The sequence below is a fragment of the Zingiber officinale genome, chromosome 1A, assembly GCF_018446385.1.
Source record: "Zingiber officinale cultivar Zhangliang chromosome 1A, Zo_v1.1, whole genome shotgun sequence".
NCBI classification, from domain to species: domain Eukaryota; kingdom Viridiplantae; phylum Streptophyta; class Magnoliopsida; order Zingiberales; family Zingiberaceae; genus Zingiber; species Zingiber officinale.
In genome coordinates, this window is record NC_055987.1 from 161,223,169 (window position 1) to 161,367,347 (window position 144,179).

Genomic DNA, 144,179 nt, shown 5'->3' on the forward strand with positions numbered 1-144,179 from the left:
TACATGTTTGATTGTTTGTTTGTTTTGCATCTCATGTTATTACTTACCTGATTACACATGCTTAGGGGTAGTGATATAACCATGTTTCACTATGTTCAGGACCTAAGTGAGATACCCTATCTGATCTGTGAACTCTTGATATGATTTATTGATTATGGTGCACATCATGTATGTATATAGATTTGGTTCAGTATATTACCATGTTTAGTGTCATGCACCATTCGCATAATTGCATGCTGTGTGATAGATTGCTCCATTATTGTCGAGCACATCGCCAGTTTCATCACTGTTCGGTGCTCCGTTGTGACGCTTATGGATAGCATGACGCATCGTAGTAGCACGTCAGTTTGCTCTTCCAGTGCTCTGTTGGTCCGCTCATGGGTAGTGTGACGCAGCGTGTAGCACGTTAGGGATCCCTCCCCGTCATAGTGTACCGGGAGATGGGAGCACTGAGCTCCCCCATTTACGATTTGGGGTAGGAGTATGTATGCACTCCGACAGTATCCCGTTCTCTCGGTCACTCATCAGGAGTAGTGATGCGGAGTGCACGGTTGTCACATCCCTACCCACTCGGTCCCACTTTTGTTGTGAGTTGGCTGACTGGCGTCAGGGGTGACCATGACATTGGCACCATATGCATGATGCATTTATTGTTTGCGTTTGTGTTTGCTGCATTTATATGCTCCACATTGTTTGGATACCTATGTTTGACATGTATACATATACCTCTCGGATTGCTTGTCTTTATACCCAGGTCCTGGTTAGTACAGTATTCTCCTGTTTACTTCAGTTTGTATTCACCTTTATTACATCAGGAGACTGTACGCATGATTAGTGTTAGGTGTTATTTCCTTACTTTGCATATCAGTTGTGCCTGCTAAGTGTAGGATTCACCCCGCCTCCATTGTTGATATTTTCAGGTTGAGGCTGTCCGGAGCAGTTCCAGTCGCTAGTCCCCATCTGCACGTAGTGTTAGTTCTCAACTGGTCTTGAGTTGTTATTTTATCTTAGTTTCTCTATCAGACTTTGTTTTTAGTCTTGTATTGTTTTACTTATGGATATTGTATGGATTCTTATCGTTTGATGGATTTTTTTGGTATGATTTGGACTTATTCTACTACATGCCTACCTGGACGGCAGAAGAGGTGAGTTCATCGGATTTGAGCTTTACGAGTGTAGTTGAGTATGATTGATTTTGAGTCATGGTATTACTGCTTTGGTTTGCTTATATTTATATAAACTGCATGGTGATGGTTTATTTACTTGTTATTATTCCAGCCGTATGTGACTGAGGTATATGAGGATGTAGAAAAGTTTCAGATTGTCCGCCGTACAGGAGAGATGCTGCCGAAATTTTCTCGGACAGGGACTCCTCCGGGGCGTGACATTAAAGTTATATGTGTTGTGTTCTAACCTTTCTGCCAAGTGTGCAGGACTTGACTGGTCTGACACTAGACTGAAATCCAGTTATGTCTGGAGCACCTGATAACTGATGTAAAAGTCCATATAGGTCAAGGAGTGATCCAATATCTGGAAAGAAGTCCGGCTGGGTCTGCAAGACCTGACAGTTGACCGAAATCTAATTGGATCTACGGACCTGACAACTAGCGAGAAGACTTGGTGGATCGTAAGGAAGTCAAGCGATTCTGCATGGTAAAGTAAGTCAATGGAGGAGAGAGTTCAGTGAGGACGAGTCCCAATTAGAGACTTTAGGCGCAAGTCAAAATTAGGTCTATTTTGGAAACCTAAATTGAGGTCGTGACTAAATTATAATCTCGGGAAGACAGGGTCTAATTAATACTACTGTCTTATAATTGTACTAACTATGTTTTGTAGATTAGATATTTTTCTTGTTGAACTAACATGTTTTGCAGGAGGAAAAAAATAACAAGAAACCTCAAGTGAACAGTGCTCGAGGTGCCTCCTGTGTTGCTGGAAGCACCTCGGAGGCTTAGTCGCAGACTTCGCACGGGAGGGCGCGGAGGTGCCTTCAACGCATTTGAAGGTGCCTTGAGTTTGGCGCTGGAAGGTGCCTTAGGGAGGTTTGAAGACCTTCCAAAGGATAAACATCAAAGGTGTGGAAGTTATTGGTTTCGAAGATAAGACAATCAGATTTGCTGCTGGAGACGTTTCGGAAGAGGCTGAAAGCATTTTCCACAGCCTATATATACCTTGTTCGAGTAGCAGACAACACACAATTTATTTATGAGCTTCAACGACTCTTCTGCTGCTTCAACTATGCTCTGCCGCTGTGCAACTGCTCCGAGGACATCCAACCATTGTCGGCAAACCGACATTGACACACGAGCCCATTTAGACTCTACAACTTTAAGTGTTGGTAACTAGTTTTAAATTTGTACTTATTTTACATATTTGTAAAATGAAAGTGTAAGATTATGACACTTTCCTATTTCGTTCTTTGTATTCGATCATTCTTATAACAGTTCCAGAAGAGAATTTAATAAATTATCCATCGATAGGTCCGAATGACCTAGATTTGGAATAGAAATTGCTGAAAGCTCCGAACCAAATAAAATCTCTCGTGTTCGTGTTTTATTCTTTCTTTTCTTTTCATCTTTTCAAAAGAAAAAGATAAGTTTTTAAACCTACATGATTCACCCCCCTCTCATGTACATAACGATCCTACATTATGCACCTTTTGGTCAATTCAAAAACCTGTGTGCATCCTTTGATAAATATACTATATATAAATATACTATGTCTTAATTTCCCAAGTTGATCCGAATCATTTGATCAATTAAATAAAAAAATATACCTTCACTGATGCACATCGAATAATTTTTTTAAAACCAAATCGATAAAATATCGATAAAATATCAATTAATTGGATTCGAAAGTCAAATTAATCAATTTTTAAAAGAATTTATTAAAAAAGTGAATTCGATCTAACAAAAATAAATTAAAAAGATTTAATTTAATCTAAAAATTTAAATAATTCCAACTATTCGATTTAACTAAATAAAAAAAATTTAAAATCAAAACGAATCGAATTAACCGATATTTTTAGAAAAAAACTAAACTTCTAAATAAACTGAACCCGAATTTTAAAATTTGATTGTTTTATTCAGTTTAATCAAATTTTCACTCATTACTTATCTTAACTCATATGTCTAAGCATGATATAAAATTGCATTAACATAAGCTTATGTTAATCAGTATAATTTAAAAATTTATACCAAAACTAACAAAACATTATTAGATTGATTATAAGAATGCAAAGGAAGTTCATTATTGATTCCAATACAATTACAAGGAAACTGCATCCACAATCACAAGCACCAAAGTTTTTTTTTTAAAAAAAAAAAATCCAAGAACCTGAAAGGAAATCCCTTCATGAACGTGTTAAAGTTGTCAATAATTTTTAGAAGGTGAATAAAAACAAGAGCGCAATGAAATTAGTAGCTTACTACATACTAGCTAAAAACTCAGCAACATAATTGTGTAGAATATCAAGCTCTTTCAATCATCTATTTTTTCTATCATAAAAAAATAAAAATAAAAAACCGTGTGCAAATCCTTATCTCAACATTCCATAAGTTGTTTAATATATGAAAAACACCTACAACATGCCAAGAATAAAGCTAAATTAATATTCAAAGTGATTCGGACGCATGCAATGAATATGATGGTGATTTCAGGCTCATGAACTCACCAAAATCACACACATACAAAAAGAATCATAAAACCAGCTGACAACTACCAATATAAGATTAAAAAAAGTCTAGTCATCCAATAAAATGAATAGAAATATACGTAGCAACTTTAAACACTTACTCCTAAAATACTTGGATTATTTTCCCCATGCATCATTTTTGACATAACTAACAGATGCTTTTAAGGAACTAAAGTTTTAAAACATGCAGAGCAGCAGAACATGTAGAATCCCTAATAAACAACTTCAAACCGTCATCTGGACAATTTTATATCTACAATGAACAATCGTGAACATTTTTACTATGAGTAATCCCAATAAGAATGTAGATTTACAAGTGAAGTGATCAGCATCATGGATTTAGCAAGAGAGTATTAGCTTTCAGTCTAATGGACTATGTAATAATGTATACAAGGCAAGAAGAAATAAGTTCATTGCAAATTAAATTGTTCAAACTTCAAATTTCCATAAGCCAAACACCATCTTAGAATTAACTTTTTTGGTTTGTGTTATTAAACAAGAAGAAAGATTATACATAATCATTTTCATGTGGAATTAGAACTTAACAAAGACATAAATCACCCAAAACTTGACATCCACAACCCAAACAGATATAACCGAGCAAGTTATAAAATATATATTATGTCACTTGTTCGCTTTCTGTAGACAGATTTCTGGTCCATCATATACTCGAGACATATAGATATCATTTTCCAATAGAAGATTAACTTAAGTACCTAACTGCTGGGTTAATCAAGAAACTAAAGGGAGAAGTTAACTCTAGATGGTTTGAACAAAACTACATATTTATCATATAGTGCATTTTGAATTTTTTTTAAGGATCAAAATGGAAAGCCCTAAATAACAATGTTGAAAGTTGCTTCACAATTTCCATTATTTTTTGTCTTCACCATCATGTGTCCACACGCCGCATTGGATGTAAGAGTATTTGCGCCCAGATTAAATCCATCCCAACAATGTTGTTGTAAAAATTTGTACAACTACATTAACAAGTGCTCCAAATTTAACTCGCTTACCACTAGACCAAACAATTATTGGTAGCTCACAATTTTCATTCTATATTCTCATTATCTACTATTCCATGATCCATTTATATGTAAAGTCCCAACATGCTTAATTGGTGTTCCAACAGAAATTGATATCAAATCCATTAATCTAATGCCTCGATGAACCTCAAAATGTAGGAGATTAATCAAAAAAACTTGAAGCCTGATATACCTAAGGCAAGAGCAATCTGAATCAGAAGCAAAAGTAAGATAATGATGGCTCAAACTTTAAAAAAAAATGTATGTAAAAGGAAATTAAATTCTTATTACAATTTGAGAAATACAAGCAAATACTATCCAATAATCACATAAAGAAATTACAAATGGTGTTTCTAATTTTTTATTACATCATCAATCCAATTACAAGCATAGAAATTACTCAATAGTTATGATAAAAATATGAATCACTGAGAACATTCCTAGCTAAAACAGATATTTTTACAATAAAATATGACCATGTAGATTCAGAATTTAAAGTAAAAAAAAAATGTAGGGCAAGTAGGCAACAGCAAAGCTGTAAAATTCTCACCAAGAATCAAAAAATAATGAGCAGCGCGAAAAGCATGTAGACGAGCCAGCAAGCGTAGGCTATGAGACTACGGTTCTCATTCCCGCAGGCCGCCAACTCCACCAGAAGTGCCGTGCAGATTCTCGTAGACCATAGCACGAAAACCGCAGCAATCGAGAAGATCACAATGCCGCCATGGGGCACAAAAAGTGACAATGCTGATAAAATCACCATCGGCAGCATGGAGTACCCAATCAGGCTCAAGCACCGATACAGATCCAAATTTCCATTGTGTCCCGCGAGCATATTGAAGACCACGTAGAGAAAGAGAGCGGCGCCCGTGACCCACCCTAAGATGATTCCGAAATGGAACTTGCCGGCCAGAAGCTGGAAGAGGCCGAAGGCCATGACGAACAGAAAGGGACCAGAGAGGTCGGCGTCCTCGTGAAGACTAGCGTTCAACCGGAAGGGGTTCAAGATCGAGAGAGTCTTGCGCCAGATCTGGCGGGTGTTGATACCGAGCTCCTCGAGGAGGGGCAGTTCGTCTTCGAAGGAGCCGGATACTGAGAGCGCGCCTCCGGAGGGGGCGAATACTGGGGCAGAGAAGGAGGAGGCGGGAGGGGCGGATCCGATGTCGAATGACATGAAGGGGATGCTAGGGTTGGCGGGGCCAGCGTTGGAGGGGCGCGGGGGGTGGAAGGGCGATGCCGCTGCCCCTGGCGCGCGGCGCTGATGGGGAACGCCGGTTGTTCCGGCGGAGGGAAAGACCACCGGCGGGACGGAGAATTCCTTGGCCATCACGCAACGCGCTGAGTAAAGAATCCGGAGGTTTTTGTTTCCGATCCAAACTCCGTGATAACCCAAAAGAGTTCAATAAGAACGACAGCATCATTAATGATGGTAAAAAAAAAACATTTACACATGTATTTTTTACTTCTTTTTTTGATTTGCTCCCGTGATTTTTTCACAATTGAGGTGTCACCCCTGCATTTTAAATACTCAATTAGATCCGCATAAAACTACCTTAATCCATAATAAAATCTCAATTAATATGTGAATAAACATTATAATTAACTTGATACGCGGTTAGTAATGAATTCAATTAGATAAATGTATTATATTGATATTTATTATAAAAGATGCATTAACTTTATTGAAAAATATTAAAAGTATAATCAAAATATATTAAAAAATTACTGTCAAACACCAGAGAAATAGGATAAATATCTTGGAGATCGACTTTGTACATCAATGAACACTAGCTTCAGAATTAATCGAGTAAAATTCGGACAACTATATTATTAATAGTGACATGTGGCATCTGAGTACAATATAACTCCTCCTCCACCTCCACGAGCAAAGAACTCAATACCTGATCATTTGTCATCACGAGATATCATCAATAAGGCAATCTCGACTTCTCTCAATTTCATCCTCTATTCCATAACCCAAAGCACGGCTATTGAATTGAACTGATCAAAGGAAGCAGCATATAAATACTGTTGGATCATATCGTTATGGGCTCTGCGACGTTCGTGGAGGTGATCTTGGCCATCTTGTTGCCACCCCTGGGAGTCTTCCTGCGCTACGGCTGTGGTGTCAGTTACTAACTCCTGTTGATCTCTTATTTCTTTCTTCCTCACAACTTAAGATTAATTGCAGGTGCAGTTTTGGATCGATCTGCTGTTGACGATATTTGGTTACATACCTGGAATCGTTTACGCCATCTTCGTCTTGGTGGGATAGTGCCTACGTACGATCGATCACTCAGTAAATTTTTCACTGACTAGAAGGTGGTTCATGCAATAAGTTGCGAGGATGATCCATGAACGTGTTCCAGTTTTGCCTTGTGAGAAAATTATACCTTTTTGTTCTATTTATGTTGATGACTCGAGATGATGACAGATGTTTGGTGTGTGATGATTAGTATTATCGTAGAAGATGAATTTTCAGACTACAAAATTAATGTTATTTGACTTATTTCAGGGGTTCAACGAAAAATTACATTGAGGAACTGGAAAACATGAAAATGTTTTTTTTTATGTAGTTCATCTATCGGTTCAATCGTGTCTTATGAAACCAGCTTCGAAGTTTTGATTCGATTGATTAATAAAAATACTCTGTAAGATTAACCTTGAAAACTTCCTGCAGTCTGCAAAGGGAGTGTCAAACCCTGCACCGAAGATGAACAGGTCAAATTTCATAGCAAAGAATATAATGCAAACCTATTCCACTAATTTTCATTGTTCAACCTTAAAGGAGGCTAAAATATCTCCACTCATTAAGAACCATTCAAAATGACAAAAGTGATCATAGAACAAGCAGAAGATAATAAAAAAATGGCAAGTCGAATGGTAATTGCAAATCATCATACTCTTGAAGGTACATAACATCCACTTCCACGGGGCACAGATTAGATTGACGACTTACAGTTCATGCAAATCCAAGTAAATTTCTGGCAATTAATTAATCAGCATAAGGATTGGGCAAAACGCGGACTAAATTCATATGTTTGTCGCCCGAGCTCGAGCCTCCACAAACCTGCAGAGCAAATAAATAAAAATGCTTTACACTTTTTCAACGAATTGCCTATCAGCTTCTTTTAAGAACTGTGCATAACCCAATTTTGAAAACTTCAAGTGAGTTTCAGCATAATCAACAAGGAAAGCATTCTAGTTCAAAATTTTCAAGACCATGGGGCAAAAAACAAAAAGGTTTCACCAAAATAATTTACGACAATTACAATTTTTTAGATAACGAGATTCATACAGGATCAATTAGAAAGGGCCTTGTTGGAAGGAAGCTGGAGAAGGCCTTCTGTCTCTCCACTCAGGAGTTCACTGTCACAGACAAATTCTTTTTTATCCAGTTCAAAACAAAAATGAATGTAAAAGATAACCAGACAAATTTATGAAGCACAGTCAAACTTGCTTTCGTTGCTGTTAAAAATTTACTTGAAGTGTAAGTTGTCGAACATGAGAGGATTGGAGGTCCAAGTGGCTTCGAAGCTGTAATCTCTCCTTGTGGACCTGTAGAAGATGACTAGAGTCAAATTGAATGATAAACAGAGAAATCAGAAAGCATAGTTACCAATGTGTGGCCATCAGAAAGTGCAACAATGCCCTGATCACACAAGCTGCACAATTTGGAGGGAGCATAAACCACTGTTTTAACACAGATTATTTCTCTTCCTGTAAAAGGTTAAAACAAAAAATGATGACTTTCAGTGACACCGTTAACAAACACATAAGTGGACAAGTTGAGAAATTCTATATCCAACTGGACAACTTGGGAAATAAAAATCGGTAAGATGCAACATAAAAGTTATCCAACTGGTCTATTACAAGTTTACAACTAAGAGTAAAGGCAAGGTCAGTATGAGCGGCGGTTATGCTAGGAAAAAAAGTATCTACAAACTTAGTGCTAAATTGTGTTTCTAAAAAAAGAAAATATAGACTTCTCTAGCATTTTATGTAGACAACATACCGGCTTTCCACTGGAGGTTCAGGCTTGTCCTTGTGAAACAAAAGTCAGAATGTTAACAAGTGATTTGGCTTCAAAAGGAATATAGTAAAAACTAATAGCAGGCAAAAATCCAAGGAAAGATTGAACTTTGAAACTTTACAATTTAACAGAATCAGGAAATAAGCAAAAATAAGCATCTACAATCATAAATGTGTCGGTAAGGAAAACAACATAACCATAAATCTATTTATTTAATACAGAATTATATGATCAAGTAAAATAATAACAAATCAATATAATAGAAAAAATATCTGTTTACTTGATACCACTGTATCACACCCGTGGGAATATATATATATATATATATATATATAGAGAGAGAGAGAGAGAGAGAGAGAGAGAGAGAAACAACTTCTCAAAATCTCTCTCTAAATTCTAATTAACATTAAAATTCCTTTCAATATTCAATTTTGTTATAAAAATTTCCTGTCTTTATTAAATGGTAATTTTGATGATGCAAATGGCAATATGTGCAATTCTTCAGATTTGGGTAAATCTTGTTTCTTCCTAGTAGTATTTATGAGAGGGTCTAAACTCTAAAGCATTCTTTTAACTAAAAATGAAACAAGACCAGACCAAATTAATATAATAACATGAGTGGTTATCAGGTTGTTTTCAATTGGAAAAACAGAGAACTTTCAATTTTGGAATCACAGACAGCAGAAATTTTTCACCAAAAAAATTACTTTGAGATAGGCATTAAGTACAATCTCTGAGAAGCAACGTAAGCACCAACGTTGCCTGGCATTTTGTTGCTAACATAAAAGATTACAAGGGTGAAACATCTCCAATCAAATGAATCCAAGAAGTGTGGTATCTATCGAATAAATATTTTCCTTTATCACTAAATACTCTTGTAAAGGATATCCAGTCTACTGTACCAGCCATTTTCACTCAACATGTGCAGTAGCTAATTGTGTCTACGATTTGAGATGTACATGTACAAGATCTCACAACTTGAGTTAGGACATTAGACTGGACATAGGCATAATATTGATGTATCTGGGCACCTGAAAGAACTTAAAACAGGAAGTCACCAATATGGATCATCTTTCTGTCCCTGCAAAGAATGAATAATAATCATGTCAAGAACTAGGATTTTGGAAAAGTTAAGGCCATCCATGAAATGATTATTACTAGAATCATCCAAATTGACTCAAATAAAAAAGAATATAATCATGACATGAGATCACAAACTGATTATGCTGATGTAACTGGTTAAATATGCGATAGACTATCATCTTCCAAAGCACGCCCACAAACAAATGAGACGCTAAATCATATAATCCAATAAGAAATCCTAGGGATGATATTGACTTCAAAATGGATAGTCATCAGCAATAACCTCTATGGAAAAACACAGAATCTAACTTTTATGAGATTAATGTTTGAAATAATCATAAATCTCTCAATTCTTGAGAATGACTCAAATACTGATTTACCAAAATACATGGCCTTCTGAAAGATTAAAAAAAAAATGCTTGATAAGATATTATGGGATTTGACAGGTTGAAGAAAACAAACGATCCACTAAATGAACATTTCGTCCTACAAAACTATGTTTGCAATTAAAATAGCTTTTCTGAAGAGTTCAATGATATCAAGAAAAGAATTAAAATAGCCTTTCTAAACTATGGGCAGTTGATCTAAGAACGCTAGGTTGATGGGTCGCTTGCTTCCCGATTTACCCTGTTGGCTGGTGGAAAATTTTCGTGGGACCGGACCAGGCACCCGAGAATTAGTCGGCGTAAGCTAGATCTTTGGTGCCAACTAAAAAAAAATTGGAAACTAATTTAAATACCTACATATAGAACTATCAGTTAATGTTTCTCATGTTGAACTCTAAGGTAAAAGTTGTTTCCAATGTTAGGACACAAAGGAACTTTCAAATGGATGAAACCTGAATTTTTGAATAATTGACAATTTAAACAAGTACCATGGGCTGGCGCAGTTGGTTCATGTAAGGGTGTTGCTGCAAATAGACCTGGGTTTGATTCCCAACGGGTGCGGAATCCCCTGTTGATTGCCTCAATCCCTCCTTGCATGCGTTGCTATTGCTAGGCAAAGATCCATGATTTACCTCCCTTCTCGACAATGGGGGGCCACCTGGGCCACCAAAGTGACGGTTTCACTTTTTTTTTTTTTTTTGCTGCCAATAGATGGTCACTTCAGAACTATAACCAGAAGGTTGTATAAAATCAAATGCAAGCATAGCATTATTAAGGACGCGGGCAGATTACAATGGCTTATAATGAAAAAATGAATGTCCACAACTAACAAAATATATATTTTAAGGTTATTGATACTAATTCATGCAAGTATCTCAACACAATCTTTGAGATTCAAACCAATGCCAATCTCAGAGTCCAGTCTAGCAAAAAACCATCTGCATCAATCCCGATCTTTCTATCAAGACCAGAGTGCATACCAACGCTTCGCTGAACTGACTTCCATATTCCCCCACACTAGATAATGAATATGGACAAATACAAGTGAGGACCAATCTGAAACCAGCTATTCTAAATATATTGCCCAAGTATATAGGGAACTTTGGAAATAAAACTTCAGTCAATTTAGATATCATGAAAAACTAAAATCGTCCAGTTGTGTTGGCCTTCAACTAAGAAAAACCACTCTCAACTATATGGACACAACAAAAGAAACCAAATTGAACAGTTACGTCTTTGAGTGATAAGATTAACCAGTCAATGTTGATTTACAGATCCTACCAGTGCAGCTAAGGCTGTATTGTAAAGCAATTACTTGAATATTGCACTAGTTCAAAATTGAAGAATTCAAGATAGAATTAGAAACTTGTGAGTAGTCAAATGTCCTCTATAATTGCAAGGAAGTTGACAATTGTCCAAAACTTCCTTGATTTATTGATCACAAAGCAAGAGTGTAGAATTCTTTATTGACAACTTGGTTTGAGCTTGGGGATTCTAGCGATCAAATTATGGAAGACACTAGTGAAAGTTGAGGGAAACAATCAAAGAGTAAAAAAAATAAAACACAGCAATGGAATCAGCATCACCTTTTAGAACATACAAGTCAGTAACGCACAATTTAAATTTAGATTGAAAGTCAAGATGCAGTTAAGAATTAGTACCTTGAAACTATAACTAGTATAACTGAAGTAATTAAAAAGAAAACAATTAATGTGTGCAGATTGGGGATAATTTGACATTTGAAGAATCTATTTTTCTTACAATGTTACCTATCATAAACAAGCTGATAAGGGTTTACTTTGATCCATTCTTCATAATAAGGTCATACTGAAGGATTATAGGTTGTTCTTGACCAAATGTTCCATCATCAAAATCATCTGTAGAGTTCTCCTGACATATTAATCTGTCTTGCCTCAATGGATTCAATGCCAGACCTTCCCAGTTACCACGGTCCTTTGTGATAGTGGTAGAATCAATAAAAGCATTAGCATTATCTATATTCAAACCAGCATCTTCAGCCGCAGCTCTGATTGGTGATGTGAGAACCATGAGATCATGATCATCATCCAAGCCAGCGGAAGAGCCACCAGCAATCAATGCTGCGCCATCGACGTCATTAACTGCTCCTATGTCTGATTGATCAAGGGAATCTTTTCTTTGTCTTTTCCATTTTTTAGTGGATGAAGTGCCATCATCCTCAAAATCCTCTTCTACCCTATCCTTGTGTAAATAAACCCATAATTTTCTTTCGCTATCAAATTGCACACAAGGATCACGCTCATAGTGCAACCTATCTAGAGCCCCACTCACAACTTGGTTCACTTGTGCATCAGAGATGTTTTCAACAATGTATTGAGAGTCCCTTAATAGGGTACAAACATCTGCTCTTGTTCCTATGCTACCAGGAAGTCTGGCTGCTGCATCTCGAACAAGACAAAGAATGGTAACATGTGGTGGTCGATCTGGTTTAAGCATGAAATGATCCCGAGCTTTTGAGGTTGGCTTTCCACCACCCCTTCTTAGTGGAGCAACAATAGATTTTTTCCCATCAGCAGCTGTATAGGAAAAGGCTCTATCTGGAATAGAAAACCGTAAAAATTCCTCTCTGTGGAAATATGCTCTTACATCATCAGAGCTGGGACTAATAGTATTCAGACTCTTTTGGGCTCTTAGATCTTTGAACCTTGCCTTCTCATCCACGTTCAAAAGCAATGAAGCAGGAGGAGGTGGGAGGCTTCCAATCTGCTGGAGTGTCATTTGACTACTTTTAAGCCAATTAGCAAAAGCATCAACCAGCTTTACCAGCATCTTGTGAGTGATTCCCCATGCATCTGCAGAAGTTTCTTCTTCTCCATTATCATTGTCTGAGGTAGAAGCAATAGGGCCTACCCATGACCATCTTTTGTTTGATTTCTCATATGATACTAAGGGCTTCCAACCCTTTGCCCCCAGTGGTGCTGTTTTAGATGAAAAAATCTTCAGAACTCCTCGGATTAAATCTTGAAGTGGTTCCTGTGCTTCAAGAATGTATGGATCTCCTGGGTTTGATCTAACTTGATCAATAATCTCTTGAACTGTGTGAGAGAGATGCCCTATAGATCCTGTAGAATGTTTGTCCATATTCTCAAATGATTGAGAAATATGAATGTCATTTGTTATTTGATGCATTTTGTGCTGATCATCTGTGAAACTTTTCCGTCCATTGTCGTCGTCATGATGGGAGGCTATCAGTGTAGTATCTTCCACAAGAGGAGTAATCATTGTCTTCCTTACGGCTGAAAGAAGATGTATGATGGAAAATGAAAATCCAGTGTGAATAGTTGGGGTGATAAGGGGAAATGGTTTCTTCTGTGGCTTTGCCTTAGCTTCACCATCTCCTGAAGCCTTCCCTGACACTACCAAATCCAGATTAATGCCATTCAGCATCTCAGTTTCAGCATCTGCTTTCCTTTTACTCTTCCTGGTAACAACATGGTCATCAACCTGCAGTTTAGGACTGTCCTGTTGGTGGACAGGTTCATCTTGCTCACTCAAGGGATGACCATTGACTTTCTGTTTTGATTTCTTTGACAAAGTATTGCAACTTATAAGTGGCATGCTTGATCTTTCTTGAGCAGCATCAATCCTTGGACCATCAGCCATCATGTTCCTTGATTTGTTGATTAATTTCTTGCTCCTTCGTGACTTCCGCATGCCATGTTCATCCCTCATCCCAGTAGCATAATCATCAGCATACAAAGATTGCACCGGAGAATTATTTACATCAGCCATCCCTTTGTGCCTCTTTTCTGCACTTGTCAGCTTTGCACTTCGGTGTTCTACTAGTGTCTTTTTTCTTGGTCTTCCATTCTTCGCTTTCATGGAATTTGAGTCAGGTGTTTGTGCACTTTTATTCACATCAGGGAAGCCAGTATAGCCTTTTTTATCACATTTCATGAGCTTTTTTGGGTTTCTAACAGCATTTGTTAACCTGTGATCTTCAACCCGCTCAGATGAATTAGATTCTGTCTTCTCACTTCCAGATATTGTACACTTATTCTCATACTGCATCTCATTAGTCCACTCCTGGGGTATCCTGGTTCTAGAATCCTTTTGAATATGCGAATTACACGTTTGTATTAGAGAATGTTTATACAACTTATTTTTTGATGCATAAGCAGCGCCAGATTTATCAGCCCTGTAATCTTTGTCAATCCTATCTGATTTAGCTGAATGGCTCAAGGAAATGGCTTCCTCATGCATCTCATTTAACTGCATGGAATCAGTTAGCTTGTGCTTACCGTCTGTGCAAGTTGAAGGAAACACCCAAGCCCTGTCAAAGTATTTAGCTTTGGTCTGCTCAGTATATAAATTTATTGCTTGGCCTGAATTCGATTTTCTTCCACAACTCTGGCTAAAATTGTTACAGATGTCAGGATCTTCATCACTGTGCATGCCTGTATCATATCTTTTTTGTAGTCCTTGTTTCTTTCCTGATATCATCAGATTAGTTCTGGCCACTGCACCTGCATTTTTTGCAACCCAGACTCCTTGTGAAGGCAAATAACTTTCTTCATTATCATCATGGTCATTGCTAATACGATCTCTAGCTCTTTTGGATGCTACCACATCATGCCCTGAAAATTTATTCTGCTTCGATCCTTGCTTCAAGGCTGAAGGATACCCATGTGATGATCCAATGCATTCCTGTGCTAAAACGTTAGAAGGGGAAACTTTTAGAACTCCTTTTGAGGACTCTTTTTTGTGGGTTACTGACTGATAAGTCATGCCGATCTCATGAGGTATGATATCAAATTCAGGTTTCACAAACGGCTGGCCTATCTTAAACCGTTTATTCAAATACCAGTTATTAGAATCCCCACTCTCTGAATCCATCTCAAAACCAACATCACCATTTCCAACATAGCTTGAAAGCCTCTGACTCCTCAGGATATTGAGTATCCGAAGTCTTTCTTCAATACCATATCCACCACACTTTTTCCATGCATCCCTTGTGCGGGCAAGACGCCTTACCATAGAATTATGATATTTACACAGGTTATGGTAGTATTCATGCTGCTGTAAGAAACTCAAACCTCGACGATAAAGAACAATCCTCGGATCACAGAGCCCTCCTTTCAACTGAGTGAATAGAGTATCAAGCGGGCTCCCAAAGTGAAAATTTTCCCCAGAAAACAGCGCTTTAAGAGTGCATCCAAACGTCTCATGATCCATATCCGGGAGGTACTCCGCCAACACAAAGCGCTCGTCCTCCGAGAGACATTCGTTCCACGTCTCCAAAGACAACACTGTGCCCAAGCCGGACAGGTAATAGAGTTCGAGTGGAACGCTAAAACTCTGGTTTCCCACCTGGCACAACTGAGTTCCTGGCTCACCAAGCTCCGCCGGATCAAACTCGTCAGATTCCATGCCGGAGTCCGCGTCCGACAAATCAGAAGCATAAGACCCCACCTTGGCACTCCTCGCACTCGGCTCCTCCTCGACATCCTGAGTCGAGCCGCTCCCTTGGCTCACGAGCGAGGAGTCTCTGTCCCTCCTCGAAACCCTAGAATCACCGTTCATAGTCGCCATTGACCCACCGCAGAAGATGCGATCTTTAGCCCGCCAGCAACCCGCCAGCACCAGAAACGATGAAAAGAATAGCGAAAAGTAAACAGGCAGCAAAATGAATCAAATCCGGCGAGAAGTAGGAGGAGAAGAAACAGAAAGAAGGTAAACGAACACCAGAAAAGGGGGAAGAAGATCAGCTCGTCGGAGGAGACAAAGCGAGGCAGAGCAAAGTGTTTGGGTTGCGGCGTCCGAAGCGAAGCGAGAAGAGCAAAGAAGAAACCCTAGAAGGAATAGAAGAAGAGGGGTAGGAAGAGAGGAGAGAGGAGGCGAAGCGGTTAGAATAAGGAGAAGGGAGGTGATGGATGGCTCGACGAAGGGAAAGAGAGCGAAGTGTGTGTTTGGGACGGCGACCCGATACGGGAATGGCTCATGGTAGCGTTTCAGTTAACCCGACAATACGGTCGGTTACGATATCGTAGCGTTTCCAGTTGATTTAATGATTAACAAGTCGTTGTTTTTTCCAAAAAAAAAAAACATCTAAAATATGCAATATCGTCTTGTCAAGTCAAAATTAATATACAAAATCATCATAAATATAATGTACTTGGACTTATAATTATTTTTAACAATAATTGTCTTGGGACTGCATTTGAAAATATGTTATAATTTGTTTTAACGAAATCACTACAAATAAGCAGCTATAATTCGTGAAAAACAGTAGTTTGAAAATAAGGACAAAATTTGAATATGATAAAATATATTACGAAAACGAGTTGAGCATATATAAAATTATATAGCACAATGCCATTCATTGTTTTGCAGTTGCCACATATCTGGATTTACTGAGTTCTGTTGAGGACCCTGTGGACTGTGGATAGGATAATCCTGTTCAGCTTATTAACTGAAATATTATGTTAAAAATCACAAATTGAGTTCAGACATGAAGCTTCATATAATCTATTCCTATTCCTACTTCCTGTAAGTCATTCAACACCCTAAAATACCAACCAAGTCAAACTCCAGAAGAAAATCAGATTATGCACGTAAAGTGAGATAATTGCCGAAATTAAACGTGATAACCATGAGAATCTACTGAGAACCTCCCTATTATTCTATAACAACTAAGATGAACATTGGAACCATGCTAGAATCATTCAACTATGTAGGTTGATAATATCTTTCTTCTACAGTTTACAACATAGCTAGGACACAAAAACTATAGAGAATTTGCGGCAGGGTAGGCGACCATCAAGTTACTTGATATGACAGTGGGCTTTGTTTCACTCAGCATATACAAAGATACTGGAAAGGATAACGGAGCATATAATTTCCTTTCATTGTTCAAATGGCATAAAGCCTGTCAAAATCAAGATTAGATGGTTCAGAGTTGTGATATTATGAACTTGTGCCACTCTTTAATGACTTTACTCGCTTTCTGATCGAATGGGTATGTTGTGCAAAGAGGGGGCAATACCTCTCAACCTTTCTGAACCGCGGAAGAAGAGGGAGAGAGAAAAGAGATCGCGCGGAACAACAAGACAAAGACGCACAAAAGAGAGCAAACACCAGGAAGGAGAAGGAGAAGAAGAAGAGAAAGAAAAGAGTTACCGTGGTTCGGCGACTTGCCTACTCCACAAAACGGCTGAAGCTTTATTAGAATTCTCTTCTACACAAGAGAATCACATCTAATGATTCTTGTGTTTTCTTATCTACAATGGGTTTACAATGATCCCTATAAATACTGCTAAACCCCCCAGACCCGGTAAAAACGTAACAGAATTTGTTATGAAAAACATAACAAAATTCTGTTATATAAAATCTTAACAGAATTTTATTACGAAAAATCTTAACAGATTTTTCTTCCATGACATCCCTTCATCCAAATATGAGCCACTCGTCAACAATCTCCACCTTGGCGAATATTCACCCCTTCGAAGAATACGAATATCTGGACAAAACTCCATCTGGATCTCTGGGTCTGGGCTTCCTTCCTCTAGCATCTAGAGATATGGATCAAGTTTAAGCAATGCTTAAACTTCTCTGTGGTCACTGGCTTTGTCAGCATATCTGCAGCATTGTCTGCAGTGTGAACCTTCTCAAGTTGAATTTCCCCGGAAACAATCACCTCTCTGATCTTGTGAAACCTCACATCAATGTGTTTGGTTCTCGCATGATACACTTGATTCTTTGTCAAATAGATAACACTCTGACTATCATATAACAACTTGACTCCACTTTGTCGAACACCCAATTCTCTGACCAATCCTATAAGCCATAAAGCTTCCTTCGCTGCTTCAGTGTTGCCATGTACTCGGACTCCGTAGTAGACAATGCAACAATAGATTGTATCATAAATTTCCAACAAATAGGTCCTCCCGCTACAGTGAACACATATCCTATAGTAGACCTCCTGTTATCTAAATCTCCTGCATAATCTGCATCAACATACCCAGCAACTGAAGGATCTTTCGGTTGTCTACTGAACATGATGCCATAATCAGTTGTATTTCTCAAATATCTGAAAATCCATTTCACTACATCCCATGTGGTCGACCAAGATTTGAGAGAAACTTGCTTACCATACTAATTGCTTGCGCCAAATCTGGTCTCGTGCAAACCATGGCATACATCAGACAACCAACTGCACTGGCATAAGGAACCTTTGACATCTCTTGGATCTCGTCATCCGTCTTTGGACACTGTGTACTGGATAACTTGAAGTGATGCGCCAGGGGTGTGCTCACTGACTTTGCATTCTTCATGTTGAACCTATCCAACACCTTCTCCACATAGCTACGTTGAGACAACCATAATCTTCCTGCAACTCTATTCCTGTGAATCTCCATCCCAAGAATCTTCTTGGTCTCTCCCAAATCTTTCATGTCAAATTCCTTGCTCAGTAGCCTCTTCAATTTGTCAACCTCTCTCATCTTCTTCGCAACAATGAGCATGTCATCTACGTATAGTAGTAAGAAAATCAGTGATTCATCTTCAAGGCCCTTCACATATATGCAGCAGTCATACTCGCATCTCCTATATCCGTTTTGAATCATGTATGAATCAAAACGACAAAACGTTTGTACCATTGCCTAGGAGATTGTTTCAGTCCATAGAGCGATTTCTTCAACTTACAAACCAACTGCTCTTGTCCGGACTGACTAAATCCCTCAGGTTGTGACATAAAAATCTGCTCCTCCAAATTTCCATGAAGAAATGTCGTCTTCACATCCATTTGCTCCAAATACAAATTGTGATGTGCCACCAAAGCTAATACCGCTCTAATTGACGTATGTCTTACCACTGGAGAGAAAATTTCTTCATAGTCAATCCCCTTTCTTTGTGAATACCCCTTTGCTACCAACCGAGCCTTAAACTTCACTTCTTCTCCCTCTGACATTGCTTCTTTCGTCTTGAATATCCACTTGCACCCTATAGCTTTCTCTCCTTCAGGAAGTTCCACTAGATCCCACGTTTGGTTTTTATGCAACGACTCCATCTCCTCTGCCATAGCACCCGTCCACCTGTCCTTCTCAGAGCTATGTATTGCCTCCTGAAAAGATGTAGGGTCTCCGCTACTAGTGGTAAGTGCATAAGATACCAAGTCTTCGAATCCGTATCTAGTGGGTGGTTTTACGACTCGTCTCATTTTACCACTAGCTATAGTGCGATGCTCCATGTGCTCTGAGCTAGAATCATCGAAGTCATGAGTCTCTAGCTCCACTTGCACAATATCTTTCTCTTTGTTGCTTTGTGGTGTTTCCTTTCCTTCTTCCTGAGTACGTTGTAACATAACTTTCTCGTCAAACACCACATCTCTGCTGATCACCACCTTGTTTGCCTTAGGATCCCAAAGCTTGAAGCCTTTAACTCCTTTCTGATAGCCCAGAAAAATGCATTGCTTTGACTTTGCATCCAGCTTTGATCTTTCCTCACTAGATATATGCATATAGGCTGGACATCAAAAAACTCGAAGATGAGAGTAATCTACTTGATTCCCTGTCCATACTTCCTCTGATACTTTGCCTTCTAGTGCTGCCCTTGGTGATCTATTAATGAGATAACATGCCATGTTAACTGCTTCCGCCCAGAAATTCTTTGCAAGCCCTACATTCAGCCTGAGACATCTTGCCTTCTCAATGATTGTCCTGTTCAACCTTTCCGCTACCCCATTCTGCTGAGGTGTCCTGCGAACCGAGAAGTGCCTCATTATCCCATGCTGCTCACAGAATTCCTGAAACTTTGAATCTGTGTACTCAGTCTCATTATCTGACCTAAGGCATTTGATCTTCCTTCCGGTCTGGTTCTCTATTTCAGTTTTCCACAATTTAAACTTTGCAAAAGTTTCTGACTTGTGACGCATAAAGTATACCCATACCTTTCGTGAGAAATCATCAGTAAAACTCACAAAATACAAGTGCCCTCCACGTGATGCTACACTGGCCGGTCCCCAGAGATCCGTATGTACGTAGTCCAGAATCCCCTCGGTCTTGTTTGTTGCCGTCTTAAATTACACTTTGCTCTGTTTCCCAAGAACACAAAATTTGCAGAATTCAAGCTTGCACGTTTTGACACCCTTCAACAAATCTCTCTTGTGAAGTTCTAGCATCCCACGTTCACCCATATGCCCTAGGCGCATATGCCACAAGACAGTACTATCTGATTCAGACTCCACCGAGGCGACTCCACCTACAACTGTAGTCCCTATCAACTTGTAAATGTTTCCTGCTACCTTTTGTCCTTTCATTACCGTCAGAGCTCCCTTGCTGACTTTCATCACCCCGCTCACTGATTTGTAATTACAACCAATACCATCCAGTGTGCCTAGTGAGATCAAGTTCTTCCTTAGCTCTGGTATATATCTGACATCACATAAAATTCTGATCACACCATCAAACATCTTGATTCTGACATTCCCTATGCCGATAACCTTGCATGATGCATCGTTTCCCATCAACACTGAACCAGAATCCACTGCCCTATAGGTGTCAAACCAATCCTTGTTTGGAGTCATGTGATATGAACATGCAGAGTCTAAAATCCATGCATCCGTCAGCTGCTCCGAACTTGACATAACTGATAGCATATCTCCATCACCGCTTTCTGAATTTTCTTCTTCAACTATGTTTGCAGACTTTGCCGAACTACTTTTGTTCTCTGCAACATATTTCTTTATCTCTGGACAATTTCTCTTGATATGACCTTTACCTCCACATTTGTAGCACGTGATCACCTTCTTCCTTCTCGACTTAGAACGAGTCTTGTTGTTGTTGTCATATCTATGTCGAGATTTGCTCCTACCACGCTCTTGGTTGCTATTTACCACAAGTCCTTCTCCTTGAGAAATTTCATCGCTTGTTTTCTTCCTTTGGTGAAAACCTAGCAATGCACTTGTGATCTCCTCCAATTTGAGAGTTTCCTTACCCCACATCAAAGTAGTAACCAAATTCTCGTACGTAGGAGATGAAGGTAGAGAATTCAACAACATCAGCGCCTTGTCTTCGTCTTCGATCTTCACATCAATCCGCTTCAGATCACTTACAATCTGGTTGAATACGTTGATGTGCTGGCTCAGATCGGTTCCTTCTGTCATCTTCAGCCCGAATAACTTCTGCTTGAGATACAGCTTGTTTGTCAATGATTTTGACATGTACCGGCTTTCCAGCTTTTGCCAAACTGTCACCGGTGACTCCTCGTCCATGACATGGTACATCACGTCATCCGTAAGACAAAGCCTGATTGTTGCTACTGCCTTCGCCTGAAGTTCTTCCCAATCTGATTTCTCCATGTTTTCCGATTTTCTTTCTCCTAGCGCCTTCGTCATGCCTTGTTGCACCAACAAGTCTTTGACTCTTCTCTGCCATAATCCAAAGTTTTCGGTTCCGTCAAACTTCACCATATCAAACTTCGCAGAAGTCGTCCCCGACATGTTGAAGAAATCTGCCAAAAACCTGGAGCTCTGATACCAATTGTTGTGCAAAGAGGGGGCAATACCTCTCAACCTTTCTGAACCGCGGAAGAAGAGGGAGAGAGAAAAGAGATCGCGCGGAACAACAAGACAAAGACACACAAAAGAGAGCAAACACCAGGAAGGAGAAGAAGAAGAGAAAGAAAAGAGTTACCGTGGTTCGGCTACTTGCCTACTCCACAAAACGGCCGAAGCTTTATTAGAATTCTCTTCTACACAAGAGAATCACATCTAATGATTCTTGTGTTTTCTTATCTACAATGGGTTTACAATGATCCCTATAAATACTGCTAAACCCCCCAGACCCGGTAAAAACGTAACAGAATTTGTTATGAAAAACATAACAAAATTCTGTTATATAAAATCTTAACAGAATTTTATTACGAAAAATCTTAACAGATTTTTCTTCCATGACATCCCTTCATCCAAATATGAGCCACTCGTCAACAGGGTACGCTTGGACCTTACAATGTAGAAATAGAACGCCAGTCATTGTTACCCCACCAATGAAGGAAGATGCAATGAGTGAAGCAGTAGTGCAAACGGAGGCCAACCACATGAGTTTGTTAATAACTTCAATAACCCGCCTCTCTTGCTTTTGTTTCTCCCCTGACTATTGTTATCTGAATCACCACAACTACTAATGAAGTGAAGACGGCAACGACACTGAATATGGGGAAAAAAAATTTAAACTCCCAGATCTGACAACCGGGTAGAATCAGTTTCACCTAGTTAAAGGTGGAAGCAAATGCAAATGTTGCAAAGAGTACAACCACCAAAGTAACAGAGTTTGTAGCATTGTTAATGTTGGAATTTTTATATGAGGTTGAAGGATCCACTTGGTTCTGATTCAACAATTGGATCCGGTTAGTGATCCTGACGATCAATCGATGACTCAAATCGGTAGAGCACGGTATGACAATGTAAACCTTGTCCCATTTAAACACTCTACACACTCTTTCGGTTATCGAGGTATCCTTTCAGGTAATAGACGTACCTTTCTTGGTATCAACATTACTAACTTAATTTCTTCGGTCGTTGAGTTATCCTTTTGGATATCGACGCACTCCTTTCGGGTAAGTTTATCTCTATGGATAAGAGTATTAAGGTCGAGGTGATGGCTAGACCTTCTTTTCTTAAGATGATATTGCCCCCACTCAGGTGTTTACAGTTTATTAGCAATCGTCTCCTAAAATATAACGACTTAAATTTTAAAATAGGAGCACTCTAAATTTTAAGTTATGTCGAACTTTCAAATCCTTAAAACTCTTAAGTGAGGAGAGACTAGAGAAAGAAGAGAACTCGAGAGGAAAATTTATAACTTGAGAATTAAGTGAAAATGAGTGATTTGAATGGAAGGAATGATATTTCTTTTATAGCTAGGGATGAAGGGCTACTCTCAAGAGGTGAATGATTTTTCTAATATGTGAAAGACATGAGATGCATCTTTTCACTTAAACCTTATTAATTATCATTAATTAACTCAATTGATCAATATAATTAATTATTTACTTAATATATTATAAATATTAATTAATCAATTAATTAATATTATAATCATGATTAATTTTTTAATCAATTAATCAATCAATAAAATTAATTTTACACCCTCAATGGTTCCGCATACTTGAGTTAGCGTTCATGTAATCTAATCCATGAATCCAACTCGTGTATGAGTCAAACTTCCGTCCGATCATATTAGATCATCCTTTCATTAGACATTAATTTTTCAATCACTCGAAAAATTGATTTATGATAGTTTATTCACGAAATAACTATCTTATTCTTATTTAATTTATTGGTCACCAAAATCAATTTTTCAATAATCCCCGCGCATAAATAGAAATTATGGACAAGTTTTAAGTCTCAAACAAGAGTTTCATCAGAAAACTATCACATCAGAAGAGGTAGCTTGTAGCTTTGAACCTTCTGTAGTGGAATATGATTGAATTTATTTGGTCGCCCAATGAACTATGTCTTGAATTGTTTAGCTGTTGATGTAAACCAAGATAATCATATCTACATAATAGTCCCTTAGGCTTTTACCAGTTCTCTATCGTGTCCATTTTGGTCATGGACAAAACTTGGGATTCATACATATTTCATTAAAGCGACCCGTCTTCGCACTTATATATGTAATCTTCTATTAAGAGTATCCTGTAATATATATACCCTATTATACCCTTTGCGGTATAATATAGGAATAATTAAGAACATTTGTTTATCCTTTACTCATTTTACAGGTTGCACCTTTTGTCTCTAGGAAAAGTTGGAGTAATTACTCCTAGATGTCTCGAATCTTGTAGCTTAGTTGTCCCTTTTGAAACATGATTTTGGGATCTCCAATCAACATGGTTGGGTTACCACTACTCGATTTAAATGTTGAGTTATGGACTTATTCCCCTAGACACACAGTTAGCCGACCCCATTTAGTGGGTTAAGACTTGGTTGATATTGTTGTTGTCCCCTAGACATGCAATATAGTTGATCTTTTGGTAGGCCTTTTTTAACTAGCAGATCCACACAATTCTCTATATTCAATGAAAATTTTACCATTAGAGATCTACTACTTTAATGGTATTAAGTCATTTCAAGACTTACCATTTTATACTAGTGCCCTTATCATATATATTGGCACATATCAATGCATTTTATATAATTAATTCTTTGAGCTCCCAATTTGGATTTCTATATCCAAAGACCCCTATATTTATTGGTTTAATGCCACATTTATAGGCTTCATTGGAAGGTTCATGATCTTTCAGTGTCTTATAGAGATTTCTTTTTTTTTTTTTTTTCATTTTTATCTCACTGGGACTTAAGGTTTGCCAAGAGGACAACTTCCCCCACAATTTTCAGGATAAATCAAAAAATTTATCAACATAGTTTTAATCATTTTTTTAATATTTATGCCATCATTGTTGAATTGAGGTGAATGTGATATAGTTTATTATTGAATGTTGCCCTTCCTTAAGAAGCATTCCTTGAGCAATATCCTACACTCTCTCCCTCAATTACCATGGATGATCTTGCTTAGTTGATCTTTCTAACTACATTTCTAATGTTTTATAAAACACTTCAAGGGTCTCAATTTTGCTTAAAAACAAGTCTCCATAACTCTAGTCTTTTGATTTCACCGAGTTAAAACTGTAGTTGTCTAATCAGGATAATGACTACAATTACACTTGTTCGAAAAAAGTGCTCAATCTATAAAATATACATCACTTGGTCTTCCAATTTCACCGAGCTAGAACTATGATCGTCTACCTAGAGTGTTGACAAGGATTGCATTTACTATTCAAGAGACACTTGACTCAAAAAGTATACATAACTTGATCTTCCAATTTTATTGAGCCAAAATTGTGGTCGTTTGATCGGAGTACTGACCAAGATTGTATTTACTCTTTGAGAGACACTTGACTAAAGAAATATACATCCCTTGGTCTTCCAATATCCTCGAGCCAAAGCTGCGGTCATCTGATTATTGGAATGCTAACCAGGATTATATTACTCTTCGAGAGACACTCGACTCAAGAAGTATACATCCCTTGGTCTTCCAATCTCACTAAACCAAAATTGTGGTCGTTTAATCAGAGTGTTGACCAGGATTGTATTTACTCTTCGAGAGACACTCGACTTAAAAAGTATATATCCCTTGGTCTTCCAATCTTGTCGAGCCATAACTATAGTAGTCTAATTGGAGTGCTGACTATAATTGCATTTATTCTTCGAGAGACACTTGACTCAATTTCTTAGTTAATTACAACACATGTGATGTAATTTTTTTAACTCATCTATTTTGAACTCCACTTAGGCCTCATTGAGAGACTCAAATCTAGCTTTTGGCCAAGTGGACTTGATCTTCTATTTGAAGTCTTTCATTAGTCCTCTTTTTGGATAGTTTAAACTTACTATCCTCAACTTTGTGATTTTAATCAAATGACCTTCATAAAGCCTTGATCATCATTGTTACATTATACCCATGATATAATTTTGTCGTCCATCCTTTTGAGGCACAATTCTCGTATAGGAAAATTCTATTCTTCCTTGCAAATAACTCTCACATACCTTAAGGTTCACTTTTAGACGTGCTAGGACATCTTTTGACAGTAACTTTAAAAGGTACATTTTCTTCAAGTAATACAGTATCTGTTACTGTCATCGCTTGAAGATGATTACGGAGAATTTATCTGATTTCTCTCCAATAAGAGTGGGATCCACGGTCGCCATAACCGTCAATATCATCTTAAGATTGTTGGAATTTTTATATGTGATTGAAGGATCTGCTTGGTTCCGATCCAACAATTGGTTAGGTAAGTTATCTCGACGATGAGTCGATGACTCGAACTAGTGGAGCACAGTATGACGATGTGGAGCTTGTCCCATTTAAACTCTCAACACACTCTTTTGGTTATCGAGGTACCCCTTTGGGTAATAGATGTACCCTTCTTGGTATCATCGTTACAGACTCAATTTCGTTGGTCATTCAATTATCCTTTCGGATATCGACACATTCCTTTCGGGTAAGCTTATTCCTATGGATAATAGTATTAAGGTCGAGGTGAAGGCTAGACCTTTTTTCCTTAAGACGATACTGCTCCACCTACGTGCTTACAGTTTATCGGCAATCATCTCCCAAGATACTGTTAGGACCGATGGCCGACTAGAAAGGGGGTTGAATAGCCCTACACAATTAAAAAAGACGAACCCTTCTTGAACTTAAAAGAACACTTGCATTAAAAAAATTAAATAAATAGAAAGAAATGAGGCTTAGAGTTTTTACTTGGTTACAATCTGGGATGTTGTTAATCCAAAGAAATGAACCACATTACTTTCTCCTTCAAGCGGAGAAGCCTCTTTACAACAATTTACACACAAAAATGTAGAAGCTAAACAAAGAGGAAAGCGTGTACAAGTGTCGCTCAGTAATTCTTGTTTTTTTTAACTTCTAGACCAAGACTGTATTTATAGCCTTGGTCGGGGTGCCTGGAAGCATTCCAGGCATCTAGAGTGGGATAGAATTCTATCCCTGACGCAACGGTCAATATCCACATCGAAAGTGGATAAAAATGAGGTTCCGAGAGCCCATAAGGGTTTCGGACGCCCGGACTCCTGGTACACGGAATGGGTCTGGGTGCCCGGACCCTAAAAGTCAACAGAGTTAACTTTTTTTAAGTCTGGACCCTCTGCTCCAGTGCTGCTCGCCTTGGTCCAGGTCTTCTACTCCGGCTCCGCTCGCTTGGGTGATTTCGGACATCCAGAATAGGGCTCACTCGAACCCAACTTTCGGCCTTCTTGAGCAACCTTCCGCTCCGACTTCTCGTCCCTCAGAAGCGTCGTGCGCCTCCTTCTTATCCGCCCGCGTACTCTTTCGCAGCACCTCGTCCATCAGACACACCGAGCCCATTGGCTCTCTCTGGTTCCATCATTCTCGCTAGCTGCGTCTTTTGCTCGACTCCCTATGCTCCTAAGCTTCTGCACACTTAGACACAAGGCTAAATACAACATGACCTAACTTAACTTGTTTGATCACATCAAAATAACCTTGGGGTACCAACAATCTCCCTTTTTTTGATGTGAGCAACCTAAGTTAAGTTAGGGTTAACCAACATAAAATAAAAGTAATAATTTTATAATTTAAAGTGAAAATTTGAAATTACTACCTCCCCCTAGACTTAATCTTCCCTTCTCCCCCTTTGATTACATAAAAAATGGGGTACCAACAAAAATCTAAGGGTAATTCTGATTTTCAAATAATTTTTAAAAAAAACTTATCAAGTTTTAAAAATTCTGAAAATTATTTTGATATAAAAAAAATTACAATAATGTTAGAAACTTTAAGTGTTAAAAAAAAAATCTAAGTAAGAAAATTTCAAGCAGAAAAAATTTTCTAAGTTAAAAAATTTTTATGCAACGTATAAAATAAATTTTGGTAAAACAAAGTTTATAAAATAACTTAAAAACTTTAAGTTAAACAGATTAAAAAAATAAGAAATTTTTCTAAGTTAAACAAATTTGAAGAAAAAAAAAAGAGTAATTATTTAAAGCATTATCTAATTTCAATTTTAATGGTCTATCAATTAGTCAATTAAATATTTTATTTCAATATTTAACTTCCAGGCTGTGGCGAGGCACTAGACCTTCTTGGTTATTGGATCATCAACCACTTCTAGACAAAGCCTCATAATGAAATCAAATATTTAATGTACTCTCTGAAAGCCCTAAGTTCAATTAAACTTTTAATTAAGATAAGACTTTGGAACCCAGTAAAGGTTCCTTTCAACTGGGTTAATTAGGAATTTCTTAGGGACATATTTCTTTGAAATATTTCTAATTTATCTTTTATGATATTTAAAATACCAGTTCAGGTTATATTTTCTAACACTTGTACTATATGTGCATGTATTATTTCTCAAGTTATTTATTTCTAGTTGCAAATTGTCATTTTCTAGATTTATTTTGTCAAGATCTTCTAATGGATAAAATTTTGCTAGAATTAATTTTAAGTTCTTTTTCAAGTTTGCAACAATCTTTGGTTAATAATTTCACAAATTTAAATAATTTATCAGGAGGTAGAGATTGTACCTGACTTACCTTGTCAATCTCGTTATCCGTAGCTCCCCCTGAACTGCTGCTTTCTTCCGATGTAGCTCCCCCTTCATCGATTATCTAGATGCTTATTTCAGACGAGCTTGCTTCGTGTTCATCTTCTTGATGACTTGCCATTATTGCAAGTCTAGAGAAAGCCTCAACTTCTGATTCGGATGACGTTTCATCCCACGTTGCCTTTAAAGTCTTGTACTTGTTCATTTGGACATGCTTCTTTCCTTTGTCCTCCTTAACTTAGGATAGTTGTCCTTAACGTGCCCTTCTTCGTTGTAGTGATAACATCTTATTGCCCTTTTCTTTCTACCCTGTGGATAGTTAGTTTTTCTTGTTTTAAATAACTTTTTAAAATGTCTTACCATCATTACCATTTTATCGTCGTCGAGAGAGGATTCTGACTCATGTTCATCTCTCGTTGTCTTGAAGGCGATGTTGTGCTTCAGCTCCTTCGTAATTGCACATCTCAATTCATGCATTTCAAAAGTTGAAAATAATTCTTCTAAGGTAATAGATTCTAAGTCCTTAGAGATATAGAAGACATCTACTAGTGACGCCCATTTTGTATTTCTAGGGAATGTATTAAGAGCGTACCTTAGTGAATCTCGGTTGCTTATCTTTTCTCCGAGATTCGAAAGTCTGGTGATGAGCTCCTTAATCCTCGAGTGAAGGTGTGAAATCGTTTGGTCTTCTTCAAATCGTAGGTTGGTGAGCTGGTTGCGAAGGAAGTCCAGCTTGGCTTCGGGCGTCCCTTCGTGTAATTCAATGAACTTCTCCCAAAGCTCCTTTGCTGAGTTGTAGGTACCGATTTGGTTGACTTCTTGTGGCGAAAGGACACTTAGCAGATGGAACTCTACTTTTTCGTTTGTCACGTAGTCGGCTTGCTCCTTCTTCGTCTATTGGTATTCTTCCTTACCCTCGGGTGCTACAAAATCGAACTTCATTATTAAAAGTAATTCAAAGTCGGTTTTAAAGAATACCTGCATTCTCTTTTTCCAGCTAGCGAACTCCCCCCTCAAACTTCGGTGGGTATATGCTCGGTCCGGCCATTGATTCGGTGCTTCGATCGGCGGTTAGTCCTCCTAAAGCGTCCTGACTCTGATACCACTTGTTAGGACCGTTGGCTGGCTAGAAGAGGGATTGAATAACCCTACACAATTAGGACTCTTTGGTCCCTTTGGAGGCCGACAAGAGGGGAGGGGAGGGGAGGGGTGAACCTGTTTGTATAGCGTCTGCTAAATTAGTGGGAATTTTATCTAGATAGTTACTAATATGCAATCAACTTAGGGAAAGGTCCTGATAAGATTTTATTTCCCACTAAATGTTTCGATACCAGTAGATTGTAATATGAAATATTTTTACTTGTGCATCTATCATTTTTTATGTTTATTTGGAATGGAATAGCCTAATTGTTTACGGAGGCAGAATAACACAATTCTGCTGTCAAGTATTTGTCTTTTTCCATGGAAGTTAGATAGCTTTTTCATTGGTGTCGCTCCTGTTTCCGTACGGTCATCTATGCTTCTGCAATTTCCTGACCTTTTATCTTATATTCTAACAGGTGTAGGTGATTCTTTGTTTTTATGTTTTTTTTTCAGGTTCTGATGGAGAAAATAATAATTCCTAGTGGTTTCTCTACTCCATTGCAGGAATCCTCTATCTAACTATCTTACTACGTATCGCTTGTCTATTATTCTCTTGTCCCTTCTCATCTTTACGTATCTATAGATGAAAATTTATATACTTTAATGTGAAATTTTGCTTGTTGTCAATAGGATGCTGTCATTGGTGGAATGGGATTGCACGCGGGATTAATATTCCAACTCTTGAATTTGACAGAGTCCGAAAATCATTGCTAGTATAGGTAAGCTGTATACTTAAAGCTGAAGGACTTTTTGTTAAGAGACTAACTTACTCTTAATGGCACATAGTAAAGGCCACGGTTGACAGAACAATGGCATCTTTGTTTTTATTAGTCAACCAAGGAGTCTGTTCATGTTTCTACTGGGAGTCCATTTGGGCATCGTAACATGACCTCTATCACCTATGTGTGATCGTTTAATCATAATTTGTATATATGTCTTACCTCATCGTGAAGATCTTTTTAGCTGTCAGCTGGTAAAGAAGTAAACATGTTGAAGATTTTCATTTGCAGTCTTGCAACACTAGCCTTCTTTGCAGATAGTTCTCTGATATATTAAGAAAACTAAATGCCAAACTTCTATATAAGACTTTATCTACTGAATGATTGTTTCCCAGCTAGGTACTACTAATGGTTTGGATCATACTGTTAAACTTTTAAAACAGCCACATTGCCAAAGCTCCCGATAAATTTTTAAAATGATTTGGATAGGTAGGAAATGGAGAAAGTGGAGATGTGAGAACATGTTCATGTTCCTCACTATTCTTGATGGAAAAGATCATCATACCCCTAGGTCATTTTCCTTTATAAATAGTACGTTCAAGGATCATCAGGAGTGCAACGTAGAGAGAGGAAGGAGAATATCTGAGTCCGTGGGATTTGGTTTGTGGAATTACGGAGAGCCTTCCGATCCTGTGATCGCTCTTCTGATAGCGAGTCTTGCCGACGTCGATTGCAGATCTGCAGGAGATCACTGTAAGCATTTACTATTTATCATTTTAATTCGTATCCATGTATTTAGAATAATCAACAATGGTATCAGAGTAGTGTTAGTTCTAAATGCATGTACGATCTCTCGTTTTAAAATCGATGTCCTCTTGTTTGCTGTCACTCCGATTTATTTTGTTGTCTGATGTCAACACGATGGCAAGATCGTGTCCATGTCGCGATCTGCTTCAATTGCCGACACCATAGGCCTCAAGGAACATCCACAAAATTTATCTCCGATTTTGGCCGGTGACTGTGTTCATGGCCACCTCCCGCAGAGGCCTTGCGTCATTAGAGGACGCTGGTGGCAATGATCTATAGCCGTCGACGACATTTATGTAGGTCGACGGCGTGCTCGAGATGGCCTCTTGTAATTTCTGTACAATGTTCGTTGCTGTGAGACTCACTGTAGAGGGGAGGCAATGTGTGGTGACCAGCGTCCGTTGCTGTGAGACGGTGTGCGACGTGGGTTTGTGGTGGAGAAACAAGTGGCAAAAAAAAAAAAAAAAAAAAAAAAAAAAAAAGTGAACAGATAAGTTCCCACTTCCATGCATGCAAATATTTAATTATTTGCAAAACGGTAGGTTTAATAAAAAAACAAAATAACGTTTTTTTTATTTATATATATAAAAGAAGTAAAACGTGAGCATTTAGCTTCACGTGTACGAACAGAAAGGAAACTTTATCCTTCTGTTAATTGGTCTAGTTCTAAGTAAAAAGAATTTAAATTTGGATTGATTAATTAAATTTGGATAAAAAATGACCAAATGAATCAGATTTATTCTATTAAATCAGATTTGATCAAATGATTAGATTTATTTTAATCGATCAAATTTAAACCAATGAATATTGGCTTGATCAAACAGATCTGAGTTTGATGAATAAATCTGAAATTAGTAGAAATAGACTTAGATTAAACGGTAACAGAAAATAGGTGCAAAAATCCCTGCCCAATTAGATTAGTTCTAATTAAGGACAATGGACCGAGTTTAGGATCTGGATTCCTAATCAACCGATCCAATGAGTCTGACCAATTAGATTAGTTCTAATTGTCGACTTGAACTCCTGAAAATCAAGAAGATTTCTTTTTCTTGGTTCATTATGTTGATACTATGTCTGTATAAATTGAAATAAGCCAGTTTTGTACTGGTTAGTCGGTTTTGTACTGACTTATTTAATTTCAATTTTTCCAGATGGCTAATTGTGATTTACGACAACATGAGCTTTGCGAGGAGATCAAGGAGCTTGATTTCAATCCGGTTCAAGGACTCGGATGGCTTATTGGTCGGCTCGATCCGTTGTTCTGGAAACTCTAGCGAGAAGAGTTTCCAGTCCAAGACACACACAGAAGATGGGCTCTGGTCTATTCACTGCCGAAAAATCTTAGGCAGATATCATTCCAACTTTGGAATGATTATGATGGGCACATCTCGTATTCAGATATGTGCAGACAATTGCTTCATTTCTACTGGGGTCTTGAAGATCCAGAGGAGGATTCAGATGAATCTGAAGAGGATTCAGAAGATCCTGAAGATCCAGAGGCGGATCCAGATGAATCTGAAGAGGATTCAGAAGATCCTGAAGAATCAGAAGAGGATCTAGAAGAGTGTGTGGAGAATCTAGATGAGGATCCTATAGAGAATCTTGAAGCTGTCCTGCTCGAGATTACCCCAAATGAGTTCAGACTGAAAGGGATAATGTTGGCCACTGCACTAGTGTCTATCCTAATGGGAGTGGTAGTAGCCTATCTAGTTTACTAGAGTTCTGTTATTGTTATTTTTCATTATGTGTGAACAATTTTAGTCCATTTCGTTCATGTCAGTCGGTTATATGTTAACAATATGCAGCATAATTTTACATTAATGATATGTTGATGCATGATTAGTTCATGATATATTAAATGATTAGTTCATTTAATTAAAAAAAATCATGATATATTAAATGATTAGTTCATTTAAAGAATTCATAATATTATAAGTGATTAGTTCATTTGTTGGGATGTATGTAATAAAATTGATTAATATTGATTTGATTGGTCATACGAATAATGAGTGAAAACATGGTTGTCACTTGATTTTGTAAACCAACTCAAACTAATATTGAGTCAATCATAAATTGCATGCATATGTATTACACTAAATACTAAATAATGTATTTATGTATGATAGATTATGGCAACCAAAAACATTATAGCTGAACTCAACAAAGGTGAAAAACTTAATGGGGATAACTATAAGATCTGACACTCAGGAAACAATATGTACTTGATGAACAAGAAGTTTTGGAGGTTGTAAATCAGGCTATGGAAGAACCTGTAGATGATCTCACTGTACAACACAGATGAGATCTTGATGCCTATAAGGCATGGAAGAAAAAGGGCTCCACTGCGAAGGACATATTGATTAGTTCAATGATAGATGACCTAGCTTTTGAGTATGAGTCGTATCTTTCGACTTACGTAGTCTGGGTAGCCTTTAAAGAAAAATACAGTGGAGTAAGTCTGAGCAAGCTTCGACAGCTGACAATCAAGTTTGACAGTTATAAAAAGCGTCCAAATGTATCAATGATTCAACACCTCAAGGAGATGTCGAATATGATTCAGGAGCTTAAAATTGCTGGTCATGAGTTGACCGATGAACAACAGATTCAAGTAGTTATTCGTTCACTTCCAAATTCTTGGGGAACCATGAAGCAGACCCTAACTCACAGTGAGAGTATCAAGACTTTCACTGACGTCTCACGCCATGTAGAATTGGAGGCGGAGAGAGTTGAATCCGCAAGGATTTCTGGACAAGCCTATGTGGCTGTAGGTTCTGTTGGATCATTTGGATCCATGAAAAAGAAATGGTTCAAGAAAGGGAAGGGAAAGAAGAGGGAAGATATTGCTGTGGGACAAGGCCCAATCAAGAAGATAGTAAAGAAGACTAGAAAGAAACCTAAAAATAAGTTGACTTGTTTTAACTGCGGTAAGAAGGTCACTTCGCTCGGGAGTGCACTGAGCCGAAAAAGGTAAATTCCAGCATGTCTTTTTTTTCTGAGCATTTTGTTGCTAGCTCAGTGTTGTTAGCTGATTCTTATCCTTTGTGAATTATAGATTCGGGAGCAATCAACCATGTAGCTTGAGAGTGAGTTACATTTGTGGAGTACCGTCGGGTACTAGCTGGCAACAAGTGGATCTATGTAGGAAACAATGCAAGAGTTGAAGTCAAAGGAGTTGACACTTGCAAACTCAACCTCCGTGGCGGTAGAGTTTTATTTCTACATGATGTCCTGTATTCTCCTGAAATTCGATGGAATCTTGTTTCCGTTACGTGTCTTCTTGATTTAGGGTATTGTATTAATTTTTATAGTCGATGTGTTGAACTTAAGATTGACTTAGTCTCAATCGGATATGGTTTTTTAACAAATGGTTTTATGATTCTTGATGTAGAACCAGATGTTAATTATGCTATTGATGATTATTTTTCAAATATTGCTCTAACTAGTGATGCAGATATAACTGATGAGGTTTGGCGTGCTAGATTAGGACACATAGGACAAGAACATATGAATCGGTTGGCTAGAGAGGGTCTATTGGACACTCAGGCTAAAATTCAATTGTCTATATATGAGCATTGTCTTGCTGGAAAAGCAACTAGAAAATCATTTGGTAAGACTATTAGATCTGAATCAACATTGCAGTTAATTCATTCGGATATTTGTGGTCCGATGAATGTGAAGGCTAGACATGGAGCTTCCTATTTCATTACATTTATTGATGATTTTTCTTGGTGTAAGATATCGGAGAATTTTAAATAATAGGTTATTTGAGAAATAGCCTTATAAAATTTTTTCGGAATTTTTAGAAGTTTTCTGAAAATTTTTCAAGTTCGTACGGAGGGTTTTGAGGGGATCGATTGACGGACACGAATTAAACCTGTTTGGAATACCCGTTTAAGTGAGGAAAAGTTTTAATTATAAATTCTTATCTTTTTCTTTCCCAAATGCCGATCCACCCGAAACCATTCCCTTCTTCCCTCTCCCTGATCTCCCCGACTCCTTCCTCGTTTTCTCTCGCGGACGGATTTGTGGCGATCGTCCACATCGCATCGCCGGAGGACCAAGTCGCCGAAGCTTGACGGGAAACGACGGAGTCCAGTCTATCTTTGGTCCAGTGATTTCTTCTCCAGTGTTTCCTGTGCCCGATCAATGAAGGCGTGGAGGCTAGGGCACGGAGGGGGCTGGAGGTGCGTCGTTCCCAGCCAATCTGTGCCCTTCTCTTCTTGAGTTTCTTTTTTTCTCTTCGGCATCGACAAGCAACTGTGAAGGTTTTTCCATCGCCGCCCCCAAATCGCTCAATCAGAGAGAAATTAGGGCTATCAGCGTCCGATCTGTCCAGCACCGGCGGTGTGGGTAAGGTAACAACCTTTGCCTTCACTATTTCTTCCCGATACTCTCTGTTCATAGACAAGAATGTGTTGTGCCTAGCTCTGTCACCGATTCTTCTTTCTCTCTCCAGTGGACGGCGATAACAGTGATCTTGGAGGTAGAGGAGCTGATAGATTCCATCCCTCATCACTCTTAGCTGGGTTTGCCTCGCCGGATCTGTGATTACCACCGAGCGACTGTAGAGGAGGAGGTAAGGTGCAACAGATTGTTTCTTGAGTTAGGTTGTTGCTTGAATTTGGAATGCTCTGTGATTTCCTTTTTCTTGATCCGAACAGTGGAGTGGAATCCAGTAGGTTGTTCTGTTCGGTGGGGTATTCCTGTTTTGGCAGCAGATCACCTTGTTTTCCAGCAGCTTAATTGAGATATGTGTAGGAGTAATTGATACATGTTCTAAATGAATTAGGTTAAGTGTGATTGATTAGTTGAATGTAGGTTTTGATCTTAGATGTAGATCATGGTTAGATTGATTATTTTAAATGGTGATACATGTTGTAATTAGTTGTTGATTGTGAGTAGAATTATTTAGTTAGAATGAATCTAATTGGTGATTAGGGATTAGGTAACTAACCCTAATTGACCGTTAGATTTAATTAGATAGGTTGAGACTGTATTGATTAGGGTTTTGCCCTAATTTAGTTTTAGGGATTTTATTTAGCTATTCATTTGGATTTAGCTAAATAAAATATATATATTGTTTGTTTGACATAGGACTCTGATTCGAGACAGACGTCTCGACGTTAGATTTGGCGTGATACTACCTGTTATTTGAGGCGGGTACCCTTTGACTTATCTTTTCGATATTGTCTTATGATATGTATAGTTTATATATGATTACTAGTGATTGGTAGATTATCACTTCTCCGGTTATAGTTTATTTGATACCTATAGGCGGTTACTAGTGATTGGTAGTTTATCACTTCCACTGGATGTAGTTTAGTTGATACCTGATACATGCTTCTACTGTTAGCTACTAGACATTAGTCTAGTATGTTTTTCTTTCTGGCTATGTTTATCTATGTTCATAGAGATAGAGACATTTATTGTGCTTCGCTCTATACTTGATTAGTGGATAGATAAATTGGATATGTGATGTTGGATTCATGTTGTTTATTATCCTTGTTATATATGCGTTTATCTCTTTGGCATCTACATATATGGAGGAGGATATGTTCAGGTATGACATACTGTAGCCGCATGCACCATATTGCATGATTGCATGCTGGGCGATTGATAACTCCATTATTGTTGAGCTCGTCGGCCGGCTACATGGGACCTACACACTACGTGACCACTGCATGGGTAGTGGCACAACACACAGAGTGTGTAGGTTGCTCGGTGGTGCTCCGCTGGAGGCTCCACTCATGGGTAGTGTGATAGACAGCATGGTAGCACACCGGGGTCCTTCCCTGTCATTGTGTACTGGGATATGAGAGCATTGCACTCCCTCACTATGGTTGAGGTTGGAGGATAAGTGTACTCCGGTGCATCCCGTCCACTTGGTCACTCATCAGGGGTAGTGACGGCAGAGTGCACGGTGTCACAACCCTACCCACTCGGTCTCACCATTGTGTGTGAGATGGCTGACTGGCGTCAGGGGTGACCATGTCATATTGCATCATATGCACAGATTGCATTTATTGTGATTGTTGCATATTGGATGGTGCACTTGGGTGACTGCATATGATTGACATGTATACAGGATACATGCTTATTTGCTCTGACTATCTTTATCTGTGTATGTCCACAGTCATTTGCCCAAGCCTCGCAGGTGAGTACAGTTTATTTCAGTATTGCATTTCTTATTATTCTTGCAGTAGACTGTATTACATACCTATTGTTGGTTACTGCAGTTTATTCAGTTATGCATACCTGTTTATTGTTAGGAGACTGTACTATATGTTGTACTGTTAGGATACTGTACCGTAGGATTGTTGCTGGTAGCTATATATTGCTGTACATATCTATTGGATTACCTGCTGAGTTCTTTGGACTCACACCGTTATATTACTATTTTTCAGGTTGAGGCCGTCAGGAGAGATTCCAGTCGCTAGCCCCCTTGTCGCGAGGATTTTTTGTAGTCGATCTATATGTTCGTTACTACATTTTTACACTTGTGATGTGGGTCTTGTATTGTGGACTTTATGTTGAACCTTTGGGTTTGCTACTTTTGTTTTCCGCTGCAGATATTTTCATTACTTCGTGGATTTCATTTTCTTCGTTGTACTAGAGTAGGATGTTATACATATATCTGCGATGATTTCTATATCGTCTTCTCTTTATATTAAATTGCGTAGATTGTTCATATTAAACTGTGTGGAATGTTGATATAAACTGCGTGGCTTGGTTATTATTTGTATAGTATTGTTCCGCCCGTGTGGGCCGATGTATGGATATATGTATTCTGGATTCATATTGTCACCCGTACAGGGTAGATGCTGTCGAAATTTCTTCTGGCAGGGACTACCTGGGGCGTGACACTTGGTTTAGTCATGTGTATTTGATTTCTCACAAATCTGAAGCATTGGATTGCTTCATTCGTTATATGAATGAAGTTTAGAATCAAACAGAACGTAAAGTTAAGACTTTACGCACTGACCATGGAGGGGAGTATTAGTCTGATATGTTCAAGACAATATGTAATGATAGAGGGATTATAAGATAACTGACAATCCCTGTAACTCCACAGCAAAATGGAGTAGTTGAAAGAAGAAATATGACTCTTCTTGAAATGGTTAGGTCTATGATAGCGCATGCTAATTTGCCAATCTCCTATTGGGGAGATGCATTATTAACTGCAGCATATATACTTAACAAAGTACCTTTAAAGTTAGTTCCATGCTTCCATCTACCCCATATGAATGTTGGACATGTAGAAAATCATATTTAAATAATCTAATATCCTGGGGGTCAGTTGCTTATGTTCATGATAGTTTTTACAAGTATGGAAAACTAGGACCTAGGGGTAAGAAATGTATCTTTATAAGATATCATGAGACCTCTAAAGGTTATATTTTCATAGGTGAGCAACTAGATGGAATTATCTCCGAAATAGACTCGAGAGATGCGACTTTTCTCGAAACAGAGTTCCCAATCAGCGGTGATGTTGATAAAAATATTCCTCTATTTGAAGAGGATGAGATATTATCAACAAGAGAGGTGTCAAAAGGGATACTTGAGTTTAGTCAACCGAGTGGGAGTGATATGCCGAGTCATGAGTTGACTTCTGAACAACCCAACTTACGGAGAAGTGTTCATAAGATCAAACTTAAGAAGAGATTTGATATTGAGAATCAGGCATTGGTTACACTTCCAATTGACCATGATAAACCTCAATCCATTGAGGAAGCATTGGGATGTAGAGTTAGAGAAAAATGGAAAGTTGCAATGGTTGAAGAGATAGAGTCCATGATTTAGAATCATGTTTGGGACTTAGTCGATCTTCCTATGGGCGGCTATTGGGAATAAGTGGATTCTCAAAATAAAGAGGAAAACTGATGGATCAATTAACAGATACAAAGCTCGTTTAGTTGCAAAAGGATATACCCAAATGAAGGGTATTGACTTTGAAGAGACATTTTCTCCCATAGTGAAATTTATGTCAATACGAGTTATTTTGGCCTTTGTGACACATTATGACTTGGAATTACATCAAATGGATGTAAAAACCATTTTCCTTAATGGTGATCTTGATGAAAAAATCTATATGGTTCAACCAGAAGGTTTCATTGCTGAAAGACAAGAGCAAAAAGTATGTAGACTTAGAAAGTCTATATATGAACTAAAGCAAGCATCAAGACAATGAAACATAAGATTTAATGAAGTCGTTTTATTTTATGATTGCGAGATCATCGATGAGGATCATTGTATTTTCCTGAAAAGGGAAAGGGAAAGTATGTCATTTTATCATTATATGTTGATGATATGCTGATAGCTGGAAATGACATAGGATATGTGAATGAAGTCAAGAAGTGGCTGTCATCACAATTTGATACAACAGATATGGGAGATGCTGAATACATCTTAGGAGTGAAGATCATAAGAGATCGTCCTAAAAGACTTTTGGGTCTGTCACAAGAGTCTTATATAAATAAGATGTTACATCATTTCAGCATGTCAAATTGTAACGTAGAACATACACCTATTGTGAAAGGTACTGTTTTGAGCAAGAGTATGTGTCCTAAACCTCCAGAGGAAATAGCTGAGATGAATAAAAAATCATATGCCAATGCTATTGGTAGTTTGATGTACACTATGTTGTGTATACGTCCCGATATCAGCTATGTTGTAGGCTTGGTCAGTTGCTTCCAGTCAAATCCAGGACCGAGACACTGGAAGGCGGTAAAAAGGATATTCAGATATCTGAAGGCGACAACAGATTATTATCTCTGTTTTCAAGGATTAGATATAAGTCTGAAAGGTTATTCAGATGCAGATTGGGCTGGGGACCTGGATGATAGAAAATCCACATCAGGCTATGCATTCTTGTTGAATGGTGGCGCCATCTCCTGGAATAGCAAGAAATAAACTTGTGTAGCTTTGTCGACTATGGAAGTTAAATATGTGGCATGTTCAACGGCTGTACAAGAAGTAGTCTGGTTGAGAAGGTTCCTGAAACATCTGAAAATTGCTGAAGATAGTGGGAGTCCAGTAACTGTCTATTGTGACAATCAAGCTGCAATAGCTTTTTCCAAGGATCTCAAATATCACAGCAAATGCAAATATATAGAAATTAAATATAATTTTGTAAGGGATATTGTGACAAAAATATAAGTAATTCTTGAGTATGTCCCTACACGTGCTATGCTTGCAGATCCTTTTATCAAGCCAATGACTAAAGAGTCATTTAAAGAATATGTAAAGTCTTTGGGACTTCGTAGAATATAATAATATTGAAATAACAATCAGATTTTGTGATTTGATTATGTCATTTGCCATAATTTATTTAGTGTATATGTTGTATTTGTTACATTCATATAAGTAGGGGTGTCAATTCGGGTGGGTCGGGTTGAGTTTTTTTTTTTTTAACCCAACCCGAACCCGACCCGAACCCGAGTTCAACCCAAAACACCTCAACCCGAACCCGACCAACCCGATCAACCCGAACCCGACCCATATAACCCGAAAATCTGATTCAAAACGACTTTTTTGGGCTATTTTCCCTATAATTCTTCACTTTTATCTCAATATTCCATCATTATCATACAAACATGATATTAATATACATAAAAACATCTAAATTTTTAAAATAAAATTTGATTTAACCCCAAAAAAACCCACAAAACCCTATATTTAAGTCAACCTGGGTCAACCCGAACCCAACCCGACCCAACCCGAGACTCATTTACTCTCCAACCCTCCAACCCGAACCCAACCCGAACTCGATTTTTTTCGGGTCGACTCGGGTTGGGTCGTCGGGTCGGGTTCATTTTTAACACCCCTACATATAAGATCTCGGTGAGCATGTTGGTAGGTGGAGATTGGTCCACTCACATGGACAATCATCCCTGTTTGTTAAGTACAAATAGGGGTAAGACTGTTACTTATGGAACAACTTATGTAGCTGAAATTAGAGACAGATCCATAAGTCGAGGTCGCTTTGATAATTGTGTCAAAATGAGATTATTTTTGTGTTAATAATGATCGAAGTAAATGAACCCATCATTTACTGAACTTGTTGAAGGCCAGATTAGAATTCATATGTTGAATTCAGGTTTAGACATTAGTTATGTCTAGATCAAAATCTGTACGATGTTAAATTTGAAGACAACATGCACTCTTTTTAGTAAAGAGAATAACATCGTAGCATGTAATTCATACCACATGTGCTATTGCGACAATAAAAGTAGTAGGAGAATGAATCCCTATTTCTCTACTATGTGAGACCTTTGAGATTATATATTAATCTCAATTTTTTTGTCTTAGTGACTATTTAGTTGTTTACTTGAAATTTTAATCAGTGTCTGCTACTTTAGCGTGTATCCTATGGCTATGTATGATTCGGTCTATGGAGCATAACTAGGAAAGCGACTGATTAAAATGAATAGATTCAAGCTAAAAAGGAAGATTAAATATGTTTACATCTTTTGATGTTATTCACTGGTCAACCCATTTATGTTATGTATAGAAATGAATGAGAATATTAGATATGGAATATGCTCTTGACATAATGGTCATTATAAGGGATTAGAGATGTTCATATTGATGTAAATGAAAATTGTTTAATCTGGGTAAATAGCAAGACATGGATATCTCCAAGATAATGACTGTGTGCCACTTGAAGATTGAATGAATCTTTAATAAAGGCTATGTGCCACCAGGAAAAGATTATGTGTCATGAGGAGTATGTCTCTAATTTATTTGAGTAGTTAAGTAAAGTGTAACAACTTTATTAGCATTGATTGTTCAAAGAGTGGCTAAGTAAAGGTGTAATAATCTTCTTAGCAACTATCGCTCAGTGTACTTGCTGTCGCATGAACCATTTTCTCTAAGTTTGGATTGGATGTTCTAATATAGTTTATGTGACCAAACTCTCAAATAGTCTATGTAACTTATTAAGTCTTTGTGACTTACCTATATGAGTTTATGTGACTTATTAAGTCTTTGTGACTTACCTGAATGAACTAGTCTTAATGACTTACCTTGGACGAGTGGGAGATGTAGGAAATGGAGAAAGTGGGGACGTGGGAACATGCCCACGTTTCCCACTACTCTTGATGGAAAAGACCATCATACCCGGCCCTAGGTCATTTCCCTTTATAAATAGTACGTCCAAGGATCATCAGGGGTGCAACCAGGGCCGACCCTGGAGGAGGGCGGCACTGGGCAATGGCCCTGGGCCCATAATTTGAGAGGACTCAAAATTTTTTTTTAATATTATGTATTATAGGCATGTAATTGGGGCTTTGAATAGTTGAGCCCAAATTCATATTTCAGAATCTTTTGATATTGTCTTTTACTTTTATTTTTTTAGGCATGTAATTGGGGCCTTAGTAGTTGGGGCCTAAATTTATTTTGGACTTTTTTTTCCCGCCCCGGACCTCCTCTGTAGAAGGACCGGAGCTGGGTGCAACGTAGAGAGAGGAAGGAGAATATCTGAGTCGGTGGGATTTGGTTCGTGAAATTGCAGAGAGCCTTCCGATCTTGTGATCGCTCTTCCGACAGCGAATCTTGCCGACGTCGATTGTAAATCTACGGGAGATCACTGTAAATATTTACTGTTTATCATTTTAATTAAATATTTACTGTTTATCATTTTAATTCGTATCCATGTAATTATTATAATCAACAGGATCAACTTCTTAGACCGTGTTTTTGATCTTGCATAAACATCATGTTGTGTTGTATTAGTAAAATTATTCCTTCCTACTTTTGCAATTTATGTATTTTTTTGTAATGAATCATGAATGCATTAAAATTTCCACATTATTAATATCACAGCTTGATTAATCGTGTGTTGTGTACTCCTAAGTTTAAGGGCTGTCTGAGTTCTTATCTGCTGAAGTGCAAGCATTAAGGGAGGAGAATCAAGAATTGATAGTTCGGGTCACGATAATAGAACAGTCGATGGAAGATCAGGTTAATGCAGCAGTTGACCAGTCAATGCAACTTAGAGCTACTATATGGGATAATTCATTAGCTCATCCGTTTATTTTCCTCCACTTTTCAAGTCTGTAAGGTAGAGCTAGATTAGTAGGTTGTATATGTTGTGGATACATATTTATACTTTTGGATAAATACTTATATTTTGAAATTGATGATTAAATGTTATTATTAAATATTAAATCAATTGGTGTTGATATTATAATTATATATTTGGATGTAGTTAATTATATTATTTTGATAGTATGATATTATAATTTTGTATAGAATTTTAGGTAAATATGACAGATTTAGCGATGTAATTAGCGATAAAATTTTAATTTTATCGCTAATTTAGCGACGAAAATAATGATTGAATTAAAATTCCATCATATATATATATATATATATATATATATATATATATATATATATATATATATATATATATATATATATAAAGAATTCAAATCACTAGAAGCAAATGATGCAACCCCAAGTCCATGCTATCGATAAAGTTACAAAATCGTTATATGGATTAAAGTAATCATGGCTCATGTGGTACAATTGCTTAAATGAATACTTATTTATTGTTCCCAAGGAATGAATACTTATTTATTGTTCCCAAGGCGTAGCGCAGACGGTGGGCGCATGGTATCTCTAGCGTAATAGTCAGGGGTCGATTCTCAGGAACTGACGACCTGGGGTTTACCCCGCCATGTGCCTATGGCCTGTGTACCTGCATGAACCTCCCTCCATATCCGTGGGGCCGACACTAGGGGGCCCGCTAAGGTAACGGATCTACCTTTTTAAATGAATACTTATTATAAGAAGGTTATACAAATGATGATATTTGTCCGTGCATTTTTACAAAAAGGACGGAAGAAGATTTTACAATTATAGCGATATATGTTGATGATCTAAATCTTATAGGGACTCTTAAAGAGCTCAACAATACTGTCAATTATTAAAAAATGAATTTGAGATGAAATACTTAGGAAAGGTAAAATTTTATTTTGAATTACAAATTGAATATTTTCTGAAAGGAATATATGTTCATCGGTCCTCATGCATAAAAAAGATACTAAAACACTTCTTGTATAGATAAAGCACTTCCATTGTCTTCACCAATACTTATCAATCATTGATATTAAGAAAGATCCTTTTTATCCACTCGGAGATGAAAAAATAATATTGGTCCAAAAGTACCATATCTTAGTGAATTTGGTGCATTATCATATATCTCACCAATTGCACTGGCCTAGATATTACATTGCCAGTTAACCTTTTAGTAAAATATAGTTGTTCTCCAAACGAAAAATATTGGAATGATGTAAAATACATATTTCTTGGTCTTTATAGTACAACTAACATGAGATTATTTTATTTGATAAGATCAAATTCATCTTTAGTAGGATAGGCAAATGAAAATTATTTTTTAGATCCACAAAAGGTTAGATCTTAAACAAATTATGTATTTACTCAAGGAAATACTATTGTATCATGGAAGTTAGCAAAATAAATTTTAACAACAACATCGTCAAATCATTCTGAAATCATTGTAATGCATGAAATAGATTCGAAATGTATATGATTGAGATCCATGAAGCTATATATATTCAAGAATCATGTAGATTAACAAAAAAATTAAAGATAGTACGATGATTATATTCAAAGATAATTGCTATTTGCATTGCACAACTAAAGGAAGGTTATATTAAAGGGGGATAGAGCTGTTAGTATTAGTCATAGTATCAATTATGAGATGATTGTAAATGGCTCCATTTGTATCATATTTCATTATTAATAAAAGGCAAGTTGGTTATTATATTTATTTCAATTCAGTGCCGAATGAATAAGTATAATAATGTCCTAGAGTAGGATGTTTTAATCTACAACATATCAATTGATTGAATTGATAGTGAGATATTATAGATATACATAGAACACTAATCTTAATTATTCCTAGTCAAGCATTAATATACAAGGACAATATTAATGCATGAATACTAGCATGTAGGTCAATGAATGACTTAGTCTCATAAGTCATAGATATGAGATATCAGGTTGACACATGAATATATATTAGAGAATATATACTGAATGACCCGCCATGATCATATTTCATGGATCGTTATATAAGTGTCATAAACATTCTCATGTGACTATTGGTATGAATAATCCTTAGACATGAAGTCACTATGGTTTCCTACATAAGACGTTGTATATTTTGATATCGGCAAACGTCACCTGTAATAAGGTGGACTATAAAGTCGATCACTTGTATGTAATAACTTATGCGGAGGGATGTGAGTGATGTAGATGGGATCTATCCCTTCCATATGACGGAAATGATATCTATGGGCCCCTTGATTAGTAGGACACAAGAATGCATGACCATGCTCAAATGAGTCAATATGTGATATTGAGCCTATTTGTTTTAGTGTGTCTACTTAGAGATCAAGAAACACAAAAATTGATAAGAGAATGACATGATCTATGTCTCATTGATTAATCTAGATATCAAGGATAGAAGGACCAAGTCATACAAGATAATATCCACAGACAAGTTAGGTCGGATCTCGACTTTCTCGTCACTTGGGTAGCAATGATACCTTGTTAGATGTCACTCATTGCTTATGTATCTAAATGTTGATTTGGATACATTGCCAACGCTACGAGAATCTATTGGGTCACACACAAAGAACAAGTAGATTTGAAGATGAGTTCATATGGTGAATCATTGGATTAAGTTTAATTTGAATTAGACTTATTGAGTTAGACTCAATTGGATCTAATTATTGGATTGTGTTCAATTCAAACTAGACTTATGGAGTCAATTCGAATTAATGAAATAGTGTTTCATTGAATTCAAAATTTCATGAGAATTAATGAGTTATACTTATTGGATGAACTTGAATTCACCAAGGAAGAGGAAAGGTCAATTTTGACTTGACCAAAAGACTCTTCATGAAAGATGACTAAGAGTCAATTCGTGAAGAAGATCAAGAGGCAAAAGGAAGATCAAGAGCCAAATGGACTTTTGGTATTCCATGGGAGTACAAAAGGAGAAATTTTGACCATTGATTGTAAGTTGTTCATTGTCTTCTTCCTCTCTTCCTTTCTCCACAGAAATTATCTTGCTTGGTTGCTAGCACAACTTTAGGTTGTTTTCTTCTCCACTTCTTGAGTTTGTGAGACGGACGAGACGCTTATTTGTGTGGATACCGCTAGAAGCACGGGCATGTGATCGTGCTGAGATCCAAGCTGTCGGGAGTTCGAGTGCACGCATCAAAGGTATATCTATCATGAAACTTAGTATATGTGTTTGTATTTCCCTTCGCATGGATCTTCTGGAAAGAAACTAGAAGTTTTTCGCTACGCTTTCGCGTATTTAGCGCCCTAGTTCCTTACCAGAACAAAATATATTTTACCAAAATTCTTTTACATAATATTTAGAAGAAATGTGATATTGATATTTAATAAGTTTATTCTAGTGATAATGTAGTTGATTTATTTAAAAAATATTATAGACATCAACATTCAAGAAATTAATAATAACATAGGAATATATCAATTAAAAGATTATTGATGCTCAAATATCGTAGAACAGAATGTGATACGATGAGATAGAATGCAATAGAAATAAAAGCAATCGGGTTACCTACTTCTATTGGTCAAAGCGAGCCTTTTAATTCCATTCTTCATTCTTTAATTAAGAATGAATCAAATCTCTCCAAGTAGGATTCGAACCTACGACCAATCAGTTAACAGCCTACCGCTCTACCACTGAGCTATTGAGGAGCAACGAAAGATTCGACCTCATAGCATGCAACTGCCGTTCTTAACCCATGAACAATATAAGTATTACTTTGTCCGGTAAACTACTTGGAGCTCATGTAGCCCATGCTGGATTAATCGTATTTTGGGCTAGAGCAATGAACCTACTTGAAGTTTCTCATTTCGTACCAGAGAAATCCATGTATGAAAAAAGATTGATTTTACTTCCACATCTAGCTACTATAGGTTGAGGCCTTTCCATACTTTAAATTTGGAGAAATAAGGTAGAATATTTACTGTTAAAAGATTATTAATGATTAAAATCAGGTAGAACTTTTTTTTTTTCCTTAAGATTTTTTTCACTAGGATTTATGTAATAAATATATTTAAAAATAATATATTATTTATTTTAAATAATAATATTTAATTATGTAAATAAAATTATAAGAATAAAGATGAAAGAATGAATCGCGGGAAAAATACTCTGTGCGGAAGCTGACAAGGAGGTAGCCCCCTCTGGTTGCCTCTTGGCTTCGTCGTTAAGCGAAGCTCTCATCTCCGTTGTTCTAAACACGAGGGATAATGGGGAGCAAACTCAACCTAAAGCTCCTCATCGACACAACCGCGCAAAAAGTCAGTCTTTGCAGGAGCTGGCAAGGAGGTAGTGGACTTCTATTCAGCCTCCACTCGTTGCCACTTGGCTTCGTTGTTAAGCGAAGACTCCGCTATAAAATGCTCTCATCTCCGTCGTTCTAAGCACGAGGGATAATGGCCAGCAATAAGGATAATTCAGTGGTGAGCAAGCTCAGCCTAAAGCTCCTCATCGACACGACCGCACAAAAAGTCCTGTTTGCGGAAGCTGGCAAGGAGGTAGTGGACTTCCTATTCGGCCTCCTCTCGTTGCCTGTTGGCTCCGTCGTGAAACTCCTCTCCAAGGATCGCATGGAAGGCTCCATTGGCAATCTGTACAAAAGCATCCAGGAACTCGACGACTCATACCTTCAAAACAGCAAAGGAAAATCCACCCTCCTCAATCCAATTCACTCCATCTCTCCCTCCCTGCTCCTCCCGGGACCCTCCTCCTCCTCCTGTAAGAATGTTTACTTCCAGTGCGTCAATCGAATTTACTCTGGCTGCTATGAGTGCGTTTCCAAAGTGAATGGAGCGCTCTGCCCCCACTGCAAGAATAAGATGAGTAAACAAATGACATACGTCGAAGGTGATGAGAAGGATGACGACGTGGATCCAAATGTAGGATTTGTGAAGGGCGTTGTGACGTATACTATCATGGACGATCTGACGGTGACGCCCATGTCCAGCATCTCTAGCATTACCCTCCTAAGTAAGTTTAACCTCAAGAATTTGAACGCACTTGTCGAGAGGGATGTGACACTAGGTTTCAATGAGGTAATATTGTTTATCCTTGTTAATCAATCTCTATTTGTTGGGGAAAAAAAGTAATTACACATGCTATACGTGATTTGGAGTGGCAGGCTCTAGAGGTGTTGGAGATCTCCTTGCGGTCGAAGAAGGTCCTCACCAGCGTGTTTCTTGGCAAGAAGTAACCCCATCGTCGTGCAATTAATTACGGAACGGGTTGGTAGCATACAAAATTACATTTTGCTGTTTGTAATTAAAGACAGATAGAATCTCTACATTTTGGGGGCTTATTTTGGCAGCGCATGACAATGTTAGGGGAGTGAAAAATACTAAACTATATATGATGTTTACTATGATCTAATGCTTTTAATTAAACTAGATGATCAGGTATAAAGATTTTGCATCCTACTCTTTTATCAACTTGAAGAAGCTAATCAATATTTTGTTACTACTACACTCGAATTTTTTTTCTCTTCTTAGGTGAAGTATTCTGAACTGACACTGGTTGGAATTTGGTGAGGATATTAATGCGATGGTTTGAAATTCCTAGAAGTAAGAAATGGCAGCAAATCAACCACTATGAAGCATTTGCAATAACCAATGGTTCTGTTTTTTTTGGCTCCTATGCCTGCACGTATACAACACTTGCTTAGCAGAACAATGAATTGCTTATATAAATGCTTTTCTATGGAACCTGAGCTAGGATTTTGTGATTTTCCAGTTTGGTCTAATCTTCTTTTAACTGTAGATTCTGTTCCTAGAATCCGATCAAATCTAAAATGCGTCAAAAATGCTAAAGCTTATTTATTAGTTGTTAATTCATCCTGATTTAATTTGAGTGGGACATGAATAGTTAATGTGGTTTTCTGATGCCGTGCCAAACATAATTAAACTCATCATTACTCCCCAAGAATGTTGCAAGGGCTCATGTTATATGGTTTTGTAACTCTATATGATGCCATAGTTATAAGACAAGTGAACATAGAGAAGACGCCAAGTCAGCCAAACAGAATTAAACTCATCACTCCTCCCCAAGAATGTTGTTAGGGCTCATGTTATATGGTTTTGTAACTCTAAGATGCCATAGTTACAAGACAAGTGAACATAGAGAAATGCCAAGTCTTGTAAATTACAATGGTTTGAATAGCATGTTGTAAGGGTTGAGAGCTAGATTGTTACCTAATGCCATACTGACCAATTATAGTAGAATCAGTTCCGGTAGAATAGCATGTTGTAAGGATTGAGAGCTAGATTGAATATGGAAAAAAAAAAAATTGAACTCCCAGATCTTGTAGCTGTCCCGGTAGAATCAGTTCCACCTGGAATTGTAAAGGTGGAAGCAAATGCTACTTTTGCAAAGAGTACAGCAACCACAGTGACAGAGTTTGTGGCATTGTTAATGCCTTCACTGTGTAGCTTCCTCAGGCCCTTTGCAATGCCATGGACATTTTTGTTTGTCTTCCTCGTCTTCTCTAGTTGTAGGTGGACATCATTTTTTATCTCAGTAACTGCCTTTCGGAGCTCATCGCGAGATTGATTTAATTCCGTGGCCCTAACCGCATCATAATGAATACATCATTCCTTAATTCCAATAGATTCTTCTGAAAGTGGCAGGCCTTCAGCAATATCAAGACCAGTCTGGTGCTCCCTTGTCACTTGTCAGTGCATTCACATTTATATCAGGGAGGTGTGGGAGAGCCACTACTGCCTACGAAAGTGGGAGTAACGTGAATAAGCATGGTGGAGAAATGAAAACCCTTGATTTCTGCAATAAGAAGAATCAATTTGAAGTCAAAGATAGTCGTATAAGTAAATTCAAGTCCCCACGAGGGTGTCACCTGGAATTAATTTCCGGAGGATGCATGCACTCTGAGAAGAAACTCCTCCCATCCTTTGCAATTGTGAATGTTCATATTGAATTTTGCAAATGAAAAAACAATGAAACTGGTTATTCTCTTTAAAAAAAAAATTTCTTTAGCGCTGAGTCCTTTTAAACCACCGGAGATCAAACTAACTATTCTATGCATTCTCTATATATATCAACGGGATATTAAATGAAGAAAAGGACAAACACCTCCAGACAAAAGTCACCAATTGAGATCAAGACAACCTGAGATAATGTGAAGAACTCAATAAAGAATCAATTTTTTTAACATACTGAAAATAACAAATTTCAAAATTGTAAGTTAACCACCACTTATTTTTTAAAAGCATGGTGAAATACCAAATTATATAGCTGTACAAGCTTTAGCCACGCATAGAACACATGATTACCACTCGGACACCCATTGATTAACTAAGACTGTTTGACGATTTTATATTGAATTGCCTTTCACAATATAAAGTTTGGTAGGCAAACCAGTACTAAAGTTTGGTGTGCAACAATCCAAACTTTATTTCTTTACTCCAGAAACTACAATCAATAAGCCTTAACCCATAATGGCGCAGTCAATGCCCGATGTAGAATGCCTAAACAACCCAATAAGAACATCTATCAAACCTGATTACGAAAAATAATAGTGCCTCAGTTCTTTTCTTCCTTGTTGCCACATGTAAGGCAGTGTCGCCCACTATATCTGGTAGCATCACTATGTCTGGATCAGCATCTACAAGTGCTTCTACAACATGACAATATGGAGAGCAGTTAAAGCAATGCTCAAGCAATGCTTCTACAACTTGAAGATGCCCTTGACGAGCAGCAAAATATAGAGCACTCTTTCCATTGGCTTTCGATATCACAATTAAGCTCACATCTTGTTTCCAGCAATAACTTCACAATTTCAGTGTGACCTCTCATGGGCAGTGATAATTAAGCGGGGTGACATTTGATTGACCAAATGTCTTGATGAAATTTGGGTCATGATCAAGAAGTACCTGGACAATTTCTGTATATAAAATATCAGTACACCTCTTTCAAGTGAAAGTGTGACAATCTAAGGTGACAAAAACTATCAACTCTCAGGAATGTAATTGTGAGCTGTCAGTTCCTTCTTCAAAAAGTAACTATCAATTGAAAAAGGAAATTTCGAGCAATTGTCAGTGTCCTAATAAGCAAAGAAGTTCAAGCCTCAAACAAGAACATCACATTGCCATAATCAAGAACATCAAGTGAGATATTTATTAATAATCTCACACAACATAAAAGTAGAAAGACTTTTGATCAAACTTCAAAATTTCAGGTACGGCATAGCTACGCAGTAGCCATCGGTCCATAACAGGTTACATCTGAATAAAGCTCAGAATTTAGAAGCTCGTCACTAATAGTTGTAGATCAGGTGATTATAAAAAAACTCTGGAATTTGAGTTCATACTATGATTGGGATGCTATCTCACACCTATGCATCTTTGTTTTCCGTTTTGTTTGCGATTGATGATACAGTTTTGTACATGAAATATCAGGGAACATGATCCTGCTAACCTTTGTGTCATTTTCTTAGCTTGCAGCCACATGTAAAGGCGTAAAACATCAAAACCTGATCTATTCTTCCTGGAAAGGCTCTCCCGCGATCCGAGAACTTCAACAGCTCCACCACAACATCAAGAAATCCCTTCTCCGCGGCGACGAACAACGCCGCCTCACCCATGCCGTTCGTCTCGTTGGACATCGCGCGCGGATTTCAGCCACCTCAGTTTTGAGCTCGGCGTCCCCAGGCGCTCCTGTGACTTGCGCTTCGACCTCGCCTAGAATCTGCTTCACCAGCGCAAGGTCCCCTCGCAGCGCCGCGAGGTGAAGCTCAGTATCATTGAGCCTCCCTGACACCTGCTTCCCGTACTTTTTAGCCTTACCCAACGGTATCACTGGACTGAGATGGAATTTTTTTTTTTATAATCAAGTTGTTTGAATTTTAGAAGGTCTTCCATTAATTTATCTATTACATAAATAAATTTTATGTGCATTTAGAAATTGATCTTTAAAATATTTATTTTAAATTTAAACTTTATTTTTTTATTTTTTAATAAAAAATTATCGGACCAATTACTGCTAGTTAAAGCCTTATTATTAGCATTATTTTAAAATAATTTTTGGAATTTAAATCAATCAAATCATTTCGAAAATTTTCCTGGTTGCATTTTATTTCAAATCACTGATATTATTTATTCATTCACATAATAATAATTACAATAGTTCTAAGAGTATGGTACTCAAAATATTCAAAACAATAAATAAGAGAATTAATATTATAAAGACATCTATAATATAAACAAAATTAACTTTGTACGCCAAAGTTAAACGGCTGCATTATAAAGAAATATTAATATTTGTGAATGAAAATTTTAAAAGAAACAAAATGCAAAAAGTGAAATGGCCAGTTAAATCTTGCGGTGGGGGGGCACTTCGTATGTCAGCGAATTGAGTCACCCATGGTCTCACTTGGTATGCTTCGTCCTCCCGTCCAGCCATGTAGATAGTCAAAACGGGGCAGGAAGATGCATACACATTGATTTGCGTAGGATGTTATGGATCAAAGAGTAGGATTTGTTAATGATAAATCAAATTTCAATATGTTCTAGAGTTGGCCTGTCAGTAACTAGAAATTGCCAAACACTTTTTTAATACGCTAAGTTTTTCTTTATTAAAATCAAGGCTTTTTTAATAAAAAATCATGTTTGTTGGTGAGGGATAAACTGAAGAAATAATCATTATGTCAAAAGAAAAAAGAAAAAAATTTCGATATTCTATCCAAATGCGTATGTAGAATATATTATTTATCAAAAGACGTATACATCAAAAAAATTATAATTTTCTTTTTTAACTCTCCTGTCAATTACTGCTTCTCTTCATCATTTTCCAAGTATCCAAATCATTTTTTTAATTATAAATGAATTTGTGGTTCGGATGCACGTGTTCTCACCCTCTCTCTTCCTTCATTCCTCTTCTTGGTCTTATAAACATGAAATGATCATGAACCTCTTCCGCTTGTCATACGTCCTCATGATAATCGGGGGGATTGCACAAGACGAGTTCAAAGGACAATAATGATTAACATCCTCGACATTGAATGATAAATTTCTAGCATGAGTGAAATTAGTAGAAGAAGATAGATAAAGATTTACCGATATATGTATAAAATTACTACCGTAAAATAGGTTAGTATTGTTTTTTAAAAAATTCACTTTTGTAGCAAAGGGTGATGAAAAAAATTGTGTTTATGGTGGCATTGGATGTGTGGAGAATTAATATTGAACGACACCTACAATATGATATACTTCATCACTTAATTGGTTTGCAAGATGCTCCAATGTGATGCTAGATTTCAGCTAGACGTTGCTCATGCAAGTTAGGTTGATAAACTATGTATCAACACGTTGGGCCTGATATGCGATTATATCAGACCCACTTTCTTCGTTGATAAAAATTTAATTTGATATCATATCTACTTTCTCATCGCTCAACCCGTCGTAGTTATATGTGTTAGGATGTATACTAAAAGCCTAGCTTTTGGTATAAACATTTACCTAGAAATAAGAATCACATTGGTCAAATGTCTACATTTATGATAAATGTAGTTGTTCAATTAATTTATATTGTAGATAACATGGTGTGTGGTGTCACACACAGAGGATCATGTTGTAACGATCACCCTTCTACTACTACTACTATACTCTAAGGATGACCGTTACTTAACTACTAACTCTGCTTAACCGGTATGATTAAAAATCACATGGAAACCCTACCGAATTTTTTTGGCAAAGTCTCCCCTGTACCGGTGACCATATTCAACAATACATGCAATATATACTCAGCCACAAGCGGCTGGAACATATATCAATTAACCACGCAGTTAAATAAGTATCAAACACACAAATATCTACTTACTAAACTAAACTCATCCTACATGCAATCTAAACAGAATAATCTCAAATGACATGAACTTAAAATACAACTCAAATGTTTACAATAACTAAAATGCGGAAACTAAAATTAAAACTTCTTTCCTAGTCCCAAGGCTTCCATAGTCCTGACATCACACATCCTTTGAACACCTCCTTGTCGCCTTCCTTTCTATATCTTTTCCTTTCCTGTATTTGCAGTAAGAGGAAGTGTAATCTATAAGCAAAATTTGCTTAGTAAGCGCTTTCTAACTCACAAAATCACGAATGTGCATGTATACGAAAAGAACTAGAAACTATATGTTCTAAAAAGAAATAAAGCATAAACATAACTGCTCATGTCAAACTAATAGCAAAGAAAAGCTAAGGGATCTACTCATGTAATTCTAATGGCTAATCATGCTACTCATCTAATAGGTAAACATGAAAACTACTAATCCACTAGATAAACATGGTAGAATAAAGAACTAAACTTACTGATTTTCAGAACTATATGAAACTTATTTCATTTGTTCAAAAACTTATACTTATAATACTTCAAAATAATAATCAACTTTTTCTTGGGCCCGGCAACTGTACTTGCTATGCGCGCATCCCTAACTAGACCCGAGATAGCTGGTCCCGAATCTAGTAGGGTTACTAGGTTATCTAAACCTAGGGACCGACTATGGGAGCCCAACCCAAGGACTACTGAGAGTCCTGCATACTAGGTTATCTAAACCTAGGGATCGACTATGGGAGCCCAGCCCAAGGACAACTGAGAGTCCAGTACAGTGCCACTGATAAAAGTAAAATACTTGTTATCTTTTAATACTTCTAATATATAATGCCTCGGCACTTTCTTTAGCACCTTGTGTGCCGAAATCCCTAAAGTCTTGACTTCGGGATCTACTTAAAGCCTTGACCTTTTTCTTTCTTTTCTTTATCTGTCTTATACTTGTTAATACTTCTAAAAGAATTTAATAGAACTCTTATTTTTCCACTAGAATACATGACTGTTCATGCTTGTTAAAAATAGCCAATGAAAACTAGAAAATCTGCATATCATACAAGCTTAAACTAAATCTAAAACTTGTTAGAACTAAAAACCTTAAATCTTGTTACAACAGAAATAAAAGAAAGAGAGCAGAATGCATGCTACTCAATAATCTCTAGCTATTCCAAAGCTGTACAGTGTAATCCGAAAGCAAAGAAAACAAAGCACACTAATTACTCTTAAACTTCTAGCCGTTCTAATGCTGTACAAAAAAATTCCAAAGCAAGGAAAACATTATAATTCAATACTACTCATGCTATTCTAGTAGTAAGGAAACTACACATGCTTAACTAATAACACATAAGGAAAGTCTAACAACATGCTAGAATAAAGAGAGATTATAACCTGCTGAACTGGAAATAAGAAACTTGAAAACTGAAGCTATAAAAACTAATCACCAACTAAAAGCTAGGGTTCGGATGGAAGCAAGCCTAAGCACAATCTGATGACTAGGATTCGGATCATAGCCATTGAAACAACCAAGGTACAAACTGAAATCTGGCTTGCTAAACTACAAACTGAAAATTTAGCACAGCTGAAAATTTAAAAGAAACAATCGAATCCTCTTTAGGGATGCTACAACGGGACACTAAGGAACAATCAAATCTTCTTTAAGCTTGCTACAACAGAACTAAAAAGGAGCATTCAAATCTGAAACTACTAGCAGGTTCCGTAAAGCACATTCTGATGACAAAGAAGGATACTAAAGCCCTAGGAACCATCTTGTACAACCTGTTCCGGAATCAAACAGGAAACTAAAACCTAAATTCAAATATGTCTTTCATGCTTCAAATTCAAGAATGCAAAGATACGAAATTATGGAACTCTACACGAACAGAGCATGCTCATCAAGGTCACCACAGAAAAATCTAACTTAAAAGCTGCAGTACCAATTCCAAAGCCTGAAGGGATCAACTCACTTGCTTAAACTTAACTAATCTTTTTTCCTTTCTTCCTTTAACCTCCCGGCAGCAAACAAAACCCCAAAAACTTCATGGCAAAAACTCGAACAAACAAGGAAACATCAAAACGAAGTCGAAACTACTCTTACCGCAGGTGAGTAGCAACTTACCTTGCTGTTCTTGAACTCACAGCCGACAAAAATCCCTTCTAGGGTTCGGAGGAGCCCACGATCTCGGCCTTCCTTCTGTGCCCGCGTGTTCTCTTCGACGAGAGGAGCTCGGATCCGTGAAGATCTCACGGAAAGACCCCTTGGCCGGCGCCGGAGATGAGCCCTAAACTCGCCTCTGTTTTCCGCTCAAGGGGAGTCGCCGACGCGAGAGAGGAGAAGAGGAAAAGAGAGAAAAGAAAAAAAAAAAACTTAACCCCTCTCTTACTCATCCTTTTATAACCTAGGGTTATGGCTTAAGACCAATTCGTGATTGATTTGTTCACGAAACATCAGCGAGCGCGCTTGGTCCGCTGGAAAGTCGGATTCCCGAAGATCTCGGGTTCGAGCCGCCCTCGACTCCTTTTTAAACGGAAATTTTATTTCGTTTCTTAAGATCGCTTAACTATATTTAATTCCCTTAAATTATAACAAAACAACCGTGGATCAGCTGGTTGTCTGAGTTCGGTTAAGACTTGGATTCGGGTCCGAGATCTTGGGTTCAAAACCCGACTTCAACATATTCTTTTTTTTTTAACTTCTTCCTCTTGGTAAATATACCAAACTAACTCCAAAAATTACATAAAAATACTCTAAATATTTCTAAAAATCCCTAGAATATTTCTATGGCATTTATAAATATTTTTCAGAACTTTTAAAACTCCTAATGAGGAAAATTGGGTCGTTACACATGTTATCAATATAGTATAAATTATAAACAGTAGCTCACGACCAAGATGGAAAAGAACAAACCATTGGAAGGTCGTAGTGTAATTAGGTATTAGTTTATCTTAACTATATAATTACACTAGTACACTTAGAGTGTATTGAGTAGGACCATTAAAAGTCGTTTCTTTTATACTGACTTTATAAAGGAACAAAGACCTCAGTTATTATGGAAGTGTGTGCTCTTAATCCTAATATAATAACAAGCACATATATTTGATATTTATTTCTTTAATTTATCAATGGGTGAGATTTAGTTCGATAAATCAATAAGCCCGATAAGTTGAGAAATGATATCACTTATAGTGTGTGTTGTTGATTATAGAAGGAAACTGTGTCCTAGTAATCTAGGTTGAAACTGTCCCCAAGAGGAGCTCATAAGAATTGTCATGTTAAACCCTGCAGGTGGACTTAGTCCGACATGACGATAAGGTTGAGTGGTACTATTCTTGGACTAAGATATTAATTAAATGAGTTGTCAGTAACTCACTTAATTAGTGGACATTCGACATCTTAAACACAGGGAGACTAACACACTCATAATAAGAAAGAGTCCAAAATGTAATTTGGGATTGGTGCGGTAGTTCAATAATAGTTCTTTAGTGGAATGAATTATTATTGATGAAATTAAGTTGTGTGTTCAGGGCGAACACGGGAAGCTTAATTTCATCGGGAGACCAAAACCAATTCCTCCTCTCGGTCCCTTTCGTAGCCTCTTGTATATAGAGATTTATACCCACCATATACCCACCTTCTTACCCATCCAATGGGGCTGACCAAGCTAGCTTGGAACCCAAACTAGGGCGGGCCAAGACCAAGTGGATGAGCCAAGTTGGTGGCCGGCCACTAGAATATTAAAAGGATTTTTTATTAAAATTATTTCTTATGTGGATATCATGTTTTTAAAAGAGAGTTTAAAAATTAAAAATTTCCTTTTATAGCTTTCTATAAAAGATTAAGAGAAGAGATTAATCTCTTTCCTTATTTGTAGATTAAAAGGATGGTTTTAATTTTGGTAAAAACTTTCTTTATTTGTAAATCATCTACATGTTTAAAAGAGAGTTTAAAATTTGAAATGTTTCCTTATTTGTTGATTAAAAGGTGGATTTTAAATTTTAAGAAAACTTTCCTTTTTAACCATGTTCATGATTTAAAAGAGAGTTTAAAAATTAAATATTCTCTTTTATAAGTTTCTACAAAAGATTAAGAAAAGATTTGATATCTTTCCTTATTTGTAGATTAAAAGAGATTTTAATTTTTAGAGATAACTTTCTTTTTATCCACATGTTTAAAAGAAAGTTTTAAATTTATAAAATTTTATTTTTATTAACCAATCATGAAGGGATTAAAATTATTGGAGAAATTTTTATAAATTTCTGGAAACAAATTAGGAAGTTTTAATTCTTGTTTTAATTAAAACTTTCCTTGATTTGGGGCTTGAGGTGGCCGACCATTGTTATTAAGAAAAGAAAATTATTTTTAATTAAATAATTTTTCTTTTTCATGGCAAAAGACTTAAGGAAGGTTTTTATTAAATTTCCTTATTTGCCAAGACCAAGGATTATAAAAGAGGGGGTAGAGGTGCCTTCATAGATGAGATCTCTATTCTATTTTCCTCTCTTTTCTCCTTGGGTGTGGTCGGCCCTTCTTTTTCCTCTCCTCTCCTTTGTGTGGCTGAAACCTTCTCTTGGTGGAGATAGCTTTGGTGGCCGGATCTAAGAAGGAGAAGAAGGAGAGAAAAGAAGCCTCTTTTCTAGCACCCCTTGGAGCATTGGTGGTGGTTGAATCTCTTCATCCTTGGAGGTGCTCTTATTGTGGCCGAACCTTGCAAGGAGGAGAAGAAGGTGCTTTGGTGGTTTCTCATCTCGGAAGATCGTTGCCCACACAACGTCTGAGGTAAGAAGAGGAATACGGTAGAAGACCTAGAGGTTTTTGCTTGCAAAAGAAAAGGTACACTAGTATTTAATTTCCACATCATACTAGTTTTATTTCTTTGTAAAAATACCAAATACAAGAGGCATGCGATTCTAGTTTTTTGAATTAGTTTTCGATGTTGTGTTCTTTTATTTTTCTTTTCCTTGTGATTCGATTGTTCCTTTGGTTAACCTAGAGTTATTTAAGGAAATTAAATATTAGCTTTCCTTAAAAGGCTTTGTCTAGGCGGTGGTGGTTGCTCCCATATCCAAGAAGGCCATGTGCCTCGCCATGCAGTCCTGGAAGCCAATTTTGGAAATTAATATTTAATGGAATTAATAACATAGGTAGATTTGGATCAAACGTATTAAGTTTCGCAGGAGATCCAAGTCTAAACCTAAAAGAACAAATAAGTTAAACTTAGGATCAAACGTGTAAAGTTCTGCAGGCGATCCAAGTTTAATTTAAAAGAACACATGGTAGCTAGAAAAAGGTTCAGACCTTTCTACAAAAATTTTTGTACAGTGGAACCGTTAGGTTTTCCGAGTAGCAACCAACAATTGGTATCAGAGCTAGGGTTTTGCCTCTGTGTATTTGGTATTAGTTTAATTATGCACATATCATACATAATTTAGGCAGGATAATAGTAGGATGTGCTAACTTTGTGGATGCAGGATCCAACTATTATGACTTATAGATATTGTGTGTGTGATTGGACCCTTGGACATGTCAAGGGCATTTTATTGTGTATGCATGATTGTATTATAAAATACAGCAGGAGCTGTATTTAGTTTTATTAGGATTTTATTTTTTGATCTAGTTACATGTACATTCCTTTTATGGGATATAGGATCGATGGATGTAAATTTTATTTTATGTTCGATCTAGTTTACATGTACATTCCTTCGAGGAATATAGGATCGAAAAATGTAAAATTATATTTATGCCGCGGATCGAATCTTGCAAGGCGTGGAACCTTTTGAGGACCAGAGGCGCAGCGGAACAAGGAGCAAGATGGATGCGACAACTAGACCCGGTGGCGGTGGCCAAAGATGGCAGCAGCTAGGGTTGGTGACACATGGAGGACAGCAATAGATAAAAGCCATAATAGTTGAAAATTAGTTTTTCTATTTATTGCTTTTTATGCTGTGCTGTGTGTGCTTGTTAGTATGCATGTTAAGTAGGCTAGCATAGTCAAAATTCCTCACTTTAAATAACTAAGTGGGAGAGGGATTTATTTTAATAAATTCCACGGTCTCCATTACTGGTTTATAAGTGATGCAACAAGCTTGCGCATTGGCTCTGAGTGCCTTCCTCCATATCGGATGAGCTTGTTTGCGGATCACTAGATTAAACTTCCATTTTGGATGACTATAGGAAGTTAATTAAGAGCGTGTGATCTTCCCCATCGGAAGGGGCACAATCTTATTAATGGACTTAGTGTCAAGTAATGGTATACACTTAGACACGTCTAATAGTATCCTCCCCATCGGAGTCACTGCTATTATTTGTGTGACCGAAGAAAACTAACTATTAATTTGTCAAATAAATACGTTGACAAGATAATAAAATTAAAAACTCCTCTTACAAATGTTTGATTTTGTATACGTCCACACTATCGTGGCATACAAAATTCACGGTGTTTGAGGTAATTTTATTTTGTCATAAAGATTTATTGACAAGATAATTAATGGGTAAAACCCTCCTCTTACAAATGTTTAAATTTTGTATACGTCCACACTATCGTGGCATGCAAAATTCACAGTGTTTGAGGTGTTGGTGAATTTAAATAATATTGTTTGAGGAATCAATGTTATTTTAAATTCAAAAGTTTTGACCAAATATTTGATCAAAGACAAATCAACTATTAATTTTATTCGTCATAAAGTAAAGTTGACGAGATAATAAAATTAATGGATAAAATCTCCTCTTTGATTTTGTATACGTCCACACTATTGTGGCATACAAAATTCATGGGATTTTAAGGAATTGATCTTGACCAAATATTTTTGTGATTCTTAGGATTTAAAATGTTTGTCAATTCCCTAGTTGTTATACTATAGAAAAGACTTAGGGGGCATTTGGTTTAGGAGAATAGGAGTGGGGAATGGGAATGAGAATCATTGATTGCCATTGTTAATGTTTGGGTTATAGGAATAGGAATGCAAATAAGGGAATGAATCCTTAAAATTGGGTAATAACTCATTCCCATGTACCTCCCCTTCAATGAGTCATTACCCTATTTTCATCAATCAAAATATTTCCTTATTCCAAAAATACCCTTAACCTAAAACTAAAATTTTCTCCCTTAATACCAAATATCAAAATATATTTATTTATTTTTTTCTTTCATATCACTTCTCTCTCATCATTTTATCACACACTTTCTCTCTCCTTAATCTCTCCTATCACACTCTCTTTCCTCTTTTTTTCTCATTACACTTTCTCTCTCCTCAATCTCTTCCATCACACTCTCTTCCTTCTTTTTCTCTTATAATACTTTCTCTCTCATCATACTTTCTCTCTACTCAATCTCTCCCATCACACTATATTTTCTCTTTTTTTCTTATCACACTTTCGCTCTTATCACACTTTCTTGTTGGACCCCATGGTAGTTTTGATGTGATCAACCAAGTTGGTTAGGTCCTGCGTTGTATTTGATCCCTGTGTCTGAGTGTGCAGGAGCTTAGGAGCACAGGAAGTCGAGCGGAAGACGCAGCTAGCGAGAAGGACGACACGGGAAGGGAGCCGACGGGCTCGGTGCGTCCGAAGGACGAGAGAGCTGCGGAAGAGTACTTCGGTGTGCGTGAAGAGCGTGCGCGGCGTTCGAGGGACGTTAAGCCGGGACGGAAGGCTGCTCGAGGAAGGCCGGGAATTGGGTTCGGGTGAGCCCTATTCCGGTTGGCCGCAATCACCCAAAAGAATGGAGCGAAGGAAGCTGAAGAAACTAAGCTGGAAGCTTGGAGGCGCCCTTGAAGGCGCCTTCAACAGGTCAGTTTTGACCGTTTGCGTGCGGATAAAGTTTTATCCGCTGACCGAGCTGGAGGCACCTTGAACCTTGTTGGAGGCGCCTTGGACCCTCGGGATAGACTTTCCAGGAGCTATAAAAAGGCCCCTGTAGCTAGGAATTCAATAACAACTCAAGCAATCAATCTGTAGTGTTTCCTAGCAATAGTTCTGAGCTTTTGAAAGTGTAAAAGGCTTCTCCGCCTTCAGCAAAGGAGAGTTTCTTTTAGTGCGCTTCTATTGCCCTGGATTAACAACCTCCTTGGTTGTAACCAGGTTAATTCTTCTGTGTCTTTCTTTTACTGTTTTATTATTTTGTTAACTATTGCACTAACTGAGTTGAAAGTACGAGGAGGGTATTTTCGTTTTTGTTTTCAGCAATTCACCCCCCTCTTGCCGATCTCCGCTGCACCAACAAGTGGTATCAGAGCCTGATCGCCTCAGAAGGACTAACCGCCAACTAAAGCACTACGATCAAGACGATGGCCAGAGCGAACATCCATCCCCCGAAGTTCGTCGGAGACTTCGCCACATGGAAGCGCAAAATGGAGGTATTTTTTAAAACGGATTTTGATATTCTTATTACAATGAAATATGGTTTTTCAGCACCGAAAGACAAAGAAGAAAACGCATGGAGCAAAAAGGAGCAAGCCGATTTCGTCGCCAACGGAAAGGCAGAATTCCACCTGCTCAATGTGCTGCCACCACAAGAAGTAAATCGGATCGGAAGCTACGACTCAGCAAAAGATCTCTGGGAAAAATTCCTGGAGCTACACGAAGGTACTTCCGAAGCGACATCCTCCGGAACCAGTTAACGAACCTCCGGATGAACCAAGGCGAGAAGGTAGCGCAACTCCAAGCGAGAATCAAGGAGCTGATAACGCAACTAACGAATCTTGGAGAAGAGGTAACCAACCGGGATTCCATCCGATACGCGCTCAATGCCTTCCCGAGAACGCCAGAGTGGACCTCCTTAGTAGATGCGTATTACATCTCTAAGGACCTCGAGGTAAGTACTTTAGAACAATTATTTTCCACTTTCGAACTTCACGAGTCTCGAGTTTCAGAACCCAACGGAGCAGAGAAGACAAGTCAGAATATTGCCTTAAAGGCAAAGATGAACAGTTCTGACTCCGAAGCCTCAGTCGACTAATCCGAAGCGGCACTACTGGTAAGACGCTTCAATAAGTTTTTCAGTACTAATAAATTTAAACCGCAGAGGCATCATCGAAAGAAGAGGACAGTTTGCTGCTATAACTGCAACGAAGAGGGGCACATCAAAGATGACTGCCCAAAGCTAAAGAGAAAGGAGAAAGAAATGGAAAAGCCAAAATACAAGAAGCCAGAACCCTTCAAACACAAGAACCTAAAGGCAACGTGGGATGATTCGTTATCCTCCGAATCGGAAGTCGAAGAATTCTCGGGACTAGCACTGATGGCCAACCATCAGCAAGAAGAAACGTCCAGCTCAGAGATGAGCATCGACGAAGGGGGAGGAACGTCAGAGGAAAGCAGCAGTGAAGGGGGAGCGTCACCAGACCAGGTAAGTAAGGTACGCAATCTAACCTCAACTCAATCTTTTAAATTTATCAAGTCTCTTTCTAAAGAGTTAGATCAATTAGAAAAAGAGAATGCTGAACTAAAGTTGAACCTAGCAAGAGCATGTCCGTTAGAAATGTATGATCATCTAAAATCAGAAAATGAAAATTTGAAATTAGAAATTGAAAAACTGAAATATGCTGCATGCTTAAATCAATTTCCAAATTCAAAATTAAGAATTTATGATAAATTAAATTGGTATATAAGGAAGCATCAAGGTCAACTTAGAAAAATACCAAGAAACTATGTACCCCCTAGATTTTTGAATAATCCTGTAGGAAGGAACCTCTATTGGGTTCCAAAATCTGTGCTTAATTAATTTTTCAAAAATTAAAAAGCTTACAGTGAGAAAATTAAACATTGAAATTCTCTATGGAAGCTTTGTCTAAGGAAGTGGTTGTTGCTCCAATAACCAAGAAGGCCTAGTGCCTCGCCACGACCTGGAAGCTAAAATATTGAAAAAAAATATTAATTAACTTTCTGAAAAAGCATTAAACTAGAATTAAATAATGCTTTAAAAGTTTTTAAATCTTTTTAAAATTCTAAAAAGTCAGATTGTGAAAATTCAAAAATTTAAATTTGACTTAGAAATTTTTTTTTAACTTAGAATTTTTTTAAATTAAAAAATTTGACTTAGAATTTTTTTTTGGAAAAATTCATTTTGACTTAGAATTTTTTTTTAAATAATTCATATTGAGGTAGAAAATTTTTTCTGAAAATTCAAATATTTGACTTAGAATTTTTTTTAGAAAAATTTATTTTTAACTTAGCAATTTTTTTTTCAAAAATTCATTTTTAACTTAGAAAATTTTCAAAAAAAAAACTTCAATCTTACTTGAATATTCTTAAGACCCCATTTTTGCTGTGATCAAAGGGGGAGAGAAAAGTACAAGTTTAGGGGGAGTTTTTTAAAAAAAAAGTGTTGCAATTTTACTAATTGCAAAAATTATGTTTAACATTTTTCTTTAAAATTACTGTTTTTTGTCTATTTTTAACCCTAACTTGAACTTGGGTTGATGCACTTCAAAAAGGGGGAGATTGTTGGACCCCGTGGTAGTTTTGATGTGATCAACTAAGTTGGTTAGGTCCTGCTGTGTTTGATCCCTGTGTCTGAGTGTGCAGGAGCTTAGGAGCACAGGAAGTCGAGCGAAAGACGCAGCTAGCGAGAAGGACGACACGGGAAGGGAGCCGATGGGCTCGGTGCGTCCGAAGGACGAGAGAGCTGCGGAAGAGTACTCCGGTGGGCGTGAAGAGCGTGCGCGACATTCGAGGGACGTTAAGCCGGGACGGAAGGCTGCTCGAGGAAGGCCGGGAATTGGGTTCGAGTGAGCCCTATTCCGGTTGGCCGCAATCACCCAAAAGAACGGAGCGAAGGAAGCTGAAGAAACTAAGCTGGAAGCTTGGAGGCGCCCTTGAAGGCGCCCTTGAAGGCGCCTTCAACAGGTCAGTTTTGACCGTTTGCGTGCGGATAAAGTTTTATCCGCTGACCGAGCTGGAGGCGCCTTGAACCTTGTTGGAGGCGCCTTGGATCCTCGGGATAGACTTTCCAGGAGCTATAAAAAGGCCCCTGGAGCTAGGAATTCAATAACAACTCAAGCAATCAATCTGTAGTGTTTCCTAGCAATAGTTCTGAGCTTTTGAAAGTGTAAATGGCTTCTCCGCCTTCAGCAAAGGAGAGTTTCTTTTAGTGCGCTTCTATTGCCCTGGATTAACAACCTCCATGGTTGTAACCAGGTTAATTCTTCCGCGTCTTTCTTTTACTGTTTTATTATTTTGTTAACTATTGCACTAACTGAGTTGAAAGTACGAGGAGGGTATTTTCATTTTTGTTTTCAGCAATTCACCCCCCTCTTGCCGGTCTCCGCTGCACCAACATTTCTCTCTCCTCAATCTCTCTTGTCACACTCCCACTTTTTTCCTCAACACACTTTCTCTCTCATCATACTTTCTCTCTCCTCAATCTCTCCCATCACACTCACTGCTCTTTTTTTCCCTCATCACACTTTCTCTTTCATCATACTTTCTCTCTCCTCAATCTCTCCCATCACACTCACTGCTCTTTTTTTCCCTCATCACACTTTCTCTCTCATCACACTCTCTCCCCTCATTTTTCTCATTATATTTTCTCTCTCTTCATCCTCTCCCATCATACTTTCTCTCACATCATATTTTCTCTCTCATCTTCTCTCATCATGATCTCTCCTATCACACTCTCTTTTCTCATTTTCTCTCATCACACTTTCTCTCTCTTCATTCTTTCTCATCACACTTTTTTCTCTCATCACACTTTCTCTCTCATCAGACTTTCTCCCTCATCATTCTCTTTCATCATATTTTTCTCTCACATTTATCTTTCTCTCACATCTAATTTTTTCTCTTATTTTCCTTTAAGGGTAAAAAGAGAAATTTTGATTTATTCCGATAGAAAATATGCAACTAACCAAACATTGCTTTTAAGAGTGATATTCATACTCATACCCATTCCCATTCCATAATACAATGATTTCCATTCCGATTCTTATTCCTAGGAAAGAACCAAACACCCCCTTAGTAGTCCCAATTGTAATGATTGGAAATAGGACTTAGACATTAAGGTATACTGTCTTCTTAGAACTAAGAACAATATAGGTGTATTTAATTCATTAGTTGAAACATGTTTAGTGGTGTTATCTACTAGAACCTGGAGTGTAGATACAGATGTCATTAATCATGTCCGTAATTCATTGCAGGGTTCCAGGAAACCCGACAACTAAATGAAAATAAAAACATCGTCCACATGGGCACTGCTGTAAAAGTGGCAGCTGTTGCAGTAGGAGATGTTTATCCTTTGATAAGAATAAAATATGGATTTTAAGTAATTATCTTTACGTACCAAGTTTAGAAAGAACTAGTTTTCAGTTTCTAAACTATTCAAAGAACTTGATATTCTGCCTCTTTAAAAGTTGTTAAGAAAAAGAGGGAAGTTATCTGTTCTGGTACGTTGGTTGACAATTTATAAATCCAATAACTCCCACGATGCAAAAAATGGAAATTAGTAACACATCTTCTAACTTTAAGAGAAAGCAACATTCGGAAATGAACCAATTGTCACGCCCCAGGTAGTCCCTGTCCGAAGAAATTTCGGCAGCATCTCCCCTGTACGGGTGACAATATGAATCTCAGTATACATATATCTATACCTCGGCCACACTCGGCCGGAACAATACACACAAATAGTAAACAATCCACGCAGTTATATTCAACATTTCTACACAGATATAATATGAACAATCCACGCAGTTGTATAAAGAAAAGATAATATAGAAATCAACGAAGATATATGTACACATCCTACTCCACTACAACGAAGAAACGAAATCCACGAAGTAATGAAATATTCGCAGCGGAAAACAAAGTAACAAACCCGAATGTTCAATGTAAAGTCCACAATACAAACCCACATCACAAGTATATAAGATGCAAAAACAAAACAGATCCCGACAACCGGAAATCCTCGCGATAAAGGGGCTAGCGACTGGAATATCTCCCGACGACCTCAACCTGAAAAAATAGTAACAACGGGGTGAGTTCAAAGAACTCAGCAGGTAATCCAATAGATATGTACAGCAACATATAACTACCAGTAACATCCTATGGTACAGTACACTAAAGCATAGAGCCTACAGTACAGTTTCCTAACAGTACAACCTACGGTACAGTCTCCTACAGTATAACAGATATGCATAGCTGAAATAAACTGTAATAACCAGCAATAGGCATAAAGTACAGTCTATAGCAAGAATAATAAGAAAATGCATAACTGAAATAAACTGTACTCACCTGCGAGGCTTGTGCAACTGACTGTGAACATACACAGATAAAAATAATAGTCAGAGCAAAAGCATGTATCCTGTATGCATGTCAATCATATGCACTCACCAAAATGCATCAATCATAAAGAATGCAATCCGTGCATATGATGCAATATGACATGGTCACCCCTGACGCCAGTCAGCCGTCTCACACGCGATGGCGAGACTGAGTGGGTAGGGCTGTGACACCGTGCACTCTGCCGTCACTACCCCTGATGAGTAACCGAGTGGACGGGATGCTGTCGGAATACACCTATCCTCCTACCTTAGACATAGTGAGGGAGTGCAATGCTCTCATCTCCCGGTACGTGATGACGGGGAGGGATCCCGGCTGCAACCCCGCTGTATCGTGCTACCCATGAGCACCCCGGCGGTGCACCACCGAGCAACCTGCCATACACACCCTGAGTGCTGTGCCACTACCCATGCAGTGGTCACGCTGTGTGCAGGCCCTCATGTAGCCGGTTGACGAGCTCAACAATAATGGAGTCGTCAATCACCCAGCATGCAATCATGCAATATGGTGCGTGCGGCTACAATATGTCATACCTGAACATATCCTCCTCCATATGCGTAGGTGCCAATAAAACAAACGCATATGTATAACAATGATATAAGCAATGCAAATCCAACAACATATAACAAGTATCTCCAGCGACTAATCAAGTGTAGATAAGCATCATAAATATCCATCCCTATGAACATATATACACATGGAAAAAGATAAAAGTATCCAGTTCTAAAGTAAAACAACTAACAGAAGAAGCATGTGATAGGTATCAACTAAGCTACGACTAGGGAAGAAATAAATCTACCATCTACCACTAGTAATTATATATAAACTATACATATCACAAGACAATATCAAAAGATAAGTCAAAGGGTACCCGCCTCAAATAGAAGGTACAGTATCACGCCAAATCCAACGTCGAGACGTCTGTCTCGAATCAGAGTCCTGTGTCAAACAATATATATTTTTTATTTAGCTAAATCCAAATGAATAACTAAATAAAAATCCCTAAAAATAAATTAGGGCAAAACCCTAATCAACCCAATCACATCCAGCTCCTCCTACCTAATAAATCTAACAGTCAATTAGGGTTAGTTACCTAATCCCTAATCACCAATTAGATTAGCAATCTAAACTTAGATTAAACCTAATAGTTGACTAGGGTTAATTGCCTTAACCCTAATCATTCCATTAGTTTAATCTAAACGAATAAATCTAATCACAATCAACCACTAATTACAATCTCTAGTCAACCCTACATATGATCATGAAATCAAAATTATACTATAATCTACAGCCAAGATCAAATATCTACTCATAATCCTAATTCAATGCATTTACATCATGTATCAAAATCCCTACACATTACCTCAATTAAATTGCTGGAAAACAAGGTGATCTGCTGGAACAGGAAGCCACAGAACCCAATTCCAGATCCACAAAACACTCAACCTCACTGGAATCAATCCTCTGTTCGGATCAAGAAAGATCAAGAGATCACAGATCAAATAGGAGATCAAATAATGGAAATCAAAGATCACACACCCTAATCTTACCTCAACAGATTAGCCAGCAGCAAGGAAGAAGAGCAAGAACGGACAACAAGGAATTGATCCTTGCCTCAAGGGTCACAACTAGGGCACAACCGGCAGCTCCGGCCCTGGATGGCGTCAATCAAATACAACCGGCATCCATGAAACCGAGAAGAAGAAGGGAAGAAGAATCAAGAAGAGTAAACGCTGAGAATAATCCTAATCTAGCTAACCTTTAATCGATAATGATCCGACGAAGCCTTACCTCCAAGATCACTCCTCGGTGGCGTCGCTTGATCCAAATCCGGCCAATGAAGGGGTGGATCGCACTGTGAGCAATGCGAGGAGAGGAAAGGGAAGGTCGATTGGCTAGGAGACGACACGAATCAAGCCTCCCGCCGTGCCCTAGTTGTCGTATCGCCGACGATCGGTCGCTGAATCCACCGAACCGCAACCCCTCGACCGAAGGAGATCTGTACTCCACCAGTCTCGTCGTGCTCCAGCAAGCTCCGGTGACTCCACTGGTTTCCGTCGAGGTCGACAGCCGCCGGAACCGTCGGCTTTGCTTCGTCCGCAAGAGAGAATAGAGGAAGAGGGGAGGTCGGCTTCAAGCAGAGGAGAAGGAAGGAGGTTTCGGGTGAGGGATCGGCGTTTTAAGTGAGAAAGGAATAAAAGAAAAGGAAGAAAAGGAATTATATAAATAAGACATTTCCTCACTTAAACGGGTATCCCAAACAGGCTTTATCCGTACCCGAAATTGATCCCTTCAAAACCCGTCTTACGAGATCCGAAAAATTTCCATAAAATTTCTAAAAATTCCGGAAAAATTTTATAAGGCTATTACTGAAATAACCCTATTTATTTAAATTTTCCGAGATCTTACATCCTCCCCTACTAATAAAAATTTGGTCCCCAAATTTCGCTATAACCAACAGCAAACACTAGAGATATAAAACAGTATAAATGCTGAAAGAACTCTAGCCCACATACCTCAAGTAAACAGATGGGGGTATCGAGCTCGGATCGTATCCTCCAGCTCCCACGTAGCCTTCTCGTCAGAATGATGCTGCCATCCGACTTTAACCAGCCGGACAGTCTTGTTCCGCAACTGACGCTTTCTATGGTCCAGAATCCGCACCGGAACCTCCTCGTAAGTAACATCAGGCTGAATAGGAACAGATATATCTGACAGCACATGTGCCGGATCGGATACGTATCTCCTCAGCATAGATACATGGAATACATCATGAATGCCGGCTAGAGATGGTGGTAGCGCCAGACGATAAGCTACTGCTCCAATCCTCTCCAAGATCTGGAATGACCCAATATATCGGGGAGCTAGCTTACCTCGGAGACCAAATCTCTTCACCCCTTTCGTGGGTGAAACTCTAAGAAATACATGATCACCAATGGAGAACTCCAGGGGTCTCCGTCTCTGATCAGCATAACTCTTCTGACGGTCCTGGGCCTCTGACATCCTCCGTCTGATAGTGCGAACCAGCTCTGCATCCTGCTGAGCTATCTGAGGTCCTACCAACTGAGCCTCCCCAACCTCTTCCCAGAGGATGATGGGTGTCCGACAAGGCCTACCATACAACGCCTCAAACGGTGCCATCTGGATAGCCGAATGATAGCTGTTGTTGTAGGCGAACTCCACTAATGGCAGGTGGTCCTCCCAACTGCCTCCGAAGTCCATGACACAAGACCTCAGCAAGTCCTCCAATGTCTGAATAGTCCGCTCTGACTGCCCATCTGTCTACGGATGGAATGCCGTACTGAAACGAAGCTGTGTGCCCAAGGCCTGCTGCAGACTCTGCCAGAATCAGGACGTAAACCGTGGGTCTCTATCCGATATAATGCTCAACGGTACACCATGTAATCTGATAGCCTCACGACAGTATAGCTCTGCTAATCGATCCAGCGAATCGGTCTTCCGGATCACTATAAAATGTGCGGATTTGGTTAATCGGTCAACGATTACCCAAATCTCATCATGGCCTCGTCGAGTCCTAGGCAATCCTACCACGAAATCCATAGTAATATGCTCCCACTTCCACTCTGGAATAGGGATCCTCTGAAGTAACCCAGCAGGTCTCTGGTGCTCAGCCTTCACCTGCTGACAGATAAGACATCTAGCAACAAACTCCGCGATGTCCTTCTTCATACCGTTCCACCAATAGGAACGCCTCAAATCCCGATACATACGGGTCCCACCTGGGTGGATAGCACATCTAGAACGATGCGCCTCCTGAAGTAACTCCTCCATGACCGGGTGAGACTGAGGTACACATAATCTGCCTCGGAAATAAACAATCCCCTCATCATCTCGTGTAAACTTAGTCTGCTGTTCGAAAGCTATCTGGCTGCTAATGAACTGTAAATGTTGATCTCCAGCCTGGGCCTCTCGAATCCTCATCCTGATCGACGACTGAGCAACCATGGTAACAAGAATACCTTGCTCTGTCCGTCCCTACTCCTCAAGGTCCAACTCGGAGAATCCCTGAATCAAGTCTGTGACTAAAACTCGGTGACGAGCTAAAGTCCCTCTGAACTTCCTGCTAAGTGCATCAGCAACCACATTAGCTTTATCCGGATGGTAGCTAATAGTGCAATCATAGTCCTTCAAGAACTCCATCCATCTCCTCTGTCGGAGATTGAGTTCCTTCTGTGTGAAAATATATTTGAGACTCTTATGATCAGTAAGAATCTCAAAAGTAATACCATAAAGATGATGTCGCCAAATCTTTAAAGCAAAGATAATAGCGGCTAGCTCTAAATCATGTACTGGGTAGTTCTTCTCATGCTCCTTTAACTGACGAGAAGCATAGGAGACTACCCTACCATGCTACATCAAAACAGCGCCCAAGCCCTGAAGAGATGCGTTTGTGTAAAGTGTGAATCCGTCATCACCAGAAGGTAAAACCAAAACTGGTGCTGATACTAATCTCCGCTTCAGCTCCTGGAAGCTGGTCTTGCAAGCCTCTGACCACGTGAACTTCACGCCTTTCCTAGTCAGACGTGTCAATGGCATAGCAATACTGGAGAAACCCTCAACGAATCGTCTGTAATATCCAGCCAGTCCCAAGAAACTGCGGATCTCTTGGACTGACTTCGGCTGCTCCCAGCTAGTGATAGCCTCGATCTTCTGTGGATCTACTGAAATACCTCGGCTTGACACCATGTGTCCCAGAAAACCAACTGAAGATAACCAAAATGCACACTTGCTGAACTTCGCATACAGATGATGTCGTCGCAGAGTCTCCAAGACTATGCGAAGATGCTGCGCATGCTCCTCCTCAGAACGCGAATAGATCAATATATCATCAATAAACACAATAACAAACTGATCTAGATACTCCAGAAAGATACGGTTCATCAGATCCATAAATACTGCAGGAGCACTGGTAAGCCCAAATGACATTACCAAAAACTCGTAATGTCCGTATCTGGTGTGAAATGTTGTCTTCTGAATGTCAGAATCTCTAACTCTCAGCTGATGATATCCAGACCACAGATCAATCTTAGAATACACTGATGTATCTCTAAGCTGATCAAATAAATCCTCAATCCGCGGCAAGGGATACTTATTTCTGATGATCACTGCATTCAGCTGCCTGTAATCGATGCACAACCTCAGAGTACCATCCTTCTTCTTAACGAATAGTACAGGAGAACACTAAGGCGGAATACCGTGGGGATCTCCACAAGGACACCGGAATGCTCCTGCTCGTGCATGCCATATGCAGCTACTACAGGGGGAGCTGTCCTCTGCTGACGATGCGAAGATTGGGCTTTCAGCCCACCTCGCTGAGTCCCGGACTGACCAAACTGTCCTCCCGGACAGAAACTCCGGAAGCTACATGCTGAGCCTTCAGCGAACAGTCTCGGCTCAAGTGCCCAGGCAGTTGACAATAATAGCAAACTGACTGTCCCAGGGTGCATGCAGAGGTGATGTGATCTCGGGATCCACATCAGGTGTAGTGAGTCACCGGTGGACAGTTTCCGGTTTTGCTGAGAAGACCAGGAACGTCCTGATGAAGATTGTCCTAACTTCTGGGGTGGGCCAAATGACCCAGAAGTACCCTGACTCGTCTTAGTACGACTGCTCTGCTGCTGTCCCGTAGTCTATGACTGCTGGATCTGTCCGGAAGTTTGATCAATCTGCTTCCTCTTCTTGTCTGCACTCACTCTCTGATGAGCAGACTCAATCATAAGAGCTCTATCCAGTACCTCTGTGTATGATACTATACCAAGACCGGCGATCTTCACCTGAAGATGCCCGTCCAGTCCTTGGACAAACTGAAGCATACGAGATCTATCCTCGACAACTAACTCAGGACAGAATCTGGCCAACCGATTAAATTCGGCATTATACTCCATCACTGAGCGATTATTCTGCCGAAGACTCAGAAAATCCTGTCGTCGTGTCATCTGATACGCCCGGGGAAAATACTGACTCTCGAATGCCTCTCTAAATCTCGCCCAAATAATATGTTGCTCGCCTATAATCAAGCGCTGAGTGTCCCACCAGATCTCTGCCTCGTCTCGTACCTCAAGTACGCAGTAGTAGGCACGACTGGAGGGTACCGGGTATACTAAAGGTGATACCACTAGTGGTACAGTCGAGGTATGTACCTCTGAAGTCGGAACCGTCAAGGTCTTATAATCCGACGTGCCTATAATCTCCTGACGAGTCTGTCCCTGACGGACAGGCTCGACCCTAGCAAATCTCTCTGGAGACTCTGTCTCCGGAGAATCTATCGGCATCTTACGTGGACGACCACGTCTCGATACCGGAATACGTGTATGTGTCATATCAGTAAACAAAATGTTACCCAGATAAAACTACAGGTATAAGAACTATAAAATTACCTCATCTACCTATTTGCCGTCTGGAGATGTCCTGTCGCTGCTTAACCCCCAAATAAAACCAATAGAACCTCGTCAAAATACCTCGGAATTCCGAAACGAGTAAGTCAACGAAAATCCGTACAAATCCAAAAATACCGAGAAATGCTCACGAAAGTAAGTATTGTAAATCCGAAACCCGACAAGTAGGTATCGCAAAACTGCTCTGATACCAAATAAATTGGTATAAGATGAAATCCCAAAAATCCAGATACGCCGCAAACTCCAGGACACAAAAATCCGAAATCGGAGCCTGACTCTGATACCAAATAAATTGGTATCAGATAAACCTCGAAAATCCAAAACGAAGAGCGAGTATCGTGAGCCTGGCTCTGATACCAAATAAATTGTCACGCCCCAGGTAGTCCCTGTCCGAAGAAATTTCGACAGCATCTCCCCTGTACGGGTGACAATATGAATCTCAGTATACATATATCTATACCTCGGCCACACTCGGTCGGAACAATACACACAAATAGTAAACAATCCACGCAGTTATATTCAACATTTCTACACAGATATAATATGAACAATCCACGCAGTTGTATAAAGAAAAGATGATATAGAAATCAACGAAGATATATGTACACATCCTACTCCACTACAACGAAGAAACGAAATCCACGAAGTAATGAAATATTTGCAGCGGAAAACAAAGTAACAAACCCGAATGTTCAATGTAAAGTCCACAATACAAACCCACATCACAAGTATATAAGATGCAAAAACAAAACAGATCCCGACAACAGGAAATCCTCGCGATAAAGGGGCTAGCGACTGGAATATCTCCCGACGGCCTCAACCTGAAAAAATAGTAACAACGGGGTGAGTTCAAAGAACTCAGCAGGTAATCCAATAGATATGTACAGCAACATATAACTACCAGTAACATCCTATGGTACAGTACACTAAACCATAGAGCCTACAGTACAGTTTCCTAACAGTACAACCTACGGTACAGTCTCCTACAGTATAACAGATATGCATAGCTGAAATAAACTGTAATAACCAGCAATAGACATAAAGTACAGTCTATAGCAAGAATAATAAGAAAATGCATAACTGAAATAAACTGTACTCACCTGCGAGGCTTGTGCAACTGACTGTGAACATACACAGATAAAAATAATAGTCAGAGCAAAAGCATGTATCCTGTATGCATGTCAATCATATGCACTCACCAAAATGCATCAATCATAAAGAATGTAATCCGTGCATATGATGCAATATGACATGGTCACCCCTGACGCCAGTCAGCCGTCTCACACGCGATGGCGAGACCGAGTGGGTAGGGCTGTGACACCGTGCACTCTGCCGTCACTACCCCTGATGAGTGACCGAGTGAACGGGATGCTGTCGGAGTACACCTATCCTCCTACCTCAGACATAGTGAGGGAGCGCAATGCTCTCATCTCCCGGTACGCGATGACGGGGAGGGATCCCGGTTGCAACCCCGCTATATCGTGCTACCCATGAGCACCCCGGCGGTGCACCACCGAGCAACCTGCCATACACACCCTGAGTGCTGTGCCATTACCCATGCAGTGGTCACGCTGTGTGTAGGCCCTCATGTAGCCGGCTGACGAGCTCAACAATAATGGAGTCGTCAATCACCCAGCATGCAATCATGCAATATGGTGCGTGCGGCTACAGTATGTCATACCTGAACATATCCTCCTCCATATGCGTAGGTGCCAATAAAACAAACGCATATGTATAACAATGATATAAGCAATGCAAATCCAACAACATATAACAAGTATCTCCAACGACTAATCAAGTGTAGATAAGCATCATAAATATCCATCCTTATGAACATATATACACATGGAAAAAGATAAAAGTATCCAGTTCTAAAGTAAAGCAACTAACAGAAGAAGCATGTGATAGGTATCAACTAAGCTACGACTAGGGAAGAGATAAATCTACCATCTACCACTAGTAATTATATATAAACTATACATATCACAAGACAATATCAAAAGATAAGTCAAAGAGTACCCGCCTCAAATAGAAGGTACAGTATCACGCCAAATCCAACGTCGAGACGTCTGTCTCGAATCAGAGTCCTGTGTCAAACAATATATATTTTTTATTTAGCTAAATCCAAATGAATAGCTAAATAAAAATCCCTAAAAATAAATTAGGGCAAAACCCTAATCAACCCAATCACATCCAGCTCCTCCTACCTAATAAATCTAACAGTCAATTAGGGTTTGTTACCTAATCCCTAATCACCAATTAGATTAGCAATCTAAACTTAGATTAAACCTAATAGTTGACTAGGGTTAATTGCCTAAACCCTAATCATTCCATTAGTTTAATCTAAGCGAATAAATCTAATCACAATCAACCACTAATTACAATCTCTAGTCAACCCTACATATGATCATGAAATCAAAATTATACTATAATCTACAGCCAAGATCAAATATCTACTCATAATCCTAATTCAATGCATTTACATCATGTATCAAAATCCCTACACATTACCTCAATTAAATTGCTGGAAAACAAGGTGATCTGCTGGAACAGGAAGCCACAGAACCCAATTCCAGATCCACAAAACACTCAATCTCACTGGAATCAATCCTCTGTTCGGATCAAGAAAGATCAAGAGATCACAGATCAAATAGGAGATCAAATAATGGAAATCAAAGATCACACACCCTAATCTTACCTCAACAGATTAGCCAGCAGCAAGGAAGAAGAGCAAGAACGGACAACAAGGAATTGATCCTTGCCTCAAGGGTCACAACTAGGGCACAACCGGCAGCTCCGGCCCTGGATGGCGTCAATCAAATACAACCGGCATCCATGAAACCGAGAAGAAGAAGGGAAGAAGAATCAAGAAGAGTAAATGCTGAGAATAATCCTAATCTAGCTAACCTTTAATCGATAATGATCCGACGAAGCCTTACCTCCAAGATCACTCCTCGGTGGCGTCGCTTGATCCAAATCCGGCCAATGAAGGGTGGATCGGACACCGTGAGCAATGCGAGGAGAAGGAGAAGGTCGATTGGCTAGGAGACGACACGAATCAAGCCTCCCGCCGTGCCCTAGTTGTCGTATCGCCGACGATCGGTCGCTGAATCCACCGAACCGCAACCCCTCGACCGAAGGAGATCTGTACTCCACCAGTCTCGTTGTGCTCCAGCAAGCTCCGGTGACTCCACTGGTTTCCGTCGAGGTCGACAGCCGCCGGAACCGTCGGCTTTGCTTCGTCCGCAAGAGAGAATAGAGGAAGAGGGGAGGTCGGCTTCAAGCAGAGGGGAAGGAAGGAGGTTTCGAGTGAGGGATCGACGTTTTAAGTGAGAAAGGAATAAAAGAAAAGGAAGAAAAGGAATTGTATAAATAAGACATTTCCTCACTTAAACGGGTATCCCAAACAGGCTTTATTCGTACCCGAAATTGATCCCTTCAAAACCCGTCTTACGAGCTCCGAAAAATTTTCAGAAAATTTCTAAAAATTCCGGAAAAATTTTATAAGGATATTACTGAAATAACCATATTTATTTAAATTTTCCGAGATCTCACACCAATTATATCTTTGGCATCTAAGGCTAGGTTATATTAACTTGAGTAGGATTCATTGGTAGCTGATCAACTTTTGGGTTCATTAGTAGTGGAAATCTTTCCAACCTGCGAGTCTTACTTGGAAGAAAAAATAACTAAGAAACTTTTAAGTCTAAGGGGTATGGAGCCAAAGATATGTTGGAATTGGTTCATCCTGATTTGTGTGATCCTATGACTATCCAGACAAGAGGAAGTATCGAATATTTCTTCTATTTTATAGACAACTATTCAAGATACAAATACATTTACTTAATGTGCCGCAAGACTAAGTGCTTTGATTAGTTCAAAGAGTACAAGGCTGATGCGGAGAAACGTTAAGGTAAAAGTATCAAGTCACTATGGTAAGATCGTAGTGGCAAGTACCTCTTGGGACAATTTAGGAGTTACTTATCAAAAGTAGGGATTCAATCCCAACTAACTGCACCTGGTACACCCCAACAGAATGATGTAGTAGAAAGAAGGTATATGACTCTTATGGAAATAATTAGATTGATGTTGAGTTATTCAAAAAATTACCAAGTTCGTTTTAAGGATATACTCTGAAAAAGAAAGTGAACATAGTACCTTCCAAAGTCAGAACTCTCTACTCATATAGAATTGCTGAATAGGCATAAGCCTATTTTAAAGCATTTTCGGATTCGGGTAGTCCAACACATATGCTGAAGAGAGACAATGATAAGTTGGATAGGAATTCACTTGTTTGTGGGTTATCCTAGAGAAACGAAAGTATGTTTATAGTCTTAAAAATCAGAAGGTCATTGTTAGCATCAATGACTGATTTTTAGAAGAGGACTATATAATGAACCACAAGCCCATAAGTAAATTTGTTCTTAATAAAGGACACGTCTAATCTAGTACCAACTGTACAAGATGAAATATCACAAGAAACTGCAACACTATCACAAACGATACACAATTATAGACAGTGCATCATCATAGTGGGAGGGTTGTCAAGCAAACCTAAAAGATTCATGTTTTGGGAGAGTTTTTGGACTTGATCTCAAATGAACATGAGCCTGATCCCTGACATATGATGAAGCATTCCAAGATAAAGATGCAGCATCTTGGCAAAGAGCAATGAATACAGAATTAGAATATATGTATTCTAATAAAATCTGGAAGCTTGTAAAACCACCAGATGGTGTAAAAGCCATTGGGTGAAAATAGGTCTACAATAGGAAAAGATGGATAGACAGAAAGGTGGAAACTTTCAAAGCAAGGCTTGATGAAAAAGGAAACTTTTTCACTGGTAGCCATGCTTAAGTCTATCCGGATTCTTTTATCTAGTGGATGTCAAGACAGCATTCCTTAATGGAAGTCTTGAAGAAAGCATCCATATAAAGTAACCAGAAGGGTTCATTGCAAAGGGCAACGAGCATCTTGTGTGCAAGCTCAATCAGTCTATGGACTGAGGCAAAGCTTCAAGGTCTTGGAACATCCGGTTTATCAAAGTAATCCAGACCTATGGATTTATTTAGTAACCGGATAAGTCTTGTGTATACAAAAAGTGTGATGGAAACGTGGTGGTATTTCTTGTACTATACGTAGATAACATTTTTGGTAGTTGGAAATAATATCAAAGTGTTGTCAGAAGTAAGGGTATGGTTGTCCAAACAATTCGATATGAAGGACTTGGGAGAATGTATATATTCTTGGGATCAAAGTAATAAGGGATCGCAAGAAAAGAATATTTTACTTATCCCAAGCTTCATAGATCGAAAAAAATCCTTGCTCGTTTTAAGCATGCAGAACTCCAAGAAAGGTTTCTTACCTTTTGGGCTTGGAGTAGCTTTATCTAAAGAGATGTCTCCGAAGACATCAAAGAAGATAGAGGAAATGAAGGCAGTTCTTTATGCTTCGGCTGTCGGAAGCCTAATGTATGCTATGCACGAGATCAGAAATCTATTTTGCCAAGGGCATAGTTAGCAGATATCAAAGTAACCCTAGACAAGGGCATTGGACTGTAGTAAAGTATATATTGAAGTACCTTAGAGGCACTAGAGATTATATAGCTTACAAGGCAGTTAATTTAGTCCCTGTGGGTTGCACGGATTTTGACTTCCAATCGGATAGGGACAATAGTAAGTCAACCTCGGGGTTTTGTGTTTACTTTAGGAGGTAAAGTCATAACTATGAAAGAGTGATAAGCATAAGTGTTTTTCTGGACTCCACCATAGAAGCTGAGTATATGGCAAGCTTCTGAGGTAGCCATAAAAGTTGAATGACTCAATAACCTCAAGATAGACTTAGATATGATTTCTGGTTTGTCCAAAGATTATTACAATTTATTGTAATAATAGTGGTGCAGTAGCAAACTCGAAGAAACCATGAGTCTATAAGGCAAGTAAACACAATAGAGCACAAGTACCACCCAATACGAGAAATCGTATAAATGAGGAGAAGTTGTTGCTGCCTAGATTGTATCAGATAATGACCTATAGATCTTTTCACTAAGGCCCTTAAGGCAAGAGCTTTTGATGGGCATGTTGAAGGGTTGGGATTCAGATGTATGGCAGCAGATATGGCAGCTTAGTCTTTTAGTATAAGTGGGAGATTATTAGGATGTATACTAAAAGCCTAGCTTTTGGTATAAATATTTACCTAGAAATAAGAATCACATTGGTCAAATGTCTACATTTATGATAAATGTAGTTGTTCAATTAATTTATATTGTAGATAACATGGTGTGTGGTGTCACACACAGAGGATCATGTTATCAGTATCATATAAATTATAAACAGTAGCTCACGACCAAGATGGAAAGGAACAAACCATTGGAAGGTCGTAGTGTAATTAGGTATTAGTTTATCTTAACTATATAATTACACTAGTACACTTAGAGTGTATTGAGTAGGACTATTAGAAGTCGTTTCTTTTATACTGACTTTATAAAGGAACAAAGACCTCAGTTATTATGGAAGTGTGTGCTCTTAATCCTAATATAATAACAAGCACATATATTTGATATTTATTTCTTTAATTTATCAATGGGTGAGATTTAGTTCGATAAATCAATAAGCCCGATAAGTTGAGAAATGATATCACTTATAGTGTGTGTTGTTGATTATAAAAGGAAACTGTGTCCTAGTAATCTAGGTTGAGACTGTCCCCAAGAGGAGCTCATAAGAATTGTCATGTTAAACCCTGCAGGTGGACTTAGTCCGATATGACGATAAGGTTGAGTGATACTACTCTTGGACTAAGATATTAATTAAATGAGTTGTCAGTAACTCACTTAATTAGTGGACATTCGACATCTTGAACACAGGGAGACTAACACACTCATAATAAGAAGGAGTCCAAAATGTAATTTGGGATTGGTGCGGTAGTTCAATAATAGTTCTTTAGTGGAATGAATTATTATTGATGAAATTAAGTTGTGTGTTCAGGGCGAACACGGGAAGCTTAATTTCATCGGGAGACCAAAACCAATTCCTCCTCTCGGTCCCTTTCGTAGCCTCTTGTATATCGATTGTACAGTGGTCCTCCAATCGGCGACTCTGATTCCCATCAGCGACATTAGGAGGTGGTCTTCCGGTGTTCCTGAGCTCCATCCGACCACAATCCGCAATTTGCAACTTCATTCCAGATCCAGAGATTCCAGGTAACAGAAATCCAGATTTTCGGCACTTGAGTGGGTTTCGGGTTGTTCTACCTCGCCGGAGGTGGTCCGCCGACGTTGTTGAGAATACCTAGAACTGAGACGCAGCAGAAGTTCTACATTGAGGTCCAGAGTTGGGTGTTCTCGACTTTGGCATTCTTGTGTGACGGCAAGAATGTGTAGTTTGTATGGACTGGTTGTGAGTTGGATCGGTTTAGGATTTTATTTCATTTTGCTACTGCTTTATAGCTTAGAACAGATTTCTTTTAATGTTTATTATGTTTTAGCAAGTAATCTAGCATTTCATTCCCTTGTTTAAGTTTAATTCGTGTTAATTGATGCTTGGTTAAGTGTTTAGTGTTTAAGTTCTAAGTTAGGGTTTACATTTTGCTATAGATTAGGTTTCATTTATGTCTTGCTATTTTATTCTTAGTTTAAGTGTGTGTTAATAATTTAATCACAACGTAGAATGACAATGCGTTTGAGTTTGATTGTTGGCACACAAGTAGATTTCATTTATGCATTAGATAAGTTTTTATTTGCTTGCTTGTCAATTGTTAGATTTAGATTCAAAGTTTAAACCCCCCCTATTTTTATATCAAAAACCCCAAAAATGAGAATAAAATACAATCCTAGATTACATCCTACCGTAGTTCCTCGAGATTCGATCCTGAACTCGTTATTACAACATGATTGTGTAGTTAAGGGGTTCAGTGAATATTCATTATTAATTTGATAAGCCCATTCGTGACAAACATTTAATATAATTTTTAGGCTTATCAGTAGGCAATCACTATCAATTCATAAATCTTTACAACTTTTGAAGTACAATTTAAAGCAATAAAATATACCAATGACAAAAGAAAATAGTGAAGTTGAAGCGTCTGGTCATCGGAGTCAAGTTGCGGCTTTGTCGGAACGTTCTTTAAGAAGCACACGGAAAATGGATTGCGTTTTAGATGATTTTCTAAGTTGCTGGTCAAATCCTGCATATAAAGCTCATGGAGGGCGCCTCCAACACCATGGAGGGTGCCCTCATCCTTACCGAATCCGCAGCGTGGATGAGCTCTGATCACTTCGCAGCTTATCCGCCTGAGGGCGCCCTCACGCCAAGATCCAGGGCGCCCTTAAGCTCCATGAGGACGCCCTCAAGCTCCATGAGGGCGCCCTCGCGCCTTGCTGCGAGAGGGTTTCTTGTTGCAAAATAGGTTAGTCCAGAATCCAAAAAACATATCCTGCAAAACAGAGTTAGTACAATTAAACACAATAAATATGATTATTTGACAGTCACCGACTGTCGGATTCTGACTTCGGATTCCCGACCAGAAATCCTAGGTCGAACCGACGCCTACTGTTCCCTCACTGGGGAACGCGTCCTCACCTACTCCACTCAGGAAAGTTTACCTATTGCCAGTTGATCCTCCAGACCAATTGGACTTTGCTCGGCGCCCGAGGCTCCAAGACTTTCTGCTGGACGTTCGCTCCACGACCCGCCCAATCTTTCACCTGGTTCATGACACCATGACTTTCCACCTAGAGTCCTTGACTCTAGGACTTTTACCCGAAGCCCTCGACCCGCTAAGACTTCCCACCTAGGGTTAACACCCCTAGGACCTAGGGTTTCCTCCCCCTAGGGTTTTCCACCTGTCTAACCGCAGCTAGGGCTTTTTGCCTAAGTACACTTAGGACTTTCCTGCAAACTCATTCACACACATTAGATAACAAATAACCTTAACTTTGAACCCTTTTCCATTATCAAAACTTAGGTTCGATCGTCGGATGCTTTCTGTACCAACATTCGCTTGCTAAAAAATTCCAAATACTAATATGTCATTAAGGATTATAAAAGAACAACTTACCTACACTTGAGCATACCTTCAATATTTTGGTCTTGAGCTTCTTTAGTTCGTCACATTTTATTTCTATATTTGATGACATTGTGTCTTCGGTCTTTGATAGTGCAACAGCATCTGGTTCTACATCCTTAACAATCGGTTTGCCTTTTTTTTTACACTCAGCTATTTATTTTCTTTAAGTTCTCTTTCTTTTGGGGCCTAGTCCAAAATTAGTTGGTAGTCTTGGTGCATTAGGTTCTATGCCCTCTTTATCTGTGGTAGGAGATGTTCGTGGTTCTCCTGAGACCTTGCTTTGCAGGTCTTTTTGGAGATCTTTGATTTTTATTTTAGTCATCCGCTATGATTTTGTCTTTTACAATCATAATTCGGTTGTCCACAACAACATTGCTAATGTCAACAGTGTTGCCACTCCTATCCGCTAATCCACGAAGTTGACTTATTTGAAGATCTTTTTCTTTAAGCATACCCTCCATCTCAGCAATTAAAATATCTTTTGCTGTTAAGAGACTATTCTTTTCATCTATGACTGTTGCCATGTTGCTATTAGCATCCTCCAAACCTTTAACAGCTATCTGTAATTGTTGCTTTAATTTATCGATTTGTTCTCCCTTTTCCTGACACTGACTACAGTCTGTCATCTTTGGCAACTGCAGTATACCTTCTTGCTCTTGATGTGAAGATCCTTGGCCAACCAACTCAAGGGCTTGAGTAGAAGGAGCCCAGTTTGGTAGTAAATCCAACTCTAACCCTATCGGAATTAAATCTACAACAATTTTATCTGTAGTCACACGGTCTATCAACTTTTTGACTATGTCAACATGATAGTTAGGCCAACTCCATCGTAGTATTCTAGGAAATAGTTCAAGATGGTCTAGATCAATGATACTGATGAGCTCACACACTCATACCAACAATATGATTATAAAAATAAAAACTATTCATAACCAATATCAAATTACATAAATATAATCGAATTTACAATCAAAATATTTGGAAATCCCTTGAGCAAGGGGGCCTTGGGCATTGACTCAACAACAAATGGTTTTGGTCTGAATGTAAGCTCCAAGCCAATGACTTCTAATTAAGGAGCCATGAAACTGTATACCGCATTGCACCAGTTAAACCTAGCAATGTTGTCAAAATCATCTATACAGTTAATTAGGGATAGCATAGATATTCTAAGAACGCTACTGCTACCACAAAATAGGACAGTTGCAAAAAAAAATACAGGATATACAGCTGATAGTATAGCTTGTCATTTGATCTTGACTTCCTTATAAGTTTCTCCAAATGTTTGGCAGAACAATCAGACTCTTGGAAAAAATCCATGTACAGTTAGCTGGAGGTCTCATTTAAATCAAGACGAACTATCACTCCATTGTCGGGTAGGCCTAGAATCAGTGCAACATCTTCCTTTGTAAATTTCAATTTTTTCCCGTGGAAGAGGAACATGTGTTCCTGCTGATCCCAATTATCAAACATATTCTGGACCCAAGCTCTTACAAATGAACTAATAGGGAGATCAAGGATCCACAAAAAGGGTGTCCCTCGAATCATCTGTTCTTGTTCTACGGACGCTTGAATAGAAGAAATAAATTTCCTGAAATGGCAAAGGGTACTTTTTCAGTTCATTCTTTTAGTTCTTCCTCTGCTGAGATAACATGGATAATTGGGTCGAGCAGCACCTCCACTTATCGATGCTCCTTTTGTAGCCATGCTAAACTTAGCAACAATAAATCAGCAATCACACACAGAAAAAAACTCTTAAATTCTGTAATAATAGTTGTGCTCTTATTCTCACACTGTCCTTATCAATACACAAACCCTAGGTGAAACCATTGTAGATCTTACCACTGAATAAGCAATGGAGGTACGTACAAAACCAAGGGTCGGATGTCTGTGATGCTAGAGGCACGCCTCCAATGGAGCAATGTAGATTGCCTTTGAGAAGACAACTGCAGTCGAACCAGGAGAGTGGGAGATTGCGTTGCGATTCAAACGTTGGCCTGATATCCCCTAATAACAGGCCTATTATATTGTATTTTATTCTCATTTTCATTTATATTTATTATTAGTATTCTAAATTTTTTAGTTTAGTATTTAATCTAGTTATTTTATACTATATATTAAATTTATTATATATATTATTAAAATAAATTTTATATTTTATAGATATATTTAAGTTCATTATATGATTTTTTTAATCTATATAATATATTAGAAATTTTCAATCACACGTTTAAATTACTTCACATCAAGTGCTCGACTTATAGCCTATTTGAATTTCTAAACTAATTCACGAATCACAATACGTCGCAAGATTTTAGTTTAAAGAACGGAGATATAGTCTCAGGTTTTAGATATTGGGATTATCAACTTGGATTGTAATCGGTTGAACAAACCGGTCGAGGTGCCAAGCAATCAGGCCCACGTTGGGCATAATATAATACAATATCAGGCCCAATATGGGCCTGATATATTTTATATTAGACCCAACTTGGGCCTGATATGATCTCATATCAGCCCCAACGTCATGCTGAAATCTGTCATCATGATGGAGTAACTGTGGAGAGCTTTAAATCAGTAATATATAGCACCATTTTAGTCCTCACAACACCACAAACTCACGAGACCTTGAATGAGTTTAATCGGAGAAGTCTAGGTCCATCAGTGGATTTTGAACGAAACTCGCTGATGGGCCTACGACACTTAAATTTCTTTAAATTTCCATTCCCTAACAAGGTTTGAGAGGGGAGAAGCTAGATATGGTGTCAAATCTTAGGTCTACCCAATATAAATGAAGTTCTTGCTCCGTGCTAGTTGGCACGGAACATGTGAAACTTAAGGATTTCCATTCAATGAACAACAACACACACATTATCGAATTCTAATTAATTTATGGGGAAAACACCTACCTTGCCACCAATTTATTTTAACTATCAATAATTAGTAAGATATATAAGCTAAAATCCAATAGAATTAGAAATTTCCAATCACACGTTTAAATTACTTCACATCAAGTGCTCGATCTATAGCCTATTTGAATTTCTAAACTAATTCACGAATCACAATATGTAGCAAGATTTTAGTTTATAGAATGGAGATATAGACTCAGGTTTTAGATATCGAGATCATCAACTTGGATTATGATCGGTTGAACAAACCGACCGAGGAGTAAAGCAATCAGGCCCACGTTGGGACTGATATGATACCTTATCAGCCTCAAAGTGGGTCTGATATATCTTATATCAGGCCTAACTTGGGCCTGATATGATCCCATATCACGCCCAATGTCATGCTAAAATCTATCATCATGATAGAGTAACTGTGGAGAGCTTTAAATTAATAATATATATCACCGTTCCATTCCCCACAACACCACAAACTCATGAGACTTTAAATCAGTTTAATCAGAGAAGTCTAGGTCCATCAGTGGGTTTTCACCGAAACCCATTGATGGGGCTACATCACTTATATTTCTTTAAATTCCCATTCCCTGACAAGGTTTGAGGAGAAGCTAGATATGGTGTCAAATATTGGGTCTAACCAATACAAATGAAGATCTTACTCCGTGTAAGTTGGCACGGAACATGTGAAACTTATTGATTTTCATTCAATGAACAACAACACACACCCTGTTGAATTCTAATTTACGAGAAAAATACCTACACTACCATCAATTTATTTTAACTGTCAACAATTAATAAGATATTTTGTTGGATCGAGACGCGCTAGAGGGGGGTGAATAGCGCCCGTGGCTATTTCTTTTTCAAATCGGAAAACTATCGGAGTTTAAAAACACGCAGCGGAATAAAGAACAAACACACACAGAGAGACACGAGAGATTTTACTTCGTTCGGAGCCTAAGGCGACTCCTACTCGAAGGCCCGCGATCCTTGATCGCTTACCGTGGGCAACAATTATAAGCTCGTAAAATGTACAATAAGATATTACAATTGAAAGAACTAAAACAAATTATACCGACAACAATAAAGTATCAGAATCTGAAGCTCCGGGTTATCGGGACTTGTAACAGCACTTCTGGGCGTTTCTAGAGCAGCTTGTAGCGTAAGGATTGCTTGGAGTTCGTTGAAGAGAGCTGCTGGTCGAAACCCCTTATAAAGGGTGTTCAAGGCGCCTTCTACTGTTCACCAAGGCGCCTTGAATTGCCGAGTCAGCCGCGGAGATAAGGGGCGAACTGGTTGAACCTTATCACAGATTCAAGGCGCCTTCCACTGTTCACAGGGCACCTTCATCTGTTCAAGGCGCCTTACACTGTTCACCAAGGCGCCTTGAACAGCTTCTCGCAGCCAGCTCCTTGCCTTGCACCCGAGGCGCCTCCAAGCTCCATGGAGGCGCCTCGGACACTGTTCATCCGAGGCTTTAGGTTGCTCCTTTGCACCTGCAAGATATGTTAGTCCCAAACACTATCCTGCAACACAAAGTTAGCACAATAAACATTATAAAAGAAGTATAGACAGTCTCCGGACTGTCCGAGTCTGACTTCGGGTTTCCCACCGGAAACCCTAGGTCGACCCGACGCCTATTGTTCCCTCTACGGGGAACGCGTCCTCACCTACTCCACTCAGGAGATTTACCTGTTGCCAGTCCGATCCTCCAGACCGACTGGACTTTCCGCCTAGGGTTACCACCCCCTAGGACCTAGGGTTACCGCCCCCTAGGGTTTTTCTCCACCTAGGGTTACCACCCCCTAGGACCTAAGGTTGCCGCCCCTTAGGGTTTTTCTCCACCTAGGGTTACCACCCCCTAGGACCTAAGGTTGCCGCCCCTTAGGGTTTTCCTCCACCTAGGGTTACCGCCCCCTAGGACCTAAGGTTGCCCCCCCTTAGGATTTTCCTTCACCTAGGGTTACCGCCCCCTATGACCTAAGGTTACCCCCCCTTAGGATTTTCCCCTGCCTAACCGCAGTTAGGACTTTCCTGAAACACTCATTCAACATATTAGATAACAAGGAATCTTAACTTTAAATCCCTTTGCCATTATCAAAACTGAGGTTCGATCGTCGGATGCTTACTGCACCAACAATCTCCCCCTTTTTGATTATGGCAACCGAAATTCAAAGTTAAGTAAAAATGCAGTAAAGATACACATAGATAAGCACAGGCATAAATAAAGCATAGGCACATTTACAACAAAATTTTCGTTTTAACTTTAATTTATAATATTCTTTGAATTTCTTCCTACTCTCCCCCTTTGCCATATATCAAAATACCCAAGAGAGTGAAGAAAATCTGGGCCTTAGCTTAACTTTCAAAGATAATTTTCAATCTTATCTTCAATCTTTTAATTTACTTTTGATAAAACACTTAGTTTTTCTTGTAAGACTTTTAGATATGTGAAATCATAATTTTGAAAGCAAAATTCTTCCTTTAGTTTGAGAGATACTGGGATAAAGTTATTTTGTCTTTAAACAGTAACTTAGCAAATTTTTGTGATATCAAAAAAATTGTTTTCATGAAATTTTGAGAATGTTTTGGAAAATACTTAGCATTTTCAGCAGAACTTAGTATTTGAAAACAATTGCTTTGAGAGACACTTAGCTAAATATTTTTTTTGAAAGACATCTTCATAGCTCAAATCTATGTTGATGATATAATATTTGGTTCAACTAACTCTAAATTTTTAAAAGAATTTAGATATCTCCACAATGGCATGATATTGTCCACTTTGGGCCTAAGCCCTCATGGTTTTGCTCTTGGGCTCTCCCCAAAAGGCCTCATTCCAATGGAGATATCTTTTCTATTATAAACCCATGATCTTTCCCATGTGTTTCCAATATGGGACTATGTTTGCAACCTTGCAACCCCAACAATCCCCCCCTCAAACAAAGGACCATAGGCTTCCCACGTCCGATCCTCGACCCACCAGGTCTTCCTGCCCCTCGGTCCACCCGACCTACTAGGACTTCCTTGCCTAGTCGCAACTAGGACTTCCTGCCTGGTGTCTGGTCCTCTTGATCCGAACATAGGAGCCTCCACTTTCTTTGTTCGAGGTCAATATTGTACCCACATGGCTCAATCAGACCATAGCTCTTGTGCACAGTCGGCGGTTAAACCTTCTGGCAGTTCAGGCTCTGATACCAATTGTTGGATCGAGACGCGCTAGAGGGGGGTGAATAGCGCCCGTGGCTATTTCTTTTTCAAATCGGAAAACTATCGGAGTTTAAAAACACGCAGCGGAATAAAGAACAAACACACACAGAGAGACACGAGAGATTTTACTTCGTTCGGAGCCTAAGGCGACTCCTACTCGAAGGCCCGCGATCCTTGATCGCTTACCGTGGGCAACAACTATAAGCTCGTAAAATGTACAATAAGATATTACAATTGAAAGAACTAAAACAAATTATACCGACAACAATAAAGTATCAGAATCTGAAGCTCCGGGTTGTCGGGGACTTGTAACAGCACTTCTGGGCGTTTCTAGAGCAGCTTGTAGCGTAAGGATTGCTTGGAGTTCGTTGAAGAGAGCTGCTGGTCGAAACCCCTTATAAAGGGTGTTCAAGGCGCCTTCTACTGTTCACCAAGGCGCCTTGAATGGCCGAGTCAGCCGCGGAGATAAGGGGCGAACTGGTTGAACCTTATCACAGATTCAAGGCGCCTTCCACTGTTCACAAGGCGCCTTCAATGGTGCTTCGCAGCCAGCTCAGCCTTGCACCCGAGGCGCCTCCAAGCTCCATGGAGGCGCCTCGGACACTGTTCATCCGAGGCTTTAGGTTGCTCCTTTGCACCTGCAAGATATGTTAGTCCCAAACACTATCCTGCAACACAAAGTTAGCACAATAAACATTATAAAAGAAGTATAGACAGTCTCCGGACTGTCCGAGTCTGACTTCGGGTTTCCGACCGGAAACCCTAGGTCGACCCGACGCCTACTGTTCCCTCTACGGGGAATGCGTCCTCCAGACCGACTGGACTTTCCGCCTAGGGTTACCACCCCCTAGGACCTAGGGTTACCGCCCCCTAGGGTTTTTCTCCACGTAGGGTTACCACCCCCTAGGACCTAAGGTTGCCGCCCCTTAGGGTTTTTCTCCACCTAGGGTTACCACCCCCTAGGACCTAAGGTTGCCGCCCCTTAGGGTTTTCCTCCACCTAGGGTTACCGCCCCCTAGGACCTAAGGTTGCCCCCCCTTAGGATTTTCCTTCACCTAGGGTTACCGCCCCCTATGACCTAAGGTTACCCCCCCTTAGGATTTTCCCCTGCCTAACCGCAGTTAGGACTTTCCTGAAACACTCATTCAACATATTAGATAACAAGGAATCTTAACTTTGAATCCCTTTGCCATTATCAAAACTGAGGTTCGATCGTCGGATGCTTACTGCACCAACATATTTAAGCTAAATTCCAATAGAATTAGACATTTCCAATCACACGTTTAAATTACTTCACACCAAGTGCTCGACCTATAGCCTATTTGAATTTCTAAACTAATTCATGAATCACAATACGTAGCAAGTTTTTAGTTTATAGAATGGAGATATATCCTCAGGTTTTAGATATCGGGATCATCAACTTGGATTGTGATCGGTTGAACAAACTGACTGAGGTGCAAAGCAATCAGGCCAACGTTGGGACTGATATGATACCTTATCAAGCCCAACGTGGGCCTGATATATCTTATATTAGGCCCAACGTTATGCTGAAATCTATTTGTTGAACCGCGTTGGCCGGCTAGAAGGGGGGTTGAATAGCCTTGCAAAAATAAAAAAGCAAACCCTTCTCGGACTTTCAAAAGAACACTTGCATTAATTTAAAAGCAATAAACTAAAAGAGTAGAGGCAAGGAGGTTTACTTGGTTACAACTGGGGAGATTGTTAATCCAAGGAGAATGAAGCACAATAGATATCTCCTTTCGGGCGGAGAAGCCTCTACAATATTCAAGCACAGAGAAAATAAGAAGCTAAACTAACAATGAAAGCATACAAGTGTTGTAATCAGAATTGCTTGTCTTGTTGAGCTTCTTGGACCAAGGCTATATTTATGGCCTTGGTCGGGGTGCCTGGAAGGGTTCCAGGTGCTTGAGAGGGGATAAAACTTTATCCCTTCTCGCATAGATCGCGTTTAACTACGATCTAGATAGCAACCAAGTCCGGGCACCCAGAAGGATTCAAGGCGCCTTGGACTGGTCTGGGCGCCCGGAATGGTTCCGGGCACCCCGGACTAGTCTGGGCGCTCGGAATGGTTCTAGGCGCCCAAACCAAGAAAATCAATAGAGTTGACTTTTTTCAGTCCTTGTCCTCTGCTCCGGTTTAGCTCGCCTTGGTTTAGGTCTTCCGCTCTGGCTCTGCTTACTTGGGTGATCTCGGCCATTCGGAATAGGGCTCACCCGAACCCAACTTCCGACCTTCTCGAGTAGCCTTCCGCTCTAGCTTCTCATCCCTCGGAATCATCACGTGCTTCCTTCTCGTCTGCTAGCATACTCATATGTAGCTCTTCATCCCTCGGACGCACTCTCCCGTGTCGACCTTCTCATTAGCTACGTCTCTTGCTCCTCGAGCAATCTTCTGCTCTGGCTTCTCGTTCCTCGGAACCACCGCACGCTTCCTTCTCGTCCGCCGGTGTACTCTTTCGTAGTGCCTCGTCCCTCAGACACACTCTCCCGTGTCGTCCTTCTCACTAGCTGCGTCTTCTGCTCGACTCCCTGTGCTCTTAAGCTCCTGCACACTTAGACATAAGGTTAAAACACCACATGACCTAACTTAACTTGTTGATCACATCAAAATAACCTTTAGGGTTCCAACAATCTCTCCCTTTTTGATATGAGCAACCCAAGTTAAGATAGGGTAAATAGACATAAGAGTAAAATAACTAATATTGCAATAAAGTACAAAAAAGATAGAAAAATTGTAGTCTACCTCCCCTTAGACTTATACTTTTCCTTCTCCCTCTTTGATCACATAAAAAATGGGGTTAAAAAAAATCTAAGGGTAATAATTTTGGAAAACTTTAAAAAATTATTTTGATATTACTAAAAATTTGTAATAATTTTCAAAGAAATTTCTAAGTAAAAAATGTTTAACAAATATTTTTTCAGAAATTTTTCCTAAAAATTATTTTTAAGAATAAGTAAAAAATTTTAAGCAAAAAAATTTTCTAGGTAAAAGAAAATTCTAACTTAGGCAATTTTTAGACAATTTTGAGAAATTTTTTCTAAAAAATGTTTAAAAATATCTTAAAGCATTATTTCCTTTCAATACTTTATCAATAAGTTAATTAAACATTTTATTTCAATATTTTGGCTTCCAGGCAGTGGAGAAGCACTAGGCCTTCTTGGTTATTAGAGCAACAATCACTTTCTTAGACAAAGTCTCATAAGAAAATTAACTATTTAATTTTTTTGCTGAAGGCGCTAAGTCTAATTCACAGTTTAGGTTAGTGATGTTTAAATTTCCATTTTAGTTTGTCATAATTTCTCAAATTTAAAGCAGGGAATTTTGAACACGCAGAAAATTATATTTGTTCCTTTAACATGTCATTTTCTCTTGTTAGTTTGTCGAGATTCTTTAATTGACAATCTGTTGCTAGAGTTTCTTTAAACTCATTATTCTTTGTTTTATTTTTAATTTCTAATTTGCAAGAATGTTTCGATAATATAATTTTTAACTCAAAAAAATCTTTCGACGGTATTTTAATCGAATTAAGCAATTGGTCAGGAGGTGGAGACTGGTCAGGAGGTGGAGACTGTACCTGACTTACTTTGTTGACTTTTGATGCTCCCCCTATTGAGCTGCTTTCTTCCGAAGACTCTCCCTATTTATCGATGCTTATTTGGGATAAGTTTTCTATGTCCTCGGGATGGAATTCGGCTGTTAGGGTTACCCCAGTAATTTCCTCCGTCTCGGATTCTTCTGACGACGGCTCGGTGTCCATCGAGGAGTCGACTTTAAATGGTTCTTCATAGAGCTTCAAGAATTTTTTTCAAAGTTCTTTTGCACTTCTGTATTTTCCGACTTTTTCGAGATCTTGAGTAGGTAGTACACTCAGAAGGTGGGATTCAACCTTACTGTTTGTCATGAATTCATCGCACTGCTCGTCAATCCATTGATGCTCCTCAAGTTCTTCTCCTTTTGTATCCTTTGGAGATTCATAACCATACGTCATTGTTAATAACATATTAAAATCAGTTTTAAAATAAACCTGCATTCGTCGCTTCCAAATAGCGAACTCCCCCTCTAAGTGTGGTGGGTAGATGTTTGTTTCGGTCCTCTCGTTGCTTCAGTCGGTGGTTAGTCCTCCTGAGGCGTCCTTACTCTGATACCACTTGTTGCACCACATTGGCCGGCTAGAACGGGGGTTGAATAGCCCTGCAAAAATAAAAAACAAACCCTTCTCGGACTTTCAAAAGAACACTTGCATTAATTTAAAAGCAATAAACTAAAAGAGTAGAGGTAAGGGGGTTTACTTGGTTACAACCGAGGAGGTTGTTAATCCAAGGAGAATAAAGTGCAATAGATATCTCCTTTCGGGTGGAAAAGCCTCTTACAACATTCAAGCATAGAGAAAATAAGAAGCTAAACTAACAATGAAAGCATACAAGTGTTGTAATCAGAATTGCTTGTCTTGTTGAGCTTCTTGGACCAAGGCTATATTTATAGCCTTGGTCGGGGCGCTTGGAAGGGTTCCACGTACCTGAGAGGGGATAAAACTTTATCCCTTCTTGCATACATCGCGTTTAATCGCGATCTAGATAGCAACCAAGTTCGGGCGCTCGAAAGGGTTCCGGGTGCCCCGGACTAGTCTGGGTGCCCGGACCAAGAAAGTCAATAGAGTTGACTTTTTTCTGTCCGGATCCTCTACACCGGTTCAGCTCGCCTCGGTCCGGGTCTTCCACTTTGGCTCTGCTTGCTTGGGTGATCTCGGCCATCCAAAATAGGGCTCACCTGAACCTAACTTTCGGCCTTCTCGAGCAGGCTTCCGCTCTGACTTCTCGTCCCTCGGAATCATCGCGTACTTCCTTCTCATCCGCCAGTGTACTCATCCGCAGCTCTTCGTCCCTCGGACGCACTCTCCCGTGCCGACCTTCTCGCTAGCTGCATCTCTTGCTCCATGAGCAATCTTCCGCTCCGGCTTCTCGTTCCTCGGAAACACCACACGCTTCCTTCTCGTCCGCCGATGTACTCTTTCACAATGCCTCGTCCCTCAGACGCACTCTCCCATGTCATCCTTCTCGCTAACTACGTCTTATGCTTGACTCCCTGTGCTCCTAAGCTCCTGCACACTTAGACACAAGGTTAAAATACCACAGGACCTAACTTAACTTGTTGATCACATCAAAACAACCTTTGGGGTTCCAACACTATCATCATGAGATGGAGCAACTGTGGAGAGCTTTAAATCAATAATATATAGCACCGTTCCAGTCCTCACAACACCACAAACTCACGAGGCTTTAAATGGGTTCAATCGGAGAAGTCTAGGTTCATTAGTGGATTTTGACCGAAACCCATTGATGGAGCTACGACACTTATATTTCTTTAAATTTCCATTCCCTAACAAGGTTTTTTTGGTGCAGGAAGCATCCGACGAGTGAACCTATATTTTGATTATGTCAAAGGGTTCAAGTTAAGTTGTGTTGTTATCTAATGTACTTGAATGAGTTTGTAGGAAAGTCCTAACTGCGGTTAGACAGGTGGAAAACCCTAAGGGGCGGTAACCTTAGGTCCTAGGGGGTGGTAACCCTAGGTGGAGGAAAACCCTAAGGGGAGGCAACTTTAGGTCCTAGGGGGTGGTAACCCTAGGTTGTGAAAATCCTAAGGGAGGTAACCTTAGGTCCTAGGGGGAGGTAACCCTAGGTGGCAAAAAACTCTAGGGGGTGGTAACCCTAGGCAAAAAGTCCAGTCGATCTGGAGAACCAGACTAGCATCAGGTATGCTCTCTTGAGTGGAGTAGGTGAGGACGCGTTTCCCGGAAGAGGGAACAGTAGTCGTCGGTTCAACCTAGGGTTTCCGGTCGGAAAGTCGAAGTCAGAACCGGACAGCTCGGAGACTGTCAATTACTTCTTCTATTGGATTTGTATGTGTACTAACTTTGTCTTGCAGGGTATGTAGGTGTTTTTTGAACTAACATATTTTGCAGGGACTAAAGTGCACATCTTGCCTAAGATGAACAATACCCGAGGCACCCTCAATGAAGCTGGGAGGCGCCTCGGGTGCAAAGATGGGTTGGCTGCGCAGCGAGCTTGGAGGCGCCCTCGAGGACAGCTAAGGCGCCCTGGACGCTGGCTTGAAGGCAGCTCAATGGTTGATGGAGGCGCCTCCAGGCGGATAAACAGTAGCGACGCGAAGGCTTATCACAGCGGTAAACTCAGGATAGAATTTGGTTTGAGGCGCCTCCATGGGGCATTGGAGGCGCCCTCAATGGCCTATAAAAGGTTGTCTCGAGCAGCACTTCAGAGCATCACCTGAAAAGCCATCTGTCTTTAATAAGCTACTAACGAGATGTTCCGGCCAAGCTACGATAAGCCACCGACGACCCGGAGCTTCAGTTTTAAGATTTCTTGTTGTCGGTATAAGTTTTCAATACTGTTCAATTGTAATACTCTTGTACACTTTTGCGCTATATAGTTGTTGCCCACCGAAAGTGATTAACGATCGCGGACCTTGGAGTAGGAGTCGCCCAAGGCTCTGAACCAAGTAAACACTTAGGTCTTTCTGTGTGTTTGATTTTATTTCCGCTGCATTACTCGTCGAATTTCCGATTACAAAACGCGTGAACCCATGAGCACTATTCACCCCCCCTCTTTGGTGCTTCTCAATCTAACAGGTTTGATAGGGGAGAAGCTAGATATGGTGTCAAATATTGGATCTAACTAATATAAATGAAGATCTTGCTCCGTGCAAGTTGGCACGGAACATGTGAAATTTATGGATTTCCATTCAATGAACAACAACACACACCCTAACGAATTCTAATTTATGAGAAAAACACCTACCTTACCATCAATTTATTTTAACTGTCAACAATTAGTAAGATATTTAAGTTAAATTCCAATAAAATTAGAAATTTTCAATCATACGTTTAAATTACTTCACATCAAGTGCTCGACCTATAGCCTATTTGAATTTCTAAACTAATTCACAAATCACAATACGTAGTAAGTTTTTAGTTTATAGAATGGAGATATAACCTCGGTTTTTAGATATCGGGATCATCAACTTGGATTGTGATCGGTTGAACAAACCGACCGAGGTGCCAAGCAATCGAGCTCACGTTGGGCTTGATATGATACCGTATCAGGCCCAATGTAGGCCTGATATATTTTATATCAGGCCCAATGTAGGTCTGATATATCTTATATCAGGCCCCACTTGGGTCTGATATCATCCCATATCAGACCCAACATCATGCTGAAATCTATCATTTGATGGAGCAACTGTGGAGAGCTTTAAATTAGTAATATATAGCACCGTTCTAGTCCTCACAACACCACAAACTCATGAGACTTTAAATGGGTTCAATTGGAGAAGTCTAGGTCCATTAGTGAGTTTTGACTAAAACTCACTGATGGGCCTACGACACTTATATTTCATTAAATTCCCATTCCCTAGAAAGGTTTGAGAGGGGAGAAGCTATATATGGTGTCAAATCTTGGGTCTAACAAATACAAATGAAGATCTTGCTCCGTGCTAGTTGGCACAAAATATGTGAAACTTATGGATTTCCATTCAATGAACAACAACACACACCCTGTCGAATTCTAATTTACGAGGAAAATACCTACCTTACCACCAATTTATTTTAACTATCAACAATTAATAAGATATTTAAGCTAAATTCTAATAGAATTAGAAATTTCCAATCACATGTTTAAATTATTTCACATCAAGTGCTCGACCTATAGCCTATTTGAATTTCTAAACTAATTCACGAATCACAATATGTAGCAAGTTTTTAGTTTATAGAACGGAGATATAGCCTCAAGTTTTAGATATCGGGATCATCAACTTGGATTGTGATCGATTGAGTAAACTGGCCAAGGTACTAAGCAATCAGGCCCATGTTGGGCTTGATATAATTGTTGGTCGCTACTCAGAAAACCCAATGGCTCCACTGTACAAAAATTTTGTACGTGTTCTGAACCTTTCCTAGCTACCATGTGTTCTTTTAAGTTAAACTTGTATCTCCTGTGGAACTTAACACGTTTGATTCCAAGTTTAACTTATATGCTCTTTTAGGTTTAGATTTGGATCTCCTGCGGAACTTAACACGTTTGATCCAAATCACCTAGGTTATAAATTCAATTAAATATTAGTTTCCAAAATTGGCTTCCAGTACTGCATGGCGAGGCACTTGGCCTTCCTGGATATGGGAGCAACCACCACCGACTAGATAAAGCCTTTTAAGGAAAGTTAATATTTAATTTCCTTATATAACTCTATGTTAACCAAAAGGAACAATCAAATCACAAGGAAAAAAGAAAAAGAACACAACATCGAAATTAAATTCGAAAAACAAGAATCGAATGCCTCTTGTATTTGGTATTTATACAAAGAAAAATTAACTAGTATGATGCGGAAATTAAATACTAGTTATACCTCTTCCTTGTATGTTAAAAACCTCGAGATCTTCTGCCGTATCCCTCGCCTCCTCTTGGACGTCGTGTGGGCGACGATCCTCCAAGACGAACACCACCCGGAAAGCTTCTCCTTCTTCTCTAGAATTCGGCCACCACCACCACAAAGGAGCAAAAGATAGCAAAGGGAAGAGAGGGAGAGGGGCCGGCCACTTGATGATCTCCAACAACACAATATCAATTGTTATGTTTTTCAAGGCCTCCCCTTCCCCCCTTTTTATATTAGTTTCCCAACGGAAAATTATGGAAAGAGTTTTATAAAAAAATAGACTCATTCCTATTTCCTTTTTTTTTTCTTTTTCTTTCCTTTTAATTAATCAATCCTAAATTGATTTATTAATTAAACAACTATTTGTTGATGTTTAATTATTTGACCGGCCCCTTGCTTGGGCACCAAGCAAGGTGGCCGGCCACTTATTAAAAGGGAAAGAAAGAAAAAAAATTTATAAAATTTTAAAAGAAGAAAAATTTTAATAAAATTTTACAAACTCTCTCTTTTTTTTCTAATGTGGATATTAAAAGGAAAGTTTTAAAATTTAAAACATCTCTAATAATATTTCTTTTTAAAAGAAAGGTTTATAAATTTTACAACTCTCTTTTAAAACCTTGTGGCCTAATTTAAATTAGGAAAATTTTATAAATTTTTAAAATCTCTTTTTTTACAAATTGTAAATATCTGAGGAAATTTAAAAATTCAAAAACAATATTCCTAATTTAAATATTGCGGCCGGCTCCCTTGCCCAAGGCAAGGGCCGGCCATTTCTAGAGAATATGTGGCCGGCCATTGCTTGGTCACCAAGCAATGAACCGGCCCCTTCTTGGACACCAAGATAGGCTTTTCTTTGGATGGACTTGAGGCTTTATTGAGGCTACAACAGAGACCAAGAGGAGAAATTGGTTTTGGCCTTCCGATGAGCTTGAGTATCCCGTGCTCACCCCGAACACACAACTCAAGTTCATCGATAATAACTCATTCCACTAGAGAGTTATTACCGCACTACCGCACCAATCCCAAATTACATTATTATCATGAGTGTGTTAGTCTCACTGTGTTTAAGATTACGAATGCCCACTAATTAAGTGAGTTACTGACAACTCATTTAATTAATATCTAGCTCCAAGAGTAGTACCATTCAACTTTATTGTCATGTTGGACTAGGTCCACCTGCAGGGTTTAACATGACAATCCTTATGAGCTCCTCTTGGGGACATTCTCAACCTAGATAACTAGGACATAGATTCCTTCTATAATCAACAACACATACTATAAGTAATATCATTTCCCAACTTATCGGGCATATTAATTTATCGAGCTAAACCTCACCCTTTGATAAGTCAAAGAAATAAATATTAAATATACATGCTTGTTATTATATTAGGATTAAGAGCACACACTTCCATAATAACTAAGGTCTAGTTCTTTTACTAAGTCAGTACAAAAAGAACTTATCTAAATGATCCTACTCAATACACTTAAAGTATATCAGTGTAATTTATTAGTCAAGATAAACTAATACTTAATTACACTTCGTCTATTCTGATGGTTTGTTCCTTTCCATCTTAGTCGTGAGCAACTGTTTATAATTTATAGAGAACCGACAACATGATCTTCTAAGTGTGACTCCACACTCCATGTTATCTAATATATAAATTAATTGAACAATTACATTTAACAAATAAATGTAAACATTTGACCAATGTGATTCTTTATTTCAAAATAAATGTGTACAAAAGCTAAACTTTTAAGTATACACTCCAACAAGTTGGAAACACCTTAGCCTTGAAAGGCCTCTTGGTCATTTTACCTTCCAAGCAAGATTCACAAGTTGGAAAATTTTCCAACTCTAATGAACCCAAGAGTCCATCGGCTATAAGCCTCTGAATCCTACTTAAGTTAATATGACCAAGCCTTAGATGCCAAAGATATGCTTGGTTTATTTCCGAAGGTTCTTTTCTCTTATTTGAATTAGAAGATGTGTTATTAATTTCCATATTATGTTTTGTGGGAGAAATTGGATTTAAAGTATATAAATTGCCAACTAATGCACCAGAACAGATAATCACTTTATTTCTCTTAATAACTACATCATTACTAAAGGAAACTGAATATCCATCCAAAAACAGTTTAGAAACTGAAATTAAATTCTTTCTAAAACTGGGTGCATAAAGACAATTTCTTAAAACCAAATTTCTATTCCTATTAAAAGATAAGTAGACATCTCCCACTGCAACAGTTGCCACCTTAGTAGCATTGCCCATGTAGACGGTAATCTCTCCTTCAGATAGTCGTCGGGTTTCCTGGAACCCCTGCAAGAAATTACAGACATGATCAGTGGCTCCCGTATCTACACACCAGGTGCTGGTAGATAACACCGCTAAACATGTTTCAACAACTAGAGTATGAGATATACCTTTATTGTTCTGTTTCCTACGAGGACAGTCCGCCTTCCAATGTCCAGTCTGCTTGCAAATAAAGCACTCGCCCTTCGACTTCTTTATTCCAGCTTTTTGTCCTGCACCTTGAGGTTTATTCACCTTCTTTGCTGAGCCATTTTGTTTCTTCTTCTTCTTGCCTTTCGGCTTAGAAGTAGAACCATTTTCAGCATAGTAAATTTGAGAATGTTGACGAAACAACCTTCTGATGCTCAAGTTCTGTCAGAAGTTCCGCCAATGAATACATCCTTTTATTCATATTATAGTTCAGGCGAAAATGCTCAAAACTTTTGGGCAGCGTTTGGAGGATGATATCGACCTGGGTTTCCCCATCAATTTCCCCTCCAAGAACTTGTATTTCGTTTAAGTAAGCCATCATCTTGAGAATATGATCCCTCACGGGAGTCCCCTCAGTCATGGTGGCTGTCATCAGTTTTCTCATTGCCTCTTGCCTAGCAGCCCGATTCTGATGTCCGAAGAGTTCCTTGAGATTGTTCATTATATCATAGGCTGTTGGTAAGTCCTGATGCTGATGTTGCAATACATTTGACATCGAAGCCAAGATGTAACACCGCGCCATCTCATCAGCTTTTACCCATTTACTATGATACTGAATCTCCTCTGGGGTAGAATCATTGCTAGGTGTTTCTGGGCATTCCTCTGACAGTACAAACTTATAGCCCTCAGCAGTAAGAACAATGTCCAGGTTCCTTTTCCAATCTATGTAGTTAGGACCAGTAAGTCTGTTCTCTTTTAGTATGATGGCCAGTGGGTTGAAAGTCATCCTAAGAATCATAAATAACTTTTGGTCAGAACTCTAAATTTAGAATAATATTGATTCCTCAAACAATACTATTTTAAATTAACCAACACCTCAAAACACCGTGAATTTTGTATGCCACGATAGTGTGGACGTATACAAATTCAACATTTATAAAAGGAGGGTTTTACCCATTAATTTTATTATCTTGTCAACCTAACTTTTTGACAAATAAAATTAATAGTTGGTTTACTTTGGTCACATGAATAATAGCAGTGACTCTGATGGGGAGGATACTATTAGACGTGCCTAAGTGTGTACCATTACTTGACACTAAGTCCATTAATAAGATTGTGCCCCTTCCGATGGGGAAGATCACACGCTCTTAATTAACTTCCTATAGTCATCCTAAGAATGGAAGTTTAATCTAGTGATCCGCAAACAAGCTCATCCGATATGGAGGAAGGCACTCAGAGCCAACGCGCAAGCTTGTTGCATCACTTATAAACCAGTAATGGAGACCGTGGAATTTATTTAAAATTAAATCCCTCTCCCACTTAGTTATTTAAAGTGAGGAATTTTGACTATGCTAGCCTACTAAACATGCATACTAACAAGCACACACAGTCACAGCATAAAAAGCAATAAATAGAAAAACTATTTTCAACTATTATGGCTTTTATCTATTGCTGTCCTCCGTGTGTCGCCAACCCTAGCTGCTGCCATCTTTGGCCACTGCCACCGGGTCTAATTGTCGCATCCATCTTGCCCCTTGTTCCGCTGCGTCTCTGGTCCTCAAAAAGGTTCCACGCCTTGCAAGATTCGATCCGCGACATAAACAGAATTTTACATTTTTCGATCCTATATTCCTCGAAGGAATGTACATGTGAACTAGATTGAACATAAAATAAAAATTTACATCCATCGATCCTATATTCCATAAATAGAATGTACATGTAACTAGATCAAAAAATAAAATCCTAATAAAACTAAATACAGCTCCTGCTGTATTTTATAATACAATCATGCACACATAATAAATGCACTTGACATGTCCAAGGGTCCAATCACACACATAATAACTATAAGCCATAATAGTTGGATCCTGCATCCACAAAGTTAGAACATCCTACTATTAACCTGCCTAAATTATGTATGACATGTGCATAATTAAACTAATACCAAATAAACAGAGTAAAACCTCGCTCTGATACCACTTGTTGGTTGCTACTCGGAAAACCCAATGGCTCCACTGTACAAAAATTTTGTACGTGATCTGAACCTTTCCTAGCTACCATGTGTTCTTTTAAGTTAAACTTGTATCTCCTGTGGAACTTAACACGTTTGATTCCAAGTTTAACTTATATGTTCTTTTAGGTTTAGATTTGGATCTCCTGCGGAACTTAACACGTTTGATCCAAATCACCTAGGTTATAAATTCAATTAAATATTAGTTTCCAAAATTGGCTTCCAGTACTGCATGGCGAGGCACTTGGCCTTCCTGGATATGGGAGCAACCACCACCGACTAGACAAAGTCTTTTAAGGAAAGTTAATATTTAATTTCCTTATATAACTCTAGGTTAACCAAAAGGAACAATCAAATCACAAGGAAAAAAGAAAAAGAACACAACATCGAAATTAAATTTGAAAAACAAGAATCGAATGCCTCTTGTATTTGGTATTTATACAAAGAAAAATTAACTAGTATGATGCAAAAATTAAATACTAGTTATACCTCTTCCTTGTATGTTAAAAACCTCGAGATCTTCTGCCGTATCCCTCGCCTCCTCTTGGACGTCGTGTGGGCGACGATCCTCCAGGACGAACACCACCCGGAAAACTTCTCCTCCTTCTCTAGAATTCGGCCACCACCACCACAAAGGAGAAAAAGAGAGCAAAGGGAAGAGAGGGAGAGGGGCCGGCCACTTGATGATCTCCAACAACACAATATCAATTGTTATGTTTTTCAAGGCCTCCCCTTCCCCCCTTTTTATATTAGTTTCCCAACGGAAAATTATGGAAAGAGTTTTATAAAAAATTAGACTCATTCCTATTTCCTTTTTTTTCTTTTTCTTTCCTTTTAATTAATCAATCCTAGATTGATTTATTAATTAAACAACTATTTGTTGATGTTTAATTATTTGACCGACCCCTTGCTTGGGCACCAAGCAAGGTGGCCGGCCACTTATTAAAAGGGAAAGAAAGAAAAAAAATTTATAAAATTTTGAAAGAAGAAAACTTCTAATAAAATTTTACAAACTCTTTTTTTTTTCTAATGTGGATATTAAAAGGAAAGTTTTAAAATTTAAAACCAAGTTTTAAAATTTAAAACATCTCTAATAATATTTCTTTTTAAAAGAAAGTTTTATAAATTTTACAACTCTCTTTTAAAACCTTGTGGCCTAATTTAAATTAGGAAAATTTTATAAATTTTTAAAATCTCTCTTTTTACAAATTGTAAATATCTGAGGAAATTTAAAAATTCAAAAACAACCTTCCAAATTTAAATATTGCGGTCGGCCCCCTTGCCCAAGGCAAGGGCCGTCCATTTCTAGAGAATATGTGGCCGGCCATTGCTTGGTCACCAAGCAATGAACCGACCCCTTCTTGGACACCAAGATAGGCTTTTCTTTGGATGGACTTGAGGCTTTATTGAGGCTACAATAGGGACCTAGAGGAGAAATTGGTTTTGGCCTTCCGATGAGCTTGAGTATCCCGTGCTCGCCCTGAACACACAACTCAAGTTCATCGATAATAACTCATTCCACTAGAGAGTTATTACCGCACTACCGCACCAATCCCAAATTACATTATGGGCTCCTTCTTATCATGAGTGTGTTAGTCTCCCTGTGTTTAAGATTACGAATGCCCACTAATTAAGTGAGTTATTGATAACTCATTTAATTAATATCTAGCTCCAAGTGTAGTACCACTCAACTTTATTGTCATGTTGGACTGGGTCCACCTGCAGGGTTTAACATGGCAATCCTTATGAGCTCATCTTGGGGATATTCTCAACCTAGATCACTAGGACATAGATTCCTTCTATAATCAACAACACATACTATAAGTAATATCATTTCCCAACTTATCGGGCATATTGATTTATCGAGCTAAACCTCACCCTTTGATAAGTCAAAGAAATAAATATTAAATATACATGCTTGTTATTATATTAGGATTAAGAGCACACACTTCCATAATAACTAAGGTCTAGTTCTTTTACTAAGTCAGTACAAAAAGAACTTACCTAAATGGTCATACTCAATACACTTAAAGTGTATCAGTGTAATTTATTAGTCAAGATAAACTAATACTTAATTACACTTCGTCTATTCTGATGGTTTGTTCCTTTCCATCTTAGTCGTGAGCAACTGTTTATAATTTATAGAGAACCGACAACATGATCTTCTAAGTGTGACTCCACACTCCATGTTATCTACTATATAAATTAATTGAACAATTACATTTAACAAATAAATGTAAATATTTGACCAATGTGATTCTTTATTTCAAAATAAATGTGTACAAAAGCTAAACTTTTAAGTATACATTCCAACAATAATACCGTATCAGGCCCAACGTGGGCCTGATATATTTTATATCAGGCCCAACGTCATGCTGAAATCTATCATCATGATGGAGCAACTGTGGAGACCTTTAAATCAGTAATATATAGCACTGTTCTAGTCCTCACAATACCATAAACTCATGAGACTTTAAATGGGTTCAATCAGAGAAGTCTAGGTCTATCAATGGGTTTTGACTGAAACCCACTAATAGGCCTACGATACTTAAATTTCTTTAAATTTCCATTCCCTAACAAGATTTGAGAGGGGAGAAGCTAGATATGGTGCTAAATCTTGAGTCTAACCTATACAAATGAAGTTCTTGCTCCGTGCTAGTTGACACGAAACATGTGAAATTTATGGATTCCCATTCAATAAACAACAACACACACCCTGTCAAATTCTAATTTACGGGGAAAGCACCTACCTTACCACTAATTTATTTTAACAGTCAATAATTAGTAGGATATTTAAGCTAAATTCCAATAGAATTAGAAATTTCCAATCACACGTTTAAATTACTTCACATCAAGTGCTCGACCTATAGCCTATTTGAATTTCTAAACTAATTCACAAATCACAATATGCAGCAAGTTTTTAGTTTATAGAACGGAGATATAGACTCAGGTTTTAGATATCGGGAACATCAACTTGGATTGTTATCGGTTGAACAAACCAATCGAGGTTCAAAGCAATCAAGCCCATGTTGGGCCTGATATGATACCTTATCAGGCTCAACTTGGGTCTTATATATCTTATATCAGGCCCAACTTGGGCCTAATATAATCCTATATCAGGCCCAACGTCATGCTGAAATCTATCATCATGATGGAGCAACTGTGGAGAGCTTTAAATCAATAATATATAACATTGTTCTAGTCCTCACAACACCACAAACTCACGAGACTTTAAATGAGTTCAATCGGAGAAGTCTAGGTCCATCAGTGGGTTTTGATCGAAACCCACTGATGGGGCTATGACACTTATATTTCTTTAAATTCCCATTCCCTAACAAGGTTTAAGAGGGGAGAAGCTAGATATGGTGTCAAATCTTGGTTCTAACCAATACAAATGAAGTTCTTGCTCCATGCAGTTGGCACAAAACATGTGAAACTTATGGATTTCCATTCAATGAACAACAACAACACACACCCTGTCGAATTTTAATTTACGGGGCAAACACCTACCTCAACACCAATTTATTTTAACTCTTAACTTAGTTACTTTGGAGTTCCCAAATTACATGCCTAGTTTATATTTCCAAGCAGACCTTGTAGACTTGAAACCACTGTCGACCTATTTGGATTTCTGAAAAATCCCAAGTTTTTTGTTTTCATAAGATATGGTGTGAAGTTATGTCTCTTTTCTAAGATCTACACCACCTTGGTGATTTGGAAATTGTGTTTTTTTTCACTAAGCAATAGTATTGTTATTCCTGTGATAATTTAGTATACACATCTCATATCATACATAACACTGTATTTTACAACAAATACTACATACAAAGATATAAAACAAACATCACTATATAATTGTACCTTTACATTCCCTATCACTACAACAAAAACTGCAAACGACAACACCCCTACGACAACGGTTTTAAGAGAAAGCGTTGCGTATTTGCTCAAAGACAACGGTTTTTGCCAAAACCGTTGTCTTTGAACTCCCCATTAAATATAAAAGACAACGGTTTTAGCAAAACTGTTGTCATTGAGCAAGTTTTTTTTAAAACGACAACACTTTTTACAACGGTTTTATAAACCGTTGTCTTTATCCTTGTTTTTAGCGGCTACGACAACAGTTTTGAAAAAAAACCGTTGTAATTGAATTTGGTCATTTCCCCCCTTCGTTGTGTTGGTGCGGGAAGCATCCGACGATCGAACCTAAGTTTTGATAATGGCAAAGGATTCAAAGTTAAGGTGCTTTGTTATCTGACAGCTTTTGCTGAGTGTTTCAGGAAAGTCCTAACTGCGGTTAGGCAAGGTAAAACCCTAGGGGGTGGTAACCCTAGGTCATAGGGGGTGGTAACCCTATGCGGAAAGTCTTGGCAGGTCGATGGCTTCAGGCAAAAGTCCTAGGGGGTGGTAACCCTAGGTGGAAAGTCCTGGTGTCGCGAACCAGGTGAAAGTCTGGACTGGTCGGTGAAGCGGATGTTCAGCAGAAAGTCCGGAAGCATCGAGTGCCGAGCAAAAGTCCAGTCGATCTGGAGGATCGTACTGGCAACAGGTAAATCTCCTGAGTGGAGTAGGTGAGGACGCGTTCCCCGTAGAGGGAACAGTAGGCGTCGGGTCGACCTAGGGTTTCCGGTTGGAAACCCGAAGTCAGACCCGGACAGTTCGAATGCTGTCAAATCTTTTATTCATTATGTTTCTGTGCTAACTTTGTTTTGCAGGGTATGTGTTTGGGACTAACACATTTTGCAGGAACAAAGGAGCAAGTTACAACTCGGATGAACAGTGTCCGAGGCGCCTCTATGGAGCTTGGAGGCGCCTCGGGTGCGAGCCAGGAAAAGGCCAGCGCAGCAGACTGGAGGCGCCTTGAATGGAGTTCAAGGCGCCTTGGATAGGCGCCTTGGATAGGCTGAAGGCGCCTTAAACCAGATAGAGTTCGACCAGGTCCGTGCTGATCCACGCGGGTGACTCGGCTCGTTCAAGGCGCCTTGGTGAACAGTGTAAGGCGCCTTGAACCCCCTTTATAAGGGGTCTCGACCAGCAGCTTCAGGATACAACTTCCAAGCAATCCTTGTGCTGCGTGCTGCTCATTCAACGACCCTGAAGTGCTGTTACAAGTCCACGACGACCAGGAGCTTCTAGATTACGATTCTGTCGTCGGTATACTTGTTTTTAATTACTGTACTAATTGTAAATCTTGTACTCCTTTTTCGTACTTATAAGTGTTGCCCACCGAAAGCGATCAAGGATCGCGGGCCTTCGAGTAGGAGTCGACCTAGGCTCCGAACGAAGTAAAACTACTTGTGTTCTTCTGTGATTGCGTTCGTTACTTCCGCTGCGTAAATTTACTTTGATAGTTTTACGATTCCAATAATCGAACAAATAGCCGCGAGTGCTATTCACCCCCCTCTAGCGCGTCTCGATCCAACACGTTGTTTTTCTTTCCCTCACTGTTTTCTTTTCGGCGTCGTGTTTTCGCGTTCCCAAACCTAAGCCATTTATCTTTCCCTCTCCTCATACGACGTTGTACTCCTTCTCGTTTCCTGATGAGCGGCGGCGTTCTCCAATGGGTTACCGAAGATCCAGATGCACGGGAGGGAGAAACCGGAGAACGGGATCTGCCACGACGACAGCGCGCCGCCGGTGAAGGCGAAGACCATCGACGAACTGCACTCCCTGCAGAAGAAGAGGTCGGCGCCGACCACTACCATCAAGGACGGCGCACAGCAGGGCAACGCTACCTTCGCCACCATCTCAGAGGAGGAGCGCCAGAAGCTCCAGCTCCAATCCATCAGGTCAATATTTAATCTCCAAATAAACATCTCTTTCTCAATAATAAAAAAAGGGGGAAACATCCAGATTCCTTGCCGGATACTAGTGGCACACAACGACGCAGATTTGCTTGTTCTATGTGCGATTCAATGGCCACCACATCCTTCGTCTTCACCTCTGTTGCCATCAATAGCCGCTGTTGCTGTTGTACCACTTGCACACCCATCGGTTTCCTTTGTGTTTCCACTCTGCCGCCCCCGCCGACCCCTCATCAATTTCTGCTGCAGAGTCTCCTAGACCGGCATACTTGATCCAACAAAAGTGTCGCATCGCTGGATTCAAAGGTCGGTTCCCTAATCCCCTCTATTGTAAGCAGGTGATCGATGGATTACTCTTGTTGCAAAGATCAAAACTTTCTGTCTGTTTTTAATGAGATTTAAGACGCTTTTGGGGTTTTTGTCTTTCGTATTTCCTCTTTTTGGTGGCTAATAATTTCTTTCCACCCTTTTTGTGTGTGTGTTTATGTAGTTTTGCCTCTGTGTTGTTGTTGTAACCAGTCATGGGATTTGTCTTATTTACTAGCTTTACAATCTGTTTCCTAACTAAAGCTATTTGGGAATGCATCTCTATAGCACTGTGGGCTTTTGGTATTGAAATATAACAAATTTGCTTCACAACTGTGGAATTTTATTTCGAGATGAGTGAGCTTTCTAATTATGCAACCTCAAACTTCTACCACAATCATGCTGCCTAAAAGTTCATGATCTCTTTATTTAACTTTTACCAATGGACAAGAACTGTTAGTGGTGTTAAATTTTTTAAACATAAAACATTCTACCATCTAACTTCAATTTTAACTGAAATTTCTATATTAACAGACTGGTGAAGCATACCAATCATAGTTTGGGTGCTTATCAAATAAACTATAGAATGGAAAGTGGAACGAGTAAAAGTAAGGTGAAGCGTCATGTGGGTAAATCTGAGCTCGGACGCACAATTGGGGAAGGGACATTTGCAAAAGTTAGGTTTGCAAAGAACATTGAGACCGGGGAACCTGTTGCTATCAAGATCCTTGACAAAGAGAAGGTGCTGAAGCACAAGCTAGTAGAACAGGTATCTTCTAAATCATATTCACAATTTGAGATTCAAAATGCTGCATCTATAGATATATATATAAAGTTAATACAGCTGAACTGTGCTCGGAGGTGAAATACCAAACAACCAAAATACTAGTAATAAAATATGCTAATGTAAAGTGCTAAGTTTTTTACTTTAAGTGCTAAGGAAAATATTGGACAAGTGGTCGTGCTTGATTTTTTTTTACTTTAAGATTTAGAGTGAAGATGTGTCTTTTTTTTCCACTCTCCGTCCATTTATCAGAATTTAAGGCAGCAGCAAAGCCTTAAATTCTATTCTTATATTTACGTCTATGCATTTCTTCCTCAGTGCTACTTCTTTTATTAGAAAAAAGAAATCATAGCAGGAGAGACTCCTACCTTATACTGTTATTTTGTTCATCTTCTCCCCCTTCGTCATAATATCTCTACGTTTTCAGCCAACGCACCCAAAGACCAACCTTTTTGTAAGCTACAAGCCACGTGATTAAGGAGGTAATTCTATTGTGTTTACTTTCAACTCTACAATGGAGGCTACGTAGATATAAAATGGAAGAACTCATGTGGATTTCTCTTTTTAATGTTTTCCTTCTTTTAGTAGTGTTACAAAGACGATTGATGTGGAAGAGATATCCCAATTGTGGAGTCCATTTCTCAATTATCTCATCAAATTAGAGAAGGAGCTGAAATGCTTCATATGGTAGTGTTATTAAGTCATTCTAAGGCTTCAATTCTCTAGCTTCAGTGATAAGAATAATTTTCTTTTCATTTGAGAGTTTATTTAGAATGAAATAATATGTCTTATTATCGTTTATTTTCTTGCAGCAATGGTTTGCTTAGAAAACCAAAATTATTACCTTGTAATCACATAGTTTGCAGGTATTTGTGTTCATTTGTGTGTTATTCCAAATATGATGATAGATAATACTAAATACAAAGTCATTGCTCTGAGCGTATTCAGCGACTGTATTATCACTCCTTTAACCAGTGAACGTTCTATTTGCCTTTCTTGTCAAAACCCTTTTCGATACGAAGGTATAAATTTGTTACAATTAACAACTTTTACACAACTCTGAAATTATAAATCATTTCATGTGTTAGCCTTTCTTCTAAATATTTGCAGACACTAGGCATGCTTTTCACGTAGAAAGGATGGTGAGCCTTTTTCAAGAGATGGATGCTGCTATTGGTAACATTATTCAACATAGACCATCACCTAAAAATGTGCTTATTATGCAAAATTCTCAACTTAGGATGAAACATCCTAGTTTGTGATGTCTGTAGCTGCAACACACTCCAATAAATATTTCACTTGCAGGTGATAAACCACAAGGAGTACATAATGTACAAGATAAATCATGCCATTCACCCCTCTCCAAAAAAGTTTCACTTGTAGGAGATGAACCATCAGAAGTACATAATGGACAAGATAAACCAAGCCATTCGTGCCTCTCTAAAAAAGTTTCACTTGCAGGAGATGAACTGGCAGGAGTACATAATGCACAAGATAAACCAAGCCATTCACTCCTCTCTAAACTTGCAGGATATAAACCAAGCCATTCACTCTTCTCTGAAACTGTGCCTGGTATGCAAAATTCTCAACTTAGGATGAAGCGTCCTAGCTTGTGATGTCTGTAGTTGCAACACACTAATAAATTTTCACTTGCAGGTGATAAACCAAGTCATTCACGCCTCACTATGCAAGCACATCTTCGTCCATTTATCACTTGCAGGCAAAAGTTTCTAGGAATTGATATGTTCCATTCCTAGTTGTATCACCTAGAAGAATCATCAAGGCAGGAGTAGGTAGAAAGTTAATTTAGATACTAACCTCACTATGCAAGTTATCGGGACTGCAACAAATGGTGAATGCCTCTTCTTACTGTACACAATGCATTAGTAGCTGATTTTGTTTACATGCCTTGCAGTACCATTCGTGCTCTATTCGGCATGAAGATCTATGCATTCTATTGCTTGAAATAGCAGGTGAGCATCGATAACTCAGATTGTAGATTCAATAATTCAGTGATACTAATATGATCAAACTGTCTTTTGGTTAAAACCTCCATAAAGATGCATAGAAACTGTTCTCATAGAATATTTTAAGGGTTTTTTTCGATATATTGTTCTTGATGATGCTTGTTTTTCTTTCTTTGTAGGTTATTGTATCGACATCCAGAGCATAGGAAATCAATACTTCCATTTGCTTCCATTTGCTCAGTTAGTTGTCTCTCTTCCATTTGCTTTGTTTCTTAATTGAAGAGATAATTGTTATAACAATACTTCTAACAGATAACATTACTTGTTTCCTTGTGTAATTCGAATAGTCGAGTTCTCTAATTGTTTGTTTCCTTGAACCTTCCATAGATTGCTATTTTTTTTCTACAACACAGAGAATTTGTATTAAAGTTCGCATATATATATTTTGAATGTTGATAGTGAACTTAATTGATTTTAATTTCCTTGTCTGTTTTCAACATTTGCCTAGACAAGTTCTTGTCATTTTGTCAATCCTGCCTATAACTCAACAAGTCTGCATCCTAAATCAATGTTTAGATGCATTTTCTGCAGGTTTAGTTAATTTCTTATTGCCACGAGTATCTTTTAAGAATATTTTTGACTGATTATTTAGAAACTCAATGGCAAGGTCAATGACATTCATTGATCTAATAGACAGACACAGGCAGAGTAAACTTATTTTGCGAATTTAAATCTATGTGCATAAGTTTTCCAATGGAAGTTACCAAGACAACTCTAAGTTGGTTAAATTGCTTGTATTTTATTAGTTTGCATTGCATTAGTTTGTATTGCATAAGTTACATTCTGAGACTATAAGTTGGTTACATTGCTTGTATTTTATGTAGATTTATATGAATAAATCTAATTCTGGAATTCTGGAAATGAGTGTTGTCTTGGAATTATTTTATATTAGACCTATGCGAAATCATGGAATTGCTTATATTGCATAAGTTTGTATTTCATAAGTTAAATTCTGAGACTATAAGTTGGTTATATTGCTTGTATTTTATGTAGATTTATATGAATAAATCTAAATCAGAATTCTGGAATTTTGGTATTGACCGTTGTCATTGAATTGCTTTATATTAGAGCTATGTGAAATCCTGGAATTGCTTGTATTGCATAAGTTAAATTCTGAGACTATAAGTTGGTTATATTGCTTATATTTTATGTAGATTTATATGAATAAATCTAAATAAGAATTATGGAATTCTGGTATTGCTCGTTGTCATGGAATTGTTTTATATTAGAGCTATGCGAAATCCTGAAATTGCTTGTATTGCATAAGTTTGTATTGCATAAGTTTTATTTCTTAGACCATAAGTTGGTTATATTGTTTGTTTTTTATGTAGATTTATATGAATAAATCTAAATCTGGAATTGATAAGTTTTGTTTAATTTTTCTGTTGCAGGTACGTAACTCAGTCAATTCGTGTAGTTTGAGACTTTTGATACAAGGAGTGAGCTTTGTTAGGTTGTAAATTGCCTTGCTAATGTGTAAAAGTCATATGGAGAACAGTACTAGAAAACATGTGATTTATGCATGGTTTGATACTACTCATCTTGTATATGTGTGGCTACAAGATGAATTATATATGGATGTTTATTTTGGATTTAATTTAGTAAATATTTAGTTTTGTATTGGTGGTTTGCTTATAGTAAAATAAGATTGGTTGTTTGGTATTAATGAACATTAAAGATAACAGTTAAAAATGTTGTAAAAACTAGGTAAACCACAATGAATTTTTTTTGTAAAAAGTGATAAAAGACAACGGTTTTATCCGTTGTAAAATATATTAAAACTATTGTAAAAAAAACAAAACGTGTCAAATATTATCTACCACAACAGTTTATATCTGTTGAAAAAAATGATTACCACAACGATTTATTTCTGTTGTTGAAATTATCTACCACAACGGTTTTAAAACGTTGTCGTATCCTTCGTAGCCAAATTTTGGGCATATAAACAACAACTAATAAAAATCGTTGTCAAATGTCTACAAAGACAACGGATTCAAAATTATTGTCATAGGGCAATACATTCTACAACACCCTCAGTTACAACGGTTTTTTGACTCTACGACAACGGATAATATCCATTGTCGTTTGCAGTTTTTGTTGTAGTATATCCAACTATTTTGCTCCACAACACTATGGATAATTAATATGATGTTTTACAGAACTTGTCCCTCAATATTGATACCATTACATCAATTCTAATTTTTTTTCATGTCTCCTTGTTTGAAGTCCATCTTCAGATTATAAAGAAGACATCGAATGCATTGCATCTAAAAGAAGCCACAGTCAACGCCATAAATAACATCAGCAATTTTATCTTCAATATTTTATATCAATAATTTCTATTCACACTCTTTGATCTCAACTTACCTGACTTCTTATTATGGGCATTCTATTTAGAGGGGCACCCATTGGTGGAAGGGATGTTGCCTTTCAAATTTTGGATTAATAGCTGCAAGGTGCTCACGTCTATATTGTTTAATATTTGATACCTGTAAGATTGAACAGGGAATTAAAATTTTACTTCAACTAGCATTTCTAATACATTACTAACATAGACATGAATAATTTGTTTGCTCACCGCTGCTTCAAATTCATTTTTGGATTTACTTTCACTTGCAAGAGAATTATAATCATTGAACGTCATTGATTTGATGTCCACCACCAATAAGTGGAAGTGTGCATCATCACTAGCCAAAGGTATAAAAATGTATCTAAACTCTTCATCTTCTGTATCTGTCTTTATCATTTGTTGCAAGGCAAACTTGTTTGAGGATTTTATTAATGACTACAAATATACAAAGTCATACATACTTAAAAAATTAATAAAATTAATTCAAATATTATATATTCTTAAATCATTTATATTCCTTACTGTGAAGAAGGTTGAACAGTATATACCTACTAGACGAGGATGCTCCCCTAAATAGAATTTACAATACGTGTCAATTACCTCCCCTTTTGTAAAAATCTCTCCATTCACACCAGATAAGAAGGAATGTACATTTAAAGCAAAGGGTGGTTCCTCCCAAACAAATTCACGTGTAAACCTGCAAACTTAATCAATGACAATAAATCATAAAATTAAATTAGACAACCACATAATTTTCTAAATTAAAGACCAATATAATTATCTTGATTTATCACTTTATTATATCAACTATGTATTTAACATACTTTAGGTTCTCCAATTGTTTTAACGCATAGGCCACATCTTCGTCTTGTTTTTTATTCTTCGAAGTCTTAAATTGCTTCTTCACAAACTATGCTAATAAACATCTAACACATTTAATTAATGAATTTAATCAAACTAAATACTATTTTATATGCAAATACAGACTTATAGCGATGGCTTGTTTCCTCATTTTGTTAAGTTGGCCAATCCGAGCTACATCCTTCACCGTCTCTTCTTTTGAATTGCCTTCCATTATTGTGACAATATCTCTTTCTTCTTCCATATCATTCACATCAATTTTTTCCTTTCCCCTTGTCCACAACAATATCAAGTTCTTTTACAAATTTTTTACCATCTTCTTCTGGTAAAACATTCTCCATAGGCTCACATATTTGTATATTCCTCCGCTTCCTCTTAGGTAAAATTTGGAGCCACAATGGACTATCAATTGGAGTATCCCTATAATCATAGCAACTTATGCCACTTCCTCTCCTACTTCTTGTTCCAAAAGCTACTGGTTCACATTGAGGATAGACTACAGGATCACTTGATTGAGATTGCATACCTTTATTTTCTATTATTTCCAGTCATTCTTTCACCCATTCATTCAAATGCATGTTCTCCATTGTTAGTTTCTTAATTCAGTTTGCTTGAATAATGTAGTTAGAACATGTCTTCCTACTTTTACTTCCTGCATCATTGTCTTCAAATTTTAATGTCTCCATTGGACGCGGAATGTCATCAACGAAATCAAGGTTTACAACCAATGAATTTTCAAATTGGGTAGGGATTAGGTCAATCATAACCTGTCATTTTATTAAAACACATGTTAAAAAAAACATATTAATCTAACTTAAGTAACAGTTTTCAAACTTTACCTCTTTAGATGAGACTCGTTCCAACAAATCCCTCACCTTACTAATATGTGAAAGAATATTCCTCCACTTATTTATTCGTGCTCCTTCTATTTTGTATGATTTTTGGATTAGAACATGCTCTAAAAATCATGCCTGATTCATCATCACAAGTGTTAGATATTCATACATGTTCGCAAAATTTTTTACATTTAACATGAAAAATATACTCACTGCCAAAAGGTCAGCAAAGCCCTTTAGGTAAGGGAGGTTGGTGTTGGCATCTATTATCTGAGTTGATGAAAATATATCCCCAATCTTAGCTAATTGTGGAGCCATGAATTCATGGATGACTTCAACCCAGTTGAATCTAACAGGATTATCAAAATCATCTACTATATCTATAAGACATAAACAGACCTTATATGTACTAGAAGAAAATAAGACACACACAAATATATACAAAATCTATAATTTGTAAAATAATAAAACATCATCTTCTTCAACACGATTGACATAAAATTTAAGCAACTCCTCAATTCTTGATCTGGTAGCTTCTTTTTTATTTGAAAATTAATTTAGAAAGAGGTCACCCGATACTTTAGTTGAATTTATCAGAATCGAAGCTCTACGGTCTGTAATACTAAGCAACAATGAAACTGTTAGGACCTTCGGACGCGGCTAGAGAGGGGGGCTGTGAATAGCCGACCCCAAATTCACGTTTCTTCCTACAATTTTAGTTAGCGCAGCGGAAATAAAAGATAGAAACGAAACAGGAGAATATCAAACCTCAAACGCGATGATATAACGAGGTTCGGAGATGATACTCCTACTCCTCGGCGTGTCCGTAAGGTGGACGAATCCTATCAATCCGTCGGTGGGTGAGACCCCGGAAAACCGGCTAATAAAAACTCCTTCTGGGTGGAGAAATCTCGCCACAATCTCTCTTGCAACAGCAAGATCGGAGTACAAAGATAAAGCAAGAAGCCAAGAATAATATGAATGTAAAAACACTAGTTTGCTTGCCTTCTCGTCGACTGGTGATGAAGCAATCACTTCACGGATGCCAACAACAGCAGCAACTGATCGGATCGAGTCGAGGGAAGCTTCGACGAAGCTTTAGCACGATGAGAGCTTAGCAAAGCTCGGATCGCAGGAGCAATAAGGATCCACTCCATAGAGGCCCTCCACCTCTTGATTTATATGAACTGCGAAGAAGAAGACAGAAATCTGGCGTTGTGACTCAGCGGCTGAACCGATCGGGCTCCACCCCGATCGATCCGGGCGGATCTGACCGATGCGGGGATCGATCGAGCCCTAGGCTGATCGGTCCCAGACCGATCCCAACTCTCACAGAGTTTTGCAGAGCCCTGATCTGTGGACCGATTAGCCTATAGGTGGATCGGTCCATGGGCCGATCCCCTATTCGATTCTTCGATCGGTCACGGACCGATCGGATAACCCACAAAGCTGGCGTGTAGTTGCGATCGGTCACGAGACCGATCGATAACAAATATCCGGATCGGTCGACGGACCGATCGAACGACAATATCCGGATCGGTCAGCGAGCGATCAATGCCTCTGTTGGTTTTAGAGCTTCCCCCTAAATCCTAACGTCTTCTGGTCCAGAGAATGAGCTACCGAGCCCTCTCGACCTAGTCTAGAGAACGAGCTACCAAGCCCTCTCCGACTCCACGTGCCAAGCTTCCACTCTCGGACCTAGTGCGGAGAGCGAGCTACCGAGCCCTCTCCGACTTCGTGGGTCCGAGAACGAGCTCCCGAGCCCTCTCTGACCTAGTCCGGAGAACGAGCTACCGAGCCCTCTCCGACTCCATCCAGTCCAGAGAACGAGCTACCGAGCCCTCTCTGACCTAGTCTGGAGAACGAGCTACCGAGCCCTCTCTGACTTCCACGTCCGGTCCAGAGAACGAGCTACCGAGCCCTTTGGGATTTAGTCCGGAGAACGAGCTACCGAGCCCTCTCCGACTTTGTCCGGTCCAGAGAACGAGCTACCGAGCCCTCTCTGACCTAGTCCGGAGAACGAGCTACCGAGCCCTCTCCGACTTCGTCCGGTCCAGAGAACGAGCTACCGAGCCCTCTCTGACCTCGTGTGCCAAGATTCCATGCTTGGATTTTTTCCCGTGCCAAGCTCCCTGCTTGGACTTTTCCATGCCAAATCTCCATACTTGGACTTTTCCGTGCCAAGTCTCCATACTTGAACTTTTCCCGAATCAGGTCAACTCAAGTCGGGTCAACCAGGTCAACCTTGACCAAAGGTTGCACCCACAATACCCCAAGTTCCTATTCTTGTCAAACATCAAAATACAACTTCTCTATTATTGTCAAAAATCAAAATATACCTCGAGTCAGGTCAACTCGAGTCGGGTCACCCAGGTCAACCTTGACCTAAGGTTGCACCAACAATCTCCCCCTTTTTGATGTTTGACAAAAACCATAATCAAGTTAGGTTAACCCGATAACCTAACTTAGGTTTTCCAATAGTTCCCCAATGTTCTTCCTCGAACATTCTCTGAACATTCTCCCCAAACTCCAATGTTCTTCCTTGAACATTCTCTGGACATTCTCCCCCTTTTTGACACACATCAAAAAGAGTGAATCAATGTCAAGAGTTTCTTCCTAATGAAAGTCCCATACCTTTCATTGAAACCCTTAATTTCCCCCTTGATACTAAAATCAACAATCAACTTAGTGATAATCAATCATCAAAAAACTTGAAGAGCAAAAATTCTCCCTAAAAGTCAACTCCCCCTTGACCATTAGGTAAAACTCCCCCTAAAGGTCAACTCCTCCTTGACCATTGCACCAACAATGTCTTGAAGAGTTTCAACCCTTTAGAAATCTAAAGCACCAACTTCCATAGCTGAAATTTCAGACAACAGTTGAAAATCAGCATTTTGGCACGCTCTGATCGGTCACCAGACCGATCAGGACTCCACTGGATCGGTCACCAGACCGATCCACACTGCCCTGGATCGGTCCAGTGACCGATCCAGACTTCCCTGGACTGATCAGGATCTTCTCTGATCGGTCCACAACTCTCTGATAAGGATTTCTGATTTTTCTCCCGAATTTCAGAAACCCCTAAAAAATTACAAAAAATTCTAAAAATTGTAAAATTTTGAGGATACATTCCACATAACATATATTATCATGGAAAAATAGTTTTCTATGAAAATAACTCCCATTTTTAAATCTTGATACAAAGTTCGAAAGACTTTGAAATAGCTCAAGGTTAATCCATCTTTGTATCAATTTGCTCAATGATGAATGCTATCACTAGAAAAGCTTCATCAAGGTTTTTCAAATCAATTTTGAAATGATCTTAAACCATTCAATTTAGGACCACAATCTTAGGGCTAAATGTACATGACTTATACACAAGTTTTCCCTATGATCCTCAAATTCGAATTAGGCTCATCTAGGTACAAGAACTATGCACCTTGATCCTAACTCATAATCCTAATATCTCACACACATCTAAGGTGTATCAAACACATCCAAGTCAATTTTGATGTGAGATATGAGTTTAGGTCATCTTAAGCTAAGTTCTCATGCATTTTCTAAACAATAATTTGATCTCCATATCAAATTGTGTTTCTATCCTTAAATCAAATTAATTGATCATAAATGCAAGAGATGATGACATGACATAAAATAATATCATAAGTGGAAACATGTGCCAATGTCATGATGTCATTCATCAAGTATGAAACTTAAATAAGGCATGACATATAACTAACCTAAGCATTATCATGACATTTCAAATAATAATTAGATAAATATGATGTCATGACATGGCATATGACAAACAATGTATGACAAATAACATATAAAGTTATAGAAAATACCTAATTCTAGCCTTAGTTGCCATTTTAGATAATTTTGATCATTTTACCATAAATTCTATATTCCTAAGTATAATAGACCTAAAATCATATACTAAAGATTTTTAGATCACTATGTGCCAATTAGATTGACCCTAGAAAACTCCTCAAATGTGGTTGGCACATCCTAATCACCTTAGGAATAATTTTTAATTTTATTTTCAAGGCTTGATTACACCTTGAAAATTCCTAAAATACCACCTTTTGCCATGAGTAGGTTAACTACCTATCCAATTAAGGTTGGCACACCCTGAACCATCTAGCGTGAAGGAATCACGCTCCTAGGAATCCAATACCTATTTGAGCTCATTGGGTTCACTAAATATTCACTAGGGATGACTTCCCTAGCAACCCTCCTAATGACCCTCCTAAGCTTTAAAGCCTTGGTCATTTGGGACTCATCAAGATCAACTCTATGGGTGACTCCCCTTGTGACCTTGGTGATGGTCTTCCTAGCCCTAGGTCTTGTTCCATAATTGAATGGAACATTATGATAAGCAGGCTTGACCACTTGAGACTTAGGTTTGTGACTCAAACCTCTCATGTCCTTGGGCTTTGATTTTTGACCCTTAGACCCTAGAGTTGACTTCTCCAAATTCTTAAGAGTCTTTTCTAAAGTGTCAAGTCTTGACCTCAAGACTTGATTTTCCTTCTTTAATACCTCAAGCTTTAATTTTTCATTTTTCTTTGAGGTATTCCTAGGCATATGTCTAGTTGTTTTGGGATTCCTATCTAGGTTTTCCTTAACCTTAGATGAGTTAACTCTAGGGTTGACATTTCTAGCATTGTCCTTATCTAGGCTAACATGTTTGGCACCTAAGCACATGTATCGATTTCTATGGTTATCATGCTTATCATTATTGACAATTGCAATAAAACTACTAGCATGTGTCTTATTTGAATTGCAAGAATGTGCCTTAAAGGATACCTTAGGGTTTGCCTTAGCTCCCCCCATAGATGTGCTTGGTCTCTTGTCCTTGTGAGGTTTGTTAGGATCGTTCGTACTCGGCTAGAGAGGGGGGTGTGAATAGCCGCCCCCAATTGCTCGCGTTTATTTCTACAAATCAAAGTTAGCGCAGCGGAAAATACAAAGAAACGAAAGAGAAGAAAACCAAACTTAACACAAGGATGTAACGAGGTTCGGAGATTAGGGCTCCTACTCCTCGGCATGTCCGTAAGGTGGACGAGTCCAGTCAATCCGTCGGTGGATGAGTCCCCGGAGAACCGGCTAATACAAGCTCCTTCTGGGTGGAGAAACCTCGCCACAACACACTCTTGCAACAGCAAGTAAGGAGAGTACAGAAATACAAGGAAAGACAGCAAGAAATACAACAGTAAGAAAACTCTTGCTTGCCTTCTCTTCGACTGGAAGAAGCAGCAGCTCCAAGCGCCTACAACAGCAGGTGACCCAGCCAAAGGGAAGCTCACGCAAAGCTTCAACGCTTCAAGAACTCAGCAGAGCTCAGCAGCAGAAAGAAGAAGAAGGTTCGGAGAGGAATGAGTAGTTCTGTAGAGTCGCTCGAACCCTTATAAAACCTGCGAACCTTCGAACCTGCAAGCCAAAAGGCCAGAAACACAGGAGCCAAAAATAGCCTAGCCGTTGTCTCTCAGCGGCTGGGGCGACCGATCGGCGCCATGCCTCGATCGGTGCAGGAACTATCTTGATCGGTCCGAGACCGATCGGGCCCCGATCGATCGGTCCCGGACGATCTCTCTCCTGGAGAGGTGGTGCGTCTCGATCGGTCGTGGGCGGTCGGCGGTGTGATCGGTCTCCGGGACCGATCCTATTCTGACGCCCAACTTTGCATGCGTACGATCGGTCCGGGGATCGATCGGGACTCATCTTGATCGGTCCCTAGACCGATCAGATGACTGAATCGATCCGATCGATCCTCTTAATTTGTCTGGACCGATCCCAAGCCTTCCCACCAATATCCGGTCAACCTTGACCTATTGGTATCTCATTCCTAACATCTGGTCACTCTCTTGACCTGCTAGAATTCCTCGCCAAGTGTCCGGTCAATCCCTTTGACCTACTTGGACTTTCCTCAACACCGGATGTCCAATCATCCCGATCCATCTGGATTTTCCCTTGCCTAGCTTCACTCACCCGGACTTTCACCGGCTTCACTCACGATTTCCACCGCCTAACATCGGTTAGAACTTTCTCCTGCTGGCTTCACTCACCGGGACTTTCCAACTGCCTAACATCCCAGTTAGGACTTTCTCACTGCCTGGCTTCACTCACCAGGACTTTCCAACTGCCTAACATCCCAGTTAGGACTTTCTCACTGCCTGGCTTCACTCACCAGGACTTTCCACGCTGCCTAACATCCCAGTTAGGACTTTCCCTCGTGCCAAGCTCCCTGCTTGGACTTCTCCAGTGCCAAGTCTCCATACTTGGACTTTTCGCGTGCCAAGCTCCCTGCTTGGACTTTTCCAGTGCCAAGTCTCCATACTTGGACTTTTCGCGTGCCAAGCTCCCTGCTTGGACTTCTCCGTGCCAAGTCTCCATACTTGGACTTTTTCCCGAATCAGGTCAACCAGGTCAACCTTGACCTAAGGTTGCCCCGACAATCTCCCAAACATCAATTCAAGTCCCACAGTCGGGTCAACCAGGTCAACCTTGACCTAAGGTTGCACCAACAATCTCCCCCTTTTTGATGTTTGACAAAACCCATAATCAAATTAGGTTAACCCGATAACCTAACTTAGGTTTTCCAACCATATTCCAATGTCCAATGTTCTCTCCTTGAACATTCTCTTAACCCGATAACCTAACTTAGGTTTTCCAACCATCTTCCAATGTCCAATGTTCTTTCCTTGAATATTCTCTGGACATTCTCCCCTTAGGTTAACCCGATAACCTAACTTGGGTTCTCCAATAATTCTCCCCCTTTTAGACACACATCAAAAAGGATTCCAATGTTCTTCCTCGAACATTCCTTGACATTCTTCCCCTAGCTTAGGTTAACCCGATAACCTAACTTGGGTTCTCCAATAATTCTCCAATGTACACTCTCCCCTTTTTGACACACATCAAAAAGAGAGAGGAGGGTATCAAGGTCAAGAGTTTCTTCCTAATGAAAGTTCCATACCTTTCATAGGAACTCTTAATTTCCCCCTTGATACTAAACTCAACAATCAACTTAGTGATAATCCCATATCACTAATCCTCAAAAGTCTTAAGGAGTAAAAACTCCCCCTAAAAGTCAACTCCCCCTTGACTAATAGGTAAAACTCCCCCTAAAGGTTGACTCCCCCTTGACCATTGCACCAACAATGTCTTTGTGAGTTCCAAACCTTTAGAAATCCACAAAACCCAACTTCTAGCTGAACTTTCAGACAACAGACTGAAAAATCAGCATTTGGCACGCCCTGATCGGTCCCCAGACCGATCAGGGATTCCCTGGATCGGTCACAGTGACCGATCCAGCACCTCTGGATCGATCAGAATCCCCTCTGATCGATCCACAACTCAGATCGTCCCCGGACCGATCAAGCCACTGAAATCAGAACTTCTGATTTCCCCTTCCGGAAAATCAGAAACTCCTAATAAATTCAAGAAAATTCCAAAAATTACGAAACTTTGAGGATACATTCCTCATATCATACACTATCATGGAAAAATAGTTCTCTATGAAAATAACTTCCATTTTTCAATCTTGATACAAAGTTCAAAAACTTTGAAATAGTTCAAGTTTAACTCAACTTTGTATCACAATGTTCAATGATGAATGCAATCACTAGGAAAGCTTCATCAAGGTTTTTCAAATCAATTTTGAAATGATTTTAAACCCTTTAATTTAGGATCATATTCTTAGCACTATATGTACATGACTTGTACACAAGTTTTCCCTATGATCCTCCATTTCTTGAATTAGGCTCATCTAGGTACAAGAACTATGCACCTTGATCCTAACTCATGATCCTAATATCTCACACACATCTAAAGTGTATCAAACACATCCATGTCAATTTTGATGTGAGATATGGGTTTAGGTATCTTAGACTAAGGTCTCATGCATTTTCTAAACACAAATTTGATCTCAATATCAAAATGTGTTTTTCATCCTTAAATCAATTCAATTGATTACTAATGCAAGAGATGATGACATGGCATAAAATGGTATCATAAATGAAAACATGTGCCAATGTTATGATGTCATGGCATAAAGTTTGAAACTTAAATAAACATGACATAAAAACTAGCCTAAGCATTATCATGACATTTCAAATGATAATAAAACTAAACATGATGTCATGACATGTGAGGGCAAACAATTATGGCAAGATTTAGCATAAATAAATATACCTAGATTACCTATCTAAGTATCCTTAACCACTTGGTTAACTTCAAATTTAATCCTAGATTGCCCCAAAATGCCAAAATCCTAATTTTGACACTTCTTGAACTCTAGATTAATTCATGCCACTTAAAGATCAAATTTATCCTCAAAACTTGGCATATTTCATTTTTCCTCGAGAGTTCTCTAGATTTTCCCAAATTGTGCCAATTGAGATTAAAAATGAAATTTCCAATCTTTAGGCACATTTAACTCTTCAAAGGAGTAAATGATAATTCCATTTCATTTTCAAAAGTTCTCAAAACCTTGAAAATGCTCCTTGAGTGTCAATTTCCTCAAAGTTGGGTTAACTACCCTTCTAATCGGAGTTGACACTCTCTAACCCATCTATGGGGTAGAGAAGATGCTCCTAGGAACCCAATACCTATTTGAGCTCATTGGGTTCACTAAATATTCACTAGGGATAACTTCCCTAGCAACCCTCCTAATGACCCTCTTAGGCTTTGAAGCCTTGGTCATTTGGGACTCATCAAGATCAACTCTAGGGGTGACTCCCCTTGTGACCTTGGTGGTGGTCTTCCTAGCCCTAGGTTTTGTTCCATAATCGAATGGAACATTGTGGTAAGTGGGCTTGACCACTTGGGACTTAGATTTGTGACCCAAACCTTTCTTGTCCTGGGACTTTTGACCCTTAGGCCCTAGAGTTGACTTCTCTAAATTTTTAAGGGCCTTTTCTAGGGTATCAAGCCTTGACCTCAAGACTTGATTCTCCTTTTCTATTACCTCAAGTTTTGATTTGTCATTCTTTCTTGAGGTGTTCCTAGGCATGTGTCTAGTTGATTTAGGGTTTCTACCTAGGTTTTCCTTAACCTTAGAAGTGTTAATCCTAGGGTTAGCATTCCTAGTAGTATCCCTATCTAGGTTGACATGTTTAGCACCTAAGCACATGTATTGATTTCTAGTGTTAACATGCTTATCATTATTGACTAATGCAATAAAATTACTAGCATGTATCCTACTAGAATTACACGAATGAGCCTTAAAAGATACCTTAGGGTTTGCCTTAGCTCCCCCTATCGATGTGCATCCCTTGTCCTTGTGAGGTTTCCTCCCCTTCGGACATTGGCTCCTATAGTGTCCCCGTTGCTTGCATTGAAAGCACACCACGTGCTTCTTGCCTTTGCGTGTTGGGACGCCGGCTTCCTTGACCTTTGGTGCCGGTGGAGTCTTTCTAACCCTCTTTGGACACTTGCTCTTGTAGTGCCCAAATTCCCTACACTCGAAGCACATTATGTGTAATTTGCTAGAAATTAAAATGCTTGAGTTACCTAGGGTTGAGGATGGATGAACGCTCTCATCTTCATCCCTTCCGGAGGTAGAAGCTTCTTCTTCTTGCTCCGACCTTGAAGAAGAACTCTCCTCCTCTTCTTCTTTAGATGTTGAGTGGCCCTCAACTTCTAAATCTTCTCCTCCATGATGTGAGCTACTTGGCTCACTTAGCTCCTCTTCATGGCTTGAATTTGAGCTTCCCTCATGGAACTTGGCCAAGTTATCCCATAATTCCTTGGCATTGTTGTAACCTATCTTACACAAGATGTTAGTAGGCAATGAAAATTCAATTATTCTCGTTACCTCTTCGTTGATTTCGGATTTGTGAATTTGTTCTCTTGTCCACTCCTTCTTCTCAAGTGGTTTTCCTTCCTTATCCACCGGAGGAGTAAAACCTTCTTGTACACAAAACCAATTCATTATGTTAGTCATAAGAAAGTACTTCATCCTTACCTTCCAATACGCGAAGTCGCCGCATTCGTAGAAGGGTGGAATGGTGATGTCTTCTCCATAGAGATCCATTCTCTAGCTTTGCTCCCACGGGTGTTGATCCGATGAAGAGCGACCTCGCTCTGATACCACTTGTTAGGATCGTTCGTACTCGGCTAGAGAGGGGGGTGTGAATAGCCGCCCCCAATTGCTTGCGTTTATTTCTACAAATCAAAGTTAGCGCAGCGGAAAATACAAAGAAACGAAAGAGAAGAAAACCAAACCTTAACACAAGGATGTAACGAGGTTCGGAGATTAGGGCTCCTACTCCTCGGCGTGTCCGTAAGGTGGACGAGTCCAGTCAATCCGTCGGTGGATGAGTCCCCGGAGAACCAGCTAATACAAGCTCCTTCTGGGTGGAGAAACCTCGCCACAACACACTCTTGCAACAGCAAGTAAGGAGAGTACAGAAATACAAGGAAAGACAGCAAGAAATACAACAGTAAGAAAACTCTTGCTTGCCTTCTCTTCGACTGGAAGAAGCAGCAGCTCCAAGCGCCTACAACAGCAGGTGACCCAGCCAAAGGGAAGCTCACGCGAAGCTTCAACGCTTCAAGAACTCAGCAGAGCTCAGCAGCAGAAAGAAGAAGAAGGTTCGGAGAGGAATGAGTAGTTCTGTAGAGTCGCTCGAACCCTTATAAAACCTGCGAACCTTCGAACCTGCAAGCCAAAAGGCCAGAAACACAGGAGCCAAAAATAGCCTAGCCGTTGTCTCTCAACGGCTAGGGCCAGACCGATCAGGCATCGCCCTGATCGGTCTGGAGCTATCATGATCGGTCCGAGAGACCGATCAGGCCCCAGTCTGATCGGTCCCCGGACCGATCTCACCTCTCCTACAAAGAGGTGGCTGCGTCTCTGATCGGTCGTGGAGACCGATCAGCATGGTGCTGATCGGTCTCCAGACCGATCCAGCTGTTCTACAGAAAAGCGCCCAACTTTCTGTGCGTACCCTGATCGGTCCCGAGGATCGATCAGGACTCATGCTGATCGGTCCCCAGACCGATCAGATGACCTGGATCGATCCACTAATCGATCCAGCTCTTGGTTTTTGTCCAAACCAATTCCCACGCCTTCCACACCAATATCCGGTCAACCTTGACCTATTGGTATCTCATCCCTAGCATCTGGTCACTCTCTTGACCTGCTAGAATTCCTCGCCAAGTGTCCGGTCAATCCCTTTGACCTACTTGGACTTTCCTCAACACCAGATGTCCGATCATCCCTGATCCATCTGGATTTTCCCTTGCCTGGCTTCACTCACCCGGACTTTCACCTGGTTTCACTCACCAGGATTTCCACACTGCCTAACATCCCAGTTAGAACTTTCTCACTGCCTGGCTTCACTCACCAGGACTTTCCAACTGCCTAACATCCCAGTTAGGACTTTTCCACTGCCTGGCTTCACTCACCAGGACTTTCCAACTGCCTAACATCCCAGTTAGGACTTTCTCACTGCCTGGCTTCACTCACCAGGACTTTCCAACTGCCTAACATCCCAGTTAGGACTTTCCCTCGTGCCAAGCTCCCTGCTTGGACTTCTCCAGTGCCAAGTCTCCATACTTGGACTTTTCGCGTGCCAAGCTCCCTGCTTGGACTTTTCCAGTGCCAAGTCTCCATACTTGGACTTTTCGCGTGCCAAGCTCCCTGCTTGGACTTCTCCGTGCCAAGTCTCCATACTTGGACTTTTTCCCGAATCAGGTCAACCAGGTCAACCTTGACCTAAGGTTGCACCGACAATCTTCCCAAGTCAAACATCAAAATACAACTCGAGTCACGTCACCTCGAGTCGGGTCAACCAGGTCAACCTTGACCTAAGGTTGCACCAAGGTTGCCTCCCCCTTGGACATTGACTCCTATAATGTCCCCTTTGCTTGCATTGGAAGCACACCACGTGCTCCTTGCCCTTGCGTATCAGGACTCCGGTTTCCTTGACTTTTGGTGCCGGTGGAGTCTTTCTAATCCTCTTTGGACATTTACTTTTGTAATGCCCATATTCCCTACACTCAAAGCACATTATATGTAATTTACTTGAAATTAAGTTGCTTGAGTTACCTAGGGTTGAGGATGGATATAAGCTCTCTCCTTCATCCCTTCCGGAGGTAGAGGCTTCTTCTTCTTGCTCCAGTCTTGAAGAAGAACTCTCCTCCTCTTCTTCCTTAGATGTTGAGTAGCCCTCAACTTCTAATTTCATACCTCCATGATGTGAGCTACTTGGCTCACTTGACTCCTCTTCTTTACTTGAATTGGAGCTCTCCTCATAGAACTTAGCCAAGTTGTTCCACAACTCCTTGGCATTGTTGTATCCACCTATCTTACACAAGATATAATTAGGTAATGAAAATTCAAAGATTTTCGTTACCTCGTCGTTGATTATGGATTGGTGGATTTGTTCCTTCGTCCACTTCTTCTTCTCGAGAGGTTCTCCTTCTTTATCCACCGGAGGAATAAAACCTACTTGCACACAATTCCATTTTACTAGGTTAGTCATAAGAAAATACTTCATTCTTACCTCCCAATACGCGAAGTCGTCGCGATCGTAGAAGGGTGGAATCGTGACGTCTTCTCCAAGTTGATACATTCTCTAGCTCGTGCTCCCCCGGTGTTAATCCGACGAAGAGCAACCTCGCTCTGATACCACTTGTTAGGACCTTCGAACGTGGCTAGAGAGGGGGGGTGTGAATAGCCGACCCCAAATTCACGTTTCTTCCTACAATTTTAGTTAGCGCAGCGGAAATAAAAGATAGAAATGAAATAGGAGAATATCAAACCTCAAACGCGACAATATAACGAGGTTCGGAGATGATACTCCTACTCCTCGGCGTGTCCGTAAGGTGGACGAATCCTATTAATCCGTCGGTGGATGAGACCCCGAAAAACCGGCTAATAAAAACTCCTTTTGGGTGGAGAAACCTCGCCACAATCTCTCTTGCAACAGCGAGATCGGAGTACAAAGATAAAGCAAGAAGCCAAGAACAATATGAATGTAAAAACACTAGTTTGCTTGCCTTCTCGTCGACTGGTGATGAAGCAATCACTTCACGGATGCCAACAACAGCAGCAACTGATCAGTTGGAGTCCAGCCGAGGGAAGCTCAGACGAAGCTTTAGCAGTAGAGAGCTTAGCAAAGCTCAGATCGCAGGAGCAATAAGCAGTCCACTCCACTGTAGAGGCCCTCCACCTCTTGATTTATATGAACCTGCGAAGAAGAAGACACAAAAATCTAACCGTTGTGACTCAACGGTTAGACCTGGACCGATCAGGCTCCACCCTGATCAATCCAGGACGGATCTGATCGGTCCCAGACCGATCCCAACTCTCACAGAGAGTTTTGCAGAGCCCTGATCGGTCTGTGGACCGATCAGCCTATTGATCTGATTCTTACTGATTGGTCACCAGACCGATCAGATAACCCACAGAAAGCTGCTGTGTGGTTACTGATCGGTCACGAGACCGATCAGATAACTAAGGTATCACTGGATCGGTCGACAGACCGATCCAGACAGCTAAAGTATCACTGGATCGGTCAACAAACCGATCCAATGCCTCTGTTGGTTTTAGAGCTTCCCAGCCCTAAATCCTAACGCCTTCCTGGTCCAGAGAACAAGCTACCGAGCCCTCTCTGACCTAGTCTGGAGAACGAGCTACCGAGCCCTCTCGGACCTAGTCCGGAGAACGAGCTACCGAGCCCTCTCCGACTTCGTCCGGTCCAGAGAACGAGCTACCAAACCCTCTCTGACCTAGTCCGGAGAACGAGCTACCGAGTCCTCTCCGACTCCATCCAGTCCAGAGAACGAGCTACCGAGCCCTCTCTGACCTAGTCTGGAGAACGAGCTACCGAGCCCTCTCGGACCTAGTCCGAAGAACGAGCTACCGAGCCCTCTCCGACTTCGTCCGGTCCAGAGAACGAGCTACCGGGCCCTCTCTGACCTAGTCCGGAGAACGAGCTACCGAGCCCTCTCCGACTTCGTCCAGTCCAGAGAACGAGCTACCGAGCCCTCTCTGACCTCGTTGGCCAAGATTCCATGCTTAGATTTTTTTTCCCGTGCTAAGCTCCCTGCTTGGACTTTTCCATGCCAAGTCTCCATACTTGGACTTTTCCGTGCCAAGTCTCCATACTTGGACTTTTCCCGAATCAGGTCAACTCAAGTCGGGTCAACCAGGTCAACCTTGACCAAAGGTTGCACCCACAATCCCCCAAGTTCCTATTCTTGTCAAACATCAAAATACAACTTCTCTATTCTTGTCAAACATCAAAATATACCTCGAGTCAAGTCAACTCGAGTCGGGTCACCCAGGTCAACCTTGACCTAAGGTTGCACCAACAGAAACGTCATCTCTTCTTATGAAGATAACTGGTAAACCTAAAAAACTCAAATAATTAGTAATCTTCTGTGATAATATGAATATTATATACGATAATATCATGGAAAACGAGGGCTTGAAATTATCTAATATCGGGCACAACGTTAGGTCTGATATTCAATCATATCAGGCCTAACATGGGCTTGATATGAGATCATTTCAGGCCCTCGTTTGTCATGATTTACCAATAACCAGGACCATCAGCGGACCAACATAAATAAATATTAATATTTTAAAACTATTTTATTTAAATAAACTACTACTTCGTGCTTAAATTTTAGAATTATAAGTTGTACCTGAGAATCTAAAGGTTTGAGAACTTGAATCCTAATTTTAAAATATATTGACCAATATACCACGAATATGTTAGTTGCTACTCGGAATATTGTACTGATTCCCCTGTACAAAATTTTTGCACAAGTCCTGAACCATTCCTAATAATCTATTGTGTTCTTTAGAAATTAAATTTGGAATCGCAAACAGAACGTAACATTATTGATTCCAAATTCAACTTATCTGTTCTTAGAGGTTTAGACTTGGATCGCAAACGATGCTTAACATTATTGATCTAAATCCACCCATGTTACAAATTCGATTAAATATTTATTTTATAGATTGACTTTCAGGTTAAACATGGCGAGGCACTAGGCCTTCTTGGGTATGGGATCATCCACCACTTCCTAGAGAAAACCTTTCAACGAAATTCAATATTTAATCTCCTTATAGTAACCCTAGGCTTAACCAATAAGAACAATCGAATCACAAGTTTGAAAAACAAAAGAAACACAAAATCGAAAACATAAATTCGATAGCCTAGATTCATTAGCCTCTTGTGTTTGGTATTTCAAGATCTAAACAAAAGGATGAACTAGTTATGATGCGAAAACTAATAACTAATTATACTTTTTGTAGCTTATAGACCTCATGATCTTCTGTCGTATTCCTCTTCTTATCTCAGACGTCGTGTGGGCGACGATCTACCGAGACAAGAATCCATCCAAGCTTCCTTCTTCTCCAAGCAAGTTTCGGCCACCAATAATCTTCAAGAGATGAAGAACTTTCAGCCACCAACCAAGCTCCAAGGGATGCTAAGAAACGAAACCTCCTATCTCTCCTTCTTCCTTTAACAAGATCCGGTCACCAACCAAGCTCCTTGAGATGAAGATGCCACCGTCCACACAAGGAAGAAGAAGAGGAGAAGAAGAGGATGAGAGGGCCGGACACCACCAAGGAGTAGAAGAGAGGAATAATAGAAAATATGTTGTGAGGTGAGACACCTCTACCCTCTCTTTTATATTCCTTGGTCTTGGTAAATAAGGAAACTTTTAAACATAATTAAAACTTCCTTATATTCCTTGCCAATGACTAAAAAGGAAAGTTTTAAAACAAAAAATTAAAACTTCCTTTTTAATTCTTCAATGGTCGGCCCCTACAAGTCCTCCAATTAAGGAAAGTTTTAAACACAAAATTAAAACTTCCTAATTTGTTTCCGGAAATAAAAATTTCTCTTTACAAATTCCCTTCATGGACCTCATGGTTGGTTATAAAAGGAAACTTTTATAAATTAAAATCTCTCTATTAAAACATGTGGATGATTATAAAAAGGAAAGTTTTCTCCAAAATTAAAATATTTCTTTTAACTACAAATAAGGAAAGATATCAAACCTTTCTCTTAATCTTTTGTAGAAACTATAAAAGGAAAGATTTAATTTTAAAACTCTCTTTTAAATCATGCCTTCCACATAAGAAAAGATTTTAAAAATTAAAATCTCTTTTATCTTTATTGTGGTTGGCCACCTACTTGGGCTTCCAAGCTAGGCCGGCCACACCTCAACCCATCCAAGGCTTTGTTTTGGCCGGTCCTTGCTTGGGCTCCAAGCTTGGCTTGGCCAGCCACCTAAGGATGTGTAAGAAGGTGGATATGTGTGGGTATAAGACTTTATAAATAAGAGGCTACGACAGGGACCAAGAGGAGGAATTGGTTTTGGTCTCCCGATGAACTTGAGCTTCCCATGTTCGCCCCGAACACCCAACTCAAGTTCATCAATAATAACTCATACCACTAAAGAGTTATTATTGAACTACCGCACCAATCCCATATTACTATATAAGCTCCTTCTTATCATGAGTGTGTTAGTCTCCCTGTGTTTAAGATATTGAATGCCCACTAATTAAATGAGTTACTAATAACTCATTTTAATTAATATCTAGTTCCAAGAGTAGTACCACTCAACTTTATTGTCATGTCGGACTAAGTCCACCTGCAGGGTTTTCATGACAATCCTTATGAGCTCCTCTTGGGGACATCATCAACCTAAATTCCTAGGACACAGTTTTCTTCTATAATCAACAATACACACTATAAATAATATTATTTCCCAACTTATCGGGTCTATTGATTTATCGAACTAAATCGCACCCTTTGATAAATTAAAGAAATAAATATTAAGTATACGTGCTTGTTATTATATTAGAATTAAGAGCACACACTTCCATAATAGCGGAAGTCTTGTTCTTTTATTTAGTCAGTATAAAAAGAAACTACCTCAAATGGTTCTGCTCAATATACTCAGAGTGTACTAGTGTAATTTTATAGTCAAGATAAACTAATACCAAATTACATACGACTATTCCAATGGTTTGTTCCTATCCATCTTAGTCGTGAGCTACTATTTATAACTTATAAGGAACTGATAATATGATCTTCTGTGTGTGACACCACACACCATGTTATTTACAATATAAATTAATTGAACAACTACACTTAGCTTATAAATGTAGACATTTGACCAATGTGATTCTTTATTTCAAAAATAAATATTTACAAAAAGCTAGGCTTTTAGTATACACTCTAACAGAATATACTACATTTCTTGTATTTCCAAGAAAATACTAAAGAGTGACTACTTGATCATTGATATGTGTCGATGATATAAAATAATACATCCATGATGTCTTCCTTTCTTTGTGGATGTTTCAAAAAAATTGTTAAAGTGACCTAACACGTTGTTCCAATGTAGTTTCTGTCCCAACTAGTTCGACATTTGCAAATCCAATGGTTTCGAAGGTGATACCTTTGTGGATAATTTAACAGTAGAGGATGAACCACCCAGCCCACTTGCTTCTATTATTATGAAAGGAGAGTATTGACAGAAATCCTAAACTTCACAGCAGAGGATGAACCACCCAGCTCACTTGCTTCCGCTGGAAATGCTTGATGTCGCCTGATGGACACACGAAGACACTTAAGTAGTTTTTCGGTGGAGATGGTCTCGCAAATAAAATTGTGCGAAAGATTTTCGCTATCGGAGAGTTAAGAAAAGCACGTGGGTTGTACGGGTTGAGAGAAGGAGAGAGAAATATATTGACTCCATTAACCTCCAAACTATCAATAATATTTTTAAATTTAAATAATTCAAATATACTTTGGAAGCATTGAAAAATAAAATTAGGAAATATGATATTAGCAGGAGAGATATAAGAGAGATTTGATATTTTATAATACGTCTTTCGATATTTATAAAAGTATAATATATATATATATATATATATATATATATATATATTTTTTTTTTTTTTGATAAATAACATATTCTACCTATGCCTTCGGAAGCATTGAAAAATAAGATGAGGAAATATGATATTAGCAGGAGAGATATAAGAGAAATTTAATATTTTATAATACGTCTTTTGATATTTATAAAAGTATAATATATATATATATATATATATATTTTTTTTTTTTTTTGATAAATAACATATTCTACCTATGCCTTTCGATAAAATGTCGAAAAGACTTTCATAAAAAACCGAAAAACAAATTTAAAAACAGTGCACATCAGTTGCAGCAAAGATGAAGCCTTCGTATTCTTTCAGGTGGCTTTGTATCTAATAATTTTTATTTTTTTTTTAAGGAAAAGAGTTAATTAGAATGGGCATTTCTGTAGCGCACGTGGGAAGGTCATCATAGCAAATTATTTTGTATCTGAGAATTAAAACGATTAATCGTACCAATAATAACTAGATGGAAACGGGATGGATTCAAATCCGATTTGGACCTGTCAATCCGTTAAATTTTAATATATTATTATTATTATAATAAAAGACGGTTCAAAGTAGGTAAATCCATAATCTACTCCAAATTCATTTCTAAATTTGATCAACAGATTTAAATCTCCCTGTAACCCGTTTAATCAGATTTAGATCTATCCGAAACAAGACGGATTTAATACGGGACGAATTTACATCCAACCTATGGCCATCCCTCGTAAGACCGGAGAAAAAATAATTTGACCACTGGAATAAGCAATGGCCCACCGATCGAATGATATACTGAATCAGATTTGCTTTTTAATTAGAGAGAGATTCCGCCGCCAAACCATCCAATATCCCCTCTTGCGTGTCCAAATGCACACGCCACCCCAAGATTTTGACATGACTCATGCTCGGAAAAAAGCGAATACCGCACAGTCAAATGCTTCCATCGCCGTCGTTCTTGATAAACACGAAGGCCCACGATAAAATGCTCTCATCTCCGTCGTTCTAAGCACGAGGGATAATGGCCAACACCCATGCTAATTCAGCGGCGAGCAAGCTCAGCCTAAAGCTCCTCATCGACACGACCGCGCAAAAAGTCTTGTTTGCGGAAGCTGGCAAGGAGGTAGTGGACTTCCTATTCCGCCTCCTCTCGCTGCCTCTTGGCTCCATCGTGAAGCTCCTCTCCACGGACCGCTTGCAAGGCTCCATTGGCAATCTGTACAAAAGCATCCAGGAACTCAACGACTCATACCTTCAAAACAGCAAAGGAAAATCCATCCTCCTCAATCCAATTCGCTCCATCTCTGCCTCCCTGCTCCTCCCGGGACCTTCTTCCTCCTCTAAGAATGTTTACTTCCGGTGCGCCAATGTAAATAATTACTCTGGCTGCTATGGGTACGTTTCCAAAGTGAATGGAGCGCTCTGCCCCAAGTGCAATAATATCATGACTAAGCAAATGATATATGTGGGAGGTCATGAGGAGGACGATGAGGATCCAAACATAGGATTTGTGAAGGGAGTTGTGACGTATACTATCATGGACGATCTGACGGTGACGCCCATGTCCAGCATCTCTAGCATTACCCTCCTAAGTAAGTTTAACGTCAAGAATTTGGACGCACTTGTCGAGAGGACTGTGACACTAGGCTTCGACGAGGTAATATTGTTTATTCTTGTTAATCAATCTCTATTTCTTGGGAAAGAAAATAATCACACATGCTATACGTGATTTGGAGTGGCAGGCTCTGGAGGTGTTGGCGATCTCCTTGCGGTCGAAGAAGGTCCTCACCAGCGTGTTTCTTGGCAAGAAGTAACCCCATCGTCATGCAATTAACTACGGAACGGGTTGGTAGCATACAAAATTACATTTTGCTGTTTGTAATTAAAGACAGATATAGAATCTCTGCATTTTGGGGGCTTATTTTGGCAGCGCATGACAATGTTAGGGGAATGAAAAATACTAAACTATATATGATGTTTACTATGATCTAATGCTTTTAATTAAACTAGATGATCAGGTATAAAGATTTTGCATCCTACTCTTTTATCAACTTGAAGAAGTTAATCAATATTTTGTTACTACTACTCTTGAAACTTTTTTTTCTTTTTAGGTGAAGTATTCTGAATTGACATTTGCTGGAATTTGCCGAGGATAAGTAATGAGATGGTTTGAAATTACTAGAAGTAAGAAATGACAGCAAATGAACCACAACATTTGCATTAACCAATGGATCTGTGTTTCTAGCTCCTATGCATTCACTGTTGCGAATATGCCATAAAACATATATTTATTAATGATTACATAATTAAATAAAAAAAGTATTTATTTTATTATTTTATGCTTACTTATATAAAAATGAATGTTTATATAAAATTCACTGACTATGATTTTAATATATAAGATTATTATATATAACAGGATTAAAATTATGAATAATATATTTAAAATATCTTTGATCAATTAAGGTATAGGTTTTTAATTAGTAATTATTATTATAATATGTTGTCATTATGAATATGATAATCTCATTCGAATAGTCAGGGTAGTGACACTCAATAGAAATATTTTATATAATATGATTATATATGACAAGAACTAGATGTGATTAAAAATCTATATTTAAAGTATTATTACAAAGACTCGAATCAACATCGTTAAGATGATCATATATTGATCAATCTAAATCTTAAATAGTCATAGATTCTTTGTTTGTATTAACAAGTCTCTTGATTTGTTTGTTAAAATCTATTTTAATAATATGTATAACACTTATATTTTAGAGACTTAGTTATACATTCAATTGAGAATATGATTTATTGATACAAAATCCGTAACTTTTGAAAGGATACTAAAATGGTTCTCTTAAATGTTGATTTAACACTGAACAGTTTGAACACTTTAATTCATAATTAGATTATGAATTAATTGTTCATTGGTGAATCAATGGTACTTAAGGTTTTAGATACAAACAGAGAGGTAAAATGATAATTTTACCTAGCTCTATTTGTGAATCATGAACGAAGGTATAAGTACCCCGTCGTAGTTTTGATATGATTAACCAAGTCAAGTTAGGTTTTCTTGTCTTTTGATGTCTTGTGTCTAAGTGTGCAAGAATTTAGAAGCATAAGAAGTCAAGTGAAAGACGTAACTAGCGAGAAGGATGGTACGGGAGAGAGCCGACGGGTTTGGTGCGTCTGAGGGACGAGGAACTGTGGAAGAGTATTGATAACTAATATTTTAATGCATTCACTACAAGAAAACAGGGCTTTAGAGACAAAAAAATCTGTCTCTGAAAATCATTTTTCCGTCTCTAAAGAAAGTTTGAGACGGAATATTCCGTCTCAAAAATCCGTTAGTGAAAGCCTCGTAGCTAATTTTGAAACGGAAATATTCTGTCTCTAATTTTTGAAACGGATGAAAAAACTGTTTATAAATCTGTTTCAAGTTAACAAAATAAAATTAATTTCAAATGTAAATTCTGTCTCTAATTTTGTTTTAAATCTGTTATTAATCCTGTTTATAAATCTGTTTACAATTCTATTTATAAATCCGTATATAATTTTATTTTTAAATTTATCACTAAATATTATTATATTACATTTTTATATTTTTCATCAATATATTTAAATAATTCTTCATTTCAAATAAATTAAAATTATTAAAAAGAAATAACTTCTAATTCCAAATGTATTATACAATTAACATTAAAATAAATAAATATTTACATTATCCAAACAAATTTGACCAATAATCAAACTATAAAGATCAAATTTTCCTATATATAAATGATTTGTATATTCCATTTCTTGAATCATTTTCGAATCATTTCCTTGAGATTTTCTTCCCTCTATAATAACAAGTTTTTTTTCTCTTTCAATAATTTGTTCCTCTATCCTCGAGCTAATAACATGCATGCCTTCATTTTCTTCTTTTTGCCCTCCCTGTCTTCGAATTCCATGAGATAAATTGCTTCTCTTGTACAGATTAATGAACCAACCAATTTTGTTGAGAAAATCTAACAAATCAAAATATGAAACAAGTCTTACAATATCAGAATTTTTAATACAAATAAATTAAAATTATACAAAAGTCATAATCAATATCAATGATCACCCGCTAATTAGTCTATAGTTGTCAATGCTAAAGAATTAACAAGTCATGAAGACTCTTTTGGCTCTGAAACAATAGACATCACAAAACTATAAAAATTAGGTCAGTGTGAACAAATACTTAAGTAGGATTTTCTTCAAATTTGAATCTTAAACTTAGAATCTCTAAGTACATATAACAAAATCAAATACAAGATAATAGAAAATTTTGGATTCTAAGACTAAGATTTGAAAACGCAAAGCAACTATGAAATCAAACCTAATGAATAAAATACAATTGCAGAAAATAATAGTCAACATGAAGTAATTAACGAAACTAAGCATGGAACAAAACCTAGAGCATTAAAGAAACCTAATCTAACTTAACCTAATTGAATTTAAATGAAGACATAAAACTTAACAATTGAAAGAGCAATACAAAGCAAGAGTTAAGTAAACTAAGATGCATCAGATTGAGCCTAACTATTGAAAGAGACATTTCACCGAACTGAAATGAACACATGACATGCAAAAATTAGAACCTAACTACGGAACATTTTATCAAACAAGTTGGGTGCATGAAACAATTAAAGCCAAGTGCATGTATTCTAATTAAGGGAGATCAAGTTTGATATAAGCATTCAATAAGAAACATAACACACATCCAACATGATAAAAGAAACAACCTAATAAATCTGATCAGGTTCAGATTACTACCCTTATCAGCAGTTTGTGGCTCTTCCGACGATGATAAATCTGTCCAACAACCCTCACCGCCTCAGAATTCACCGATACATGATAGTGGCACAAATCCAAGCACAAATGGGGTCACCGCAGCAATGGATCTGCAATCTAGAAGATGCCAATCCGTTGATAAGTTGTGACGGCTGTCAAACAGGGAAGAGGAATAGAGATGACAACATCTCATACCTCCTTGTGGCTGATCGGATGGCCACGACACAATTGAAGGGGGCAACGCGTGGTAACCCCTCGCAACTGCTGATACGCGGAAGAACAACCCTACTCTCCTATGTACTCAGCTCTCCGACGGTGGCAGATGGAAGAGGAAGAAGTGGCAGCCGGTGAAAGAGATGGCGGCGACGCTAGCCGCCCAAAATTGCAGGTACTGTGGTCGGATGCGATGACGTCGGCTGCATCTAGGGCAGAGACGCAAGGGGAAAAGTAGAAGAGGATCGGGCCGCCTGATAGCCTAGAGAGCTTGGTGTTGGTGAGGCTCGCGGAGAGAAGGACTGCTGCCGGCGGTGCTCTGGTGACAATCGGCGTGGTGAGGACCTCCGCGACGAGGAGACGACGGCAGAGGAGGGAAGATGACGCGGAAGAAGAGAAAGGGGTGCTGGTTGGAGAAGATGAGGAGTAGAAGAAGAGCAGAGAGTAAACGGCGTGAGAGAGGAGGAAGAATCGGGGCGGCGACGAGATAAGGTGAGGAAGGATTCGACGATTAGGGAGGAATAGGGCACGGTGAGAATTATAACCATTATTTAAATTAGATAACTAGGTTTATTTTAATTAAAACCTAAGTATTTTCTTTTATCAACTCCTACTTAAATTGGGTATTCCAAATAGATTTTTCTCAAGTCTGCAAATGTGTCCCCTCCAATTACACCTTACGAGCTTCGAAAAATTCCTAAAAATGTCTAAAAATTCCGTTAAGATTATTTCCCAATTAAATCTTATCATTTAATTATTATTATTATTTTTTTATTTCCGTATTTTACAATAAAAGTGCACAATTATTAGTAAAAATCAATAAAAATAATAAGAATTCAGGGACTGTAGGGTGGACGACCTCACGGTGGCATGAGGGGGCTAATTGAAAAGGTCGCGAACCTTGCGGCCTTGAGAAGCAACTGTAGACAACCTTAAGTGGTTGCGATCGCCCTCACAACTACGGTCGGCCTCGCAGCTGCGAGCAACCTTTGCAGTCGTATAAGATAGCCACCAAGCACGAGAAAAATAAAATCAGAGGCGGGGGAAAAAGAATTTGTACCTGCTCTGATAAAGCCAAAGACAAAGCCAAAGCCAAATTAGGACGAGGAGAAAGGGTTAGAAAACCTAATTCATATTTATTTTTCTTTATAAAAAGTTATATATAATTTCATATTAAATTTGGTTTAAATTCTTTCTTGAAGTTTTTTCATATATTATATTTTATCAAAGTGAATATATTTACAATTTCATGTCTCTGATTTATATAAATATAAAACAAATTCTATTTTCGTTTAAAAATATTTAAACGATCACAAATTCCATTTATAATCCATATTTATTTTTTTAATAAAATTTATACATAGCTTCGTATCAAAATTTGTTTTAAATTTCTTTTCAAATATTATATTTCATTAAAATTAAACAAATTAATTATTATGTAACAAATCTGTATCTGATTTATATAAATTTGAAATAGATTTTATTTTTGTTTTAACTTTTAATTAATTTATAAACGAAATTTGTCACAAAAATTATACAGTCTTCTTTTATAATTCATATTTATTTTTTTTTATAAAAATTTATATGTTCGTTTCAAATTTGTTTTAAATTCTGTCTTAATTTTTTTTAAAATATATAATTTACTAAAATGAAACGGATTAATAATTTTGTATTAAATCTGTCTCTGATTTAGATAAATCTGAAACATATTTTATTTTCGTTTTAACTTTTAATTAATTTATAAACAAAATTTGTCACAGAAATGATACAGTCTCAAATTCTGTTTATAATTCATATTTATTTTTGTTTATAAAAATTTATATGTAATTTCATTTCAAATTTGTTTTAAATTCTATCTTAATTTCTTTAAAAAATATATAATTTACTAAAATGAAACGAATTAATAATTCCGTATTAAATCTGTCTCTGATTTATATAAATCTGAAACAGATTTTATTTTTGTTTTAAAAATCCGTTTATGATGTCCTGTTTTCTTGTAGTGATTATTTCTGCCATTAATGTTCATATTTTAATCCTTTCATATGATTAATTGTTGATTTTTGTCATGTTATTGAGTTGGATTCATATTATGAGTTTTGTTATAATTCTTCCTATTTTTATGGATTTCTACTTATAATTGTGCACGTTTATTTTTTAGGGATTGAGCTCTAAGTTGAACAAAATTGAATCTAAAGGCTTGAGTTAATGAGAAATCCAATATGAAGAAATTTGAGTCATTGGATCAAATCTGAAGCAAATTAAATGAAAGATTCATATCTGATTAATTCTAGCCGTTCATCAAGATCTGGTTGATTTTGGTCAATCTGTGTAGATCTGGCATGATCTGAGCCACTCATCTTGATCTATTCATCTTGACCATTCAATGGGTTCCAGTTGATCTCAACCATTCACTCAGATTTGATCTCATCCGCTCCATCAGATCTAGATTGATCAGGACCATCGGATCAGATCTGGGGAAATAAAATCCACCAAGCACGCAACTTCTTCTGCTCTCAGTTTCTGACTGAAAACAGGGGTGTCCACACGTGACACCTCCACCTTCTTCCTCCTTCACCAACGGCCAATGACCACCTCCGATCATTCATCGCCGTCGGCTGGACACCATCTCTTTCCCTCTTCTATTCACGGAGCTGCCAGGGAGCTCTTCCTCATCTCCGACGATCTTCTTCAATCGCCTCTCATCCAGGAATCCTAGCCACTGTCGGAGCTTTTCTTTGTTTCGGGTTAGAAGAGACGATTCGAAGGCCGATTCTCCACCTCCTCTCCATCTCAATCTACGCCACCTCTCTTCTCCACGTTCTGCAGTTTGCAACAGCTCCATCCTATCTCCATCGACAGTTCTGACTTTTTCACACAAATTTGGACAACAAGCTTCTTCTTCAATGGTTGATATGTTGATTTGCGTGGTTGATTGTTTGATGTTTCTATACTTAAGCTGTTCTCCCATGTTTTAGAGCATGTACTCATGTTATTTTGATTTATGCTCATAAGGTGTTCGACAAAATGCTTCTTCCAATAGTTAGGTTTAAATTTGTGCATTTTATTTTGCTTAATTCTTGTTTATCTTGTCTCTTTCAATTGCTATAAGTTCTGTTCTTTGTTTGGATGTAATTAGGTTAGATTAGATTTCTTTGATGCTCTAGATTTCATTCAATGCTTATTTTATGTTATTTTAATTTCCTTGCAATCATAGTTTAAGTTATACTAGATTTTCATACTTGCATTGCTCTTTTGTTCCTTAGGTTTAATTTTATACTTGTTTTGTTATTTCATATCATAGTTTAGAACTCAAACCCAACCCCTCAATTTTCATGTTAAAAATTCAAAGCAATAATCAATCCTGAAGATATCATCCTATCATTACATTCCTTGTGAGACGATCTGTGTCATCTCTATACTACATGAGTGTAGAGGGGTTCGGTAACTTTAATTATAATTTGATAAGCTCCCGTAGTATGACACGAGAGCCCGTATCAAATACGCTGGTGGATGAGAAGGAAGCGTGTGGCATTTCAGAGGGACGAGAAGCTGGAGCGGAAGGTTGCTCGAGAAGATAAAAAAAAAAAAGGTTCAAATGAGCCCTATTGCTAGATGACTAAAATAACCAAGCTAGCAGAGTACACTGGCGAGCGAGAAGGAAGCGCACAATATTTTCGAGGGACGAGATGCTGGAGCGGAAGATTGCTCAAGAATGCCGGAAAATGGGTTTGGGTGAGCCCTATTTCGGATGGACGAAATCATCCAAGCAAGCGGAGCCGGAGCAGAAGACCCAAACAAAAAGTTTACTTGTAGTTGACTCTGGTCCTGACACTTAGAACAATTCCAAACGCACGAACCAGTTCGGGTACCGAGGGTGCCCTTGGTGTGGATCAAGTTTAATACAGTCTGGGCGCCCAGAACGGGTCTAAGTGCTTGAACCAAAAAGGTTATCGAAATATCAGCTGACACGATCCTTTACGACAAGCATAAAAGTTTATCCACGCCCAAGCGCCCGGAACCCTTCTAGGCGTTCGGATCAACTCTATAAATAGAACCTTGATCTCAGTAGTTTAAAAACAACACTTGTAATTGATTCCCTTGTTTATTCTACTATTGTGTGAGTGCTTTAACTGCTGTAAAATACTTCTCTGCCTGAAGGAGATTTATAGTGGGCTTTCAATGTCTTGGATTAGCAATCCTCTGATTGCAAACCAAGTAAAATTTATATGTATCTTCTTTTCTTGTAATTAGTTTATTTTTGTACAAGTGTCTATTTATTTTAATCAAGTCATAAAGATCGAGAAAAGTATTCTTGTTTTAAACTGTGCAGGGTAATTCACCCCCTTCTTGTCTATCATAAGGGACCAACAGGTTGATCAACATGTAATAATTATATCAATAGATTGTTCAAATCTTTTGAGTAAACACGTTTCATAATTCTCAAGAGTGTAATTTCAAATTTTAATGGAATAATCTTGGAGTTAATAAATTAGATAATTAATTAAAGGATTTTAATTAATTTTATCCAAATTTATTCAAGCTTAAAATTATGGGGTCATGCCCCCAAATCATCTTCATTTAATCAGGATGAATACTCTTAAATAATTAATTTAATTATTTATTTATTTGTACAAAATTTATTAAATAATAAAATTATTTATTATTTAAACTAGAGGGAATATTTGATTTGTAATTTGATTACAAATAAAATATAAAATGGAGAAATTAAATATTTAACAATATGATATTTTGAAAGGAATAAAAAGATAATATTTTGGATAATATAAATCACTCTCTCCCACTTTATAATAGAAGTTCCCCTTTCTCTCTCCCACATTTTATAATATATGTTTTACTCTCTCTCTCTCTTATGTACATGTCCCATAGTGGTTTTTAAACAAATGGATATTAGAAACAACGATAGATAAAAAAAAAAAACTCAACATATCTTTACAACTCTCGTGTAATGTACCATTAATAAACATGAGTAGTAAAATTAGAGGAAGGAGATGAGTAGTATAGGTTGGATTAAAATCCTAATTCACTCCACGTAAGCAGATCGCTGAAGAAGATGACTTAGGTTTAGGATATGACATGAGGGAAGAGAGGGGAAGAGGGTTTAAGGCTCTGGTTTTGAAAACCAATGACGTGAATTGATCCTGTCTAAAGGCGATAAGATGGTGCGTTGGCTCCAATAGGTGGTTGCTCGACGAACAATAAGCTTCTTAAGATCTAAAGGAAACTTGTCAACGATCCTACACACAGTCAGATGAGCAAATAAAGTGTTAGTGACCTAAAACTGAGGTGAGAATCCCTAGCTAGGCCCTCCGACGCTCAAGTCAATTTCCTCACTCGAAGGTGGGAGAAGAGTAGTAACAAAAAAATGCAAGAAAGTAGGGTTTCAGATGTAGATGTTTGTGTTGCGTACCTTGACAGCGGAGAGGATTCCCCTTTTTATACCACCTTACATAATCTCCGAGATCTTAAGATGGTCCCTAGTTTGTTAGAGTTTGTTAGAAGATGAGAGAAGTACAACCCAGACGTCGTGCAATAATCATCTAAGAAATCTTTTTTCTAGCCCAGATGTACCTCCTTTGTCGTTTATAACTTGGGCCCCTAATGAAATACTCAAAGGAGTGTATTGTTGTAACTGATTAATTAATTAAGAAGCTTTGAGGGAATATTTCCCAACTTGTTCGCCAGGCTATCATAAGGTTGTCGACTACTTGTCTGCTAAATATATCTTGACCGGTCATTAAGCCGGTCGTATATTGAAAATACCTTCTATTAAATATATCCTGGCCGATTATTAAGCCGGTCGTATTTTGAAAATACTTTCTGTTGAATATATCCCAGCCGATCATTAAGTCAGTTGTATATTGAGAATATCTTCTGTTGATTATATCCCGGTCGGTCATTAAGTCGGTCGTATATTTAGAGTACTTTTAAGCTCGTTCGGGCTTTGCCCAGTCGAGCACACACAGGCAACCTTACGTTCATTCGACCTTCACTCGGTCAATTATATGCGAAGAACTTTATAAGGCTGAGTACCTTAAAGCTCGTTCAGGTTTTTCCTGGTTGAGTGTACATAGGTGACCTTATGTTCATTCAGCCTTCGCTCGACCGATCGTATGCTAAGAACTTTATAAAGTTAAGTATCTTAAAGCTCATTCGGGTTTTGCCCGGTCAAGCATACATAGGTGACCTTATGTTCGTTTGTCCTTCATTGGGTTAATCATATACTAAGAGATTTATAAAGATGAGTACCTTAAAGCTCGTTAGGGTTTTGCCCGGTTGAGCACACATAGGCAACCTTATGTTCAATCGAGTTTATAACCGGTCACGTAGGCCCACCACAAAGACCTACCTAGGCCGTAGCAAACAGCTCACGGTAAAGGCACATTAAATCTGTTGATAGCTGGTCACTTGTGTTGGGACCTTGACGTCCGCTAGAGGGGGGGGTGAATAGCGTCTCACCCAAAACTTTACTTCCTATAATGTTAGTGCACAGCGGAATACAAAAGCAAACTAACAAATACGAAA

The 144,179-nt window shown here is 38.6% G+C and overlaps 5 protein-coding genes, 1 long non-coding RNA gene, 1 other non-coding gene and 1 pseudogene across 8 annotated transcripts; 3 read left to right on the forward strand and 5 right to left on the reverse strand.

The window, feature by feature from the left end:
- Positions 1-4,985: 4,985 nt before the first annotated feature.
- Positions 4,986-6,128, reverse strand: LOC122011884 (protein YIPF5 homolog). The gene has a single exon (XM_042568311.1). It carries the CDS (start codon positions 6,044-6,046, stop codon positions 5,276-5,278), a length of 771 nt encoding a protein of 256 aa, XP_042424245.1. The 5' UTR covers positions 6,047-6,128; the 3' UTR covers positions 4,986-5,275.
- Positions 6,129-6,643: 515 nt separating this feature from the next.
- LOC122011891 (low temperature-induced protein lt101.2-like) lies at positions 6,644-7,138 on the forward strand. The gene is made up of 2 exons (XM_042568323.1): positions 6,644-6,846; positions 6,911-7,138. Exons 1-2 carry the CDS (start codon positions 6,766-6,768, stop codon positions 6,992-6,994), a joined length of 165 nt encoding a protein of 54 aa, XP_042424257.1. The 5' UTR covers positions 6,644-6,765; the 3' UTR covers positions 6,995-7,138.
- A 4,852-nt stretch (positions 7,139-11,990) lies between these two features.
- On the reverse strand, positions 11,991-16,167 carry LOC122038218. The gene has a single exon (XM_042597859.1). The coding sequence runs from the start codon at positions 15,790-15,792 to the stop codon at positions 12,016-12,018; it is 3,777 nt and encodes a 1,258-aa protein (XP_042453793.1). The 5' UTR covers positions 15,793-16,167; the 3' UTR covers positions 11,991-12,015.
- An 820-nt stretch (positions 16,168-16,987) lies between these two features.
- On the reverse strand, positions 16,988-107,509 carry LOC122005959 (annotated as a pseudogene).
- On the reverse strand, positions 46,707-46,778 carry TRNAN-GUU. The gene has a single exon. It is a non-coding gene; the product is annotated as a tRNA-Asn (tRNA).
- Positions 47,517-48,881, forward strand: LOC122038219. Of its 2 annotated transcripts, XM_042597862.1 has the most exons (3): positions 47,517-48,161; positions 48,248-48,350; positions 48,615-48,881. In XM_042597862.1, the coding sequence occupies exons 1-2, from the start codon at positions 47,523-47,525 to the stop codon at positions 48,317-48,319; spliced, it is 711 nt and encodes a 236-aa protein (XP_042453796.1). In that variant the 5' UTR covers positions 47,517-47,522; the 3' UTR covers positions 48,320-48,350; positions 48,615-48,881. The 2 variants fall into 2 exon arrangements, with proteins under 2 accessions (XP_042453796.1, XP_042453795.1); XM_042597861.1 differs by having other exon boundaries at positions 48,248-48,881.
- A 26,111-nt stretch (positions 107,510-133,620) lies between the features above and the next one.
- LOC122005966 lies at positions 133,621-134,542 on the forward strand. The gene is made up of 2 exons (XM_042561240.1): positions 133,621-134,256; positions 134,342-134,542. Exons 1-2 carry the CDS (start codon positions 133,621-133,623, stop codon positions 134,411-134,413), a joined length of 708 nt encoding a protein of 235 aa, XP_042417174.1. The 3' UTR covers positions 134,414-134,542.
- A 1,942-nt stretch (positions 134,543-136,484) lies between these two features.
- Positions 136,485-138,158, reverse strand: LOC122038220. Its single transcript, XR_006127820.1, has 2 exons — positions 137,619-138,158; positions 136,485-137,540 (listed from the first exon to the last, which is right to left on the reverse strand). It is a non-coding gene; the product is annotated as an uncharacterized LOC122038220 (long non-coding RNA).
- Positions 138,159-144,179: the final 6,021 nt, after the last annotated feature.

Excerpts from the sequence above, each read along its gene's own strand:
- LOC122011884 (XM_042568311.1), bottom strand. The coding sequence starts at position 6,046 with ATGGCCAAGGAATTCTCCGTCCCGCCGGTGGTCTTTCCCTCCGCCGGA.
- LOC122011891 (XM_042568323.1), top strand. The coding sequence starts at position 6,766 with ATGGGCTCTGCGACGTTCGTGGAGGTGATCTTGGCCATCTTGTTGCCA. Across the intron at positions 6,847-6,910 it reads TCCTGCGCTACGGCTGTGGT|GTGCAGTTTTGGATCGATCT; the intron begins GTCAGTTACTAA and ends GATTAATTGCAG.
- LOC122038218 (XM_042597859.1), bottom strand. The coding sequence starts at position 15,792 with ATGGCGACTATGAACGGTGATTCTAGGGTTTCGAGGAGGGACAGAGAC.
- LOC122038219 (XM_042597861.1), top strand. The coding sequence starts at position 47,523 with ATGGCCAGCAATAAGGATAATTCAGTGGTGAGCAAGCTCAGCCTAAAG. Across the intron at positions 48,162-48,247 it reads TGACACTAGGTTTCAATGAG|GCTCTAGAGGTGTTGGAGAT; the intron begins GTAATATTGTTT and ends TTGGAGTGGCAG.
- LOC122005966 (XM_042561240.1), top strand. The coding sequence starts at position 133,621 with ATGGCCAACACCCATGCTAATTCAGCGGCGAGCAAGCTCAGCCTAAAG. Across the intron at positions 134,257-134,341 it reads TGACACTAGGCTTCGACGAG|GCTCTGGAGGTGTTGGCGAT; the intron begins GTAATATTGTTT and ends TTGGAGTGGCAG.